General features: G+C 42.9%; 2 protein-coding genes across 7 annotated transcripts in view; one reads left to right on the forward strand and one right to left on the reverse strand.

Moving 5' to 3' along the window:
- The first annotated feature begins 18,756 nt into the window (after positions 1 to 18,756).
- On the forward strand, positions 18,757 to 120,267 carry ATP11B (ATPase phospholipid transporting 11B (putative)). 6 transcript variants are annotated; one of them, XM_066618736.1, is made up of 31 exons: positions 18,757 to 19,040; positions 46,653 to 46,769; positions 47,871 to 47,960; positions 54,909 to 54,989; positions 61,680 to 61,787; positions 61,996 to 62,124; positions 63,480 to 63,583; positions 64,778 to 64,825; positions 67,264 to 67,328; positions 68,829 to 68,910; positions 69,978 to 70,128; positions 71,487 to 71,684; positions 72,480 to 72,638; positions 73,445 to 73,620; positions 75,171 to 75,239; positions 76,228 to 76,301; positions 76,468 to 76,571; positions 79,307 to 79,488; positions 80,610 to 80,813; positions 81,082 to 81,235; positions 81,418 to 81,520; positions 83,180 to 83,325; positions 84,976 to 85,035; positions 86,827 to 86,954; positions 87,055 to 87,193; positions 91,512 to 91,577; positions 92,991 to 93,094; positions 94,061 to 94,226; positions 109,076 to 109,209; positions 116,944 to 117,019; positions 117,573 to 120,267. In XM_066618736.1, the coding sequence occupies exons 1-30, from the start codon at positions 19,014 to 19,016 to the stop codon at positions 116,975 to 116,977; spliced, it is 3,402 nt and encodes a 1,133-aa protein (XP_066474833.1). In that variant the 5' UTR covers positions 18,757 to 19,013; the 3' UTR covers positions 116,978 to 117,019; positions 117,573 to 120,267. The 6 variants fall into 6 exon arrangements, with proteins under 6 accessions (XP_066474833.1, XP_066474831.1, XP_066474830.1 ...); XM_066618734.1 differs by lacking the exon at positions 117,573 to 120,267 and adding an exon at positions 99,268 to 99,353 and having other exon boundaries at positions 116,944 to 117,203; XM_066618733.1 differs by lacking the exons at positions 116,944 to 117,019; positions 117,573 to 120,267 and adding exons at positions 99,268 to 99,353; positions 114,555 to 114,643.
- A 5,429-nt stretch (positions 120,268 to 125,696) lies between these two features.
- Positions 125,697 to 144,179, reverse strand: part of DCUN1D1 (defective in cullin neddylation 1 domain containing 1) — a 22,834-nt gene continuing 4,351 nt past the window's right edge. Inside the window, exons 2-7 of the mRNA XM_066621715.1 lie at positions 136,032 to 136,248; positions 133,755 to 133,923; positions 132,754 to 132,884; positions 131,459 to 131,541; positions 130,168 to 130,264; positions 125,697 to 129,114 (exon numbers count right to left, since the gene is read on the reverse strand). Of these exons, the coding sequence (XP_066477812.1) occupies positions 129,035 to 129,114; positions 130,168 to 130,264; positions 131,459 to 131,541; positions 132,754 to 132,884; positions 133,755 to 133,923; positions 136,032 to 136,248 (777 nt within the window). The 3' untranslated portion in view covers positions 125,697 to 129,034. The remainder of the gene's footprint in view (positions 129,115 to 130,167; positions 130,265 to 131,458; positions 131,542 to 132,753; positions 132,885 to 133,754; positions 133,924 to 136,031; positions 136,249 to 144,179) is intronic.

Below are 144,179 nucleotides of genomic sequence, written 5' to 3' on the forward strand. Positions count from 1 at the left end.
AACTTTGCAACTGGTTAAAGACATATAGGGGAAAAGGTTTTGATTAAGCCTTGATTGATGCCAGGGAACTTGCCAAAGATCTGGATGATGAGCCTGTATTCAGGACTCAGAGTAAATGCTCATAAGAGAAAGAAAGAAAGAAAGAAAGAAAGAAAGAAAGAAAGAAAGAAAGAAAGAAACAAACAAACAAACAAACAAACAAACAAACAAACAAAGATTATAGACTGCAGATGAAGCTGTCCACTCTTCGATAGAGATATAAAGTCTATAATAAATTTTATTGATATCTCTAAGATTCTATAGACCTTGGCTGTGAACCTGGGGCCTTGCCAAAAAATGCTTCCAATTGGGCTCCGCAGTCCTAAGGCTGGCCCTGAATAATGGAAGGTACTGCTCTCACCGCACATTGACATGGCTGGCATTAGAAATCAACCAAAAAAGCTTTTAACCAGCATGTTGCAGGCAATTACGTTTAATTATATGTTGTTTTTCAGCCAACTTTGGCTTCCAAAGAAGCCAAATAAGGATACATGGGGAAGACTCCTGGATGGGGGTGGGATGGACTGTGAGAGAACGGGGACAGAAGCAGCAAGAGGGAAGAGGTCACATGCAGTGGCTGGGAGGCTTGCCAATATGACCCGATTTTTTGCAGTTCTACTCAGAAGTCCCATTTGCACAGGTCGTTCAACAAGGCTTCCTGCTCCTAAGTAACAACGGAATTATGAGGAGCCATGAGGTTGGAAAGTGTGATCGCTACAGACCGCTTCCCTCTGGTTTCTCTGCCTCCTTTTTCTCCCTTCTGGGCTTCTTCATTCTAAGGCAAGAACCCCCTTGCAAGAACCCCCTTCATTCTAAGGCAAGAACCTCATCCAAAAAAACAAATCAGACTGCCCATCCTTTGTCCAATGACCATCGGTTCCTTCAGAGATGGACAAAAGAGCCCACTCCCGCCTCCCCCTCCTGCATGATGCAAAAACAAAACATTATTCTTTCCCTGCCTCTTGCGGGAACTTCCCTGTTGCTCGCCTGGTCTGAATGATGGTCCCACAAAGTCTTTCATGCAGCCATAAAAGTAAGCAAGCATATCCAGACAGACACGAGTCTGCATGTGTGGGAATTGAGTGCCAAGTCAGTGGTCTCAGACTCAAGTCGATGCCCGAGTTACCAACATGGGAGACTGGAATGTAAACAAGTCAGCACTTGTTTCTGCGACTCAGACTTGAGTCACCTGACCAGAGTTCCCATCCCTGGTAGAGAGTCATGAAAGCAATCAGGGGAAGTGGGTTCAATTTGGATTGGGGCAGTGGCACAGGTAATCCTTTCTCCCATGTCATGCTACCTGTTCAAATCAACCCCTCCTCAAAATGCAGAGGGAAAAACATATAGACATACAGCATACAACTGGGTAGGGCAATTTAAGTTAGGAAAATGGTGTACAGGCAAAGAGTTAAGACTCCTCTCCATGCACTGTATAGTCCCTGATCTAAATCACTCATTCTCTCTCTCTCTCTCTCTCTCTCTCTCTCTCTCTCTCACACACACACACACACACACACACACACACACACACACACACACACACACACACACACACAAATGCTTTTTAAGTAAGAAAAAAATGTGGGGAGACCCAATCATAGCACTCCCACACTATGTCAAGTTTGGCCCTGATCTGGCAAGGGAATTCTGTGCTTGTTATTCAATAGCCTGGTACTATTATAAACTCTCTCCTGATGTGGGCCTCATAAATCTATAATTCTTTCTTTATTGGCTTTAAAGCCCAGACAAACAGAGAACACACATGATTGATATTGGATGAAATTAAATTGCACATTAGTAGCAATGCACTGGCATTAGACAGCTCATAAAAGCTTCACCACCACCATCCACTCACTTAACAGGTCAGTGAGCACAATGCAGTTGCAATTGCAGCCGAGGAAATCAATGGTAGTAACTACAAATTGTATCTCTTTTAATTAAGCTATACCCAAAGCTATCATCAAGCAATGATCCTCTTCCTCCTCATTCCCTGGAACTAAAGTCTGACACATGCAGCAGAATGAGATGAGGAGCAGAAATCCTGAGATAATGGAATATACAACTTCAGATTGCAGGTAGGCAATACCATTTCTGAATGCTTCCCCATATTAAAAGCTCCCTGCAAATAGAAAACTAGCACAGCAGGGAGGGATGCTGGGATACAACCTTTCTCCCTGATGAGCTAGGTTTTTTACTTGCAAGAAATGTGGCACATGGAACAGCAATAAAAAATGTGGTGTCTCTCAGCAGACTGAAGTGATAAGTCCACCCTCCCACCTCAAACATCTGCCACCTCATTCTGTCTCCAGCTGTTGGCCTAAAGTTTATAGAAGCTGAATGCCCTGCAGATGAAGAAATGGTCAAACCAAATGTAACATTAAATGTTTGGGCTTGCGCTTCCTTCTGAATTAAAATAGTCACTGAGGGTGGGAGGATCAGAAAAACAATATGCAAGAAGGGGACTTTTAACTCTTTCCCCTGACTCTGCAATCCTGATGAAAATGCATCCCCCCTCAGCTGCCATAAGTCCCAAGAAGGTAAACCTTTATTGGTGCCAATGGCAGTGCCCTTCCCAGGGCTTGTACCAGCCTTGGCAGGGCCTACATCTCTGTCAGACACAAGCAGAAACAGTGAAATGCCCTTCCCCACATTCTGCAGGTTTGATCCTAATCATGCCCCCACAGCTGCTATTTCATTTCAGAAAAAGCCCAATGATGCATTTAGTGTCTGGTTTGACCCTAACAGCCCAGAGGAAAAGCCCTTTACTAGGTGGTAAGTAATCTATTACATACAACAGTGGGCATACAACCAGATAAGGAAGCATGTACATTGTCCACCAATATAGACATACATGCAGTTCCCCTGCTTTTTTTGCCACTGAGAGGTGGTGTATCATTTCTTGTCAAGCAACAGTGGTCAGGATTGAAAGAACTACACAACTTGTCCCACGTGCCCGAGGAGACTTTGGACCTCTGTTTCTTAACCATCAGCCCTCTTTGACACATTGCAAGCTACTTTGGACCTGGAGTGGACTTGTAAAAGCAGTTTGTGATAAGGTACAATCTACTGTTCAGAGAGGAAATAAAGTCAAGAAGACAGGCATGAGACATGTCCAGCATCTTGGGTAGGTGCCTCAACTAGCTCTTTGGATTCTGGCCAGTGTCCAAAACCCGCAGTGATAAATGAAGTTCATGTGATCATAGCAGTATTAGCCAAAGAGTAGTACATATCAGTTCACATTCATATGGTACATTCATTCACAGAGCATTACAGAAAAATATCTATGGAAAATTATATTTAACCAGGTTGGCAGAATTCCCCTTCTGGTCAAAGAATAGAAAATACAAGCTGTCCTCTTGAGAAAACCCACCTGAGATTCCATTTTATCTGAGAGTCAAGAGTAAGAATGCTGATCAGATCAGTTCAGCTCTTGGCTAGGAGCTTTTCCAAAAGTCATTTATCCGGGCAAAACGCCATCACTATGAAGTCATTCTGACATTTTAGAAGTTGATTGATCCCCCAGGTCAATACGTTTTATTTGTAATACTGTTTGAAGTTCAACTTTGCTGCATTTTAAGAACAAAATGTAATTGTGCTTCTGCAGTCATTACCAAGATACGTCTCAAAGTCTGGAACTACAACTTAGTTAGGAATAAATACTTATATTTTTTAAAATGTACGTAAGTTTTACTGGTGCCCCAAATGGATGTCTTTTTGGTGCAGTGAAGACTGCGCACTTTGCTGCAGGAAGGGGCTGAGCTCCTAATGCTTAGACATTGTTTTTTAGCTAGACACCTACTCTGTTTAATGTTATACTTGAAAATAAATACCGGGCAACATGGCATGGGGGCTGCCATGTTTCTGCAAACACATCTGTTATACACACACTCATATGACAGGCTGTTTCCCTTCCTGCCCCATTTACTTTCAGTGGGAAGCCAAGGTTTAACCTTGTGTAAGAGGACCATAAAACAGCTAACAGCCCAATCCTGAGCTGCCCAGGGCGCCCAGCCCCGCAATGGGCTACTCACTTTACTGCCAATCAAAAGGTCAGTGGTAAGGTAAAGGCACTCATGTAGGGTGTGCAGCCCTACACGAGTCCCTGGATCCTGGAGCTCCACGGACCCGCCTCCCTTCACTTCCCCAGGCACACCTCCAGCCCACCCCCTCCCCACATCACACCTCCCCGGCATACCTCCTCCCCGCCCTCTCTCTGCCCCCTGCCAGCCTCCCCCCTCCCCGGAACGCCTCCTTCCTGCCCCCGCCCACCGTTCTACAGCTCCAGGAGACCGCCAAGCTGCGGAAGCTAGCACCAGCGGAAGCCCGGCAGTGAGGCTGGCAAATGTGCCTTATGGCACGTTTGTGACAGTGCTCGGCGGCGTGGAGCTGTGCCACCGAGTACAGGATTGGACCCTAAGATGATACAAGGTTATTATTGCAGTCCAGATCTGGGTTCAGTATCTGTTCTCAAAAGCAGAGGTGCCTCCAGGGTTTGCGTCACCCAGTAGCAGAGCTCATTGTGTCATCCCCATGATGTACCTCCTCCTGAACCAGACCATACAGAATAAGAGCCCAGTCCTGAGCTTGGTGTGCTCGTTCACCACTAGCGTGCACTGTAGCAAACATGCCATAAGGCACGTTTGCAGGCCTTAGCGCTGGGTGAGTGCTGGGTGAGTGCCAGTGGTAGCCCAGCGCTAACCAGCGCCAGGCTACCACCAGGAGGGCACCCAACCTCCACCGCTCTGCAGTCGTGTGGACCACCAAGCAGCTGAGAGGTTAGTGGGGGTGTGGGGAGAGGCGGAGAGGTGGCACTCCGGGGAGGGGGGAGGTGGGCGGAGGGCTGGGAGAGGGTGGGGAGGAGGCATTACGGGGAGGTGGGAGGTGGGGAGAAGGGGGGGAGGCATGCTAGGGGGAGGGAGTGAGGTGGGACCGATGGTGCAATGCTACACTGCATCCAAATTATCTGCATCGGGCTCACTGCCTGACACAGAGGCTTTTGATTCAGCACCAACATAAGAACAGTGAATCCGGTAGCCCATGCGGGGCTACTCCATTTACCTGGGAGAAGGAGACAAAAGAGGAGGGGGGAGGCCAGCGGGGGCGGGCAGGAGGCGTGCCAAGGGGCAGGCGGGAGGCATGCTAGGGGGCAGGCAGGAGGAGGATCCGTGGAGCCAAGCTCCGCAAGATCCAGGGCGCTCGTGCAGGGATGTGTGCCCTACACAAACACCTTTACTCTACCTCCAACTTTTTGGTCGGCAGTAAAGTGAGTAGCCCCATTGCGGGGCTGCTTACCTTACTTGGGGGAAGTGGACAAACGTCCCCTTCTCCCGAGGAGCCTCCCACAGTAGCGCAGGAGGTGCAGGATTCTGCGGCAGCCCTTTTCGGTGCCGCCGAGCCTAGGCGTTCCGGGCAGCTCAGGATTGGGCTGTCCAAGTTCTAGTATTAACTCTGAATCCATGGAAATGAGAGCTGACTCATACTACCATCTGATTGGTTCCCTGCTGTGTCATAACGTCCCATTGACTCTTGGAACAATTATTTTCATTGGTCAGTTTTGAGTTACTTAAATCCACTTTTTGTGACATAAGACAGTTGAGTTTTCCTTTTCTGGTTAATTGGCCATAATTTTTGATAGAATATGGATAATTCAACACGATCACCACCACCCCCAAGGGTGTGTCACCCGGTGCGGTCCGCACCCCTAGAGACACCACTGCCCAAGAGCACCACAGCTGACAATACAGTATTAAAAATTCGTAGAATGTGCCTTTTCTATCAACCTTGAACTTTTATGCTTTACTCTCCCTCCTCTGAATGAATTCCTTATACCCTATTTTCAAGTTATCTTTTCTTACTTCCCTTACTATTCTTATGTTTCATGTCTACTTTTGGATTAAAAGTCTGAGACAGGGACAATGTCTCCTTTGCTCTTTGCCAGTCTTTGCCTACATTGACTATTATTAGTTTTTACTAGCACAAGACCAACATCTCAGTTTGTTACAGCAGAAGCAAGTTGCTTCCTGCTTCTTTCTCTCTTCATATTTTACTATTCAGTTCATCCTATCCAAGAACACCCATATTGATTTCATTTCATACCTGATTTGCTTCAAAATCCACATAATTTCTACAAAGTGCAATCGCAGCAAGTAAAGTCATTCTGGATAAGGTCGACTGTTAGCGTTTTCATTTAAGTACCTTAATTAAAATAATTATCTTTAGTGGTGTGCAAAGAGTATCATGTGGCCCAAAGTGCAAACATCATTATTATTGCCCCATTTATGTACAGTATGTAGCGGTTTACAGAAATCAGAGGTCAGGTCTACCTGCTTGCAGCCTCCCCATGCAAAGTAGAATACCCTATACCTACAACTTTCTACGTCATGCCTATCTAGGGGGCTGATCTATCCATTGAGGTCAACTGAGTCAGTTGGTTCAGACAGCAGTTTGTCAAAGGGGCACCTGCCTTTGACTACCCTCTCAGATCCACTGCCCCTCCTCCTCCTTTTCCCTGGGTTAGAAAGGGAGGAAGGGGACAGAGTGGGAAATGAGGCATGGAAGAAGAAGGTGGGCCAGCTCTTCTCTTCTCCTTGCTTCCTCTTCTGCTCCAACCCCCTCTTCCTATCCAGAGAGTGGAAAGAGCAGAGGATGGTGCTCCATAAGAGATGGGGAGTAGCATTTGGCTTACCACTTCAGACATCAGGAGATCTTGGGCCTTCCCTGTGCCAGCCCCCCCCCTCCCCCATGAAACTTCTAAGACAGAAATTCCCCAGCCTCCTTATGCAGCATTTAAAATAGCTGAATAGCGCTTTTTTATTTGCATATTTTATTTCAGGTTCAACATCCAACATTTTTATGATTAGGATTTTATAACCATTGGCTTATTCAGGCAGAAACACCTATGTTATGTTTACTCTCTTGTAATAAGTGAAGAAAATGTTCTAAGAAATGTCTCATGCCTTCAGTTTCCATATTTCATGTACTGTACTTTTTTTTGCTATACTGAAAAATATACAAATTTGTTCACCCCTGTGGCTAATTAGTTTCCACAACTCTCATCACCTCATATTGGAGTCACTGAAGTTAAACATCCAGCTCAAGCAAACAGAGACAGACCATATTAGTAGAACACGCGCTATGTATGCAAATCCGGACCTATCTCCGGACCAGATCAGACGGAAAGCTCTTCAACCTCTCCAGACTGAGAGCAAAATCCAAAGTCCAGCTGAAATGTCTGCGTGACTTCCTCTTTGCCGACGATGCAGCTGTCACTACCCACTCTGCCAAAGATCTCCAGCAGCTCATGGATCGTTTTAGCAAGGCCTGCCAAGATTTTGGACTGACAATCAGCCTGAAGAAAACACAGGTCATGGTTCAGGATGTGGACTCACCTCCCTGCATTACAATCTCTGAGCATGAACTGGAGGTTGTCCATGACTTTGTGTACCTTGGCTCAACGATCTCCGACACTCATTCTCTCGATGCCGAGCTAAACAGGCGCATCGGTAAAGCAGCTACCACGTTTTCCAGACTCACAAAGAGAGTCTGGTCCAACAAGAAGCTGACGGAACATACCAAGATCCAGGTCTACAGAGCTTGCGTCCTGAGTACACTTCTGTACTGCAGCGAGTCATGGACTCTTCGCCCACAACAGGAGAGGAAACTGAGCGCTTTCCACATGCGCTGCCTCCGACGCATCCTCGGCATCACCTGGCAGGACAAAGTTCCAAACAACACAGTCCTGGAACGTGCTGGAATCCCTAGCATGTATTCACTGCTGAAACAGAGACGCCTGCGTTGGCTTGGTCATGTCGTGAGAATGGATGATGGCCGGATCCCAAAGGATCTCCTCTATGGAGAACTCGTGCAAGGAAAGCGCCCTACAGGTAGACCACAGCTGCGATACAAGGACATCTGCAAGAGGGATCTGAAGGCCTTAGGGATGGACCTCAACAAGTGGGAAACCCTGGCCTCTGAGCGGCCCGCTTGGAGGCAGGCTGTGCAGCATGGCCTTTCCCAGTTTGAAGAGACACTTTGCCAACAGTCTGAGGCAAAGAGGCAAAGAAGGAAGGCCCATAGCCAGGGAGACAGACCAGGGACAGACTGCACTTGCTCCCGGTGTGGAAGGGATTGTCACTCCCGGATTGGCCTTTTCAGCCACACTAGACGCTGTGCCAGAACCACCTTTCAGAGCGCGATACCATAGTCTTTCGAGACTGAAGGTTGCCAATACTATGTATGCAAAAGGTCCAAGGCTCAGGCTGTGCACCAGTGATTTTCTACTGGTGTGCCTTGGCACACTGGTATGCCAGGAAAGGTCCTCAGGTGTGCCACAGGAGTTTGGAGCACAGCAGTCAAAAATAGCTGAAAAACACAGGGAAGAGGGACAAACAATTTGTTACTACAGTTGCCCTAGAAACAGAGCCAGAACAGTCTCCCAGAAGCTAGAAGTGACATCACAAGAGGCAAAGACCATACAGAAGACCACAGAGGTCAGTGTGCCATAAGAAGAAAAACATTGAAAATCACTGCTATACACAGTTACCTGGGAGTAAGTTCCATTGAAATCAATGGTGCTTACTTCTGCATGGACATGCATAGTTTGTGCAGTCAGTCGAAGGCAACTTCAGTTCAAGGATCGGATAGCAGATGAGAGAAAGAGCTTCTCCATAAGACCCTGAAAAGCTACTACCAGTCAGAGTGGACAGTCCTCATGCAGTCCCCATGCAGGGCCTAGGAGAGTGGGGTAAAGGGGGTAATTTGTACCTGAGCCCAGGGTCAAAAGGGGGGCCCAGGAGCCAAAGGAGGGGGCCCAGAAATTTCCTAAGATCTGACATTTTCCTATCTTCTCAGACTTGTTGCCCATACAGGATGCTGGGAACACTACCAAGACTGGGGATGCTGGGGACACTACCGATGCCACATGGGTGCGTAGACTCCACATGGGTGGGTATCCAAAGACTTTTCCAGCTGTTGCTACCCTTCCCTCACCCTGCTTCATCCCTCCCTGCCCCTATTCTGCTCGCCCATCACCACCCTTTCCAGGCCTGTTTCACGCTCCCCTTTGTAAAGGAGCCCAAAAGAAACTTTGTACCCCTTGTTCCCGCATGGGCACAGTATTCGTTGGATGGCAGATAGGCAAATAACAGACAGGAGAATTCAGAGGGCTTCGGAAAAAGCTTTTACTACGTTTTGCAAAATAGGACCGCCACAAAGATGTGGTGACCCCGAAGAGTTACAATGATGCTGGTTTTATAGAGCATTCTGGATAGAGGAGGGGTACGCAAGAGCACAAAGAGAGAGAAAGGTAAACATCCTTGGGAAATCAGGCAGGAAGCAGAATCAACATCCATTATCAGTTCAGGATGTTTGTTTGGGAAGGGCAATACGATGCGCATCGAAAAGTTGTTTACATATGGGATGTCCATTACTGAAGGTCTGGTAATCTATCACACCACTTTACCCTAGTCCTTTCAATCTCACACCCTTTGTCTATTTGTGTATTGCATCCCTCACACCACTTCACCCTTTTGTCTGTTTGTTTATTGCTATCTCTCCTTTCTTGGAGGCCCATACTTTCTCTGAGAAGCATGGTAGATGCTGACTGGTAGCATTCCTGAACAAAGGTCAGAGAGAGGCTTAAACCAGAGAAATTGGTTTAAAACTATGGAAATTGGGCCTTGTGGGTATTTCAGTGTTGCAAGCTGGGCATTTTGGGGACACCCTGATAAAATTCCTCTCAAAGGCCATGTCCCCACGGCTGGAGAGTCAAGCACCACCTGCCATATTGTGAAATACCACAGTGGTGCTTGTACCAGTGGTTGGAAATGGATGATGGACTGATGATTCCTATGTTGCTTTTTATTTTTAAAAATTAAGGGAATTAACTGTTTGTACATGGGGTTCTGGGGGGCTTGTTCATAGTTTCCTCAATAAAGACTCACATGATTAAAGATCATTCACATCGGCTTGATTTGGGTGCTGGGGTTCCCACAGGAAAGTCCTACATCATTAACTGTGACAACAACATGGCAACAGTTCCAGGAAAATGTGGTGATGGGATTCATTAGCAGGAAAAGCGAAATCACACTGTATGAATTGCCACCTTTGGAATCAGCATCAAGGGATATTACACCGTTCTAATCTCTACAAAGGAAATATCTAAAACACATTTTAAGTTGCTAGCAATTAAGGAAAATTAAGAAAAAAATCTGTGCTTTTAACAGGCTACTTTCTATATGCTCGATCGCTCCGCATCCACTTTCCCTGCTGCGGGGAGCCCTGCCAGGAGTCGCGCCAGGCTCCCCGCACCCCGGGGGGGGGGCCTGCAGGAGGCTTGAGTAAGTGCACCCAAGCCCCTGCAGCCCTCTGAGCTGTGCGATCCTGGGGATCGCACTGCTGCTTTCCCCCCACCCGCGCTGTCTCCTTCCCCCACCCCTGCAAAGACTTACTGGTTCTCAAACTCTCCCAGAGAACCACTGCCTTAGTAGATGGAGAGGCGCCTGATCAAGTGGAATGGAATGCAGCTATGGATCTCCAGTTGGGGGGGTAAGAACTAGGAGGGCTAGCAACCAGGCCAACTTTAAGGTTCTGTCCTCAAAAGTTTCTGATTGGACAGTCTAAATAAGTATGAAGTCACCTCAGCACTATTAGCATAAGAAGTATAATAATGAGTGCCCCAAGGGGTGTGCGTGTTCCTTCTTGGACAGAGTTTAGGGGCAACATCCTGCACGCTTGGAGCTCCATTGTCCAGCTTGGGCACCTGGCCTCATAGGTAGCCTGTAGCTAAAAGATCTACAAGAGAAGCTGACCCAGGTGAGAGATAGGGACTAACAGAGCTAGCCAGCTAGCTTTATTATTTTATTGCTGATATGTTTCCTAGATGTTTATGCCTCTAGCATTTGCTGCCTTACTGTAACTTTATGTAACCTTATGTACTTAATAAACTAAAATCTCTTTTACTAAGTTGTTTCATTGCTGTTGGGGACAAAGGTTCCGAATCCTGCCTAGCCGTTCAGCAAGCTACCAAGTGCTCATTGAGGTCTAGTAACTTGAGGACTGAAGCTTTAATTGGAGAAAGAGCTCAGTGCCTGCAAGGGATAGAGTTAAGCCTAGAGGGTCTCAGTGTCCCTGGACTGAAGCACTGGCACATACAGGGTGGTGGCAGTACTACTAAGCAGAGGGGACTTGAGGGCTTTAGGGTTCGAGAACCAATAACTCTGAGCACCCCAAAGTTACGATAGTCAACTTGGTGGGCAGTGGGACAGAGAGGGGTGGTATTCAAAAGCAGGGTGCAAGACACCCCTTGTCAGTTCACTACTTTCCCTCCAAGTCAATGCTCAAAATGGTGCTTCAGTCAGCCTCATGGCTACGCCAGCCCTGTCCATAACTTTTGAACATTAGAATTTCATTGTACAAATCGGTGGTAAGGCCACATCTGGAGTATTGTGTCCAGTTCTGGTCACCACATCTCAAAAAGGATATAGTGGAGATAGAAAAGGTGCAAAAGAGAGCAACCAAAATAATTACTGGGCTGGGGCACCTCCCTTATGAGGAAAGGCTACAGCATTTGGGGTTCTTCAGTTCAGAAAAAAAAAGTGCATGAAGGGGGACATGACTGAGACATAGAAAATTATTCAAGGGATGGATAGAGTGGATAGAGGGATGTTCTTTTCCCTCTCACACAACACCAGAACCAGGAGACATCCACTAAAATTGGGTGTTGGGGGAGTTAGGACAGACAAAAGAAAATATTTCTTTACTCAGCATATAGTTACTCTGTGGAACTCCTTCCCATAGGATGTGATGATGGCATCTGGCCTAGATCCCTTTAAAAGGGGATTGGACAAATTTTTGGAGGAAAAGTCTATCATGGGTTAAAAGCCATGATGTGTTTGTGCAACCTTCTGATTTTAGAAGTGGGTTACTTCAGAATGCTAGATGCAAGGGAGGACACCAGGATGCAAGTAAGAACATAAGAACATAAGAACAGCCCCACTGGATCAGGCCATAGGCCCATCTAGTCCAGCTTCCTGTATCTCACAGTGGCCCACCAAATGCCCCAGGGAGCACACCAGATAACAAGAGACTTCATCCGGGTGCCCTCCCTTGCATCTGGCATTCTGACATAGCCCATTTCTAAAATCAGAAGGTTGCGCATACACATCATGGCTTGTACCCCGTAATGGATTTTTCCTCCAGAAACTTGTCCAATCCCCTTTTAAAGGCGACCAGGCCAGATGCCGTCACCACATCCTGTGGCAAGGAGTTCCACAGACCAACCACACACTGAGTAAAGAAATATTTTCTCTTGTCTGTTCTAACTCTCCCAACACTCAATTTCAGTGGATGTCCCCTGGTTGTGGTGTTATCACAAGTATCTTGTGATACACAAGTATCTTGTCTTGTGTGCTCCCTGAGGCATTTGCTGGGCCACTGTGAGATACAGGAAGCTGAACTAGATGGGCCTATGGCCTGATCTAGTGGGTCTGTTCCTATGTTCTTATGAATGGGTTTTATCTGAATTTAAAACAGATAGGTATTTTTCTAAACAAAAATCTGTTTTGAGATCACATTAGTTCTTTAACCCCAAATGTGCAATAACACTCACTTATCTGCAATAGCTTTGAATGCAGGTTCCAAATTGGTCCCCAGAAAGTATGTTTTAAATTGCAATTACAATTTTGTAGGAACGGGACATTAGAATCGGGATTTAGAGTTTACTCCCATCCTTTTAAATAGTTCTGCTTGAGTATGACAAAATGAATTGAACGGAGATTAAGGAATAACCCTGGGGTCACATGGAGATCAAGCAAAAGAAGTGTTTCCATGTAAAGTTCAAAATAATGCTCAAAGAGTCACTGTACTATACAATCCCAGCTGTATGTTGGGAACTATACCAATAGCTGTATGTATAATAACCTGAGGAGGAAAAATATAAATATATAGGGCCCAACACAATCAGACTGTAAACGAGCAGCAGTTAGGCCTATTACCAGTGTGGGGTTGCCCTAAGATCAGTGGCAAGTACATGTCACATGGCTGTGCCAGCTCACAAAGAAGTGTTCTGGGGGCAACTTTTGCATTGCCTTCACCTTGAGACTTGCCAAAGACTTGGATGACCCTGAACATCATCCAGAAACAAACACTGTAAATATTTTTTATTGAATTTTAATACCCAGAGATAGGGAGGGAGGGATATGATTCAATAATTCTAATGTTATTTAAGCACTTTCTCCATCCCCTTATCCTGGTTAATTCTAAAAATGCTGATCAGCACAGGGCCCAAGAGAGAGTCCTGTGGCACTCCACTTATAATGCCTCTTTCCAGGTTGATGTCAAGCCATGTATTAGTACTCACTGGGAATGGCTGTTCAGCCAGTTTTGAACTCACCTAACCATAGTAGCATCTAAGCCAACATTTTAGCCACAAGGCTATCACAGGCTTCCTCAAATGCTTTGCTGAAATCTAGATATGCATTCTCATGGTCTATCTGACTAATATCAAAGAAGGAGATGAGACAACTTGTCTGGCACAACTTGTTCTTGACAAACCCATGCTGTCTCCTGGAATTCACTCTATTATTTTCCAAAGGCTCACAAGCATTCCATTTAAATAACCTTTTCCAGGATCTTTCTGGATACTGACAACGTTAGTGGAAGGGTTGCAAAATTTTTGGCTGAGTTTGTTCTTTCTCTCTGGAAGAGAGAACCAGTTCAGCCAAAAGGGTTGTTCAGCTTGATTTTACCAATACTGTGTTTTTATGATTTTATTTTTCATGTTGATTATCTGGAAAAAATATATAAAAGTTTTAAATAAATAAATCCAGCATGGCTGCCAAAGAACGCCTTCCATATTGCATAAAATCTCCAGAAATGGGAGAATGTTAGGGGTACACCCAAGGAAGGTTGTCCAAGCCTGTTGGGGCTCACTGTCACCTCTCAGGAACTGGGAATACACCTGAAAACACACCCCTCTTTAAAACTGGAAGTGATGCCAAGCTGTCTTTCAAAGAATCTTGTCTGCAGTTAGAACACGAATCTGTTAGACAAGAATCTTGTCTGCTGTTCATTAAAGCAACCTAAGTTTCCACTGGAATGCAGATTGGAACCCCCCCAACCTCATCTTTCCCCCAGTTTCCATAACTCTTATTTCATCATCCAGCATCTGCCACGTCCCACTGAAACATCTGTGCCATTCCTACTTGTAGGTTTAGTCTACACCAGTGGTTCCCCAAACTTTTCAGCTCCAGGATCTACTATGTAAAACCACACTCTGTCAAGACCCACCTAGCTTTACTCCACTACAGCCACTACTCTCAGAACATCAGCATTAGGATTGATCTACTCCGCAGCAGAAAACTGTGCTCCAGTGTGGCTTAACATACTAGCAAGATGGATGCCAGATTAAATGAAACCATGAGGATCATAAGCGGCTGTATAAGACCCACTCCTGTCTGTTGGCCACATAGCACCACCAGCCCTATGGAGACAAGAGGCTTTAGTGAAAGAATATACAAAAATCACCAACAACCCACTTTTACCAGTACATGCCGATCTTCCTCATCTATCAATTGGTAGGCTCAAATCCAAGAAGCCTTCTCCGGCATTCGCACAACAACTGCACAACAATTTTAACATCAATGCCCAATGCCCAATGGAAAGCTAAATGGGCAGTCGAATGCCCAGAAACAGGTAGTTATATAGTTATATAGACGACCCTACATGGGTTTTGACTAACCTCGCCAGCACTGGAAAACTTTGAACAGGATCCGTACCCTACATGGTGTTAGTCAGGACTCAGATGGAAAGCTCTTCAACCTCTCCAGACTGACAGCAAAGTCCAAAGTCCAGCTGAAATGTCTGCGTGACTTCCTCTTTGCCGACGATGCAGCTATCACTACCCACTCTGCCAAAGATCTCCAGCAGCTCATGGATCATTTTAGCAAGGCCTGCCAAGTTTTTGGACTGACAATCAGCCTGAAGAAAATACAGGTCATGGTTCAGGATGTGGACTCACCTCCCTGCATTACAATCTCTGCACATGAACTGGAGGTTGTCCATGACTTTGTGTACCTTGGCTCAACGATCTCCGACACTCTTTCTCTCGATACCGAGCTAAACAAACGCATCGGTAAAGCAGCTACCATGTTTTCCAGACTCACAAAGAGAGTCTGGTCCAACAAGAAGCTGACGGAACATACCAAGATCCAGGTCTACAGAGCTTGCGTCCTGAGTACACTTCTGTACTGCAGCAAGTCATGGACTCTTCACTTACAACAGGAGAGGAAACTGAATGCTTTCCACATGCGCTGCCTCCGACGTATTCTCGGCATCACCTGGCAGGACAAAGTTCCAAACAACACAGTCCTGGAACATGCTGGAATCCCTAGCATGTATGCACTACTGAAACAGAGACGCCTGCGTTGGCTCGGTCATGTTGTGAGAATGGATGATGGCCGGATTCCAAAGGATCTCCTCTATGGAGAACTCGTGCAAGGAAAGCGCCCTACAGGTAGACCACAGCTGCGATACAAGGACATCTGCAAGAGGGATCTGAAGGCCTTAGGAGTGGACCTCAACAAGTGGGAAACCCTGGCCTCTGAGCGGCCCGCTTGGAGGCAGGCTGTGCAACATGGCCTTTCCCAGTTTGAAGAGACACTTTGCCAACAGTCTGAGGCTAAGAGGCAAAGAAGGAAGGCCCATAGCCAGGGAGACAGACCAGGGACAGACTGCACTTGCTCCCAGTGTGGAAGGGATTGTCACTCCCGAATCGGCCTTTTCAGCCACACTAGATGCTGTTCCAGAACCACCTTTCAGAGCGCGATACCATAGTCTTTCGAGACTGAAGATTGCCAACTACTATAATGTTTAAATGGGGGCTAGTATTTACCCCACAGTGTGATTGCGGTTCTCCCGCCGAACCGTATACCACATTGTGTCTGGCTGCAAACAGCGGGCATATAACGGCCCATGGTCTGACTTTTTCAATGAAGGCAATTCTGTCCTTGAATGGCTGGATGAACTGGACATTGACATTTGATCTCGTCTAATTGATATATAAGTCCATGTATTATATGCCATACACTAAATAAAATAGCTTTACAAGACAACAAAAAAGTATACTAGCCGCTCAAGTCTCTTTTTATCCTTTTTACTATGGTGGGGGGAGCCACATTCTGGCACATTTGTTGAGCTCCATGTTCATCAGATTGGGACCATTCTGGTGGCCTTGAATTCTCTTTCACTTGGCCTTCAATGAGAGCCAAGACATGTTTGCACAAACTTATGGCTCGGTTTCACTTTCCATAAGACTCAATAGTTTCCTTGTCAGCTAGGGGTGGGGGTGGGAACTGAGTTTGTGGAGGCCTTCGTTCATCAGATTAGCATTAGCATTAGGACAGCATTTCTTAACATTTGTCTCCCACGGGACCACTTTGAATGAGCCACCTATTGGAAGTACCACTGGAAGTAATGGCTGATTATGTCTTTGCCAGTTACTTCTGGGTTGAGAGGCCAGATATAATGTGTAAGAGGCTCAGCATGGACAGGAGGGCTTTATAGAGTGCATGAAAAGCATGCTTTGGAGCTCTGTTCACCAAGCCAACTCTCCTACCAATCTTTGTCACATTACTTATCTTGCTTCTAGGCAGCAGATGTCTGGAGGTCCCACAAGTACCACTTCAAGTACCACTGGTGGTCCCCAAACCACTGGTTGAGAAACACTAGATTAGGACCTTTCTGGTGTGCCCCAAAGATCTGTCCTGGGACCGGTGCTTTTCAACCTCTTCATAAATGACCTAGAGACAGGGTTGAGCAGTGAAGTGGCTAAGTTTGCAGACGACACCAAACTTTTCCGAGTGGTGAAGACCAGAAGTGATTGTGAGGAGCTCCAGAAGGATCTCTCCAGACTGGCAGAATGGGCAGCAAAATGGCAGATGCGCTTCTACGTCAGTAAGTGTAAAGTCATGCGCATTGGGGCAAAAAATCAAAACTTTAGATATAGGCTGATGGGTTCTGAGCTGTCCATGACAGATCAGGAGAGAGATCTTGGGGTGGTGGTGGACAGGTCGATGAAACTGTCGACTCAATGTGCGGCGGCAGTAAAGAAGGCCAATTCTATGCTTGGGATCATTAGAAAAGGTATTGAGAACAAAACGGCTAATATTATAATGCCGTTGTACAAATCTATGGTAAGGCCACACCTGGAGTATTGCGTTCAGTTCTAGTCGCCGCATCTCGAAAAAGACGTAGTGGAAATGGAAAAGGTGCAAAAGAGAGCGACTAAGATGATTACGGGGCTGGGGCACCTTCCTTATGAGGAAAGGCTATAGCGTTTGGGCCTCTTCAGCCTAGAAAAGAGACGCATGAGGGGGGACATGATTGAGACATACAAAATTATGCAGGGGATGGACAGAGTGGATAGAGAGATGCTCTTTACACTCTCACATAACACCAGAACCAGGGGACATCCGCTAAAATTGAGTGTTGGGAGAGTTAGAACAGACAAAAGAAAATATTTCTTTACTCAGCATGTGGTTGGTCTGTGGAACTCCTTGCCGCAGGATGTGGTGATGGCATCTGGCCTGGACGCCTTTAAAAGGGGATTAGACAAGTTTCTGGAGGAAAAATCCAATATGGGTTACAAGCTATGATGTGCATGTACAACCTTCTGATTTTAGAAATGGGCTATGTCAGAATGCCAGATGCAAGGGAGGGCACCAGAATGAGGACTCTTGTTATCTGGTGTGCTCCCTGGGGCATTTGGTGGGCCGCTGTGAGATACAGGAAGCTGAACTAGATGGGCCTATGGCCTGATCCAGTGGGGCTGTTCTTATGTTCTTATGGTGGGGCTGTGTTCCCCTTGGCCTGCACTTTGAAGGCATAGTCACCTACACATGAGTAAACACCCACACGCTGCTTTGTTTGGTTTCCATATGGCTGGATACATTCTCCTTGTCAGCTATCAGCTTGTCAGTCTTTGCAACCCACCAAAATTTGGGTCGTGACCCACTGTTGGGGGTCCCAGCTCTTAGTTTGGGAACCACTGCTCTTTACGGCTCCATTTGTGGTAGAGTCCCCATATGGGGGAGTGGAACACACGGACCACATCAGAGCACAGATGAGAAACTATCTCACTCTTGGTGCTCTCTAAAGTCAAAACTTTAGAGAAACTCCCCACAAGGACAGAACCCGGAGCCCTAGGCATGTCTACTCAGAAGTCAGTCCCATTCTAGTCAGTGGGGCTTCCTCCCGGGTAAGCGCGGAGAGGGCGGGAGCCTCAGAGCCCCATCCTGTGCAGGTCTACTCAGAAGTCAGTCCCATTCTAGTCAATGGGGCTTACTCGCAGGAAAGTGAGGATAGGAGTGCAGGCTCAGAGCCCCGTGCTCCGCATGTCTACTCAGAAGTCAGTCCCAGTCTAGTCAGTGGGGCTTCCTCCCGGGTAAGCGCGGAGAGGGCGGGAGCCTCAGAGCCCCATCCTGTGCAGGTCTACTCGGAAGTCAGTCCCATTCCGGTCGACGGGGCTTCCTCCCAGGTGGGGGCGGCCGCCTGCTCTGCTGCCCGGCGTCTGCGAGGCGCCCCCGCAGCCCGAGACGGCTCAGCCCCGTCACAGCCCCGCACGGGTCCGACCCCGCGGCCGTCCGGCCGGCCAGTCGCCCCTCCCCCCCGCGCCGTCACTTCCTGGAGGCGGCGCGGACCCCTGGCGACGGCGCTGGGGCGGCTCCGGCGGGCCTGATGGCGGCGGGGAGGCAGCCGCGGCCGCTCCTGGGAGCCGCGTGGCGGAGGCGGCGGCTGCTCTCGGCGGGGCCTCCGCGTCAGCGCTAGAGGGAAGCACCCGGCCGGCCCCGCGCATGGGGAGCGGGGGCGCTGGCGGAAGGGGGAGGCGCGGCAGCCTCCGCCGGCAGCAGCAGCAGCAACGCCCCGTTCGCTGAGCGCAGGAGCCTCGCCTCGAGGGACTCGCCCGCCCGCTCAGGGGGATGTGGCGCTGGGTCCGGCAGCAGCTGGTACGTCTCGCGGGCGGCGTCGCTCCCCTCCCCCCCTCCCCTCAGGGACGCCCCCCAAGAGAGGGGCTGCCCCCACTTCCCCTCTCCTCCCTCACCTTCTGAGAAGTGCTCCTCCTCCCCCGTTCCCCCAAGAGAGGGGCTGCCCCCACTTTCTCCCCCAACTTTTTCTTCCCTCCCCCACACTCTGAAAGCAAAACACCCTCTTCTTTCCCCCCCCCAGAAAAAGGGGGACTGGGCACCCCCACCTGCCCCCCACTTTCCCTCCCCTCCCCCACACTCTGAAAGAAAAATATCCTTCTTCCTCCTCTCCGAAAGGCGGGACTGGGCACCCTCAGTTGCCCTGGACTTTCTCCCCCAACTTTTTTCCCTCCCACACACTCTGAAAGAAAAGTACCTTCTCCTTTTTCCTGTCCCCAGAAAGGGGGGTCTGGGTGCCCCCCCAGCTGCCCCTCACTTTCTCCCCCCAACTTTCCCTTTCCTCTGAATGAGAAATTCACTCTTTTCCTGACATCCCCCCAACAGGGATGTGTCCACACCTTGTCCAGTCGCTGTTCTCCTGTTGGGGTTCTGACATCCCCCCCAGAGGAGGGGGGCTGGGTGCCCCACAGGTGTCCCCCCACTTTCTCCCCTCAACTTTCCCCTCCTCACTTTCTGCAAGAGAAATTCCCTCTTTTCCTCCCTCCCCCCAACAGGGTTGTGTCCACACCTTGCCCAATTCCTGTTCTGCTGGAGTTGTGACATTGCCCCAGAAAACGGGGGGGGGGGTTGCCCCCCAGCTGCCCCCACGTTCTTCCCTTAACTTTTCCCTCTCCTTCCCCCACACTCTGGAAGAGAAATTCCCTCTTTTTCTTCCTCCACCCCCAGCAGGGGTGTGCCCCAACTTTGCCCATTTCCTGCTCAGGTTGTGATATTCCCCCTCCTGAGGATAGGGGGGCTGGGTGCCTCCCATTCACTCTCCCCCCCACAGGGGTGTGTCCACACCTTTCCCAATTCCTGTTCTCTTACTGGAGTTGTGACATCTGTTCCCCCCCTTTCTCCCCTCACCCTTTGTGTGCCCTGCTCACCTTCCACTTGTGACTTCTAATTGTTGTTCCCAAGTCACCTAAATAGAGACATAAAGTTCAGTTTTTCTTGGGGCATAATCACAAAAAGAATAAACACAATACATGGTGTGGAAATCCTTACTGATCTTTTTATTTGTGCAATTTAAGGAAGGGGTGCAGAGGGAAATGAAATCCAAAATCCTGTACACACTCTTTTCGTTCTTCACCCTGTATGTGTCCTGCTCCCCTCCCCAAAGATTTATGATTTCTGCTTCCCTCCCCAAAGATTTGTGAAGGGAAGATTGGGGTGATGCCTGCAGTCTTGACAGATGGGACACTTTTTCGGACCAGTTCTCCCCAGCCATGACACTCTGTAGTTTAGGATCTCTCCCCTTATTGGACTTAACATTATCACATGTTTTTAGGAGAGAAAGCTTTCTTCCCCTTTAAAACAAACTGGGAACAATGAGAGCCAAAAATATTTAAAATAGTTTTAAAAAATGCCACATCAGGCAGATGGGGATCTAAAATCCTTTAAGCAGGAGAATGGCATTTGCCATGGTAAACACCGTGGCACTTGTTCCTTTCTTGTCACTTGCTTGTGCATTTGCTTCTCCCTGAAAGGTAACCTTTAAAACACACACTGCAGTGAGTCCTCTGGCATTTATCTTCATTTCTGTCTAACTTTTATTCCCAAGAACAGAGAGGAGAGTTTTTATGCTATAAACAGGCTGTTTTTGGGAATGCAACTTAAGAGGTGTTTTTAAGCACACCAGAAAAGGTCAGGTGTGAATGTGTCTGTAAATACAGGGATGCTCGCTTCGGAAATGCAACTGGCTGTGATGGGCCAGACTCTGCCCTGCTTCAGCAACCTTTCTTCCTTGTATTGTCTGGCTTTCCAGTCCTGTTCCCGGAATCTCTCTCACTTGAGGTTGCCTCCCAAGAGGCACATTCCCCTGTGGGAAGACAGCAGAAAGTAGAGTCAGTGGGCAGGTGAGTGAAACAGGGAGTGTTAATCATTACAGGAAGGTTGTGTTGAAAGCAGCTGGGGCATAGACAGTTACTAGGCTAATCACAAGCTGAGACATTTCAGCATGTAGGAAAAATAACGTTGAGTTGTGAGATTGTGTTCAAAGGCAGTGTTACAACATCTGTGTACTCTTCCTTCTGGAGGGTGGTGCTTGCTTGACTGACTATTCCTCTTGCCATTTTTTGAGTGGAGCTTGGAACCAGTTCTGCAGTTTTTGGAGTGAAATATCAGTTTGCCACTGAAAAAAGTGATGTAATGAAGACTTGAAAGTGAAAAATCATAAGATCTGTTCCAGAAATGAATGTGATCAGTGACCATCATGTATTGTTGTGACATCCTGGATTGAATTTTGTCTACTCGTTTCCGTTAGCAGAAGGACCTCTTGTGAAAGAGCAAATTCTTGATCTTGTTGGGGAGAGAAATTGAACATGTTTTCAGGGGAATGTTTGTAAAGATTTGAATCTAATTCTGCCAGCTGTCACTTTTTAAAGTTGGCTTCAGCTTAATTTTAGTAGGTTGTTCCTTTTGGAATGGGGACTGATTGCTTTTTCTTGCCTGTGTTCCTTTTAGAAGACAGAACATTGTATTTTGGCTCTTGTTCACTACCTCCACCTCACTTCTCAACACTTCGGTTCTTGAAAACAGAGCAAGCTGAGGGAAGTAGCAAATGTGATTCAGAATGCACCATATCCTTCCTGCTTCTTATATCAGAAGCTGTGAATGGAAAGCTGCACCTTGAGTGAGTTTTGCCCCAAATGAGTTGACATCCACACTACAGAGGAGTAATACAAAAGAAGATTACTGAGATAGTAAATCTGCAATTCATTCTCAAGAAAATAAGCATCCATTCATATTGACTGCCTATTTAAATCATTTGTCCATAAAAATAAACCACGAGAGCACTCAACAGTGCACTTCTGAGGTACAGAACATTCTACACAGCATGAAGAAATATGTTTTTGTGTATCTCACAAAGTGATGCTTCCATTCACTATTTACGATTGATTTATTTTCCAATTGATTAAGTTTAGTGCATGGATTTAGCTTTTACAGCAGCATGCAGTGACCTATTTCAGTGTTCCTAGATTGCTAATTTTTGAGAGTGAACTGAATCTTCACAGACTGGCTGCTTTGCCTATCCAGTGGAGCTACAGTTTATTCAGATTCAATGGAATTTTCTAGCTTTGATTTGATGTTGGAACAAAACTGTACCAAAATTAACCTGCTTTCTCACTTCTGGATAAGGATTTTGTTCTTTCAACTACTTGGAGCTCCCTGCTTTGTCATTACAGACAGATTCTGTTTGAGACTGTACATGTATATGAGAAATTCTTAGTTAGGTTGTTTCACTTGAGTATTTGTTAAAGTATTTATAATTTTATCTTATCTTTTTGATGCCAAAAGAGGTGCCTAAACACTGGGAGTTATCTGGAACAGGGCCTGCTTTTATATTGCATGGTCACATAACTATGGTTGTTGCCTTCTTTTTGAGAGCACTTGCTATCTCTTGAATATGATAATTCTGAAACGGTATCAAGAGAATTGTTAATGTACTGTGCGATTTAATTGTTTTAATTAAGGCTCATGTGAGCCTAAAGAATTCAATTTCAGAAATGTTTGCTATATCTCTGTGTGATTTACTGATCTAGGCTTGAATCAATAGTCAGGCTTAGAATTGTTACACTTATGGAAATACCTACTCGCAGAGGAACCTGCTACCTAACTTTCTAACTCTGGTTCCCAGATGTTTTAGCACCAGAACCTACTCATTAAAACAATGCTTTGTCAGGACTCACCTAGTATTACAAGATTTTAAAAAGTTTATCAGCTACTCAAGCCTTTGCTTTTATTCTTTTTACTATGAGGGGGAGCACCTTCTGGAGAATTTCTGCACCACATTCATTGGATCAGGATCATTCTGGTGGCATTGTGTTCCTCTTCACCTAGCTTTCTATATAAGCTGAGGCATGGCTGCCTACTCATAAATGCACATACGACTCAGTTTCACTTTCCATAGGGTTCAATACATTTTCCTTGTCAGCTTGGAGGGTGGACTTTCTTGTTGAGAGTTTGTTGGGGCCTGTTTTAATTGGATCAGTACCATTCTAGTGGTGTTGCATTCCTCTTGGCCTGCCCTTTGAAGTGAACGGAGGCACGTTTGCCTACTCATGAGTAAATGCACATGTGCTGCTCTGTTTCGGTTTCCAAATAGCTCAATATATTTTCCTTGTCAGCTATCACTTATGAGTTTCACGGCCCACCAAAAATCAGGTCACAACTCATATACTCTAGAAGTCAACTCTTTTGTGTCTGTGTTTTAATTTAGAAAAAAAGCTTATATTAATTATCAGTGGGTACTGCTGTTCTGGCTATTGGTTGTATTTTTAATTATTTTGTTACTTGAGCAGTCATTGTGGAAAGGCAAGGTGTAAAGATTTTAGTGTATCTCAGCAGTAGGAAGTACTGCTCCGATAGCAAAGAATATTTGTATTTTTAATATTGTACTGTTATTTTAACGGTCCAAACTTGTCTCATCAGCAGATGTATTTAACTATCCTCGATCCCTTTTATGGCCATAATCTTATGTTTTTACTTGCTCATGTATTTTGGTAACTTACATATGTTGAATCTGTTATCTTTCTTGTATTAGTAAAACAAGTAACTTTATGAGACATTAGCTCAGTTACCAGATACTGTAGCAGCATAAATCTGGGCCAAAATGAATACTTTCTTTAGAAGAGCAAACACCGAGGCTTTTACCAACAATTGTATTTGCATGCAGTTGCCCAGTTGTGATGATAATTCAAACCATGGTTTAGATCAGCATCCACTCAAACTGATCTCAAACTGATCAGTGAGATCTCAGATCTCAAACTGTGGATCTGAGACCCACCAGTGGGTCGCGACCCAATTTTTGGTGGTTCACAAAACTGAAAAGGGCAGATTAGGCTAGGTGCCTCAAGGGTCAAATAACCTATTACGGGGGGGGGAGGGAGCACTGTTGTATAGCCATACCCCTTGGCATTTATAAATCAGACAGCAGCTTTAATGACCTTTAAAGTTTGAGAACTGATGGTTGTGAACCGTTCTGCGCGTTCTGCGCCAGAGGAGATTAAAAACTTTCATTTCGCTAATTGTAATTACATTTGAATTATTCAAAATTACCTATTGCAGCCATTCTCGGAAGCTGTGGTTTGTTCAAATAAACCAGAATGTCAAATCATAATTGTAGATTATTGTCTGAACCAGGTCAATGTTTGTAAATTTAACTTATTTGTACTTTTTTTCCAGCACTCAAATTGCCTCACTATCTACCAGGGAAAAATATGATTTCCCCAAGCTAGTGAATTCACTGGGAGTGGCATGGATTTTAAAAAAAGTCTTTAGTGGCTCAGTGCTCACTATTGCTGAAGTGTTGTTGTTGTTGTTGTTGTTATGTTATTATGTTATTATGCTATTATTATATATTATATATTATTATTAATAATAATTAATAATAATAAATCACTTTTCAACAAAAAAGTTCACAAAATGGTTTACAGAGAAAAATCAAATGGCTCTCTGTCCCGAAAGGGCTCACAATCTGAAAAGATGCAAAAGAACACCAGCAGATAGCCACTAGAAAAGACACTGATGGGGTGAGGCGGACCAGTTACTCTTCCCCTGCTAAAAAGAGGAGCACCCACTTGAAAAAGTGCCCCTTACCCAATTAGCAGGGGTTCATGTAGTCTTTTAAAGTGATGAATACCAGCAAGAGTACCCCTTTCTCTGCCATACTGAGGAGTCATTGCTACTTTATATTATGTTGAACTCTCCCCCAAGCTGGGAGGGGCACATTTTTGGGGGGAAGTTGATCTCTCTTTGAGGCGACATACCCTTTTCCATTATATGGGAACAATTATCCCATTGTAGGTCTAATGGGTATAAGGCACTAAAAGTTCATGTGGGCTGGAGTGCAACAGTTCAGTGTGTTCTTGCCTTTAATAAATAAGTTTAAATACAGTGAATCCTTGATTTAACAGACTAATGGGGGAGAAAGAGGTCGGTTAAATCCTGACACCACTTTCCCCCATTAATCATTAAATTCCTACCTTGCGGTGCAATGCTATACATATATAGTCAGAGGTCCCATAGAATGCAGTGGGGTTTCTGAGTAGACATGCGTGCAATTGAACTATTCGAGAGTTCTCTTAGTGCTACCACACTACACTCCGTCAGGTGCCCTGGAGAAGAGGGATGTCTCAATTCCTGGAGTGTCCTGGTGGAGGGTGAAGTGGGAGCACCATGGGAGTTCTCTAAGGTATGTAAGTTTGGGGGGTGGCTTGCAGGCAGACTTTCCTACATTCCTGGGCTCCCTCAGCCATGGTGCTGCCATTCTGCACCCACCCTTGACTAGCGCACTCAAGTAATGGAAACATTCCTGTGCTTCTTAATAGAGGGCAGTACAGAAGCTGCCAGTGCTAGGGCAATGCTAGAGCAGTGGTTCTCACCCTTTTTAGCCTGGGACCCACTTCTGAGAATGAAAATCTGTCTGGGACCCACCGGAAGTGATGTCAACAACCTGGACGTGATGTCATAACCAGAAATGACATCAAACAAAGTGACATCACTGTGTGATGTCAGAGCTGGAAGTGATGTAATCAAGCAGGAAATTCTTGCCTAGAAACTCAAACTGTAAATGACAAGAGATAGTATTCCAGCTCAGAAGCTTCTTCCAATTCTCCCTGCCCTTGCTACCATTGCTGTCAAGCAAAAAATAAAACATCTGGAACAAAATTTTTGTGTATTTATTTACTACTGTTTTTATTTCTGTATTTACAAAATCTCAAGCTACTTCTTGTATTGTGCTTCAAACTAACAAACACTGATGTGGCTATTGATACTGTGCTCATTACTAGGCAGAAACAAGTGCGCCCTACTCATGCACCTCAATACAAGAAGTAGCTTGAGCTTTTGTAAATAAAGGAAATAAAAACAGTAGTATTCCCCTCAGAAGGAAGATAAGCAGGGACGCTTCCCCTCATCTCCCCCAACCCTAAGCACATCTACTCAGAATTGACTCCCATTGTTGGCAATGGTGCTTACTCCCAGGTAAGAGTAGACAGAATTGTAAGACAGAAGAGTAGACAGAAGTAAAAAGAGGGGAAGGGTGCACATCAGAGAAGCGGCTGGGGGAGCAGCACTCTCCCTGGGTGTTCCCCCCCCCCCACATGCCAGGCTTGCCCTCCCTCCTCCACCACCTCCTGGATGCTGTCTTGGCAGCCAGGCAAGTAGGGATCCCCCCTCATCCCAGCAAAGATATAAAGAGAGGACGTGCTAGCCAGGGCAGGAAAGGATCGTGGCTTCCAGGTGATTTCAGAGAGGGAGAGAAGTTGTGATGCAGAGGACAAGAACAGCAGTGGGGTGGCGGCGGTGGCGGTGGTGATGCTGCTTTCAAAGCAGGCTCACTAGAGGGGAGATCACATGGGTCTGCCTCTACTCACCCAAGCCCTGTGTTCAGGTCTCCACCTACACCTGGGGTCGGCAACCTGCCATTCTGGAGCCGCAAGCGGCTCTTTCAGCCTTCTCCTGCGGCTCCCTGCAGGGCCAAGCCGTAGGGGGAGGGGCATGCTCCTCCCGTGAAGCAGCCGCTGCTCACCAGCCCGAGCGCACAGGCGCAGCTCCCTCACCTCCTGCGGCTGCGCCCCATAGGAGAGGGCGTGAACGGCTGGCGGAGCAGCTCCTGCCCAAAGAGCCCGCGCCGCCGCCGCCACCACCGCATGTTCCCTCCCGCCCGAGTCGCAGCCCCAGCCGCCTGCCCGTGTAGGGGAGGGTGCGTAAACAAACCTGACCCCACAGAGCCAAGGCAAAAGCAAGCAATTGAGTGCAGCTGCTCTGTCCTCCTCCCAAGCTCAGGGCACAATCCTGTGCGTGTCTCCTCAGAAGTAAGTTCCATTGTGCTTGCTCCCAGGAAAGTGTGCCCAGGATTACAGCCTTCAAGCTCCCCACTCAGCATCCCCGTCACTCACTCACACTCTCACTGCCCCATTTCCTTCACTTTGAAACTTGAAGGGGGTTTGGTATTCTGCACCAGATGGTATTCTGCATATGTTTGTATACTGTATGTGTAACATACTGTATATGTAGCACCAAAGCATATTTAATGGTTGGGAAGTAATCACTGTTAGTATGCCTTTTATTTTATGCAGTTTTGAACTCTTAGCTTGTTTGTTCAGGAGCACCTTTGTGAACAGTGTTAAGTAGTACTAAGTGGTCTTGTTCAGAGGTAGTATTGTGTGGAAAGGCATTTACAGAAGTACAGAAGTAAATGACAGTAAAGAATGACAGTATCCTTCACAAGCAGTTCACCTGTGCACAATCTAAAACAGTTGTTCTCCAACTGTGGGTCTGGACCTGATTTTTAGTGGGACCTAGAAGAGGGAAGTGTATTATATAACTGACCTACAAGAGGGGAGCGCAAACTATATATGCAGTGTATATATACTCCCCTGGGAGTGAGCCCCATTGACTCTACTGGGGCTGACTTCTGAGTAGACAGGGAGAGGAGCCACTCGCAGGCTGCACTCCTGTCCATGCATCCCTGGGATGAAGCCCCGTTGACTCTACTGGGGCTGACTTACCTTTCCCCCTGTTTTTGCACTGGTATGTATGGAGATCTCTCCCCCCCCCCTAACTTCCTTCTGTTGGTTCTGTGTGCAAGGGGTTTTGCAATGGTCTTGCTGTGATATCTATATAGAGATCTTCCCTCCCCCACACCTCCCAGTTTTTGCACTGGTCTGTATAGAGATCTGCTCCCCCCCCCACTTGTATTGGAATCTAGGAAGATCTGGTGAGTAGGTAGATGTGGTGTCAGCAGTGGCCCCTTTGAGGGTAAGGCCTGGGCATCCAGCAGAGTGTGTTGCACAGCTGCAGCCACTTGAAGGCAATAGGGCCCTCAGGGATATAAGAGCACCTGAGGCAGGAAGGGTTTGTGGGTTGCAGAAGGAGTGCAGGTTGACTTTGGAATCTGACCTGGCTTATTGACTTTGGACTTTGACTTGGATACTCTGACTGATTTGACTGACTGTGGAATCTGACCTTGGACTGTGACTTGGCTTATTGACTTTGGACTCTGCCCTGGATACTCTGACTGACTTTGTGACTAAGGGACTGCTAGAGACACTGGAGTTTGAAGTGCGGCTGCTGTGCCCAAGACCTGCTGACGATCCAGGGTCTGCTGTAGTGGTGGGAGGCTGCTGGCAGGAGAGAGGACCTCTGCAGGTTGAACAGGGGAGCTACCCTGGAGGTGGGGTCCAGCAGGACTGCAGGGCAGAACCAGGGTCATTTGTTGGGGGAAAGGGCAGCTAATTTGCTTAAAGTGGGCATAATTCTCCAGGCAGAGAATGGCCTTGGAATCAGGCAAAACACCATAGAGGACCAGGCGTCTGAAAACACAGGACAAGAATGTATGACAAAACTAACTAAAAGCTACAAGAGGGGGCTACTTCATAAAAATGGGACCTATAAGAGCATAAAGGTAAAAAAAAACAAACTATATATGCAGTGTTATCTTCATTTTAGGTGTCAAAAGGGTTTTGTGGCTCCCGAGGTTTTTTTTCCTCTGGAAAATGGGTCCAAATGGCTCTTTGAGTGTTTAAGGTTGCCGACCCCTGACCTACACTCTCCAGCCACGAGGGGGGGGGGAGAGCTGCTCTGTCTTGCAACCCTGAGGCAACCCATCCTGTCAAGGCAACCAAGCTGACAAAGGTTGGTGGGGAGAAGCCTGGCTGGCTCTTCCACGTCTCTCCTGGTCCTTCTTTGCCTGCAATCCAAGCCTGCACTCCGCGATTGGCCCCCCTGAGGGAAGCCTCCAAGTGCAGATGGAGGTCCAGCTGGAAGGCAGCAGCACACTTTCTGGGGAAAAGCGGCACGCTGCTTTCTTTGCACATGTGCAAGCCACTCTTAGTTACGTCTCAATGCCGGGAAGTTTAAAATGGCGATGCCCAGGCTTTGCCTACTTCTAAAATGGCGTTGCCTAGGTCCTTTGCCATCTCCCAAGATGGCTGCCGCCAGCTTCTTGCAACCTGCCAGAAATCGGTTCCCGACACACCAGGTGGGTCCCAACCCACAGTTTGAGAACCACTGTGCTAGAGGATAGGTGAGTCTGCCCCTGAGACCCTTGTGATAGATCTCACCTGGTACTACCAAGGGAGCTCTGTAATGGGTTTAATGGGACTCTGTGGACATTAGAAATAAACCGTGTGCTCTCCAAAGTCTTTTATCATGGATTCACTGTACAGAAAAGGTTACAATATTATACTATCATGTTACCAGTGACGATGCAAGGTGTGGTATTCAGGAAGTTTGCATTCAGAGTTGTAAAGGTTGTCATAAGACTGAGCTAGCATGGAAAAAGAACATAAGAAGAGCCCTGCTGGATCAGGGCCAAAGGCCCATCTAATCCAGCTTCCTGTGTCTCACAGTGGCCCACAGATGCTTCAGGGAAAACACAAGACAACAATCTTCATCCTGGTGTCCTCCCTTGCATCTGGCAGTCTGAGGCAGCCTACTTCTAAAACCATGAGATTGCACATACCTATCATGGCTTGTAACCTGTGATGGACTTTTTCTCCAGAAATTTGTCCAGACCCCTTTTAAGGGCACCTAGGCTAGATGCCATCAGCACAAACTGTGGCAAGGAGGTCCAAGACTAATTACACACCGGGTAAAGAAATATTTTCTTTTGACTGTTCTGACTCCCCTAACACTCAATTTTAGTGGATGCCCCCTAGTTCTGGTGTCTTCCACCAGAGGAAGAACATTCCTCTATCCACTCTGTTTATCCCCTGTATAATTTTGTACATCTCAATCATGTCCCTTCTCAGGCACCTTTTTTCTAGACTGAAGAGTCTAACACTGTAGCCTTTCCTCATAAGGGAGGTGCCCCAACCCAGTAATCATTTTGGTTGCTCTCTTCTACACCTTTTCCATTTCCATTATATCCTTTTTGAGATGTGGCAACCAGAAGTGGATGCAATACTCCAGGTGTGACCTTACCATCAATTTGTACAATGGCATTTTATAATACTGGCCATTTTATTCTCAATCCCTTTTCTGATTATCTCAAGCATGGAATTAGCCTTTTTCACTGCTGCTGTGCATTGGATTGGCACTTTCAACAACCTGTCCACCAGCACCCCAAGATCTCTCTCCTGATCTGTCACAGACACCTCAGAACCCATTAGCATGTGAGGTTTTGATTTTTTTGCCCCAATGTGCATGATTTTATACTTACATTGAAACGCATCTGCCATTTTGTGGCCCTTTCTGCCAGTTTCGAGAGATCCTTCTGGAGCTCTTCACAATCTCTTCTGATCTTTACCACTTGGAAAAGTTTAGTGTCATCTGCAAACTTGGTAGTATCTCTCCAAGACTGTGGATGTGAAACTCTGTTGATGAAACAGCTGCAAGTAGCGATGAAGTGTGGGTTAGCTTAGTTGGTCAAATCTAACTGGCAGAATGCAGGAGGAAGGTTAACTTTGGAATTTAACAGGAAGTTGCAAGGCAGGCAGGTAGAATGAGTGGCGCAAGCTGGAAAATGGTGGATAACTGAAGCAGTGATTATCACAAAGAGGAGATAATGTTAACATTGGTGAAACTGTAGGAGTGATATAGGGGATGTGGTAAGCAGGGGTGTGGTTTTTTGGTCAGTTTTCCCCCTAAAATTTCTTGATTAAAATAGCAAATTGTTATGTGTTTTTATTCTAAGGGTGTATCTTAATAAATTATAATCACTTTAAAAATGTTAGGTGATAAAGTGTATGCAGCCACAGTATTATTTCTAACTGGAAAAGTAATCTATTTTAATTTCTGGAAAGTATCTTAAATACCAAAATGTGGTGTTTAACAAGAAAACACACTCCTAACAATAAGAAAAAAAGGAAAGTTATTTAAGGCTGCTATCCTATATAGATTTGCATCCAGGTAAGTCCCATTAAATTAAGTGAGACTTCTGAGTAGACATGCTTAGGACTGTGCTGTCAAGTTGTTTAAACGCAAAGGTAATAACAGATTAAATCCAAGTGAACCATTCAGTCTTGTCAAACCCCCAGACATATCTGGAGTCTGGACATTGGTGAGGTAAACCAGGGGGTTGCAGTGGTTTCCCAGGCAGTGTGTAGAATGGAATCTCAAAATAATTTTATTTTCTAAGGAAAGGAACTGCTGCTTTTTGCTAGAGCTTTATACAAAGTGCATCTTTTTTATTAGTATTCATTGCCTTGATGTTGAATCTCATGTGTCTCTGTTCTCTGGAAAAAATAAATGAATTACTTTCATCATAGTGCATGAGCAAGCAAGAAGCTGCTGTCACTATGTTCAAATATAGTAAGTGCAAATGACCAAGCACCAAAATCGGCACACTGTGTTTGTGCTGTTTGGCATATGTTGTTAGTCAATGGCAATAAGAAGTAAGGTAACGTAAGAAGGCTAAACAACGGCCTCCCACAAGGCTCTTTAATGGCACCCACACTATTTAACCTGTACATCTCAGACTTGCCAGTAACAAGGGGACGTAAATTTGGATATGCTGGCGACTTGGCTCTAGCAGTGCAGGGAAAAAACATGGAGGATGGCTTCCTCTCAGAAGACCTCAAGATCCTGGGAAAATATTTTGCTGACTGGAGGTTAATACCCAATATCAGCAAAACAGTGACTACATGCTTCCACCTTAACAATAAATTGGCTAATGCAGCCCAGAAGGTCTAGCTGAATAACAACCTACTCCCTTACAATCCTCATCCAGAATATCGGAGTAACTTTGGACCAGACTATCCCTTATAAGTCACACCTTGAAAACACGTCCGCAAAAATCAATACCAGGAACAACATACTCCAGAAATTAATAAGAACAAGATGGGGAGCTTTAGCCACTGCTCTCAGAACATCAGCATTAGGATTGATATACTCTGCAGCAGAATACTGTGCTCCAGTATGGCTCAACAGCTGTCATACTAGCAAGATGGATGCCAGATTAAATGAAACCATGAGGATCATAAGCGGCTGTATAAGACCCACTCCTGTCTGTTGGCCACATAGCACCACCAGCCCTATGGAGGCAAGAGCCTTTATTGAAAGAATATACAAAAATCACCAACAACCCACTTTTACCAGTACATGCCGATCTTCCTCATCTATCAATCGGTAGGCTTAAATCCAGGAAGCCTTCTCTGGGACTTGCATAACATCTGCACAACAATTTTAACATCAATGCCCAATGGAAAGCTAAATGGGCAGTCAAACGCCCAGAAACAGGTAGTTATATAGACATTCCTACATTTAAGGTGCCAGGTTTCGATTTACCTTGCCACCATTGGAAAACTTTGAACAGGATCCGTACCCTACATGGTGTTAGTCAGAACTCAGTGGTTAAATGGGGGCTAGTATCTACCCCACAGTGTGATTGCGGGTTCTCCTGCCAAACCATATACCACATTGTGTCTGGCTGCAAACAGAGGGCATATACTGGCCCATGGTCTGAGTTTTTCAGGGAAGGTAACTCTGTCCTTGAATGGCTGGACAAACTGAACACTGACATTTGATCTAGTCTAATTGATATATAAGTCCATGTATGATATGCCATGTGCTAAATAAATAAATGGCAATAAAATACTGATATCTACAGGTCAATACAGTAATGTAGGTATGAGCTGTCTTAACTTTTTCATGCTTTTAATGATGATTTGCATAGAAATGGTGTCAGGATACAAATGAATTATCTTCAACAATCTAGATTGGTATTCTTGCCAGCACAGTACAGGCCAACCCCCATATCCACGGATCCAGTATCCACTGATTCATTTCTGCAGGGAGCCTCCAGCATGCCCATTAGCTTCCAGTTACTGTTTGATCTAGTTTCGTCAAGCATTCAGGCTGTCAGCAGCCTTCTTGAATGCTTATAGTGACCTGTGAAAGCAAGAAATACTTCACCAGTAAGCTTTTAAACAATGCTAATGAGTGTGGGGGGCTCAATACAGGTGCCCCCTATATCCACGGTTTCCATATCTGCCAGTGGTCCCTGGAACTGATTCCCCATGGATATAGGGACAGCCCTGTATTCATTTAATTAATTTTTTGCTTTAATTGTTGTAATCCCAAAAGGGGAAAGAATTTATAGAGCTTTTTATGACTCAGTATTGTAGAGAGGTAGAGCCGAACCTTTAAATAAGTAGAGATGGAATGAATCTAGTGCAGCGTTTCTCAATTCTTGTCTCCCGCCATACCACTTTGCATGGTCCACCTATTGGGCAACTGGTGATGATGCCATTGCCAGTTACTTCCAGATTGGGAGACCAGAAGTGATGGGACAAACACCAGTGAGAGGCTCAGTGCGAACAGGAGGGCTTATTCTTGTTGGCATCCTTCAGTCTCGGAAGACTATGGTGTCACGCTCTGAATGGTGGTTCTGGAACAGAGTGTCCTCTCCAGTGCGCGAAGCCTGGGTAAAGTAGGCATGGAGGATAGGCTGTTACACATGCAGCAAATCCCCCCTCTCCACGTCGCTGAAATGGTCCAATGGAAAGGCAGAGGCCAATACGGTTGGTTCCAGCGGCGTCGCAGGAGTTGCCAGAACGTGACTGTGTTCAGCCATGAACTGCCTCAGGGACTCCGGCTCCTGATTTTGCCTCAAGGTTGACTCCTGAAGCCTTTTCCATAACTGGATGTAGCCACAAGGCAGTGGAGGTTTGGGATCAGAGTTTTCCTTCTCTCAGATGAGCTGCCTTCCCAGGCTGACGAGTCCCATCTACCCGGTGGCTGTTTAGTCGCCTCTTACGACAAGTACAGCCAAACTGAGGGCCTATTCTTATCCCCAGCCCCCAGGGGAAAGGGGTTATTCATGCTTGTGAAAAGTGCATGCTAGACCTCTACCCACCAAGCCTTCTCCTACTGCTGCTTGTCGCATTGCATTTCTGGTCTTGCTGCCATACAGCAGAGGTCTGGGGTTCCTCTACATACCACCAGACATCACCTCAAGTTCCACTGGTTGAGAAACGTTGATATAGTATCTTCTAGAGGCTGTAGATCTACAGCTGGGGGCAGAGCCTTTTCAATTCCTCTTTTTCTTAGTTAGTAGGACAGGAAGAGGAAGCAGATCAGGTTGTTCTAATGGATGTGACATGAAGTGAACAGGCTCTGTGGCTAAGGTATTTGGACCATCATAAGAATGCTGCTGCTTCTAAGGGAAGTCTTTCCTAACCTTCTGAGAGCTGATATGCATACAGTGAATGGAATTCTATGCATGAACTTCAGGTTCTTTGGTTCTAATACTGCCTTGGCTGTGAGTTTTGGCCAGTGGTATTCAAACTGGGGCGTTGCGGCGCCCCAGCCTGAGGGTCCTGGTCCCTTTCCCCTTAAGGGGCGGGGCAGCCAGGAGCCAGGGAGGGGGTCTCAGGGGGGCTTCAGGGGCTTGGTGCACTTGCCCAAGCCCCCTGCAGCCCCCCTGGGGGTGCGGGGAGCCCTGCGTGACCTTAGGCAGGGCTCCCCAGGTCAGGGAAGGTGACAGCGGAGCGATCGCGCCCCGCTCCACTAAACCGGAAACGGTGCACGATCGCTCCACGTTCCCTTTTGACCGGGCTGCAGGGACTGGGATGCACCCTCCAGTCCCTGCAGCAGCCGTCCCTTGCTGCGGGGAGCCGGGCGTGAGCACCTGCAAAGCTCCCCGGGTCAGGGAAAGTGAGAGTGGGGCGATCGCGCTCCGCCTCCAGGAGTGCACCAAGTGCACCAAACCCCTGCAGCCCCCAGAGCAGCGCGATCCTGGGGATCGCACTGCTGCCTCCGCCCCGCCCCCACAAAGACTTACTGCGGGATTCAAACTCCCTGAGAGTTTGAAAACCGCAGGTTTAGGCCAAACAAATTTATCTCCCCTATAGTTCACCTTCCCTCTCCTGGAATACCTGTGACTCTTAGCCTGGCTATTCTGAGAATCACTGAGATAAGGAGTGCTGTGTAAATTAAATGTAATGTTTGCTTATCAGCAGTGAAGGAGCCACAGCGCTCAATATCTAGGCTGAGTGAATTTGTTGTGAGTTGCATAACACGCTGGGTACAGTCCTTTGTGATGAACAATCTAGTCATGTGGGAAAGAAGCAGTTAGGAAGCCAGCTGCATTGACTCAGGAATAAATATTCTCAGAAGCTAATTTTGAAACTTGAACACAACTTTGTGGTGGAGGTAAATATCTCATCAACTGCAGTTATGACATGGCAGCATGGCTTCATACTATACTAGTGGAGAATTTGAGGCAATAATCCCTATTTTCATATCTAGAATTCTTGTTGGACTGAACAAAAGGCTAACCCTTTCTGTAACTTTATTCTTCATATCGTATTTATACAATATGTTCTTGCTTTGCACTTATCCAAAATAATATTGGACTTCATACCTTCAAAGAGCTTTTATTGTTCTTGTATGCATAAAACTGGTATGTTCTCCTTAACTTTTACACTCTTAAGCCAGTATGCACACAAGTGCCCCAATCAAAGACGTAGGTTTGGGGAAATGTTTAGTTTTCTAAATAGATTTTGAATCTGTGTTTTGATTGTAGACTTTTGGTTTTATTTTTATTTGAACAATTTGTGATGCTGGACAATTCACAACCTAATTTAAAATACAATGACCAATGTGAACAATTGACAATGAAATAAGAAAATTTCATAAGTCAGCAAGAGAGAATAAATCAGCTAACTAAACAGAAGTGTGAAAAGCCTGACCAAAAAAAAGTGAACTTCCAGATGTAAGATTGGGTCTAAGAAACTGTGAACCCCAGACTATGAACTTGATTTATTAAGGCGAATGCAATGCCATTCAGAACTGGCAAAGCCTCCATCACTGGATCGGCACGTCTCCTCATCAGGAAGGCCTGTGTTTTACCCATATTTAATTTCGGCTCATTTGCTTACGTGCAGCCCATCCTCAGACTCAATTACCTTGTTCGAGGTATGTGACTTGGGATAGCAGAGAAGCATATGCAGTAGCCTATTGTAGCTTGTTGATGATGCAGGAGTTGTCATCAACATGCTGTTGACTCTGTTTATACTACCACTGAGCATTTCACAGTGTGGACAACCCCTTGCCATTTATCTATCCCACTTTTTACATAAATAGCCCTTCTTGTATGAGGGAGATGTATGCTTCCTAGGGATTGTTGCATGAAAAAGTGAAAAATAACTTTGAAACTTCCCAATATAACTGATACTGTATCCATTCATTTTGTTACTGATTAATTTTATGAACTATGGTCCGCTACATCTAACACGTGCATGCTCAACCCCCACCCCCCAAAAAACCAGAAAAGCAACAGTTTAAACAAGCCAGATGACTCCTCCTGCTTTTCTACTTTGTTAATGCCCCAGGGAGAGCCTGAAATGGGAGAATGGAGCTACTGTCCCCACAGTTGCCATGTGTCTTTTAGTTCTTAAAGAGACAGCACTGTATGTATTTGTTGGATTTAAAGGAGTTTTGACTATACATGATTCTGGCTTTAGGCGCTGACCTTGGAATGTATCCCTCATGTAAGATGCAGGCTGTCTGTAATGCCTTTTGGGGGGGGTGGAAAATTTTCCATCCCACATCAGTGAAGCACTAGTTATGTGCAACAAACATGCATAATGTGGTGGACTTGGATGGAGATATGCACCATGTACTCATGCTCACTGAATGCCACACCCAAACTTGGCTGCACAGGTTTAATATGTGAACCTACCTTCCTGATTGTGGCATTAACTTCCTTGCGTGCCAGATTTTAGACTGAAATACATTAAATCTTGATTCCCCCCCCCCATGCACAAACCCTTGGAAGACAATTAAAATGGTTTCTGACTCTCTGAGCAACAATTGCATATGAGATTAAACTGTTTTTCTCTTGGTATTCCTTGTTTGTTGCATTTGTGTCCTGCCCTTCCTTCATGGAGCTTAGATGGATTGTGGGGTGGAGGTAGGGGTGGTTGCGGAATAGCATATAACCTGTAAGGAACACTAGCTGAAAGGGAGAGAATGACTGACCCAGGCTTACCTAGTGATTGTGACAGAGCAGGGATATATTTGCACAAGTTTGTTTGATCGAAGTTCAGCAAGCCAACTGGTGCATCACGTTGTGTTTCTATGTTGATAAGTTATGGCAATACATAGCATGATTACCCTGAAGAAGGGTGGCTGCTTAGTGGAAGAGTTTGTGCCTTGCATGCAGAAGGCCTCAACTTCAGTCCTCAGCATGTTTAGGTAGGACTGGAAAAGGACTGCCCTGTCTGAAAGCCCAGAGAGCGACTGCCAGTCAGTGCTTACAATACTGAGCAAAGTGGATCAGTGGTCTGACCATGTACCTGTCACTGAAAAAATTCAGGTATTTCAAATTCTTCTCTTCCTCTGGTATGTGCAAAATATTGTATATTATCTTAACTAAACTCCGCTTAAGATTTACACATAGAGTGGTGACATCTCCCCTCCTCCAGTATTTGCAACTTTCTTCTTCAATAAAGTTTCTGTTCAGGTCTCTCTCCCATGCTTTACCTTTTGACTGAAATGTTAATTGCATGCCAAAGGGCAGGACCATCCACACAACCTGCACAACAGTGAACTGCAGCTAAAAAGCAGGCACACAGTAATAAGGTACCATGAAACAACTTCTGATTATCTAGGAAAGCGAACCAAAAACGCATGCTATGGGGAATGATAAAAACAAAAAGCCAAAACTTCCCCATTGTGAAGATTTCAACTTGTATAGTGAATTGGTCCATTTAAAGATGGACTGATTTTTGTTTGCTTAGGAGTGGTCTTGGAGCAAGTGCTGCTGAAAGACCATAGGGCTTCTATTCGAATTTGCTATCAGATTGCTTCTTGTTCTTGCAGTGCAAAGTTGTTTTGTCCATTAACTTTTTAATCATCAGTGTTAAATTCTTATCAGGGCGTGCAGCATGCCAACCCCCACTGTTTTGAAACTGCAAAAAGTTGCATATGAACTAGACAGCTTTTAATAAGTACTGTTTTTTTTCCTGAAGCTCTGAGTCCTAGCTGGTGCCCGTGCATCAAAAGGGTTCACAGGATTCAGTTCTTGTTTGCCATTGGGAAGCACTGCTCTAAAGGCCTACAAGGGAGTTGGAATCACTGTAAGTTGTTGCAGGGAAGGCAGGAAGGCAGCAGTGCAATCCCCAGGAGGGGGGTTTTCTACTTACCTGCAACCAGCACTGCAGTCCTGTGGGGTCTGGGCGGGGGGGGGTGTGGGGTGCCCTCCGCAGGTCTCCCTGCACCTGTAAAAGTGTAAAGAAGGAAAAAACAGCCACTTCCAGTTTTTGCAACAAAATTCTGGGGATTGCATTGCTGCTTTCCTCTCTCCCCGCATCTTAAAGGGGCATTGGCCATTGCTTCCCAGGCTTGTGGCTCATGACCCACCAGTTTGGGAACCATTGCGTTAGAGACTTGTTGAGCACCTTGTGGGCACCCCCACTTATTGTGTATCTGAACTGAGGTAAAATGGTAGAGTCAGGATGTATCTTTAAATCCAGAAAGACCCATGTGTGGTCTTGGGCAAATCACTTTTCTCTGTCTAGTCTCATGTCCTGTTTCCATCAGTATTCAGACAAATGGCTCTGGGAATCTTACAAGCAGGACATGAGGGAAATGCCATTCCCTGTTTTCTCCCTTGCTTCTCTCAGTCAAAGGTATACCTGCTCTAAACGTAGGTTTTCCAGTTAGCTACCATGGCTGATGGGGTGGGCTTTCATTGTTCGAGCTGGGGTGGTACAGGTAGGAGGAGCTTTGCATGGGCAGAGCTGAGGGCACATATGTTTGGATTGGCTTGACAGGCCGAGTGGGCTTGTAGCACCCTCATTACTTGGAGGCAGCAGCTGCCTTCGATAGCAACCACACCTTTCCTTTCTATTTTGTGCATCTTATGAAGTTCTAATCTAGCCTATTCAACCTGATACCAAAATAAATCGGCTGCAAGATGTACTGTACGTCTTGATACATCAGTCTAGAAGGGCTGTTGTTCTGAAATGGGAACTATGAAGTCATCAACAGCCCATCACATAATACATACATCTTTTTCAGCTGCCAAAGACTTTCCTGATTTCATAATAATTTGAGTGTAAAGTTGTAGGCAGACTTAAAGGAGCAGCTCCAGTGTCTAATGCCAAAAGGTCTAGCTACTGCTGCTCCATAATTCTTATTACTGAATATACAGTATGTAGCTTTTCAGCAACATAAAACCCTGGTGAACCAGACCAAATACCCACCTAGTTCACCACTTGTTTGCCACAGTGGTTTACCAATTTCCACTAGTCTACAAGGAGGAGATGGAAGCCATATCCCCTTACACTATTGCTTCCCTACATTTCTTATTTGTAGTTCACTGCCTCTGATCCTAGAGCCATCCTGACTAGTAGCCATCATGACTAGTGGTACACAAAACTGTTTATATAGCAAAGGAGTAAGATGCTTATACCTGATCCTAATGGGGCTCACATTGTGCTCTTGTGCGTGCGTGTGTGTGTGTGTGCGTGTGTGTGTGTGTGCGTGTGTGTGTGTGTGTGTGTGTGTCGGTAGTATTGCTTGAACTTTAAACTGCCATTAAGGTTCCTTTGGACACTTCTAGCACATTTTTGGAATTTTTTTTGTTAATGTGCTGTAATCCTCATAGGCAACCAGCCTTTCTGATGGGGATGCTAGCATTGTTACATCATTTATGTGGAACAGATGGTGAGGGTTTTTCTGGCTACATCCCTGCTTGGTTCCATCTATTTCCAGTGGTCCCTTGAGTTTCATAGTAACATGTAATTAGAGCATCACATAAGCTGGAGTCATTTGAAACCACTGTCTTTTAACAAGCCCTGAATCTCACTTCTCCATAATTCCTCACTGTATCAGGTTCATCCTGTAGTAAGTTGACTGTGTGTGGTGAGTATGTGTGCATGTGCAAGTCTAAAGAATGTGTGGGGGTGTTGCTTTTCTCTGTTTACATTGCATACATACTGGTTCTGCCTTGGTTAGGTTACAGAAGTTCAATTCATATATCTTTGCTCATCCTGCTGTTCTTTTTGTGGTTGGTCCCAGTTTCTGATGTCCTCTTTCTCCCTGAACAATGTGTTCTAAATTCATTTAACTTTAATGGCTATCTGCTTAGTGTGGAAACATACCTTTCAAAACTATGGGGGTTGCATTTCTTCTTGCTTGCACCAAAAGACAGGATATACATTTTTTTTAAAAATTAATTTTTAAAAAATTGTGCGGGATAAATGCTACTTAGTGCATCTGTCAATAAGAGCTCTTTAGGTGCCTTTGCAGGTCAGTTGAATTTCCTGCACATGTTTTTCTATCAGTCTATTTTTCTGCACCCAAACCTCTTTTCTGCAAGTGTTTTCAATGTATTTGTGCCAACATGACTTAAGAGGTCATGCTCCAGTTTGGTTCTGCTACCTGTGTCCTTTTACATGTCTGCTATAGGTTGGTCAGTTACAGTACAGCATCCAGTAGATGCTGTAGCGTCCATCCCTGTGTTTGTTTTTATTATATCCTGCCTTTCCTGTTTAAAACAATACCCAGGCATCCTTAATAGATGCATAACACAGGATTTGGTCCCCATATGTATTTTTTCCATGTCATTTTCCTCATCAGTCTAACTCCATGTTAGGCTTCACATGTTAGGTGAGGCTTCATTATAACTTTAGTAATAGCTGGTTTGGTGATGTAAAGGATATTTTAAAACTTTTCAGTAAATTCCAGTGCTGGGAAAGTAACTTCTATCAACACAGATGAAATATCTGTGTAACCATGCACAAAATTGTGACTGCTAGTAGGTAGGCTTTTAAGTGATTTCATAAAACACGGACCACAAAATTGGCTCTTCTCCACCCCTTTGCCTCCTCTCCCAGGCTGATCTCAGAATGTTTGTCAGAAGCATCCCCCTTAGTGAATGGATACTTCTTAAAATACCACCTTCAAAGTAGTAATCAGATCTAAAATTTAGATACTTGTGTTACTTTTGTACAATTGTGACTTCATGTTCTTGAGTCATGCTATGTTCTTTCAAAAGCCCCCATTCCACTTCTTTGAAGAGGTGATGTACTGGCATATCCTGGCATTTTTATCTATCAAATTGAAAGACAAAATACAGGTCTAACCTTGTTATACTCGGATTTTTTATACGTGGATTTGACTCAACATGAATGGCCACTGCAAATGAGAAGAAATGCGCTGATCCCTGGAAAAGGGGAAAAATGCATCCGTTTAAAGTCACAGTTTTAAAACGGCTTTTTTTTTTTTTTTTGCTGTTGTAGAAGACAGTCATGTAAGCAATTACAGGTATAACCTAATTATCCATGGATTTTTCTATCTCAATGTGATGAGAAGGGGCCTTTGAATTAAAGGAAAACAGTTGCTTAACAATAGCCACGTTAATGCGAGAGAGAGCCGCCAACTGACAATCCATCAGTCATTCTCTCTAGGCACTCAGAATGGCTTCACTCCAAGGCAAGCAACCCCTCCCTTCCCCCTGAGCAGGTGAAAGAAAGATATTGATTTTTCTCTGAGTGGTCGCTGGCTCAGAGTGAAACCTTTCTAAGCACCTAGAGCAGGGGTGTCCAAAGTTTTTGGCTGGAGGGCCACATCATCTCTCTGACACTGTGTCAGGGGCCGGGGGGGGGGGGAAAGAATTAATTTACATTTAAAATTTGAATAAATTTGCATACGTTTACATAAATGAGTATATTAAAGATGAACTTACATGAATGAATGAAGGTCTTTCAATAGCTCAAGGCCTATAAAGGGCCTTCCACAAAGCAAGGCTGGCCTTTCCTTTGCTGCCTCTGCTGCATAACAGACATGAAACAGCAACAGTGGAGGAAGCCCCCATCCCACAGCTCACAGGAGAGGTCAAACAGTCGCCCTCACACTGAGAGCAGTTGCGTCGGGCCAGTGCAGGCTCCAGCAAATCTCCAGAGGGCCAGAGACTCATTGGAGACTGGGGGCTCCCCGAGGGCCGCATTGAAAAGCCTTGAGGGCCGCATGTGGCCCCCGGGCCGGGGTTTGAGCACCCCTGACCTAGAGAGAGACTGATTGATGGATTGTCTGTTTAATGACTCTGGGCGTAATCCTAACCAACTTTCCAGCACTGACTTAGCCACAATGCAGACCCAAGGTAAGGTAACAAATATGCCCTTACCTTGAGGAGGCCTCCTTGACTGCCTCTCCACTGCAGGATGCAGCGCACGCCACATTGGCACAGCTATGTCAGTGCTGAAACGTTGGTTAGGATTGTGCCCTCTGTCTTACATCACAAAGATCAGCAAAGCTGTTTTTAAATAACTTAGCAAAGGAACATTGTTTTTTAAATAGATTTGCTTTAATGCAATTTTTGCCATCCATGTGAGTTCTGGGAATGGAACCCACTCGAATACCGAGACTCAACCTGTATTTGCTTCAAGCAGCTTTAGAAATTCAAGTGGCTTGAGCAGCAGAGACAATTGCTGCTTAAAGGTTTGGAGGGGGGGAAGAGTGATTTTTAAATGTGGTCTGAAGGTACTTGATACAATCAAAATGCTAAAGCTAAACAGGCCCAGTTGGTCACTACATAGACGAATGTTGGCATCCTTTAGTCTCGGAAGACTATGGTATCGCGCTCTGAATGGTGGCTCTGGAACAGTGTCCTCTCTAGTACGCGAAGCCTGGGTAAAGTAGGTATGGAGGATAGGCTGTTACCCATGCAGCAAATCCCCCCTCTCCACGTCACTGAAATGGTCCAATGGAAAGGCAGAAGCCAATATGGTTGGTTCCAGCGGCGTCGCAGGAGTTGCCAGAACGTGACTGTGTTCAGCCATGAACTGCCTCAGGGACTACGGCTCCTGATTTTACCTCGAGGTTGACTCCTGAAGCCTTTTCCTTAACTGGATGTAGCCACAAGGCAGTGGAGGTTTGGGATCAGAGTTTTCCTTCTCTCAGATGAGCTGCCTTCCCAGGCTGATGAGCCCCATCTACCCGGTGGCTGTTTAGTCGCCTCTTACAACAAGTACAGCCAAACTGAGGGCTTATTCTTATCCCCAGCCCCCAGGGGAAATAGACGAATGAGCCCCTGGAAATTCCATGTATTTAAATACAAAGAGGGTAGTCATCTTACCATAGCTGTTTCAACTGCATTGTCACCATTATTTTCCAGGCATGATTCAGGATGGTGGCTGCTACCATACCTTGGAGCTAAGCTTCTGTTTGTATTTACCCATTCATTAAGGGTAGGGAGGAAAGCGACCCCCCAAGACTCAGTTGTCAGTGATGCCCAAGAGGGCCTTCTCAGTGGTGGCCCCCAAAATGTGGCCTTTCCTTCCCTCTGGTATGCAACTGTCTTCCTTCTCACTGGTGTTCTGCTGGCAACTGAAAAGTATGTAAAAGGGCATTTCCTGAAGTTGCTTGACTCTCCTTATGACTTTGTTTAGTTTTCTGCTGCTTGTTTTTATTGTATTTTTTAAATTGACAGTAGTTTAATTGATATAGTAAGATGCCATGAGTTCCCAAAGACAAAAAGACAGAACAGATTTTTTTTTTATAGCTACTCTTTAACCTGGCCTCCATAGGAATTGCTTTTAGGAAAAGTGCACACATTTTGTTTAATTGCTTACATGAAGGTTTTGAAAGCCAGCAGATAACAGTAACTGAATTGATCTGACAAAGCACTTCTGGAAACACAAGGTCATCTCTGCCTGGCAGAACACAGGTGACACAATTGCAGCTAAGCTGTTTACATAAAAACTTTTTCTCCCACTGCAAACATTTTTTGGCGAGAAATCATTTAATAAATGAAATGCTAAATGCCTGAAAAAATGAAATGCACATGCCAGCATAGTATAGTCCTAACTAGATCCAATTTTTGTCAGATTTTGACTCTGCAATAATTTGATAAGAGCTTTCTTGGATTTTGGTTAGTTTTCTGCTCATTTTATTCTTCCTAGAATTTGCTCACAGTAATAGAACTGGTAGTTCAGGAACTGAGAATTTATATGACTTCAAGAGGCAACATTCTCATGCTAAAACTATTTTTGCTAAGAGAACTGGGATAGTTTCTTATTACCCTTCTGTGGCTTGGAAACTGAAATATTAAACACTGCCTTTCTTATGCAGAACTATGTAGGGTAAACATCCATGGTCTCCAGTGAGCCGGCCCTTTTCTTCTCTGGGAAAATCTTGAGTATTGGTTCTGGATATTCAGAAAGATGCCTCTTTTAGTTAAAATAGGTATTTTGTTTCAAAGCTCTCATGAACCCTGATCATACCATGAGCAAGAATTTCCAGCAATTAATTGAACAGTGGTATTGTGTAAGAACCTAGTCACAGATCAAGGATAGACAGGATGCCTCTCGTGGTTCCCCCTTTAGACTTGTTGTTTGACAGAAAAATGGTCAGTGTTTATTCTGTAGTGTAATGGAATGACAAATTCTTTGCTCCTGTAGACCAATTTACCCTTTTCTTCTATGATATCATCTCGGTGTAGTTGATTATTTTAAATGATATCTATATATTGCTTTGAGTTTGTGTCACATGTAATGATTACAATCAAAACAATACAACAACCCTCTAAAGTAGATGGTGGTATCCCTATGTTGCATCTGAAGATGATAGGGTCATCTAATGAGTTCATAGCAGAAGTGATATTTAAATCAGTGGATCCCTGATTTACGTCAGGCAACCCAATCCTTGTGTCACACTTGTGACCCTTCTGGGCCGGAACAAGAGACTTGTGTCGGCCCAAGGGAGAGTCAGGGTTGAACCCTAAGTAAATTAAAAGTTTACAATAATTATATGTTTAAAAATGTATTTAAAATAAAGAACAAGCCCTCCCAAGCTGTTGCTGATCCGTTTAAAAAATGTTCTCCAATCCTATCCATGCTTATGCGGGAGTAAGGCCCATTGACTATTGTTGTTAAAAGCATATACATTCTGTTCAAAGTACAGATCTGTAACTGTTCTGTAACTGTTCTGGAAGCCTGTTCAAAGTACAGATCTGTAACATTTCTTCAAATGCAGTCATGCACTATGGTAGCCTCATGTCTAATATATTAAAAATAAAATGCACATTGAAATGAATGGGGACCCACCTGAAACTGCCTCATGACCCCCTGTGTCCTGACCCACAGTTTGATAAATGCTCTTCTAGAGAATATCAAAAACCAATGAGATTTTCCCTGATTGTGTTAAAAGTTGCTATAGTGTTCATTTTTGAACCACTGTAACATTGTTGCTGCCAGTATATCCAGGGTCTTCCAGGCAACTGGGACTGCAGTTTACACAGTTTCCAAGTTTATGCATCCAAACCCCACCTCCTTACAGACTTATCTGAGATTGACTTATAGGTGAATATCTACAGTACTTACTACATGGCAAAATTATCAGAGTCCCTCCATGCAGGGTCAGTGTTCGGCTGGTCAGAGTATCTTGTTGCGCTCCAATCACAAGCCACACATACTAGGCTCACTTCTCCCATTTATGAAGTTTATGCCCTTTTGGGGCCTGTCTAATAAAATAGCCCTAAATCTGTTGCATCATGATCTGCCCCTCTGTTGCTACCCCACATAGTTTCTAATTCTCAGGTCTCTGGCAGATTGACAGCACCTGGTCTCTGTTCTTGCCCCCACCCCTGCACTCATCAGACAGTGGGCCACCTGGTGGGGTACTCCCTTCTGGTTCCCAGCAGAACAACTCTCCACATTTAAACTGTCAGTTTTATTCCTCTGGCTGGTCAGCCCTCTGGCTTCTCCATCTGCTTCAAACAATTTCACACTTCTCTCCAATCTGGAAGTTACAGGGAGGACATTTCCACTTCAGTACATGGATCTTAAAGAAAGGGCATCTCTTCAAAGTATGTTAATCGCCAGCATTCTCCTTCCCAAGTTTCCTCACTCACTCCTGTGGGGAGGGGGGGAAGGACCCCACCTCTGTCAACTACTTTGACCACAAGCATTGCTTGAATAGGAGCCATTATACGTATGTATAGAGAAAAATGTTCAAAAAAGTCTGAAATTTAACTCCAAAATAAACTTTTAGACTAGCTAATTCTTTGTGGCAGTTGTACTTCACTTGACAGAAGATAGCAAAGTACCCAGTGATGAACATATCTGTTTCAGTTGAGGAAGAAAGTGCTGCTTTGCCAGCACTCCTTGGAAAATTGGCAAGGCATTTTGGATAGTTTTGGCTGAAAAGATAGCAAGCATCTTCTTCAGGCTCCTGCTGTTTAATAGCTGCCAATGTTACATTAATTTGTTTAACTGCTGAGTTGTTCTGGAAAGTTACTGCAGCCTCTGAAGTTCTGATCTGGCAGGCAGGGGGCTACTTGTTGTATCTTGGCCAAGTGTATTTGAACACAAGCACGGCAAGCAGGAGAGACCAGCAGAAGGGGCTGTCCTTACCTGTGTTAAGTGAAAGCAAGGGCAGGCAATTGCAACTGTGGCTTGGCAACCAGTTAGCCAACTGATTATTGGGCACAATTTTGTCTTAGTGTAACCAGGGTCACTCTTTTTCTTCTTTCAGGGTTTTGACCCACCGCATCAAAGTGATACTAGAACAATTTATATAGCAAATCGTTTTCCCCAGCATGGCCATTACGTTCCTCAGAAGTTTGCAGAAAACCGAATAATCTCCTCTAAGGTAAGAATAACTTAACAACCTGTATGCTTGCTTTGTCAAGCATGCACTGTGGAGAGTTTCACCTGTCATGGTTTACTGTGTCAGAACAGAACTTGAACAAAAGCAACATGGAACTCCTGTGTTATCTCTCATAATGTGAGGAATCCATTCCAGAAAGTGGAGCTCTGTGCAAAACAGTTCTATGGAGTACCTGCTTAATCTAATACAAAAAATGTAGTCTCTTTTCTGTAATGTGCATGTATGACCAGCGTAGTGTGGGTCTGTGGTATAACTGGATACAGAAAAGCATTAGACACATATCAAAGGCTTGTTGGCATCCTTCAGTCTCGGAAGACTATGGTGTCACACTCTGAATGGTGGTTCTGGAACAGAGTGTACTCTCCAGTGCGCGAAGCCTGGGTAAAGTAGGTATGGAGGATAGGCTGTTACCCATGCAGCAAATCCCCCCTCTCCACATTGTCAAAATGGTCCAATGGAAAGGCAGAGGCCAATACGGTTGGTTCCAGTGGCGTCGCAGGAGTTGCCAGAACGTGACTGTGTTCAGCCATGAACTGCCTCAGGGACTCCGGCTCCGGATTTTGCCTCGAGGTTGACTCCTGAAGCCTTTTCCATAACTGGATGTAGCCACAAGGCAGTGGAGGTTTGGGATGAGAGTTTTCCTTCTCTCAGATAAGCTGCCTTCCCAGGTTGACGAGTCCCATCTACCCGGTGATATCAAAGGCTATTCAGAGCCTTTATATTCAAATATATATATTTGATATATATATTCAGATAGATTCAAAATATATTCAGATATATTCATCAAATATCCAAGGCTATTCAGAGCCAAAATGAAGAAGGTTATATCCTACATTTAAGATAGCCAAACTGCATATTTTTCAGTTGCTTTATGACTTTCTTGAGTGTGTGTGTGTGTGTGTGTGTGTGTGTGTGTGTTTAAACTTGTGGAAATGAATTGGCTAATATACATGTTTTAGCAAGAGGGTTACTCTTAAAATCTTGGTTCTAGGGGTTTCCGTATGAAGTTCTTTGGGGGAAAACCACCATTTAAAACTGAAACATTGCAGAAACCAATCTCATAACTCTTTCTTTCTCTTGCAGTATACTGTGTGGAATTTTGTTCCGAAAAATTTATTTGAGCAGTTTAGAAGGATAGCCAATTTCTATTTTCTTATTATATTTTTGGTTCAGGTAAGTTGAATGGAATTCATTGTTGCTTAAGAGTATATCATTGAAATATGGGAATCAGTGCTAGGTTTGTAATGTGTAATGTAAAGTGTAGTGATTGGCATGGTGACTCTTAAACAATGCCAGTGGAAAATGAAGAAAACAAATACTAAAATTTGCAAAATGGAATAGTTGGTTCTTTAGTCTCTCTCAAAAGCTAGAGAAGAGAGCGTTTTATAGCTGAATATTGCTGGACAGTGTGAGACAGCGAATATTTCTCAACATCGTGGTGAGAGGGAGAAAATCCATACTCAATCCTTGCTAAGCCTTGATGATCACCAAGTGATCAACTCTTACCTTACTCTCTTTCACAGGGATGATGTCATATAAGTATTGTTAAGCATTTTAACTATGTGGATCTTAAGCTAACATAGATAACAAAATTGCCCTTCAGATCTGAGAGGGGTTCTCTAATGTTTTTTGAACTGGCAATTGAATAGTATGAGTTCCTACTCACCAGTTGCCATTTATTTATTTATTTATTTATTTATTTATTTATTTATTTTTATAGAATTTATATCCCACCTTTCTGTCCTAGTAAAGGGCACTCAAGGCGGCTTACAAAAGAAATCATAAAAAACAAAAAATATAAATATATATAAAACACTAATACACAATAAAACTTGGAACCCAAAATTAAAATAATTTTTTTTTAAAAATTGACTCACTCTATTAATGGTGGCTGTACTCACGCACCCCAACTCCATCGAGATGTCAAGTACGTTACCCTTCGGCAGGGTTGACCCATAAACCACACAACCTCGACCACACGCTCCACTCAACATTCAGTCACTCTCACTTCACTATTAAATTATTACTACATACAACACCCCCACTTACTGAACTCCCTCACCCCCTGTCCCCCTCTCACGGAGCCAGAGGTCTCCACCTTCTCCCTTGTCCCCCTCTCATGGAGCCAGAGGTTTCTACCCTCTCCCCTGTCCCTCTCTCACCAAGACAGAGGATGCCAGCTTCTCCTTGACTTCCTTAATCCAAGACCAAAGGTTAACACTCCTGAATCCAGTGGCATCGCTAGGGGGGTGCGGTGGGTGCGGGCCGCACCGGGTGACATGCTTAGGGGGGTTGACACGCTTAAATTGTGGTGGTTAGGCGTAACCCCTTAATATTATGTACCGTTGGATGCAGAAATTTGAGCCGAATGCAATGCAAAAAACCAGAGTGAAATATCTTCTTTTAATCAAAAGTTATGTCCAAAAAACTGGAGAACAAAAAATGCATGGATCCCTATGAAAAATGAAAGCGAGCCGTATTGCATGTTTACTCGTGAGTAGGTGAACTTGCCTTTGGCAGGAAACACAAGTTCCTCTCTCCAAGCAGACAAATTATTGAGCCCTATGGAAAGTGAAACTAAGCCTCACGGTCGAGTTTACTCACGAGTAAGCAAATGTGCCTTGGCTGGTGTGGAAGATCAGGTGAAGGAGAGTGCAAGGCTACTGGAATGGTCCTAATCCTATGCACCTGAAGCTAAACAAGTGCTCCAGAAAGCAGCCCCCCCCCCACTAAAAAGGATCCAAACAGAGGCTTCAGCTGATAAGGTGAACTTTTTTGAGACTTGCAAAGCCAGGTGGATCCTGACAGTGATCTGGTTTAAACAGAAGTTCTTAAATTGAACTGGGCACTGGGTGGGGCTGAAAACCTTACTGGTTTTGGAGAGGGGTGTTATTGCAGGCAGGCTACAGAGGAAATTCACTCGGTGGAACAGGGCTGACTTCTGCTTATTTAGTTATTTGTTTTACTTTAATTAATTAAACTTATTTTAATTTGCCTGATGATGTCACTTCCACCATGACATCACTTCTGGTGGGTCTTGGACAGATTGTCATTCTAAAAATTGGGTCCCTGTGCTAAAAGTTTGAGAACTGCTGCAATAAGGTATTAGTAAGTTGACACCCAGGGGAGTGTGACAGCACTAGTGACCAAAATAACTAAAATCATAATTTGGAGGAATAGTACCATCATGTTATATATCAATCAGTGCGTAATTTCATGCAGAATGTGTTCTATCTTTGTTCTATCAAATGGTACAACCAAAAAACCAGTGGGGTGGAGTGATGGTACATTGGGTACAAGTGGGTGCCCCGCCCACTGCATGAGGGGTGACGCGCTGGCATCCCGCACCTGGTGACGCAAACCCTAGTGACACCACTACCTGAATTACAACCAAAACTCACTCACATGACACCCCTTCAACCACCCACTCACAATCCTGCATTCAGTCTCACACAAACCCTAATGTTGAGACAATGCCTCCTAACGCTTCCCAGATGTCCACTCATTAAACAGCATGGCACTGCATAAAAGGGAAGGGTATAGTACTGGTGATCAGGGATCCAAAGATGATGAGCCGCTCAGCAACAATAACAAAGAGTCATACAGCCTCCTGATCCACTGGCAAAGAGCCCTTCGGCTCACACCAAAGTCTTGTGCCTCTGGCACGCCAGAGGCTGATGTACTTGAAGACGTGGGGGGGGGGGGAGAAAAAGCAGTTGGAGTCCAGCCAGTGGGCACCACATGTGTTCCACTCCTGTATATGGAACAGAAATTTAGATGTTCTAGTCAGACTTTGGTTTTGGATTATAAATGCATGGTGACACATTAGCATCACTGTCAGAACAGAAAAGGGCATCCTTTTTAGCTTGCTCTAGTAATTTGATAGGGAGTTCCTCTGAATCCTGTCAGTAAGAGTTGTTGCCTGCAGCATATGAAGGAGGCTGTGAGTCAAGGCATATCTTTCTACTTTTAATTTTTAGTCAGTCAGTTTGCAAGGTTTTTGTTTTTCTAGCAACCTGCTCAACACTTGAACAGACAACTCAGTTTAGGTGGACTGTTGATGGGATTGTACTAGCTGCTTCACTTTCCAGATCAGAGAACCATTGTGCAGTGGCAGAGGTTGAATGAGTGCTGTTGATTGCTTTGTAACAGCAGGTACAATTTGCTGTTGAATTTCTCTTCCTCCTCTCACCAGACTCATAGGTTGCTTGACAGGTTTGACTGTTGCCCAAGACTTGAGTAACTGAGGTTACAATATGCATCTCATTTTCACAGTGCTCGTATGTATCCAGGGCCCTACACACTACAGGGTGTCAAAGCCTCCCTCTGAAAAAGTATAAAAGAGATTTCCAAAGGGAAAGTTTTTGAAGTATTTGTCTTTGCAGTCTTGAAGTTCCTTTAGTGACAATTAATAAATGGACAGTGTTGAATTCCCAGTATTTAGGGCCCAATTCCGCCCATGATAGAGCAATTAAGAGCAAAGTCTGTATTCCACTGTCTTTGTCACACTTCTTGGTCTTGCTGGAGAGGAATCAGGAAAGGCATCTGTAGTCAGCTGTGTGAGAGAACTCTTGAGTCCTCCAAAAAATATTGGCACCTGGCAGTCTGGGCCCCCCCTCCCCCCCCCCCCCGAGAAACCTGGTTGTAGTTGGATCCCCTTGGTACTTTAAGCATGCACTACAATGGCCATCCCTGCCAGGAGCAATATAGAGGCTTCTCCAGTTGTCTTGCATTGGTCCTTGAGGGCAGAATGCAGGTGCTGATAAGCACTGTGTCCCTGACCTTCAAGATTCATCTGTGCAGGCAAGCACCCCCCCCCCCCCTTGCAAACTGGTGTTCAGGGAGTTTATTGTTTTATTTTGTATAACTTCCAGATACTGATCAGGTTTTTATTGCGTGCCTCCTTGCTTCACCCTAGGATTTTTATAGCAAAGTAGTACATTTACAAATAAATTTCATACTATTTAATTTTAAAAAGCAGCAAGAAAAAAGGTGTGCAAGGGCAACACAGAAAAGTAATCTTCTGTGATTACCTGGAAAATCAGGTTTTCAATAAAAGCATTTAAAGATCCTTGTTCCCCTTTCTATGTATTCATTTAACGTGTCTCTGCAAGTCACCTGGAATTAGTTGTGAGTCATTTCACTAAGCTTTCCTTTCTCCTTGTATCTTTGTGTATTTTACAAGTTCTGTTGAAGCCCTTTCTCTCCTAAAAATAGATCTTAAGAGTAAGGGATTCCTGATTCCTTTGCCTCCCAAACTGCCATGGATCTGGCCTGGAGGCCATAGGTTGCTAACACCTGCCATAGAATATCATTTTGGCCATTAATCCAGCTTGCATTGCCGCATTAAGCAGCATAAAGTCTCAACTTGAATAGTTTGGTTATAGTCCATTACTTGGTGACTTAGCATGGCCAATTCAGAATTTCAGGTATCCAGGAAATTCCTCAGTACAGTATTTTTGAATAAACAACTCGGCAGTTATAATTAAACCTTAGTGCCTGGCTCAATTTTACAGGCAATAAAATACCTCAATAGAGATACAGTTTTGGTGCCGGAGCCTCACTGCTTTTCAGGAGGTAACTACCTTCCGGTCATGTGACAGGACTTCAGAGCTTGAACAATGCAAGGAGAATGATGTAGGATTTTCAGTTTTGGGGTGAAGTGCAGCAGAGAGTCTTTGCAACAGAGTATAGCAAGAGTATGTACTTGCTAGTGGCAGAGTATAGCAAGAATGCAGCTGCCGGTTACTGGCCAAATCTGCACTAAATAAATTCTGTGTAACCCCTGTTGTTGTACTTAACCTTGTCTCATTCACTACCAGCCCCACCCAGATCTGTATCATGAATGAAACAACCACATGAATGGTAACAGTTGCCTCATCACCTGCCTGTGAAAGAAGGTGATGAGGTGGGTGAAACTGACCATACAATTTACTTCACTCATGTGGCTGATTCATTCCTTCATGGGCATGCACGCATAATCACACTTTGGAAAAGCAACTTCCTTGCACAAGGCTTGTGAACAAACACAATACTGTGAGTTATCCAACTGATGCCTGATGTTCAGGGGTTATGTGACACAGAATACTGATGCTATTTTGAGTCTACTGCTCTTACCCCTGCACTTCCAAAAAAGCTCCTTTCTGGGCTCCTTCTGCAGTTTTTTCAAATGCAGAAGTGCAGGACTTCTGATTTTATTTAAAGCACCTGTTCCCAACTCATGGTCTGTGGACCACAGGTGGTCCACAAGACCCTGAGAAGTGGTCTGCATGGTCTCAGGAAAAATGATCACTTTCAATCACTCTCATCATCTTGCCGAGTGGGTGCTCTCCCACAAACCACCAGAGAGAGCCTAGAACAGACTGCCCCTAGCCGCAGCCAGCACCGAAGTCCATGTAGTCCATGGGGAAGTTCTCACTTAGGAGACACTTCCCCACAGACCACCAGAGAGGGCGGAGAACGGACTGCCCATAGCTGGTAAAGCTACAACCCACAAATCATCTCTATAAGTAATAAATCAATCATAGTAAATCTTCTGTAATTATTAAAAATTGTCTTTTGTGTGTGCAGGAAGGGGTTGCACGTGGTCCATGATGATTCTAGTTTTTGCCTCAGTAGTCCATGGACTTCTGAAGGTTGGGAACCACTGATTTAAAGGGACTGCATGTATGAAGGAGTTCCTTTGTTTGTATGGTCCCTATAAATAAAACCAGAAGTCCTGCACTTCCACATTTGAAGAAACCACATGAGGAGCACAGTAGGGAGGTGGATGATCCCCTTTCCACTTACTTTGGTGGGTGGAAAGCAGGTAAATGCAGCTGATATCCACAGCAGACTGGAGGTAGGGAGGTAGCAGACTGGAGGAGGGAGGTAGCAGCAGTGGCAGATTTGGGATGAAGAGCACCCTGAATTTGCTGCTTTGTCATTCCCTCACCCATAATTTGCCACTGATGCTAACATATGTCAACCATCTTAATGGATGGGCTGCCCCTGCTGATGTGGAGATAACCTTAAGATTAGTTTTATTCCTAAATTACAGACAGAACAAATACAAATGCAGAATAGTACATCTCTGCTCCTTCAATCAATGAAATTTTAGAATATAAAGTAGATTCGCAGCTGTCTGTGCTGAACGGCGGTTGTAAACTGCTCCTCACTATGTATGAGCTATTAGATGTTTAATCCATTGAGTTTTTTTCTTGATCATTTGCATAAAATCTGTTCCATCTTCCTAGAGAATGTGCTAAATCCTCCTTAAAGTAGTAAAACTCTTGGATTAATGTTAGAATTTTTGAATAACTGCTGTGCTGTTGACTTTTCTGAAAGTATGCAGTGTCTCTTGCAAGACAGCCGCAGAAAAAGACAGGAAGTTGTAAGTGTTTTCTGTTGCTGTTAGCAGAACAGTAGCCACAGGACATAATGAGCCAGTGAGCCAAAGGAATCTGTATAGAATTAAGGCACATTGCCCAAGTATTGTTGCATTTCTGTTGTGGTGAGTTTTATTTCAGCTCCTAGGCTGTGTGATTTGTTACTTGTACACCTTTTTCACTGTGCCTGGAGAGGAAATGTAGGGATCCAATACTTGGAGCTACTGCCTGGTGAAGTAACCTGCTCATCATGTGGTCAACCTTAGAACAAAGGAACTTGGGCCGCCAGGCTTGGTGAAACAGAGCTTTGCTTCATTCCTGTCCTAGTATCTGGGTGTGATGTAATTGGGGAGGGAAAGGAAGGCTGACTGTATCCTTCCTGTGTCGTGTCAGGACTGGCATCATGGTGAGCATTGTTAGGCAACTGCTGAGGACCCTGGACCTTTGGAATGCCCATTGCAAATTTCTGTTATCTCCTCTGTGTCTATATCCTTCATGTTAAGTTGGTGGAATTATTTTCTTGGAGTCCATCCATGTGGTTAGGGGAGAGACTCGTAGGAGGCAGTTTCCAAGGGGACCTTGGAACCTGCAGCCAGTTGTGCATCCTAACAGTGTGTTCAGTCAATATCCTCCTTGAGTAACCTTTATTGGGATAGAAAGACGGGATATAAATTCTGTAAATAAATAAATTGAATGAGCGCATAAACACTGGTCTCATTGACTTTGTCTCCATCTTCTGTTTTTCTTCTGTTAGCTTATGATAGATACGCCTACAAGTCCAATTACCAGTGGATTGCCATTGTTTTTTGTAATAACTGTGACAGCCATAAAGCAGGTAAGGAGACATGGAGTATTGTGGACATAGTTGGAATGACCTATACCAGTGTTTCTCAAACTGTGCGTGGGGGCACACTAGATGGGTCGTGAGCTAATTTCGGGTGGATCCCCGTCCATATCAATATTATCTTTTTACTGTATTAGACTTGATGCTACCATGGCATGTGACTGCATTTGGGACAATGTGACAAACCTGTACTTTTAACAAGATACTGTGTGTATTCTTTTAACAATGATAGTCAATGGAACTTACTCCTGGGTAAGTGTGGGTAGGATTGCAGCCTAGAATTGTTAAAAATTTTCCTGCTTGATGATGTCACTTCCGTCATTACATCATTTCTGGTGGGTCCTGACAGATTCTCATTTTAAAAAGTGGGTCCTGGTGCTAAATAATAATAATAATAATAATAATAACTTTATTTCTACCCCGCCTTTCTCCCCGAAGGGACTCAAGGCGGCTTACAACATATTAAAAACAATTTAAAAGCAAATAAAAACATATTAACACATACTAAAAACAGCAGTCAGAGTAAAAATAGGTAAAAAGAGCATAGAGCAGCAGCAAGTCATAAAAGAATCAGGCCTGTAAAAAAAATATTAAAAGATGTTAAAAAATGTTAAAAGGCCAAGAACTCAGAAGGCCTGTTTAAACAGAAGGGTCTTCAGGCCTTGCCGAAAGGTCTCAAGAGAGGGAGCCATTCTTAAGTCAAGGGGAAGGGAGTTCCATAGCGTTGGTGCCACTACTGAGAAGGCCCTATTTCTTGCAGCCGCCCCACGTACCTCCCTAGGCGGCGGCACTTGTAAAAAGGCCTTCTCTGATGACCTGAGAGGGCGAGCCGGATTGTACGGGAGCAGGCGATCTCTAAGATACCCTGGTCCAGAGCAGTATAGGGCTTTAAAGGTCAATACCAGCATCTTGAATTGGGCCCGGAAACGAATGGGCAGCCAGTGCAGCCGCTGGAGAAGCGGACTGACAGGGTCGAACCGCCTACCTCCAGTAACCACACGGGCCGCCGCATTCTGCACTAGTTGCAATTTCCGAACCGTCTTCAAGGGCAGCCCCACATAGAGTGCGTTACAGTAATCTAATCTCGATGTCACTGAGGCATGGATCACCGTGGCCAGGTCTGCACGATCCAAGTACGGCCGCAGCTGGCGCACCAGCCGAAGCTGAGCGAAGGCCCCCCTAGCCACAGCCGCCACCTGGGAATCCAGGAGCAGCTGCGAGTCCAGGTGGACCCCCAAGCTGCGGACCTGCTCCTTCAGAGGGAGTGCAACCCCATTCAGGGCAAGCCGATAGTCCAGCACCTGCATCGAGGATTTCCTAACCAGGAGAGCCTCTGTCTTATCCGGATTTAATTTCAGCTTGTTAGCCCCCATCCAGATCCTCACTGCCTCCAGACAGCGCTCCAGGTCCTCAACCGCCACCCTGGAGTCTGGAGGAAAGGAGAGATAGAGTTGGGTGTCATCAGCATATTGATGGCACCCCACTCCAAACCCCCGGATGACCTCTCCCAGCGGTTTCATGTAGATGTTAAATAGCATGGGGGACAGAATTGAGCCCTGTGGCACCCCGCATCTCAAGGGCCAGGGTGTCGAACAGGCATCCCCCAGCACCACCATCTGGGACCGACCCTCCAAGTAGGAGCGGAACCACCGCAAAACAGTGCCTCCAGCTCCCAACTCGGCCAATCGGCCCAGAAGGATACCATGGTCGATGGTATCGAAAGCCGCTGAGAGGTCCAGCAGGACCAACAGGGACGCACTCCCCCTGTCCAGTCCCCGGCGTAGGTCATCCACCAAGGCGACCAAGGCGGTTTCCGTCCCAAAGCCCGGCCTGAAGCCAGATTGAAAAGGATCCAGATAATCCGCTTCATCCAAGACCCTCTGGAGTTGGGATGCCACCACCCGCTCAATTACCTTGCCCAGAAACGGGCAAGAAATGTGCAAGAACCACCGACCTACACATTATGTGGGACTCAGGGCTGCAGATAAAAATGACATCTGTGACAAGAAGTTCTTCACCTTTTTCTTGGAATGTGTAGGATTGCTTACCTCATGTTCCTCTATTGCAGGGGTCTCTAAACTTTTCGACCAAAGGGCCACATCAAATATCTGGCACAATGTCGAGGACTGGAAAGGAAAATTAAATAAATACATTAGAGATGAAACTTAGATGAATGAATAAATGAATGGGCTCAAATATCCAGGACTTCTCCAAGCATGAACACAGCCCAATAAATAAAGCACACACTTAAATGGACCCCAATCCCCCACCCCACAAGCACAACTCTGGTTGTGTTTGATCAACTGGGCCAGAGGCTCTCAGGGGATCAGAGGCTGGCCGAGGGCCGGCTAGAGGCTTGCCGCGGTCGGCATCTGGCCCCCAGGCTGGGGTTTGAAGACCTCTGCTCTACTGCATTGTGTATTTTCCTGCCGTCTGACAATGTGGGGGTGGGGATGACATATGTAGAAGGTGATGTCATAATCATACATATTATGGGATTACTTTTTTAAAAGGGGTGCAACTTTTTAGCAGCAGTCCTATGTTGCATGTAACCTATAATTTTACTCTTAGTCTGTTCTTTGGGATTACAGTTCCTATGTGCTAGTGAAGAAAGAAACCAGGCTAAAAATGGGCAACTGATGGACAGTGTTTTGTGCACTTCTGGTCCAGCTATGATGTAATGAAGGGAGCTTCCATATATAGGATTATAGCCAAGTGCTGGACTACTTCAGATTTTTGTACCTTAGTGGAATTGGAACGCTTTGTACCTGGACTTTTTATACCTTAGATCAGCGATTTTCAATCTTTTTCATCTCATGGCACTCTGACAAGGCACTAAAATTGTCAAGGCACACCATCAGGTTTTTTATAATTGCCAAGTCACACCATGCTGCCAGTGCGGGCCTCACATCCCTATTGGCCCTACTAATAAAATCAAACCTTCCTTCCATCAAATTGCTGTGGCACACCTGTGAACCACTCGCAGCACACCAGTGTGCCACCACACAGTGGTTGAAAATGGCTGCCTTAGATGAAGTTAATAATGCTTTACTGGACTCCAGGCTTCTAGCTAAAAGCAAGTAAATATGTTTTATGTTTCAAGCAATCCTACACACTGCACAAAGTTAACACGGGGACGTTTTGTCTAAGGGCCATGCACTCAGTGACACAGTAAGTCCCATAAGTGGACAGTGACAGACTAACATACAATTTGTGTTCTGGGGGTTAGTATGTCAGTTTTTATTAGAAAGACCTTTTTCCTGCTGTCTCTCACTTATCCAAAGGAGTGAATTTTCACACTGCAGCCTGGAAGAGAGATTTGGACTGGTTTACGAATCAGCATCATATTTGAGAACTGTTTAAATACATCCTCAGGGCTGAAATGTGAATCTTGTCATAGTATAGAATTGACCCTCATAAGCTGTTTTGCCAAGCCTTTTTCCCCTTCATATGGCTTTGGAGCTCATAGAAATTTTGTCTTCTCAATCTGAAGGGATAGAAACCAGCCACCTCAATCTGTTACGTATTCTTCCCACTCAAGCAAATATCTTTAGACGTATTACCCTTTGTGTTTGCCACAGCCAGTTGCATACTTGTATTCAGGAAAATTAAAGCAGCTAAGGACATCTGGAGTTTGTCCTAGTCAGGGGTGGATCCAAGGGAGTGGGTGGGTGCTTGGCCCCACCAAACTGTCACACTAGTGGGGTAAGCACTTGCTGGGATGGGGCACAAAGGCAGGAGAACGGGGAGCACCCACTGGGCAGGGTGTCCTACGAGCCGAGTCAGAATGGGAGCCCAGGTCTACCCGCCCAGCAAACCTTGGCCATAGAGGCCAATTCAACCAGGAGCCCAGGTCTGTCTGCCTGATTGACTTGGGCTCTGAAGTTAACATCGTGCTCATGGTCCCCCCAACATAAAAACTGAGTCTGCCCCCAGTCCTAGACTTACATGCCCTGCGTCTAAGCTTATGGCACAAGATTTCCACACCATCTCTGTCAGGAACCATTTTGTAGTACTCATTTATGTAAAGAATTTACTATATACCTTTCCTCTTGTGAGTAATGGTTTCACAAGTTGGCTAGCAAGACAAATACTAAAAATAAAAATTAATTAAATTATAAAACAGTAGCAGCAAAAAGCTAATATCTGAGTTAAATAAAAGCATTATGAAACAGATTTTTACAGCCCCTTTAAAGCAACTTAGAAGGGGCCTTGATGAATTTCCTCCAGAGTTCCACAACTGTGGCACTGTCATAGAAAAGGCCTTGTCTCTAGGCATAGCCAGTGGCACCTAAGATCATGACAAGTCAGAGAGCAAAGTTAGTGAGGCTGATTGGAAAGTCTGGATAGGCTCCTGTGGTAAGAGACAAATAACCTGGTTCCTGGCTGTGTATCAGTGGCGTGCCTAGTGAGGCAATGAGGGCAAATGCCCTGGGTGCTAGGCTTAAACAAAGGGAAGAAGAAGAGGGCAGCCCTGAGAATGGCTGGGTAGCTGAGCAGAATACGTGCTCACTGCCTCTGATTTCGGAGGAGGTGCAGGCAGCTTCTAATTTCGATGGAGCCTTTCGCATCACTGCTAAGCAGCATGAAAGTCTCCATTGGAGTTTTTTGGTGCTGCTGGAAGTGATGCCCAGGAGGCAGGCAGTGCTCCCCTCCTGGGCACCACTGGCAATGGTGCAAAAGCTCAACTGTGATGCAAAAAGTAGCAGCAACACAGAATTCTCCATCAGAGCCTGGGCTGCCTCCTTCCTCCCCCCCTTTTTTCCAAAAGGGGCAGCATGGAAGTAAATGCAGTGACCGTGAGGTCACCGCAGTTACTTCCAGGTTGGGGGGCAGCAACTGGGGGGGAGGCTCCTAGTGGGAAAATTACCAGGATGCCCTCTGCTGTGTATGGATCTAAGTGTAAAAAAACAGCAGTTTGAATTGGGCTTGGAAACAAACTGGTAACCAGTACAACTGATGCAGAATTGGTATCCCACTTAACATGCCACTGTGCTCCTGAGTATGTCTAAGGGCCAAACCTATCCACCTTTCAGCTCCGACGCAGCCCTGTAGTAACTGCCCCCCCAAGGATGCAGTGCTCACACCCCTTGGCATATTTTCTCATCTGTTATTTGCAGCTACTGATTTCCTAGGTGAGGAAAAAGTGCATATTTCTGGTCTTTCCCTGCTTAATGACATCAGTTTCTTCTTAATGACATCACTTCTGGCACTCAACAGGCACTATGAATTCTATTTGTCCTGCTGTATAAAAGAGGTTTGATGCCCCTCTCTAGCACACTGATTCAGAATTGTCACATTTCACTGGAATCAGTTGGTGAAAATTGAGAAGTTGAGCTGGGTGTCTTCAACATACTGGTGACACCACAGTGCAAACCTCCAGGTGACCTCTCCCAGTGGTTTCACAGAGCTGTTGCATAATACTGGGGTCAAAATGGAACCCTGAGAAGCCCCATAAGCTAATGAATGCAGGGCAGAGCAACAGTTTCCAGCACTTCTGAGTGCAACCCTCCAAGTTAGGTCTGAAACCATGGGACAGTTGTGCTCTGTTTAATATCCTTCAGCTTAAAGGCTTAAGGACATCCCGCATACATGTCTGTGGTCACAGCGCAACAAAGATTCTTAATGAGGCAGTCAGAACTCCCATAGTCTGCAGCAGAGTGCCTCTATACACAACAAAGAGACTCTTAATGTAGAGAAGAGGTGATCTATCTCCATAACCTGTGCAGTCAGCTAGTGTCTGGCAAAGAGAGTCTGCTTACACAACAAAAGTACTCAGATTGAACTGAATGTTCGCTTAATGACCTAATCGGAGGGAAAAAAGAGATTAGAACATAAGAAGAGCCCCACTGGATCAGGCCATAGGCCCATCTATTCCAGCTTCCTGTATCTCACAGTGGCCCACCAAATGCCCAAGGCAGCACACAAGACAATAAGAGACCTGCATCCTGGTGCCCTCCCTTGCATCTGGCATTCTGACATAACCCATTTCTAAAATCAGGAGGTTGCACATACCCATTATGGCTTGTAACCCATAATGGATTTTTCCTCCAGAAACTTGTCCAATCCCCTTTTAAAGGGATCTAGGCCAGATGCCATCACCACATGCTGTGGCAAGGAGTTCCACAGACCAACCACACACTGAGTAAAGTAATATTTTATTTTGTCTGTCCTAACTCTCCCAACACTGAATTTTAGTGGATATCCCCTGGTTCTGGTGTTGTGTGAGAGTGTAAAGAGCATCTCTCTATCCACTCTGTCCATCCCCTGCATAATTTTGTATGTCTCAATCATGTCCCCCTTCATGCACCTCTTTTCTAGGCTGAAGAGGCCCAAACACTGTACCCTTTCCTCATAAGGAAGGCGTCCCAGCCCAGTAATTATTTTAGTTGCTCTCTTTTACACCTTTTACATTTCCACTATGTTCACTATGATCAGGGACAGTGCCTCACAATCCCAACCCAGAGGGGCTACCATGGTTGATGGTATCGAAAGTCACTGAAGAACCAGATGAATTAACAGCATCTGACCCTTTCCCCCCATATGCTTGTTAACTCTTTAAATCTATCAGGCTGTTATTTTAGGTCCAGCTTTTGTCAGTGGTACATCTGATGCTCTTTTTTAGGTAACTATTTTATTGGCTTTATCTTTTCAAAATGTTCTACTCTTTGAATCTTTCAGGGTTATGAAGATTGGTTACGACATAAATCAGACAATGAAGTGAATGGAGCTCCAGTGTATGTTGTGCGCAGTGGTGGCCTTGTAAAAACTAGATCAAAGAACATTCGGGTATGTATAATTGTGTTGTGAAATGGGTTTCACCCATTTCACAAACTTGCATTTTGTTTGTTAGTTATATAAAGCTTCTTGGCTTACATGATATAAATATTATAGAGATCAGCTGGTTTTAAAACCAATGAGAGAATTAATTTGAATGTTCTCATCTAACAATGTTCTCATGTACAAAACATCTATATCTATTTGTTAATTTCCTCAGGTGGGTGATATTGTCCGAGTAGCCAAAGATGAAACTTTTCCTGTTGATCTTGTACTTCTGTCCTCTGATAGAGCGAATGGCTCTTGTTATGTTACTACTGCAACTTTGGATGGAGAAACTAATCTTAAGGTCTGTGACACCTTTTGTGTATCACAAGTTTGAATTTAATAATGAGATTTAAGGCTCACTTCCTTGCTGTTGCTGGTGTATTTTGTAATTCCTCATACGGTACTTGAAGGAACAAGGAGGGTGTTGATTTCATGTGTAATTTTTGTAGGTGGACCTCAAAGTATTAAAACTTAGCAAAACCTGAAGGAAATGTAATCTTTTTGTTCACCCACAAAGGCCGCATCATTAATAAAATCAGTATCGTTTTTATCCAGGTCATCTTGTTTCTTGTAACTGTGAATGACAAATCACAGTTGCTATGTGTTTACAGCACTGTGATTCAGCAACTGTTACTGGTAAATCTTCTGTCATTGGTGAAAACGGAAAAAAAACCTTTTATTTGGATTTTTTCAGCATTAGTTTCCTCTCCAGCATTAGATACCTTGTTTTGTTTCATTTTATATTCCAAACTCAAGTGTCAACTAGTAGGACAGCATCTATACTAGGGTTGTTGCACTCAAAATAGTATTGTCAAGGAAGATTGTTTCAACAATCTCAATTTGTTTGAAACAATTTGTTTCAATAAGTGTTTCAAATGTTCTCATTTGAACCACTGGCATGAATTAGTTATTTGACCAATTTATGAATTGAACTCTTTTTGAAAAATATGAGTACTTTATGCAACAGTCTACACAGTCCCTGAGCAGTGTGATCCTATGCTAATTTACTTGAACATAAATTCCACTGTATGTTCAGTGGGACTGGTTCCAAAATAACTGAGCAAAGGGTAGCAGCCAATGCACTTTCCAATTCCGTATATGATTTGGATCAGCGATAAAATATATTAAAGTACACTGCCAAGAAATGACTGTGTTTAACCACCCAGAGTAGTCATCGTGTATTTTCTACATGTTCACCAGTCATTTCGTGAAATTCCTGTGACAACAGGGCAATCGTCCCACCTGTCCAAAAGGATTAAGCCAGTCACGTTCCACCCAGTTACGAAATGGAAAGGACCCAAGAGTAGTTAGTTAGTTAAAGATATATATTCAAAGTTCCAAGGTGGGAGCCTGGAGTTAGAGTTATGCTGTACTGGTGCTATATAGAAGCTGTTTTCAGAAAGTTTTGTGATAAACCATCACTTGCCTAATGTGCTTTCAAATCTGATTACATATAGGACAACTTGGAGTGCAGCTTGGGGATGTGGTTGGAAGAGCTGGATAGAGTATCTTGTGGAAGAGCTGGATAGAGTATCTTGTGCCAACAATTATGGGCACACAAGAGTGTGAGCATGTGCCTTTAGGTTGTGCCAAGTATATTAGACTTCATTATCCTTTTCTACTAGAAGATGCATTGTGTGGGTTTTTTTTTTCCAGACACACATTGCAGTCCCAGAAACAGCAGTATTGCAGTCTGTTGCCAACTTGGACAAACTTGTCGCTGTTATAGAATGCCAGCAACCAGAAGCAGATCTTTACAGGTGATGGTCTTTTATACTTGTCATTTAAAAGAAAGTTTGGCAAACAGTGTTTATGGCTGTTCACTATAGAGTTTTGTATATAGGTGCTGCTAACAGCTGTAAGTACTGGGCAAAGAACTGGGAAATATAGTGCTTAATGCTGTCGGAAGTATTTATTTTTAGAGAAAAAGAAATTCATGAAATCAGATTGGCATGACAAAGACCAGAATATTCAACTTCTGACCATACATTTAGCACTGAATTGCAGTGCCCTGCAAATGGTGCAGAGTGGGAACAAGCATCACTTAGTTTGAGCCTTTATTTTCAGAAACTCAGGGGGAAGACTATTATGTAAACTGCCTTTCTATTCAGAGATTTTTGCATTGCCTTGTGGTGATTTTTGTTGTTGTTGACTTGTGGTGAGATTTTTATGTCACTTAAAACAGATTTTCACAACCTTCGCAACTTCTTGTTAATCCACAAGGGTTTGGTTTTGAGAAGCCAGTCTGAATGTGTATTCACTGAATGTGAATGTGGACTCCATTATGCATCACTGACCTTGTTTGACATGCTCTTTCAAAAAGGTTCCAAAAGACCCTCTTTATTTTGAGCTTGCAGTGAAGGGTACTTTCCCACAATGAATCTGGTTTGGTGAAAGGTCACCACAGATATGACAAGCAAACCCCAAAAAATTTCTGTGAGATAACCCTCACCTCACCTCTTAGATACAAATGGTAACAGAACTATGGTGCAGTCACATTTGGAATATTGTATACAATTCTGTCTGCCACACCTCAAGAAGGTTAATACAGAGTGGGAAAAGGTATAAAAGAGGACAACAAGAATGATCAGAGAATTAGAGCACCTCCCTTTTGAGGAAAGGCTACATATTGGGGGGCTTTTTAGCTTGAGGAAAAGGGATAAAAGGAGATACTACTTCAAGAAACATAAATATACTGTGGAGTTCAGTGTAGTAATGGTTACCAGCTCAAGTGGTTTTAAAGAAAGATTATACAAATGGATGGAAAACATCTATCAATGGCTACTTGTGCCTCCATGAAATCCTTCACTTTTTGTGTCATGGTCAAAATGATATATGGGCAGATGAGCTTTTTCTGTTGCATACCATTCCTGATTCCTAATTCGCATCATTGTAACGAAGGCCTTTGTTTTCCAAAGTATTTCTTCCTAACATACAAGTTTATTTTTTTGCAGATTTGTTGGAAGAATAACTATAAGTCAGCAAATTGAGGAAATAGTACGGTAAGCCAAATGTTGTTACTTTAAGCTTAAACACGATCATTTTGAGTGTAGATTAGCAATGCTTGCATCAGGCCCATGTGAATATGTGCTTCACGAAGCCAGTTGCAACCTTTCAGCCATGTGTGGCAGCCTGCAGAGAGCAAGATAAACCAAGAGGGGCAGGTAGGTGCTCAGTGTTGGAGAACATATTCTGCATGCAGGCGCCAGTGTTTCCCATTTAAAAGATCAAAGGTCGCTGTGCCAGGAAAGGCCCTGGCTTGAGACCTTGAACTGCTGCCAGTTAGAGGAGATAATAGTAGCTTTATTTAAAAATTTACCCCACCTTTCCTCACCATGTGGAAAACCCAAAGTGTCTTACAATCTGAGGAGTAATAGAATAGCAATAAAAACAGAATGAACATGCACATTCATATATTTGATGTTGAATATTTCCTTTGTGATGAGCGGTTGTACTGATGTTGTGAACTGTCTTGAGTTTCCACAAGGATGAAAAGGCAGGATAGAAAAGTTTTCAATAAACAAATTGCAGCAATTCATTATAATACGAGAACATAAAGCAAGGAACAATAGTGCAGCAGTATCACAATTAAGAGCAATAGCACCAGAACCAGAGCAAGCAAATCAGAACCAACTCAATAGGTTATATGGGCTAGTGGTCTGACTCAGCATAGGTTAGCTCCTAATAGTCATCTGCAGATATCTCCTCTCTGTTGCCAAGATTGACTTGCTAGTTTCTGAAGATCAACAAAGACATTATTTTCTAGAGAGGCATGTGGCTTATTGAGTTAGTGATAGTTTTGCTATATCAACTTCTTGGTCTAGTTAGGGATGCCACAGATCTTGTACTCAGTTACTACATTTTGTTTTAAGTAGTTTTTGTAGGAGCTCTTGGAGAAGTGGGGCTTGAGCATTTGTAGGCACACATATAGAATAACTGGCCATTCCAAATTACATTTCTTTATACTCTAGTTCACTTTAAAGTGCTAAAAAGTGTTTAACTCTGGGTTTAACCTCTGTGAGCTAATTTACTGACAAGTTATTGTCGTAGAAGTGACTTAAGCTCTGTAAAGGAGGCTACAGGCTCCTACTCCTGCTTTTACTGATGGTGTAGTCTTGACCAGTTTGAACTGATCTAACTTGTAAAACTAGCTTTTTGTAATGTATGAAATGTTATCATGACAGTCCTCTAAGATAGGGGTCTCCAAACTTTTGGGCCAGAGGGCCACATGAAATATCTGGCGTAGTGCTGAGGGCTGTAAAAAAATTTAAATATAAAATTTAAATAAATAAATTAGAGATGGAACTTAGATTAATGAATAAATGAGTGGGCTAATTGACTCAGCCTCTCAGAACATGCTCCAGATGCAATCAGAGCACAGCTCTGGTCACGTTCAGTCGAGTGGGCCAGAGGCTTTCAGGGGACAAGAGGCTGGTCGTGGGCCAGATAGAGGCTCGCTGCGGGCCGCATCTCTGGCCCCCCGGGCCGGGGTTTGGAGACCCCTGCTCTAAGATGATGACTCTCCCCCTTCCTATCTTCTCAGATTTCCCAGTCTGAAGTTTTCTTAAACGGTGAACACTCCTATGAAAACTTATAATGAAATTCCTTTGAGTTGTGTCCCAAGTTTAGTTATGACTAAGTCCCACTGAGTTCAGCTTGGTTTTCTATATATGTCCATTATTATTACCATTTACACCATTGATGTGCAGGGTGCTTTCTGTTAGAACGGAGGATGGGTCCCTGCCTTTGAGAATTGTAGTCTAAAAATAGGAACAAGACAGTGGAAGAAAGGGAGGAGAATTGTGTCAAGGTAGTTGGGGAAGAGTATGTTACCATTTCATGTACTTAGGCTTAATTGTAGTAGGGTAGGGTAAAGTGACTATATTTTTTTTAAATGAAAAAAATTCATTTCATATGAATGAAATGGGAAGTCGGGGTGAGGGGGATGAAACAGCTTAACCTGAAGCTTAATTCAGTTTCGTCTAAGAATGTATTTGTATGAATGCTGCATGCAAATGCTACCAGTAAAATGTTCTATCCTGAGTATATATTGGGGATCTTTAAAATATGTGCAGTTGAAGCCAGATAGAGTCTATAAGTTCTTAGATATACACAATAGAATTAAGAATTTTGTAAACTGCAATGTGCACGCTTACTCATTCAGCTTCTTTTTTTAGTAACTAGGCAAAATAAGGGTGTTTCCTTTTCTTGCTTGACTTATTACATATCATTTTGATGATTGCAAGAGATGAAAAGGGAACTGCAAATGGCATGCATGCATAGCTGTTTGCCTGGAATGAACCTGGCTTGCTTTGTGTAGTTCTCTCCATGGCCTATCAGAATGGTTAGCGTCTGGTAGCCCAGACTTTAAGAAAAATTGTGATTTCTGCTCCAACCATAAACATTGATCTCTCTTTCTCTCTCTGTCTCTTTTCTCTAGACCGCTTGGGCCTGAAAGTCTCTTACTTCGAGGAGCAAGATTGAAAAACACAAAAGAAATTTTTGGTTTGTAGACGTAATTGTTTCAGTAATTGTTCAAAGATACTTGAGGCTGGGTAAGGGAATGCTGCTTCCCCCAGTGTATACATCTCTCAAAAGCAAGCCATAGTGGGGCATCTTGATGCAATGTGTTGGGTCCTTTCCCAACACATGGGGCATGATCATTTATTAACATGTTTAGCGGAAGTTTTCTTGACCATCAGAGCCTAGACAAGCATCAGGAAGTAGTCTTGCTAGTGGTGCTGCATGACGGTTTAGAGCCCAGACCTACACATCTTTCTTATAACCAACAATCAAGCTTGGGTGTATTCTCAAGAAATATCCCATACTTACTCCACTACTGTAATGGGAATGTGCATCCTAGTCATACTGCTGAGCAGGCAGAGGGTCCAAGAAATTATTGATAGCATAATGATGGACTATATTTCTTTTAGTTCAGGACCTTGGGATATCATGCACAGAGTGCAACCTCTGGCATCCCCTTTGGTTGTAGTTGAAGCTTATCTCTAAATATATAGGGATATGATTTGCTCTTATTTTTACTACAACACACATATCGTACCTTTTTCTTTAAAAACCTCAAAGGTGGTTCACATATAAAATTCACATTGTGTACTGAAACAGTTATCACAAAAATGATGAGATAATTAGCACAATCAAGATCTAGCAGTCTAAATTAAGCAGTAGAAACCCAGCAAATCCATTAACCAGGAATTCAGTTAATGCACCTCCAAAGCTCTTTGGAATAAATTGGTATTAGTATGGCTCCTAAAAAAACCAACAGAAATGGGACACAGCAGATCTTCCTGGAAAGGAAATTGTACAGTATCAGTTTCATAAGTGAGAAAGCTTGTGTCTCAAGTAACCGCCTCCCCTATGGCAGACAGTAGTAGAACATGGAGCAGAACCCCCGGCTGTGGAGCAAGCAGTCCTGGATGTATCGCAGAACTAGGCAATAAAATATTGAATATTTAACCCAGTATATAACCTTCCAAGTTGTGCCCACCTGCTGGACCAGTCATAGTTTCTCAACTGTTTTTCGAAGGATGAAGAGGCTGGCACAATTTTCATAGCACACCTTTATGTGTCTGACATGAATGCTGGTTTCAAAATGACTATAGACTAGTGCAACCAGAGTGTATTTCTCTTATTCCTTTCATATTGGTCAGTAGTATGGATTTGACTTGAGCAAGAATAAATGTTAACAGGAGTTACACTTCCACACCCCTGTTTTTTCGTAACAGAATATTGTTAAAACTGTAGCACTTCCTTGCTATGACACTTACCATAATAATCTTTTGTTGTCTTGTGCTGTAAATGGTAAAGTCCAGGGCTTGATGCAGCTTCTGTTGCAACCAAGCTGATCTAGGTCTGGGCAATGCCTGGGTAGTAGTCCACCTGAGAATCCCATATGTGGCACCCTGAGTTCCAGCATGGAAGAAAGGCAGGATATAAGTAGAACTGATTAACAATAAGTGCTAACATTTTATTTTGGGGTTTTCGTAGGTGTTGCAGTATATACAGGTATGGAGACAAAGATGGCATTAAATTACAAGAGCAAGTCACAGAAACGATCAGCAGTGGAAAAGTACGTGTTCGAAAGCCCTTCAATTCATTGTAGACAATGGAATAATGTGTGTTTTAAAAAATCCCATCAATTTGCAAATATGCATATAAAAGTGATTGTCTTCTGGAAACGGAAGATGTGGTAGTGATCTGGCAAGAACAGAGGCTAGAATCTTCTTTTGCAATAGGCGAATCTTTTTGGTTCTAAACTTAAACGGCTCTTTAAACTTGGAGTTATATTCAGACAATTCTAGGTGCTTCGAATAATTTTGTCTCAGGCAATTGTTTTGTATGTTCCTGGACAATACGCTTGTTCTATCCCTGGGGTGCCAAACTCATTTTGTACAGAGGGCCAGAGTTAGCAGTTGTGGCACCTGCTGAGGGCTGGAAGCAACATCATTAAACATCCCCTGCTAATTGGGTAAGAGGCACTTTTTCAAGTGGGTGCTCCTCTTTTTAGCAGGGGGAGAGTAACTGGCCCACCTCACCCCAGCACTGTCTGTTCTAGTGGCTGTCTGCTGGTATTCATTTGCATCTTTTTAGATTGTGAGCCCTTTTGGGACAGGGAGCCATTTAGTTATTTGATTTTTCTCTGTAAACCGCTTTGTGAACTTTTAGTTGAAAAGCGGTATATAAATACTGTTGATTGATTGATTGATTAAACAGAAAGTGGCATCATTAAGCAGATGATGGCCAGAAATAAACATTTCATTCTCATATGGAAACTCATTAGCTTCAAATGACAGAAAAGAAAATGCAAATATTTTTCATATTTTCAAGATATGAAAGAGCCCAATCATCATGCTGGGAGAACCCAGTTGCAACGGTGAGCAGATAAATTGCTGCATACTTATATTTGACATCCCTGTTCTACCCCAGTTTTCATTGGAATAGAATATATTAGGATCTATGTATAAAAATGCAAAACCGTTATAGCAGTAGCAGGGGAAGGAAGTAGCTTTATTTGGGGCGCCAACTAATCTCAAATTCTCTTGTCAAATTCTCTTGAACTCTTTTTACAGACCAGTGTCAGTATTATGAATACTTTGAGCATTAGATCAGCATTCACCCATTTTGTTTCATTTATAGGTCTATGAATTCCTTTTTGATTATCTATCTAATAATCCTCCTTTTTGAAGCCATCTTAAGTACAATATTGAAATATGCTTGGCAGTCAGAAGAAAAGTGGAATGAGCCTTGGTATAACCAGAAAACGGAACATGAAAGAAACAGCAGTAAGGTAATGTGCAATGTTTATATGTGTCGTTAGGTAATTGTTTTTTAAAGATTGTCAGTGGGTTGTGGGAGTCTTGCTGTCAAGTTTTCATGACCTGGTATTCCTTCTCATCTTTGACCAAACTCTGTGACATCATTACTTTACCTTGGCTATGGATCTGGCCCCTTTCATAGTTGTATATTCTGGCAGAACTCCAAAAAGCAACATTTTGCAGGACCATAATATTGAATTTAATCGGTGCTTTGGGTAAAATATTTTACTTTCCATCTTTCATCTATTCCATACCATCTCCCGAGAACCTCTTTCTTGCTTTTACCAGATGCAATCATGTGCTATTTATTCATACTTATAGATATGGATTCTTAAAGCTGATCTCATTTTGGTTTTCTGCACAGTGCCTGCCCCCAGGCATATGAAAAGTGCTTGGGTTTACTTGTAGTTGGCTTCTATTCCTGAAGACTGAAAGTTGGGATTGTAATAGTATCCTGGATCTCTGTCCCTTTTGGGGTATGATCAACTGTTGCACTAGAATGGCCTCTTTTCTGAACTTAAAGGGCTTAGAGAGACCACTTAAAAGTGTGTCTTCTCTTTCTCTTTTTGTCCTTGGGAATGAGATGTTCAAGAGGGATAATGGTGGCAGTGGCAATATCTAGTTATCTACTTATGTAGAGGAAATTGCTGCTCACTACTAGCAAGTAAGGGCATGGTTCCAGTGTCGTAGAATGAAAGTTCCTCAGGTCTGTGAATCAATGCCATCTTTATAAGCGAACATGCACACTTAAAAAGGATCACTGATGCCTTATTTGTTATTGGTTTGGGTATGTATTAGCTGTGACTACAAGCCATATTAGTTCAGAAAGTTCCAGAAAGTGCAAAATTATTCCTTTACAAAACAATCCACAGTATATCAGGTGGCAGTCTCTGCAAAGAGATAATAATTTCTGGTTCTGTCATGCCATTTCTAAAGGAGAGATGTGTTATAAGAGTCAGTGGGGTGTAGTGGTTAGAATATTGGATCAGGGAATAAGTCCCCACTTAACCAAAAAGCTTACTTGGTGACCTTGATCTGGTCAACATCTCTCAGCCTAACCTGCCTCACAAAGGTGGGACAGGGTGATCCTGTGTTCTGCCCAGAGTTTTGCAGTTTCATTCTAGCCATCAGCATGTCAGTTCAAACAGAAAAGAATTATTGGATAGTCATTTCTTCAAAGACTGTGGTTCCAAAACATGGGGCATTGTGGAAGAATCCATTTGATTTGTATGCACCAAACTTGTGACCAGCTTTTTGTATCATTCATTATACTTTCTGAAATAAGCATGTTTCACTTTGTGAAAACTAATCTTTCACTTCTCTCTCATAGATACTGAGATTTATTTCAGATTTTCTTGCATTCCTGGTACTTTACAACTTCATTATACCCATTTCACTATACGTCACAGTTGAGATGCAGAAATTTCTTGGGTCTTTCTTTATTGGTTGGGACCTTGATCTCTATCATGAAGAAACAAATGAGAAAGCCCAAGTAAATACTTCAGACCTCAATGAAGAGCTGGGACAGGTATAAAATAATTATTTTTTAATTGTTGGATTTTTTTTTTCAAAATCTCCTTATTTGAAGCAATTGTTTGTTCCTATCAATACCATTTTGTGTATGTTGCTACAAATCATAAGGACCGAATTGGGAGAAATAGGTTTAAAGCCTTTTCCATGTCAGTATCATGTACATATTTTAGAATGGTTAGTGAGTTAAATACTTTGCAGTCCATATTGCCCATATAATCAAATATCTCTGAGCAGACCAGTGTATGGAATATACAAGTGCAGATTTTGGAACAGAGTGCTCTTCAGTTTCATCCTCCTGAGAACTTCTGCTTCATTTCATAAAGTGCTTTTCTAACTCTTACAACTGTGGGGATGGCTTAATCTCAGAAGCTAGAAAGAATTCAGTAGTATGTCTAGTGACTGTGGGGTGGGGCTTCTTGACCTTGAAAGGATAGAGTGAACTGTGTGGAATGAGTTGGTACCTCAGTTATAGCTTACATGCTTTGCATACAGAAGACCCAGTTTCAGTCCCCAGCATAATGAGCTGAAATGTTCATGGGAGAAGGACACGTCACACACAGTCTCTGGTCTAGTTTTATAGATGAGGCACTGAGGCTAGGTTATGCCTTTTCTCTAGGTGTTCTCTAGGTTCTCTAGGTGTTATCAAGCTTGAGTACTGCTCTTGGTTCAAACCTGTTGTCTACAGACCATGCCAGTGTTTTGCAAATGTCAGGTTGTAGGGGATGGAGTGGGGAGACATGCATATTCTTATCTGTTTTGCTTACGTCACTTTTCAACTTGACAATTCTAGGTGGAGTATGTGTTTACAGATAAAACTGGGACATTAACGGAAAATGAGATGCAGTTTCGGGAGTGTTCCATTAATGGTATCAAATACCAAGAGATCAATGGCAAGTTGGTTCCAGAAGGACTTATTGAGGATGTTCCAGATGGAATAAGGCCTCACCTTGTAAGAATTTCCTATTTATGAAAATTAATTGGAGGTTTATGTAATCTTTGTAATGCTTCAAGAAGACTATGTTGTAAAAAGCGCTTATAGAAACAGAAGATTTGAATAATTCTAGAGAGGAAGCTCAGAGATGGATGAAGGCTGAGTGTGAATGCGCTTGCTTGAAGCTAAGACTTGAGTCCCCTCCCTGTTTACTCAGAAATAAGCCCAGCAAGTTCAGGGGCATTTATTTCTAAGTAAGTTTTTATTTGGTGTGCAACTTGAGCCTATCTGTGTTTGCTTGGAAATAAGTCCTGCTTATTTCCATACCCCTAAGTATGTTGTGTACAACTGGAGTAGACAACTTGTACATGTCCTGGTGTCCCACTGTCAGGGAGAAGGGGTGGCATGGAGAAAACCTGAATTTGTGTAAAGTTGTCTCATGGCTCTGTTTCCTCCAATCATACCCATATTATGCAACAAATCTGTGCCTCTTTACTGATTGAAATTGCATGGTGTTGTGTTTGGGATGGACCATGGCTCAGTGTTACAGCATATCCTTTGTACACAGCAAGTCCCATGTTCAGTTGCTAACAACTGATAGGGCTGGAAAAGTCCCCTGGCTGAAACCCTGGCGTATCACTGTCTTGTGAAATGAATAGAGTGTGGATGTTATTGTAGTGCTTTCTGGAAAGTTGTATGTTTAATATTATGATCTTAAAGGCCAAACTTATGTTAGCATGCTTCTTTTCTTTTTTTTTAAGACAATGTTCACTTAATTTGTCTGAGGGTTTTTTATGCAGTACTATCTTAATTTTTTTCAACAGACAAAGGAGGAAGAACTCTTCCTGAAAGCTGTTTGTCTCTGTCATACAGTGCAGATCAATACTGACCAAACCGATGGCACTGGTGACCATCTTTGGCGTGCCAATGGCATATCATCTCAGCTTGAGTACTATGCTTCCTCCCCAGATGAAAAGGCTTTAGTTGAAGCTGCACGCAGGTGAGGATCAGAAGTCTGTGTTCAGCAGGCAGGAATGGTAACGTTGCATGAGGAGGTTTTGCACTGTTGTCACGAAGTCCAGGAACATTCTGGGTGGGTGGGAGGGATCATGGAGACTGGGAGTCAAAAACAGCCCTGTCTGTCTTGAATGCATTAATTGAAGGTTGTTCTGTGGTTTAGCCATTAGTGTACAGTGAGCTATGGAAAGAGAATGGTGGACTATCACTATGATTTATATAGCACCATCCATGTACATAGTGGTTTACAACAGGTGAAATGACAGATTCATACCCTGAGGGGCCCACAGTCTAAAAATAAATGCATGGAAGACAACAGAGGAAGAGGAGGGAAGTGAACTGAAGGTAATTGGAAAACAATATTTAACGGACAGGTACTTGGGCTTAGTGTTGATAAGACAGAGGCACTAGGTGGTAGTGCCAGAGGCTTTGTGGAAGATTTGGGATTTGCATTGGAGGAAGAGATGAGGCATCCCTCAGAGGATCTTGGTGGGGAGTTTTGGGCAGAAGGAGTAGAGCTGTTTGAGGAAGGGAGGAGACCTTCAGGCAACTGAGAGTGGAGAAATGAAAGTAACACACTGAAGTGTAATGAGATATAAGAGCAGAGAGGAAAGAGGAATGGAGGATTGTGCTGGTTCCTAGAGTGGGCAGGAAGTTAGTGTGGGGATTTAAGGAGGGATGTGATGTGATGGAAGAAGTGAATTTTTTTGTTGACAGAAAGCTGGATGAAGGTGAGGGGGCCAAGGTGAGATAATGGAAGACTAAAGACAAGGAGGTCGAAGTAGTTAAGATGAGAGATGATCAATGTGTGAACTAGAGTTTTCATTGAGGAAAACCAAGAGATATGTTTGTGAAGTTCTAGAGTGGGGGTGTCAAACATAAGGCCCAGGGGCCAGATGCGGCCCGCGGAAGCTTTTTACCCAGCCCTCAGGTTCTCATATGCTGAGCATTGCTGTGGTGTTACTGCTGAAAGGGCAGTCCACACGAAAATTGGGCTCTCCCATATCTTGAAATATCATCAAGATTTGCGTATTTTCTTTTGTCATTTGCAGCGAATTTGTTCCTAAGTGAGAAAAGGTGCTTATTTTTGGTTATGACCTGTTTAATGACAACAGTTCCTGCCTAATGACATCACTTCTCAGCAGGCATTATTTATGTTATTCGGCCTTCAGTATGAAACAAGTTTGACACCCTTGTTCTAGAGGGAGAGATTAACAGATTGGATATGAGGAAAAGGGAAGACAGAGGTGTCCAAGGCTTTGCACCTTCTCAGCAGAGTGGATAAAGTTATTGTCACTGGATCGAGAGAGTGCAGCGAGAGGAGGATTTGGGAGGAAAGACAAGAAGTTCTTGAACACCTTGTTTGAGACACTGACAGAGTTGTTAGACATTTGGAGATGTGGGATTTGCTAGAGCAAGAAGGTTCTATAGTAAAGAGAGAGACAGGTGTAGATAGTATGTAGAAGATACTACAGTATAATTTGTCATATTTATCAAATTGTATTTTGTAACTCTTTCCTTTTAAATTCTTAGGGTTGGTGTTGTATTTACTGGAGCGGGTCCAGACAGTATGGAGCTTAAAAGTCTTGGAAAGCCAGAAAGGTAAAAATGCTAAACCTATTAGGGTGTGGTTTTTGTTTTTAATTTTTTTAAAGTTTTGTCTTGTAATGATTCTTTGTCAAATCGTAAACTGTGGATTTGTTTGTCACAACTGCTGATAAAGTTTTGCCCTTCTTTGGCAAAAGGCAGTTCTGATCAATTTGGGTTTCAGAGATGGTCTAAAAGTCCATGGAAGGTCTTTGTTTCTGTAAGATTCCTGTTTCTGCCCTTGACATCTCTAGTTAGATATCCCAGGCAGAAAGGAATTGGGAAGACCTCTACCCTCTACATGATACCCTGGAGAGCTGCTGCTCTAGGATAGGCTGAAACTCCTTATGGATATGATCTTGTCAGATTAGTGAAGTCCTGGACAAGTAACAGCAAACTAGAAACTCATCTCATTGGCAGCCCAATCCTATGCATGTCTACTCAGAAGTAAGTGCCATTAGAGTCCATGGTGCTTACTTTCAGGAAAGTGTGGTTACGATTGGGCTGTAAGTGTTGCTCCAGCTGGTCACAGCTTAAAAATATTACAACCTTTTTACTACTTTTATTAGTAGTACCCTTTTTACTGCCCATTTTACTACTGGTTCTGTTTTTTTCCAAAGTGGTAGATTCCAGTGGTATGAAATGAAAGCATCAGTATATCCCTAAAGTGAACCTTGGGAAGTGAAGCTGTTCTGAAAGTAGGAGGTATAGGTGAGATAGAAGCCATAGGAGATATAGGTGAGATAAAGCTTTGGGAGGGGGAATTGCATCTAGAAGACTGCTTGCTTGTGTTCTCCTTTGCCCCTTGGTGAAGGGGGAGTACCCTTGGCAGGCTGTCTGTATTCCATGAGAACTTTTAGCCCCTTTGCCCAGCCTCTGAGCTGACTGAGGGCTGTTTAGGTTCTCCAAATACTCAGTTCTGTAGTGAGTGTGTAGATTTCTGCAGCTTTAGTTTTAACATCTTTACGTGTAGCTCCTCACAACATTTATCTTTTGCTTAAAGGTACAAATTGCTACACGTTTTGGAGTTTGATGCAAATCGCAGAAGAATGAGTGTCATTGTAGAAAGTCCATCAGGTAGGCTAAGACTCTTGACAGTGACTGTATGTTTTGTTCTATTCTGCTTCTTCACTTATAAAGTTCTAAAACTGCCGTAATAGGATCCTTATGGCCAAAAAAGTTGTAATAATTTAGATGGGCTGCAGAATTTATGTTTTTCTCCTTTGAAACTGTTTCTTCACAGGTGACAAACTCTTATTCACCAAAGGAGCAGAATCTGCTATTCTTCCGTGCAGTAAACATGGAGAAATCGAGAAAACGAGAATTCATGTGGATGAGTTTGCATTGGTGTGTGAGAATATTGCTTTCTGTGTTTGTGAATCTGGGTGACACTTCTACTTAACCTGAGAACCAATTTTTGCCCCTCCCCTTGCCCCAATTTAAATTTTTTCAGTGTGAGGCTAAGGCTGATACACACATGAGGTTGTCCAGATGCAGACACCTTCTGGAGTACGTGGGTCATCAGCCTGGCTTGACTTACAAAGAAAAGCGCTTTTACTATGATTTTCCTGATGGCTGCAGTCTGGTGTTTCAGACTGCAGTTTCTGCTGTTTCTAGTGCAGTTTGAAACACCAGACTGCAGCAGCTCAGGTCAATTGCATTGGGAGCTTCCAAGTGTGTTAATTAGCCCATTTCACTTTCAGTGCAATGAGAGCCTGATTTCAAGTGCCTACTGCTCATAAAGTTTGCTTTCGCATTTAAGCTTTGAAGTTGGTCAGAGTCTGTGTTAAAGACCTGCAGATCTGCATAACACATTTGTTATAGGTCATTGATTACAAATCTTTAACCAGAACAAACCAGCAACAGAATTGTGTAACTTGCTGGTTTATGTGACCTGGCAGTCCGCCTCTCCCCTCAATTTGCGTTGCTGTGTTGCTATTACTATAGCATCCTTTAGAATAGATACAGTGCAGTTCCATAAAGATCCTCTATATTCTTTTGATCTGGCGTCCCAGCCTAGAGTGCTGCTCTCAGATTGTGGTCTGACATCATGATCCTGATATCAAATGCCCAAACCTGTTGATTTTCTTTGACATTTATAACAGCATTGCTTTGAAACCAACAGAAGAGGCTTGGGAAGCATATAAGTTGTTCACATCTCCACTGTAGCTCAGACTTGGGGCTTCATCATTTTGGATATACTCAGATGTCTGCCATGGAAGTTAAACTGCTCAGTTCTAAAATCCGATTTTGTGACCTATTGCAGCATAACAACTGGTAAAGTGCAACTGCACATTAAGGGGAATCTCTTATGACTATCATTAACCAGCCATATTATGGACCCCCTTTATATTATTGTTGACTGTGTAATTTTGCCCTTTCAGTATCTTGCTTGCTCTTCCTGCTGTTCTGGAAAGATGGGGTCAGCAGCTTAAAGGCTCCTGGAATGAACTGCTCCCCGTCCTGCTGTGTTAGCTTAACACAAACTATGTATTGTGGGGGGAGGGGGGCTGAATTGAGGTCCCCTTGTCATTTGTAATTCAGCTTCCCAAACACAGGGCATCATTTACAACGTGCTTCCCTGCCCACCTCCTTCCACATTGCTTATTCCTGTTTGCATAATCTCCCAGTACTCAGAGACCTCTGGAGATAGAGAGCTAATTGGCTGCAGAGGGCCAATTGTGATTTTTAAATGAGTGTGCTTGTTCAGTTTTTACCTCAGTATTTGCACCTAAACACAATCTGTTGCCTAATTACAACTTGGTGAGAGAGACCTGGCTGGAACTATACTGAAATAGGATAGAGATTTTTATAGGTAGCTAATAAAACTGCAAGATTAGAGTTTGTGTCAGATATTGAAGCAGACTTGAACCCTCTAGGACTCTCAGCTGAAGATGGCAATCACTTTAGTTACTGATGTCTGTAAGACAACATGTTGGGAACCACTCTTTATTTGCCATACATTACCCCAGTTTTCATCAAATGGTTCTTGTCGCTCTTACCACAGCACTGACAGTCAACCCCAGTCCTGTGCAGGATGGTTTTACTCCTGGACTGCATCCTCAAAGATAGGCTGCCACTACTGCTTTTAACTGCTTCCAGTCAGGGGGAGTCTGAAGGCCTATAAGCAGCCCCAGTCCTTAGGAGTTCAGAGCACAATGCTCTGAACGCCTGGTAAGATTCTTGGTAAGACTGGATTTAAGTGAAATTATTACTTCTCACAGACAACACAGCTGTTATAATTTTATTGATAGAATAAATTGTTAGGCTACATGGAACTTAAAGGTATTTAAATAAAGTTCTAAGTCACAATCAAAGTGTTCACAGCAATTAAAACGAATAAACTAATCTCGTAAATATTGCTGAACTCTCATCTGTATAGTGCTTGAGCAAAGCATGGACCTTCCCATCTATAGCATCACCAACCACAGCGCTGGTAGGAATCCATAGGATGGTCATGGGAGGACCTTGATAGGCCCTAGCAACAGAGTTTTATACCTGTGAGGCTATCTTCTGATGCTATCATGTCCAGTCTGAGCCCTGGGTTATCCAAACCTCCAGAACGTTGACATCACTAGTTGATGCAACCATCTCCCCAACTAGGGAATCTCGGCTGTAGTCAGTTCTCTAAGTAGCACCTGGCTGTTAGTTTATTTTGAATTGTTTGCTTTTAAACTTATTGTTTTTAGATCAATTTTATCGATTATTTGTAAGTCACCTTGAGCTTTTGGAAAGGTGAGGTATAAATGTTTTAAATAAATCTTGCCAATAGCATATTATAAAAAAATTAAAATGGCCATAAATAAAATGAGCACTAAAGCCAGCAAACAATGACAGTCCACAAACCTGGTCTAGGCATCTTGTCTAACCCACCTGTATATCCCCTTCTCCATCTCCTTATCTTCTATCAATCAAAGCTGAGCTGAAGAATCCAAACTGTCAAAATGACAATCTTAGAATTTTATGGAAGTATTAATAGTGTATCCTCTTCCATTTAGTTCTATAATGTAACCATTCAGTAGAAAAGCCTTATTGCCGTGTCCTATCTGAGACTTACTGATGTTTTTGGGTTTGTATTATAGAAGGGGTTAAGAACTTTGTGTGTAGCCTACAGAAGATTCACAGAATTGGAGTACCAGGAAGTGGAGAAACGCCTTTTTGAGGCGAAAACTGCCTTACAGCAGAGAGAAGAGCGAGTGACAGAGGTGTTCAACTTCATAGAAAGAGACCTGGTAATACTTGGAGCTACAGGAGTAGAAGACAAGTATGTGCTACCTGTACCGATCAGTTTGGAGACAGATAATCATGCATCTGTGTTACAGTTCTGTTCACTGCCTAAGAGTTAGGCAAGTTTTTGTTATAAAATAAATGAGTCATATCTTTTGTGCCACCACAGAAAAGACCCTGTTCTGCATCGCCTACCAGCACACTTCAGACAGAGAGGGCATGTGAAACAGAGCTTTTATTTCTAGACATAGAAGCCCAGATTAATTCAAACAATGATTTGCTGGTTCCTGTCCTGTGGTGGTGAGCTGAGCTTGTGCCCCTGCCTTCCGCTACATTACAGTGACATGAGGGCTTCTCATATGCAGATTCTGTGATTCTTTGTCCCCCAGAATAGAGGGGGAAAGATCATATGGGGCAGTTGCACCTATGATTGTGTGTGCAAAGCTCTTTTGTTACACTTGGTGGGGGAGAATGCACATGGGAATCTTGGATCATACCAAAAATTTTTTCACTTGCCATTCAAATGTAGGTGTGTGGGAGCTGGGAAATGGCTGCTGTGTGAATGAGTCTGCTGGGGCACAGCCTGTGGTGACACCTGATCCTGACTGGCAGCAGTCTCCTTGAGATTTCCTCTGTACAGTAGCTTGTATGAGCAGTCAGCCAGGATTTTGGTACTGCATACGAGTGTGTCCATCAAGGAAGTTGTTTCCTTTCAAAGTGAATGTTTGGTTTGGGCGAGTCTTGATGCAGAAAGCACAGAATGAGGAATGCCTCTTGGGGCCTGCTTAGGCAGGCATGAACATCGTATAATGAGGCAGGTCTGGGTTATGTGCATTTCTGCAGAAACATGAGGCGGGGGAGGCATTGAACATGCTATTGAGTTCCTGAATTCAGCTTCCTAAGAAACTTTTTGTTTTTTAAAGAGTCTTCTAGCTCCTATCGCTGTATACATAGATTTGAAAGTGTGCAAGCGGTGCATGGTACTTTGGAAGCCAAAGAGATGGTGGCATATAATTTCCAGTGCTTGGAGGGCAGCCCCGTGAAGCTACTTGTCCATACCATAATTTTGCAAAATCAAAACAGGCTTAAGGCATTGTAGTGTTGACAGATGCAAAGGAATTGTAATACCGACTGTTAACTAGTGTGGTTTGCTTTCAGACTGCAAGACAAAGTCCAAGAAACCATAGAGGCGCTCAGGCTGGCGGGCATTAAAGTGTGGGTGCTCACTGGAGACAAGCATGAGACGGCTGTTAGTGTCAGCTTATCATGTGGACACTTCCACAGAACCATGAATATCCTGGAACTCGTACAACACAAATCGGACAGTACTTGTGCAGAGCAACTGAGGCAGCTAGCCAGGAGGTAGAGTACTGCGTGTGTCTGAGTGGACAGAAGATGGCACTTAACAGGATGTCAATATAAAAATAACCAGTAACTTTGCATCTTATTCTGTATTAAGCTAACTTGATGCTTATTAACCTATGGTTTCATGGGTGTGGGGATAGCTCACAAACTTAGTCCATTGTTGCAGGTGGTGGTTCTGCAAGTTTTGGCTAAATCAGATAATTATTTTTGCATGATAAAGAATTCTTTCCTGACAGTATCCCTTCTTCCTCCTCCTCCCCCTTAGAATAAAGGAAGACCATGTAATCCAGCATGGACTGGTGGTGGATGGGACCAGCCTTTCTCTTGCTCTCAGGCAACATGAGAAACTCTTCATGGAAGTTTGTAGGAATTGCTCAGCAGTGCTGTGTTGCCGCATGGCACCTCTGCAGAAAGCAAAGGTAATTCCATTCAGGGTTGGTTAAAGCGGGACTGTCAGTGACATTTTTGTGCCAAAACTTCATGCCATGGCTTTCAGAAATCTTTTGTGCCTTTAGGATTGCTTGAGCTGCCGAGGAACCTCTTGAGTAGTTGAGACCTTGAATTGCTTCTGAATTTTAAAAAAACTATTTTCCTTTTTTAGGTTGTGCGATTGTTAAAAACATCTCCAGAGAAACCTATCACATTAGCTATTGGTGATGGGGCTAATGATGTGAGCATGATACAAGAAGCACATGTTGGCATTGGTAAGAGCCTTCTCAGTTTGCAGGTCTTGGGCTTTGATTCTATCATTATCGGTCAAAGGGCGCAAGCCTAAAAGTGCCCTAGGCTAGTGCAAGTCCCTTGTGCTGGCCTCCTGATGCTTCGAAAGTGCGGTAAGTCACTTCTACACCACCAGGTGAGTCAGGAGTTGCTGGTCTGCAAAGTTTGAATGTGGCCCCAGCATTGCTAGCGGAGGGTACGTTTGCTCCAGCAGTGGCCCACAGCGGTCTGTGGAGGGCGAGGGGAGGCATTGTGGGAGTGTTAGGGGGTGGGAGAAGGGCAGGCAGGCAGATTGAGCCTGGGAGGGTGGAGCCAAGATCTGCCACTTAGGCCAGATCCTAACCCCCCTTCCTGGGCGGCTCAGCCTAATGCCAGGCTGCTCGGATCTGCACCACCTTTTTAGGTGGCACTGATCCAAGTAGCCACATTTGGGCATCTGCCACTGTAGATTCCCCTTGCCCCAGGTTGTGCAGCAGCCAGCCCCATCCCTGCTGGATACAGCGCAGGCCAGTCACCCTTCTTGTTCAAGTGCAGGATAGGATTGGGTTTAAAGTCTCATTGTGTGTGCTGAATTGTAAACAGAAAGTCAGTGTCTGTTCTATGTATGGAAGACCAAGGCTGCAAACCAGAAGCTCCATAAGGTTGTAAGCTTTCCTACTATTGTTATTATGTGTTATAGTAATAATTAAAGTATTATATTATAATATAAAATTGTTCCCTGTCCCGAAATGGCTCACAATCAGAAAAGATACAAATCAGAGACCCCCAGCAAGCAGCCACTAGAAAAGGTATGCTGTGCTGGGGTGAATAGAGACAGTTGCTCTCGCCCTGCCAAATGTAAGACGAGCTTCATTTTTAAAAGTGCCTCTTTGTTTAGTTAGCAAGTGTTAGGGATCTCCCTGGATGAGCATTGGGAAATGTCTACTTTTATGCATGTCTCTTATCTTAAACGGGAAAGGATTAGAAAGCTATTGTTACTGAGTGCTCAGGTTTGTATGTTCTTGCCTTGAAGTGCCTAGGCATGTTTCCAGCCCCATTGAAGTTAGCTTGAGTAGTTGTACAGCATCTGTAATATCATGCATAAGATTTGGTAGAATCATCTGCCTATAAACCATTTTCCAATATTATTACTAAGTTGATATAATACTTTAGGTCCACAACTTGCTTGTCTACTACACATGTGTGTTAATTCTTTCTGGTCTTTTCAAAAAAGACATAATTTTTTTTAAAGCATTCTTCCTTATGAGGCAGTTCTTATCCCAGCTGGCCAGGCAAGAATCTTGTTGCAAACCTGTACTACACAATTCTAGATTGAATTCATTTGTGATACTAGGTAGTTAGTGTATCGAACTGGGAAGATCCTGATGGAAATCTCAGACTACCCAAGAAGCTTACTATGTAGCCTTGTGTCAGTCAGTCCCTCTCTCTGTCTTAACCTTGTTTCACAGGGTGAGAGTGAGAGAGAGAATAGATTTGTTCCTGACAGACTAGGTAGATCTTTTGAATGAACAGCAATGGAAGTACCTGAATCTGCTTTAGAATCTGTGTAAATACCTCATGTTCCCTAACTCCACTTCAGGTTGTAAGTTATGTGTTGTCTCTCCTATAGCAAAAAGAGATTTTTTTTGTCTCCCATATTGCAGGAATTATGGGGAAAGAAGGAAGACAAGCTGTAAGAAACAGTGACTATGCAATAGCAAGGTTTAAATTTCTTTCCAAGCTGCTTTTTGTCCATGGCCATCTTTATTATATTAGGATAGCAACCCTTGTACAGTACTTTTTTTACAAGGTGAGTTCCTTCAGATTGTAATTGGAAATTCTTGTATCTCAGAACATATTTTAGTAGAACACCTTTGAGTATAATTGCTGTAGGGTGGAAGGACAGTTGGGGCATGAAGTTCTAATTTAACAGTGCAGCTATGAAGCAAATACTTTGCTTCAGAAATTGTATTCTGTGCTTAACCCCCTCAGGGATTCTGTATTTCATCAACACTGTTAATCAGCAGAACTTAGCATAGAACTAGGAAAATGTAAGATTAAGGAAATCTCTTTTATCGAATTTAGTTCATTACTGTCATCAGATGTAAAATACATCTGCTCAGGGTCTCAGAGACCCACTGCAGTGTAATTATGCCTCTGACAGGAAGTGGTCCCTGCCCACCACCTCCTACTTTGGTGTGATTTTTTTCCTTGTATGTACACTATGATTTTGTGTTACATGGACAGTGACATAAACTGTGGTCAACATAAATCAGATTCACTCTTAAGCCATGGTCCCTAAACACATTGCAAACTTTCAGTCTTTGATTAATAAGGGAATTTTGGTTTCCATTGGTACAATGTGAAATGAAACTATGATTAAGAAGAAGAGAAAATGGAGATGGGAATCACTCTGGACAGTATATAGGAGGGTGGGAGAAATAGTACATGCCCTTGACTGACAGAGAGCCGTTGTGTTAAGTCAGAGTCTTGGTATCTGAGATGTACAAACTGATTAGGGTAACAGTGTAATCAAAGTATCATGCAGGACATTTTTTGATCTGTCATGAACTATGTGAATGTCATGTCACACCATGTGGCTATATCCTTTTTTTTATCATGTTTTCCATTGGTTCATCTTAATCTTTCCGTGCCATTGTACTCTGCTGCTATAAAGTCATCAGTCTTGCCTATCTTATTGATTACATCTTGCCCCTTCTTCACTTTCTCCCTGACTTCCCGTCTTCTACCAGATTCTTGTCCTTACCTTCAAAGCCTTTAATGACTTTTGCTCCGCTCTACCTTTCAGTTCTCATATGCTACTTTGTTTGTCTGTGACCTACCTTCTTTTTCTGCACCACCTCTCTCAACCATACAAAGGTCTCTCAGACAACTTCTCCCTTGCCACTTCTTATGCATTGAACTGCCCCACTGTATACCTGCAGTAAACATTCTCACTTGCTTCCTCTAAATCCTTTCCTGAACCCACCTTTTCCCTGAAGGTAATGGCAGCATGACTCAGAGCCTGTTCCCTGCTATAACTAAGTCCAAGTACATTTAACTAAACCAGTCACATATGCTTCCCTTTTTACCCCACCTCCTTCCTCTTTCTCAGTCTCTAGATGTAAGCCCGTTGGGGCAGGGACCTGTCTTTTCACTCTATGTACAGGACCGTGTATACTAATTATGCTTACATAAATACTAAGAGGTCCAGTCAATATCCATTAATATTAGGTAATTATTACTGCCCTAGTCTTGGATTTGGTGTCAGTTAGGATTAATCCTATTAATTAATGGGATTAATAGGATTAATTCTATGTAGGATCGGGGCTGAATAAAAAAATTCATAATTAGGTTTAGAATAGGTAAACTTTGAGATATTTGTTTAAATATTCAAGACCTCATTTTGTCCTAGAACATAGCGTCTTGTCTCACTGACTGTTTTTTTTTTGTTTTCCAGAATGTGTGCTTTATTACACCACAGTTTTTATATCAGTTCTTTTGTTTGTTTTCACAACAAGTAAGTACGCAAATGTCAGTGTCTTCCCCTATTGCCCCCCCCCCCCGGTTATGTGTGGGTATATGCAAGTGAAAATGTAAGCCACAAAGGCCACAAAACAAACCCTAGTGCTCTTTTAATAATATGCAGTATTTAAACTGAATACCTATTAGTTGTTGAAAGCTAGGTAAATCCTTTCCCTCCTTCTTTTTGGTCTATTTTCCTTCAAAGCTCTTATTAATTAGTTGTAGATGTTGTATGAGAACTATTCTGTTTCTGAGAGGGAATCATTTTATGTTCAAGCAATTACAGAGATGAAAATAGCCTGTAGGGTCCTTTAAGGACTTGACCCTACAAAATGAGGGCACACATAGATATCACTTTACCTGTGAATAGGTGAATGGACATCAGTGTTTTTCCTTCCTCCAAGTCCTTGGGTACTGCTAGAATCTAGAGAGAAAAGGTGAATTTGTGCTAGAAGGCCAAAATTGGTTTTAGAAAAAATGAATCTTCTCATTTGATAGCCAATTGCCACAGTTGTGATCAGGAAGGTTTTTTTTCTAGACCATGTGCTTTAATATCTTGACAGTTTTCTGGCTTCATTTTCTGTGCGAAGGGCTTAATCAAAATAGGCAATCTCGGTCGTTCCCTGTTTTCAGACACCTTTAACCATTGAATTCCAAATTAGTGTGGGTTCGTCTCTGGGTTTTCATTTATTTACCTTTTCTTGAAGGCACTCAGAGCAGCATGCAGTGTTACGTCATTTTATCTGCTCAGTAGCTTGTGAACTACATTAGGGTAAGGGAAGCTCCACACCTCATGAGGCAGACCTGATTGCATGTATACTGGAGTTTCTTGCAGTGTAAATGCATCTTTAAACAGTGTAATTGCTTCTAGTAATCCATGAGTTGTGGATTGTCCAAGGTGACCCAGTGATGATCATGGCCGAATGGGGGATTCCAGCCTTGCTTTCCTACATCCAGACACATTGTTTTAGCAACTACACCAGCTACTTAGATTGTGTGATTATGGAAGTGGCACAGTGTAAACGCATAACAGAGAAACATTGCAACTGTTAGCAACCTTCAGTCTTGAAAGACTATGGTATCGCGTGGATCTTTTTCCCCCAGACCACTAGATTTGTTTTTTATGTTCCAATTCCTGCACCAGCAGAATTTCCCAGACAATTTCCTTAAACAGTGACTAAACCATCCTCTCTCCTGATAAAAACTTTCCTAAAATTACTAGAGCAGGGAAGGATTATGCTAGATCTGTATATAGCAGTTTGGTAAATTGGAGTGTCAGTTCTTATTCTCTCTCATGCTCACTTTATAATACAGGTGGAACCTCTGTATCCACTGATTTAGTTCACCACTGATACTGAGGTCCACCTTTAAATGCCTTGTAAAAAGCACTAAAATCCAATTTCCCACCTTTGTAATGTTAAATAATTAAATTTCATTCCATTATTCACCCCATCTAGTGCCTGAATGCAGTATAACGGCTATACCAGTGCATTCTGGGGTGACAATGGAGGAGCAAGAAACCTAGAAGTGGGTCTTTAAAGCTATTTTTCCACTGATTTGGCATCCACTGATTTTTTTTTTTTTAATCCACTGGGGGTTCTGGAATGGAATGCAAGTGGATAACAAGGCATGACCCGTATTGGATCTTTGGTGAAAAGGCCTTTCAGTGTCCAAAATACAATTAATTTATATGTTGCTGTTAACCAAGCACTTTGGCTAGTAGCTTGTCTCTTTCAAGATGTCTGCATTTTTAAAACCACCCATTTTTCTTCTTCCTTCCTTTCAGACCCTGTATGACAGTGTATACCTGACTTTGTATAACATTTGTTTCACATCCCTGCCAGTCCTCATGTATAGTCTTTTTGAACAGCATGTACACCCTCATATATTACACAGCAAGCCAACATTGTATCGGTAAGCAGTGCTTTTTTTCAGGGACTGTAAGCAAAAGGGAACAGTGGTACTCGTTGAAAAGCAACACTAAGGACCTTGCACATTTTTCCCTCTCTTACAGAGACATCAGTAAAAATGCCCACTTGGGCTTTAAACCTTTCCTTTACTGGACCTTCTTGGGATTCAGTCATGCATTTATGTTTTTCTTTGGTTCATATCTTCTCATGGGTGAAGACACCTCTTTGCTAGGAAATGGCCAGGTAAGGTAGTTTATGAATCTATAATGAAGCCTTCATAGCTACTGTGCAATTAGTATGTTTTGAAATATTTCTGAGACTCCAAAATCAATGTTGCCCGTAGGGAAGCCATCAATATTGTGTCTTGTGATGTTTATTGTGATGTTTTTATTGCTATTATTAAGCATGTATATATTGTCTTGCAGCAAAATAAAAGTTTACAGTGCAGTTTACATTGTATAGTAAAATATGATTCCTATAAACATAAAAAGAGCTTGCAATCTGTAAATGAAAAAGAAAACAAAATACATAAGCAATGGGTCCCTTTGGGGAGAAGGGCGGGATAAAAATAAAGGTTTATTATTATTATTAGCAACACCAGCAAACAGTCATTGGAAAAAGGCTTCCCAAGGTTCCCACTGTTCTGTGTAAGCACCGATAGCAAAGAAAAATATTGAGTTTTCTCAACATAGTTTGGCTGGAAAGCAATACTGTAGCTTTAGCACATAATGTTGACACTATGTAGGATACCAGGGAAAATATGCAAAGTTACTGTTTGTAAATGTGTCTTTGTACTATTGATAGCCTTACACTGTGATGCTGCATTTTCAGTTTGATCTTCTAGTTTTCTTTTCACTTTTTCATGCCATGCTTGTCATCAGATATTGAAACCTAACAGGCAGATGGTAAGAATCCATAGGAAGAAAGATATAGAAAACATCAGATACAGTATTTTGTATCTGTGTTCAAGGATGCAGCATCCTTTTCCTTAAATGCCTTCAAAAACAAATGGTGGTTAAGCTCTTGTGATGTGTCTCACTCTAGATGGGACAATAGCACTGTGTAAAAGGAGACTCTCTTGAGTGTAATTTATAGTGTGGCAGTGCTTATGTTTTGATGGAGGAAAGCCTTTTTCCTCTTCCAACAGTATTATAATGCTTAAGCCTTTAAAAAAAAATCTTGTTTCACAACTTGCAGTATTTAGCTGGAATAGAGGAAGAGACCACATTATCCAGTAGATCCACTCCCAGTGGTATAGCTAGGAGGGGATACAAAGCACTACTTTTTTGTTTTGCACCCCCTCTAACGCCACTGCCCAGTCCACATTATTTAAGGGCAGTCATGATGCTCAGAAAATACCAGTCTTGCTAAGAGATGCAAAGCTATGAGCTCAACTCAGTTATGTACTTCTTTTCCTCTTGTTTTGAGTTGTGGCTGATTTTGGATGTTTACAAGAATCCTGTGCTCCTCCACAAAGTATGGGAACAGTGTTGCCATAGCAACCAGCTTTCAGTAAGCAGGGCCTCCTGTTTTGTTTTTTGCCAGGGAGAGCTCTTGTGTGTGCAAGCATCAGACGAGCCATCCGTAATATGCCAGACTTCCAAAGGCCAAAGAAACACTTCTAGTTATCAGTTTTGTTTTATTTAATTTTTATGGGTCACCTTTCCATCTTCCAAGAGCCCTCAAAGAAACTCAACAACCAGTTAAAAACATACAGCACATAATAATCATAACAATCAACTAAAAACACAGTAAAGAATTATTAAAACTCACAAGCAACAAAGAGTGTTAAATAAGGCAAACCATATCAGTGAAAGGAGTTGGTAGCTGAACTAAACCTTTCTGAAAACAAAATCTTCAGGGAGCAGCAGCAAGATGCCACTGGATCTAAAGTTCTAAAACCCTGGAGTCTGCGACCAAAAAACCCTTGTCATGTGTGCCCCTGAGTTATGCCTCAGAAGGAGTGGAGTGTGAAGCAGGGTCAGAGTTGATGGTTGATACAGGCAGGCTGATTTATGTGGGAGTGGTGGGTCTTCAGATATCTTGGTTCCAGCATTTAGAGCTTTGAAGGTCATAAACCAAACCTCTTGAATTGAACCCAGAGGCATTCTGGCAACCTATAAAACTGAGATAGAATGGAAGTAATTTGTTTCCAAACATGGGTCCCCATCAGGACCCATGCTGCAATGTTTTGTACCAGCTGCAGGCTCCAGATGTTCTTTGAGAGCCCATTGCAATAATCCCATCTGGCTATGACTAAGGCCTATGCTACACTGGCCAGATCTGTCTTTCTCAGAAAGATGCACTAGCCAAAGTTTTGGAGAAAGTACGGCTGGGCCATGGCTGCCACCTTCCTATTCAGGAGTAAGGCCAGATCCAGGAGGACTGTGAACCCTCTCTGTGGGAATACCAGCCCATCAAGAACAGACTTGAACACCCACCTCTAGTCTGCTGATAGCACTTAGTGTCAGGAATAAGCACCTGCATTCTCTAAGAAGGAAGTCTTGCCTTATGGTTGCAGGAGGCCGAACTACGGCAAACCTGCATGAATCCAGAGTTCTGTTTAAGATGCCCAAGCATCCTGGTCTAGCCCAAGCAGTATGTGGATACTTGATCTACACACAAAAAATCTATCCTTGCTTCTTAAAAGACCTGGGGTGTTAACGCTGTTCTGTATTTGAAGCCCAGTAACTTAATAGTGCATGCTACTTCAGTAAAGGTGTTGGTATAAGCTAATGTGTGTATTTCAGCATTTGTATGCCATCTTTTAAATACAAATATCAAGGTAGTTCACAATATAAAACATACATATAACTTTGTATTGGCAACCTTCAGTCTCGAAAGACTATGGTATCGCGCTCTGAAAGGTGGTTCTGGCACAGCATCTAGTGTGGCTGAAAAGGCCAATCCGGGAGTGACAATCCCTTCCACACCGGGAGCAAGTGCAGTCTGTCCCTGGTCTGTCTCCCTGGCTATGGGCCTTCCTTCTTTGCCTCTTAGCCTCAGACTGTTGGCAAAGTGTCTCTTCAAACTGGGAAAGGCCATGCTGCACAGCCTGCCTCCAAGCGGGCCGCTCAGAGGCCAGGGTTTCCCACTTGTTGAGGTCCATCCCTAAGGCCTTCAGATCCCTCTTGCAGATGTCCTTGTATCGCAGCTGTGGTCTACCTGTAGGGCGCTTTCCTTGCACGAGTTCTCCATAGAGGAGATCCTTTGGGATCCGGCCATCATCCATTCTCACGACATGACCAAGCCAACACAGGCGTCTCTGTTTCAGCAGTGAATACATGCTAGGGATTCCAGCACGTTCCAGGACTGTGTTGTTTGGAACTTTGTCCTGCCAGGTGATGCCGAGGATGCGTCGGAGGCAGCGCATGTGGAAAGCGCTCAGTTTCCTCTCCTGTTGTGATAACTACATCAGTTATAAACCCAGCAGCTAAAAAACTAAATCAGAGGTCTGATAAAATAAGAGTCTTTGTCTGACGCCCCAGAGCTGGCATACATGGAGATGCCAGGCAGATTTCTCTGTGAAGGGAGTTCCATAAACAGGATGCCAAAACTGAAAACCCTCTCTCTGGTCTCCAGCCACTGCTCCACAGGTAACAAAAGCACCTGGAGGAGTGCCTCCAGATATTATTTTAGTGCTCATGTATGGTGATACCCTTGCTGCTTACAAATGGCCGGCAGCATTAGTAATTCCTTCAGATGGAGTCTTTACTTACTTAAAATGTTTATCCCAACTTCTATCTAGAGGTGGCATTCAAGGCAGCTTGTACCAAAGTATAGAATATCATCCATAAATTCAGCAAAAGTTCAAAACAATCTAGTTTAGAATTAAGTTAGGTTATCAGTGAAGAACAGACTTGAACATACAGCACATACTGTCACAGAGACAGAAGTATCTCTCTGAGGAGCCTTGCATAGTTTCAGAAAAACGTTTCAGAAAAATATGCATAGTTCTGTTTGCACAATAAAAAGACAAAAAACAAGTTCTGGGGTTAACTTTCGATTCCATTAAGACCTGAAATGAAGTGGCTGTTCTCTGAAAGAGCTATGCATTATAAGTCCACCATTATTTTTGAATGAGAGAGGCTGGGGTTTGCATAACCCACTTATGATGTTGCATTAAAGGAACACTGTCTCTGCCCTCCTTCCCCCATCTCCCCCCCCCCCTCCATAATTAGAAGCTAACTGCTCTCAAGCTGCAGTGGAATATCTGGCAGTTTTCATTTGCTGGATATTCATAATTGGCTGATGAGTAATATTTCCCTGTAGCCTTATTTTTATTAGGATTTTCAAATCTGTTCCCATACATCTGTTGTGGTGATGGTGGTTTATATTTTTAAGCAGTGGAAGAAGTCTGCTTCTTCAGCTAGAGTCTCAAATTTGTAACTCATCCTAGATTGCATTTTCCCCTATTCTCCCATGCATTTCTTGTCTTGCTTTACTAACTGGTGCTGAATGGACAAGTGAGCATTCCACATTTGAGTTTCCATTGATTTAGTTTTTATCAGTGTTGTTGCAGTACCTTCTGTTAAACACTTTTTTATTTTTCCTTTTGAAGATGTTTGGAAACTGGACATTTGGTACTCTGGTCTTCACAGTTATGGTTATAACTGTCACAGTAAAGGTATACTACACTTGTGACTTTCCATGCTATGTGTAAATGTTTTCAGTTTTCATAGTCTAGAGCAGGGGTGCCCAAACCCTGGCCCTGGGGCCACTTGCGGCCCTCGAGGACTCCCAATGCGGCCCTCAGGGAGCCCCCAGTCTCCAATGAGCCTCTGGCCCTCCAGAGACTTGCTGGAGCCCGCACTGGCCTGACGCAACTGCTTTCAGCGTGAGGGCGACTGTTTGACCTCTCACGTGAGCTGTGGGATGAGGGCTCCCTCCACTGCTTGTTGTTTCACGTCTCTGATACAGCAGTGGCAGCAAAGGAAAGGCCAGCCTTGCTTTGTACAAGGCCTTTTATAAGCCTTGAGCTATTGCAAGACCTTCATTCATTCATATAAGTTCCATCTCTAATATATTCATTTATGTAAATTTATTCAAATTTTAAATGTAAATTAATTCTTTTTTTTCCCCAGCCCCCGACACAGTGTCAGAGAGATGATGTGGCCCTCCTGCCAAAAACTTTGGACACCCCCTGGTCTAGGGAATAAAGTGTTAATGGTTGCTTCCAGTGGCTGCCTGTTAAAGTAGAATGTCATAATTTTAATTGATTGTGCTGCTGAGCTGAATAGGCGTCAGTCTTGATTTTCATATTTTAAAAAATTACATATTCGGTGAGCAAAAATTCTGCAGGAGGAGTAGTTGTCGAATATAAAATTGGTTTATTTTTGCGGCTATGTAAAAGGAAACAATTCCTCAACCTTGGGTCTTTGAAGTTCTCCAGCAAACTCTAAAAAAATAGACAGGTTGGAAGCACCCCTGCAAGGAGGCACTGGAAGAAACCTTTGGTAGGGAAGCTGTACAGATACTAATCTAGCCCAGAAATACCCAGTACGTTGGAACTCGCCAACTCAACTGAACCGCTCCCCCCCCTTGTAGAATTCCCCTTCCTAGACCATGACACTCAGTGGCCTCATCCCTGCCCTGCCTACTGGATGATTACTTGACCATCCAGTTGATTTAAGTGTGGGAATGCCTTTGTGGTGGTGGTGTGTTGACCAGTGGGATGCTTACTGTAATTGTCTTCAACATGATTTCTAGGCCCACTTGGCAATTTGATGAGCAATTGGGATTGAGAATTAAACATTTCAGAATAAGAGCACATGTGGCATGTCGACAACTGCAATGTGACAGATTCCAGCATTCTTGAAATGCTGAAAAAATGGTTGCATATTGTTATTGCAGATTGATGTACAGGTTTCCTGCCCCCCCCCCCAAAGTGGATTATTTCATGGTGTGAACTCCATTGCTTTAAAAAAAAAAAAAAAGGAAATAATAACCCAGAAATGAAAAGAATTTGTATGCTAATTAAAAGTCTTGGCTGGTACATTAATACTGGTTTAACTTTTCATGTTCCTGTGCATTTGTGTAGATGGCTTTAGAGACTCACTTCTGGACATGGATAAACCATTTTGTTACCTGGGGTTCCATTGTGTTTTACTTCATATTCTCCTTGTTCTATGGGGGAATTATCTGGTAGGTGTATGCATGTGTTTGTAGCAATACAAAGTGTAAAGTACCGTCATCTTGAAGCAAGTCCCTTGTTACAGTCAGTGCTATGGGAGTGGGGTGGGGTTTGTATTCCATGAATGCAATGAAGTGGGATTCATATGTTTTTCAAGTGCTGGCACTTCTGTCCCTTGACAAGAATAAGTGAAACCCCAGGTTTTTGAAAGCAGGACAACAGATAGGCTCAGTGCAGATGTATTTGTGCCAGAGAAGCTTGGCATGTTGTTGCTGGGCAACCCAGCACTTCCCTGTGGAGGCGAGCACAGACCTGTGGACAACACAGGCAGAACAACAAGGGAACATTTTCAAGTGGTGGCCTCCTGCTTTACAGAAAAATCAAGAACAAAAAAACCAGGCTTGGTAGATCTTTTAATTCTCAGATAAGCCTTTGAATATGCTCCTCAGCATTTCAAATAGGGAGTAGAACAGGGACACATTTATGCAGTCGTAGGTTCCTTTCTTACATCTGTGATTGCATTACGTATGGCTGAAGTATATTCTCTGTTCTGTAGTAATTTTGCTCTGCAATAGCTGTCAGGTGTTGGTGTCAGAAGCAGGGAATTTTAGGGAGTTGGCTATACTGGTTTTCCTTAAAAAAAAAAAAATCTCTCTCACACACTCTGGGAGAAGAGACTAAAGCCTGAAGCATTTGAGTGCATGCATACCAAAGCCCTTAGTTAAGACATTCTCAAGAATTCTTCAAGAAGAGAAAGAGTGATTTATCAGAGTTAGGTACCAGACAATCAAGACTATTCTGTTAAATAGGGGCAAGTGGAGTGTGTGCCTTCCAGTACTGTGCTTTATCTTTGAAAAGCTACATGTTAGTCTGTACTGAGTAGTGGTAAAATTTAATCAGTGCTCCACTTGTGTGGATTCCTCCCACTCCCCCCCCCCAAATGATTGACTTTTATTTTCTTTTTTCCTTTATTTCAGGCCATTTTTGCACACCCAAGACATGTACTTCGTGTTTGTTCAGTTGCTGTCCAGTGGTTCTGCTTGGTTCGCCATAATTATCATCGTTGTCACTTGTTTGTTTCTTGATGTTGTGAAAAAAGTACTCTACAGACATCTTCAGCCCACGAGTACAGAAAAAGCTCAGGTAATTTGTTCTTACATTTAGTGTATGTAACATCAAAAGGAGAGACCTTATTAGAGGGACCCCTGGACATTTGCTAGCCCTTCTCTATTCTGGTATCAGTAATTCTTTGTTAAATTTTTATGACGTATCAGCATATCATGTAAAATAGAAATGTCTTTTTACCCGACAGCTTTCATAAATAACAGTTTGCCAATTGCTTGCCTAGATGGGATTGTAAGTGAAGGTATTGTTACCAAGAATAAAAGTTTCAGAACTATAAATAAACCTTTTTCATTGATGTCCTCTGAATGCATAGCTGCAGGTGGCTCAGTTGTGCAGAGTGAGCTAGCACTGGCCATGCCAGTGCATTTGCACCTGCAGCTATGCTGCTATTAATAATGAGCAGATCTCCTCCCTTGTAAAGGTTTGGTAACTAAGGCCCTGGATGTTTTTATGATCCGAGAAAGCATGGCAGTTTGGGAGCTAAATTTTCCTTTGACATCACAGTATCTAGGACCTCCATCACTTCTATGGTATAATGGTGAACTCTCTCCTCTCACCCCATCAGTTATCTGAAGGGGGTAGAGATGGTGTCTAGAAGCTTTCAAGGACTGCTATTATAGGAACTGGGGCAATTATGGATCAATTTTGGATCAGGTCAGAGCCCAAATGAACTGAGGTCTGATCTAAACATAAGAAGAGCCCTGCTGGATCAGGCCAAAGGCCCATCTAGTCCAGCTTCCTATATCTCACAGTGGCCCACCAAATGCCCCAGGAAGCACCCAAGACAACCTGCGTCCTGGTGCTCTCCCCTGTATCTGGCAATCAGAGACAGCCTACCTCTAAAACCAAGAGCTTGCATGTACCTACAATGACTTGTAACCTGTAATGAACTTTTCCTCCAGAAACTGTTCCTCCATCTGAAATGGATCTGGGAGAGAGGGGTGCCTAAAATTTGATATCTCACTGCAACACCCACATTCTATGTTTGCTGCATCACTACTTACTATACCAGGATTCCTTTGGATCCCTGGCAACCAGAAATGCTGTCAGCAGCTTTGTAACAATCTCTACCATTAGTGTTTTTTTGTGAGAACCATTGTTTGTTGCACTAATGCAAAACAAAATCAGAGAGCAAACTCTTGCTAAGAACCGCACACTGTTAACTCTGGCATTTCAAAAGCCGGGGGATGCCAGCTTACATCATGGTTCAGCGGATCAGGGCTTAAGCAGTGCAGTGCATCCCTATAGCCATGTATCCAGGACATTTTTTTTACTTCCAGTTCAAGGGCAGGGAACCATCTTGTTCTGTTGATTAGCCACTTTTTAATGGACTTGCAAAAGTGTCTCTTCTTCATACATCTTGACACACATGTGTTTCACATTCTCTATCCTGGAGTCAAACATACAGGGTGTAATTCATTTAGGTGACAGGATGAACAAAAGGAGAGCCTTTTGTCCTCTTTCCCAGGCAAGCTAAACTAGCATCTGAAGATGTGGTGGAGGTGTTTCTGATAGCTGAATCTCCTCACTGATGAAGAGCTATGTAAGAGAGCACTTGCTGGTTGCTAAAGTAGCACTCAGATCAGGTCACGGCTTGTCGCAGTCAGGATGGCACAAAGTCTCAACTTGTACAGTAGCTGTTTAAAATCTGTAGTAACTTTTCTGCAGTTCTGAATAAAGTCTGTTACAGTTAGTACTTTTTAAAGGCAGGAGAGCAGTGTTACCCAGGAATGGAAGTTTCAGAACTATAAATAGAGGAAACCTTTTTCATTTAGGTCCTATGCAGGTTCAGGCATAGCTGCAGGTAGCTCAGTTATGTAGAATGAGCTAAGTGGCTTCAAATAACTTTCTGAGCAATCACAATGACTTATGTGCTGCTTTTGAGTTGCAGGTGAATAAGCTGACGCCACTAACATTTTGATGTCAATAATTTCTGGCTTGCCTGGAATGCTGCTAATATTGATGGTTATACCACTTGCAGCTAATGGAAAAATTAGCACTTTCAGCTCTTTATTGTGCATTTGGGGTTCAGGCATATGCAGATATTCTCTTTTCCTTATCCATTATATGGGAGGCAGCGTATTAGTCTACCTGTGCTCCTGTACTTGTAAACAAATCTTGCTGGGGGAAAATAAGACTGTCAACACAGTAACCAGTATTTGCTAATTTACTGCCTAATATTACAGCAACTTTGACTCTCCCTTTTCCCCACTCCTCCCCCCCCCCCCCGGGTGGTTTTTGTATTAATGGAATATCTCATTTTAATCTGCTTCTGTAATAGTTGTCTTGGACAAATGCAGCCATAATAGATTCAAATTCTCCTTTCCCAATCATTTTTAATAATGTCTTGTTGGAACTGCTTGGGGAACTGTCACAAAGTCATTTTTTAACCACCAGGCATGCAAAATTCATTCCTTGTGTTCTGCATTGTTTTAGGCAACCCTCAAATGAGGTGGCATTCTCAGACGCTGAAAATATTGGTCACTTAAGAGAAGCACTTCCTGCTTCTTCCAGAAGTACTTTTCTTTCATGTTTTTATGACTCTGCTTAAGATGCAAGTGGCTCATTCTATTTTTTTAATTTGATGTCTTTTGAATGTATAAACTGTCCTTCCGCTAAAGCAGCCATTTTCAACCACTGTGCCGTGGCACACTGGCGTGCCGCGAATGGTCCCCAGGTGTGCAGCCGGAGTTTGGTGGAAGGTAATTTTTTAATAGACCATTGAGGTTACGAGCCCCCCACCAGCAGCATGGTGTGCCTTGTCAGTTTTCCAAAAACTGATGGTGTGCCTTGACAATTTTCATGTGCCGTGAGACAAAAAAGGTTGAAAATCACTGCGCTAAAGTATCAATAGGCTATGTACAATAAATCGCATGTCAGCTTTAGCTGAAATGTGCACTCAAGTTTTCACTGAGGTGATGCATCCCTGTCTTGCTTAAAGTTGGGAAGGGATATTGATGGAATGTTTCCCCCATGCAGAGGAGGAATGTAAGATTCTTGTACGTAGAAATCAGCATGTCGGGAGGCAGCTGTGTGAGCAGTCTGCTCCTTGTCATACTTTCTCCATACAAAAATAATCTCTCCACGTACCAACCATCTGAGTCTTGCCCTGCAGTCTGAAATTGTACAGACCAAACAAAGGTTATCATCCCAGTGTCTAGACCTACATTTGAGTGCACATGATCATTTTCTAATGCATATATTACTAAAAGTTAGAACTCCTATTGAATTGGTTCTATCAGTTGTCAAGCTAGGTTAAAAAAATAGAGTTTTTATATGAAGATTCATGTTGATCTGGTAAGTCTAGCATTTAATAAACTAGTAAGTAATAAACTAGTAATAAGCTAGTTTAATAAGTAATTGATTTAAAGGTCAATAAAGCCAGCTTTATGTAGAAAGTACTGAAAGTCCAAATAAAAGTAATTGCTGAGATCCATTTTACAGTATTTCCATTTTAGCAGATTAACCATGTGGCTGTTTCATACCCCTTTTTAATCCCGAGTCATAGGCATCTGGTCATTTTGAAGTGGCTTTAAAGAGTTAATGTGAATGAGCTCAATCAGTAACTGCCAGTGTAATGATCTAATTTTATAATTAGTTTTGCATTAGAAAGGTAGTCACATCCTCAAGATCTCTGCAATCTACAGTTTTCATACTTGAGTAATAAACATGGGCAGCCTGATCCTAACTGGGCTGCCCATCCTGTAGTGCAGCAGCACCAGGGAAGCAGCCGGAGATGTCCTAGGGCTAAGGGAACATTGGTTCACTTACTCCGTGTCTGGCCTCGGCAGTCCCTATGGGTCTACTTGAATCTGTGCCAGCTCAATCACAGTCACAGAACCAAGTAGACCCCTAAGGACTTTGAGGAACAGGAGGAGGGATAGGATACTGCAGCAGCCTCTACTGCCACCCTGCCCCCTTGTGGACCTGAACCACCCTCTTACCTGCTCCCTCCCTGCTCCGTTTTGTTCCTCCCCACCCCCAGAATGCCTTTCTGCCATTATTGTGGAGGCCCTCAGCCAGCTGATGCCGCCATTGACGTCCCTTATGGCATTTTGCGACAGCCATTGTTCAGGTAGCACACGGGAGACAGACACTGACCTGCGGTAGGATTGGGCCGTAACTCGAAGTGTTTTGTGCTGGACAAACACCAGTCATTTAGCAAATGTGAAAGAATTTCCTTTGCTATAAATGCTCAAGATGAATTTTTTCCGGCAATGAGTTCTCACCACGAGTATTAATATGTCAGTGTAAGTTCTGTTCGCTAGAGAAATACCTGAATGTCAAAATTATGCCTTCCTCTTAATGACAAGTGCGTGGAGAGGTTGCTTTAAGAATGTACTTTGTTTCTTTTTCTTGGAAGTTCAATTTCCAGACTCTACATCAGGTTTTGTGTGTCTTTGTAACGTTCATTCCTTTTTCAACCATCAATGAAACCACAACTTTGTTTGGACTTCTCTTCCATGGAACTTCCTGTTGGCATCTTTGGTATAACTTATGTAAAATATTGTGGAAAGAAAGTACGGAAAATCACTTAGCAAAACTTACTACTGATATGTAATGAATACATGCGATAAGGATGGGTTGCAAGTTTGGTCCTTACTCCTGAAGATGGAAATGTAGGAAAGCTTAAATGTGCTGGTGAAGACTGAGTGACATGGATGGTATTAGTAACTGACCTGCTTGTGTTAAATCTCTTATGTGCAGGAACACTGGTTTGCAGCAAATTTAAAAAGCATTGAACAAAAAAAGCAGTTCTAGTCCGTAGATTCAGCACACATGCGCCATAAATGGTAGAGGTGTGTGTTGATTCAGCACAGCAGTTGTTTTATACATTAGATTGTGTTCACAAACACTACCTTGCATTTCTCAGGTGGTTGCCACCCATGTCAGGATAGGCACTCTCTGTTCAGGAACCAGTGTCCCTGTGCATACGAATTATGTCCCTGCATTTTTGAACCGTGTTTGTTTCTTAAAGATCCTGTCCTGTGTCTACCGTTTTGAAAGATGACTACCTCTCACTGACTTGTGTGTTCCATCCCTTCTTGTCCACTTGTAGATGTACTCCAGCAGAGTTGCTTTAAGTGACGAATGCATCGCACTGCAGCCATTGTCCAGGGCAACGAGTCAGCTGAGCAAAATTAGGTAGAGTAGGAGGGGCAGTTCCTCATCCACTTCTATGCATGCTGAAGTCAGCTAACCAGCACTGAGAGCGATAAAAGGAAGGAGGCATGAACACTAGTGTGGACTAAGAGGGCAGCAATGGTAGCAGTTTTGTACTTTTCTGACGTTCTTCCCCTCTTGGCTTTGTTCTGTGTTTGCAGGCCAATCATATAGCATGTTTTTGTTACTGTTTGGTGGCATAAAGGAGAGAGTCCAAGCATGATGAGCAGTGTACAGAATCCAAGTCTGCTCACTGCAGTAAGATAGCTAAAAAATGTTCCAGCATGGTCCCAGCGCTTCTGCTTCTCTTAACCATCCATGGCATTGACAGTGCCTTCTGCATGTTGGCAGTAACAGCTGCAGCAAAAGAAACCCCTTCTGTGTTGATTTCTTTGCCTCTGCTGACTTGATGTTTTTATTTTTACAATTGGGGGAAAATTTTCCTTATGTTTGTGTGTACTGTATTTATATGTACATTTGTGCAACTTTATTATGTTTTGCATCTCAATGTGTTGTGGATATGTTTTACTGTTAGCAGGGGGTTAAAGAGAATAGTGTTACTAGACTGAGCAAATACACAGTAGCCAAAATGTGTTTCTAGTACACTTGAGGTCAAAGTGAAATGGAGGACAACTTATGCAAAAATAAACCCCAAATTGTGGACCTGGTTCTCTGCCTATAGCTTTATCTTTATCCATAGGTAAGGTACCTCCCATCTAAGGCACAAGAAACAGACATTCTGAATTACTAGTCTGAGTTAACATATAATGGCAGAAGAACCTGATACAGCAAGATTCCAGGAGTCTATACAAATGTGGTTTTTGTTGTATGTAAACACTGTTTTTCCATTCAACCTGTAAGAAATCTGAGCTGCTGAATGCCGTCGCAACAAGAACCAAGGGTGTGCCAATAGTTGCTTTCATAATTGGAAACACTAAAATGAAATAACTTACTTAGATAGTGGTGGACAAACATGTCATATGGCTGCATTTTTACCTCAAGGTATTTTTGTGGATACAGCCTGCTGTAATCTGATCACTGTCAGAAGTACACAATAACTTTTCAAACCCCTTGTTTCTAAGTCAATAATATACTACCACCTAGTGTCCAGGTACACTGTAATTTCTAACATTGTAGGGAGTCTATTGGGTAAGATGTAAGCCAGTAAAACTCAAGAACCACCAAGTGCTTTTGCTTTTGAATCTCATCCTAGTTTACATATTACTAGGAGTGGTGAAAATCCCTTATATTCACTTGCTTTTGACATTCTATCAGCATAAAGAGGCTCCAGCATCCTGAAGAGTTGCTGTGAGTTGTTTCAGAGTAGCAGCAATTTTTCCATGGTTGTATGCCCTCCCCAGTTGCTTGGTTTTGAACCACCTCATTGGACCGTGAAGACTACTTGATTATCCAGAGCAGGAAAGTCAGGATTTGGGTGACCCCCAGTATGCAACTCAACTGGCAAAATCTAGGTAATATCCAGAAGGGTTCAGGTAATGAAACCTCATTATGCATTTGCCATGGCATCTCCTGTGATGGATGTATCAACTTTTTGTTGGTTGTAAGAACCAAAACCTGGATTAGCATAAGTAGAGTAGGGGAAGTACCCAGAAGGATGCATTAGATTTATCATTCAAAGCACTCTTGGAATTGTGGGGCTCCATACTAAGGTTGCCACAAGGTGTCCTCTTGTCAGTGTTTCTCCTAGTCTTAAAGGATGGTAACAGTGACAGCTAGGATAGGCATCAACTACTGTTGTCATTATGGATTTTACTGTTTTCTAGATAAGAATTATCCATACATCCACAGTTAGTGAGTTATTCATCTCTACTTTATGTTACTTTTGTTCTGTGTCTTCATCATGGTAGCAACCTTTTAAGTAAAGCCAATTATATTATGCCTTTGAATGAGATTAGAGTTTAGCAACCTGGTGCTTCATAACTGCTGATATCTTCCAGTATGCCTTAGTAAATCACTAAAGATGGAAGTGATGTCATTAAAGCCAAACACTTTAGTGGTTCTTCAGACTTATTGGTAAATGCTGGAATTCCTTGATGCTTCCGATCACTGACCTCCTAAAATGTTAAGTGCCATTTACTGCAAGGGCTAAAAAAAGACACCACCAGTATACTGTGGATTTATTGAACAAACTGCATATACATTGTGTGGTTATTTTGCTATTTATCTGCTGCTGGCAATATTGCTTTAACAAATTCTACTTTAAAGGACACTGTAGTTAGGAATGCCAGTCTTTCTCTGAAGAATGATGCACTGCACCAAGCAGGAAAGTGGTCCTGGTTGCTTACACAATTTATGGAGCCACAGTGGACTGAGCCTTCTCAGGCTCTCGGCTTTTCTATTTAAATTGCTATCTCTGGTAGAGCCTTACACATAGATAATAGGACATTCATAGCTGGCATTATAAAACCTAAAGTTCAGATGTATTGGTGTGTTTGAAAGTATGCAGAGTACTTTTTATGAAAAGGTGAATTTGTGGCATGCTTTTAATTCTAACTCCACTTGTATTTCCAGCAGTGACCACTCAGGTAACCTCTTTCTGATGCTTCACAAGTTCTGTACTCCTTTGGTACCCTTGAAATGGTTAAAACTGTTGGCTGTTACAGCTATAGTTGGGAGTTATGTTTCTTGCACCTACTGAGACACATTCAATAGCTAATACAGGCACACACATTACTTTTTCTTAACACTTAAACCTTATTTTAAAATTGCACTTATAGCATTGTGTCGAAGTTGGATCAAGCCGCTCCACCATGATCTTGGTGGGAAATGGCAAACATCTTGGTTAATTTAGTGTTTTGTAGATCTTGATTTTTTGTTTTAATTATTTTGTAGTCAACTTGTGCAGCTTCTTGCCTGTTCTAAAGCCTCCACATCTAGAGTACTACAGTTGATTATCCAAATATTGGACAGTAACTTACATACATACCATTATTTTCATAGGAAGGAATTACCCAGTTGCCTGCTCTGAAGCTGTGAAGTAAATCAGGCAGGAGTATGTCCTCTTTGCCATAGACCTTGGAGACACCTTGCCAATGAAGGAGGACTCTGACAGGAGCGCTGTTTTGCAATCAGATCCCACCTTGGATTAAGTTTTAAAAGTAACTAATGCTTGTAGTCAGCCTTGAGTCCTCATGTCTTGTCTTTAAAAATAATAATAATAATAATAAAAACAAACACCCTACTATTTTTTCCTGGGACCAGAACAGCTAAGAGTTATTGCTCCTGAAGCTATTAGGCTTTGAGTTCTTTCCCTAGTCAGCATAGTTAGGCAAATCTCATCAATAGCCTTCCGCCGTAGGAAGTTTAACTCCAGCTGTACTAAAGTACAAGCGTGTTTGTCCTGGGTTCCTGTGTCACCTGCGCAAGCAGCTGAAACATTATTCCTGTCCATTTGACCCTATTATTGTGCAAGGTGCTGTAAAAACACTAGGGGCAGGCAGGCAGACATGTCACTTTTCAGGTGACTTTTCCAGAGGATTAAGTGTCACACTTGCACCAGTGCTAAAGGATGATCTCCGTTAGGGGTCTACAGCAAAAGCTTTTGACGAACAGCTTAATGAATCATGTTTGTATTTTTTCTGTTAAACTTGTTTTTCAAATTCATCGTGCTTCAGCTCTAGGTAAGCAATGCATAATTCTTAACACTAGGTCAATGATTTGGGGTTCCATATTGCTGCTTTCTGCACTTCTTTACAGAGCTGTGGCACTTTATAAAGTTGTGTTGCTTTTTCTGTCCTTTCAGATGGAAGAAGAAAGGGGTTCAGTCAGCCCAGCATTTAACTTTGCTGAAAGCAAGCACAGAGGGGAGGACGCTAGGCAATTGCTAACTCATGTTCTTAGGTGGCAAGTGAGATGCCTGTGACCCCTAGGTAGTATTCTGGCTCTGTGTCTTAATTGTCTTGGCCATCATGGTTCCATCTCTGGTGCCCCCTGCCCTGCACTTTCACCATGACGTCCTTTGACATGCTGGCATGCTTTCGATTCTGGTGTGAGTGTGTTTTCTAACAAACCGGTTTACTAATATTGGTACATCAATTTAATTTTGATTTTTCTATTCAGGGACACTGATGGTCTCCCTTTAATATGGGGGAAAACTCTTGCATTGCAACCCGAACAGTGGCAGGCCTCTTAATATCTTACAAGTGTGCCAGGTTTCATTATTACTGTTGCAGGCAACGTGTTTGGTATGAAGATGCCCATCAGTATAATTTGATGTTAAACAAGCAAAACTTCTCTAATCACACTCCCTCTCCCCCCCCAAAAAAAATTCCCAAATTACACCCCCACCCCTCTGTGTGTGTAAGAGGGTCAGAATCTCAGAAGTGCCTGGGGAAGAGCGCACAAAAGACTGAATGGCAGGAGGGCTGTCGTGCTTACAGTATACATGCATGTGCGGAACACATTACAAATTCCTGGTCCTAGAAATGTCATCATGCCTTAAAGTCTGCATAATCCTAATCAGTAATACTAGGGTGGAAATATGATACATATTGACAAGGTTTTGGTTGGTAGAAATACAGGAGTGAGACTGAAGATAAGAGAGAGTGTTTCAAGCTGACTAGGGCGTGAAAAGCAGGCCTCTGTCTGCTGGGAAATGGATGTGAAAGCTCCAACTACCCCACAATTTTGTGTTTCTTAGATCACAGTTTGAAGCACTTTCCACCCGCAATTAAACTCTCTCCCACTCATGGCAGCAGGAATCCTCACTTTTTCGAGGCCTTTTCTATAATGCAGCTTTTCTTACCCCACAGGATGATTACCTGGCAGCTGTATTGATTTTACAGGGCAGTTGGGACTAATTTAAATGGTAGAACTTTCTTTTTAAAAGGGAAAATTGTTGTTTCTACTTGTAAAAACCAGCTTAGATAAGCGTTGGAGGTGGGGAGAAAAGAGTATTACCACAGAGTTTGAAGGCAGTGTTGTGCCATGTTTTCTGTTTGTAATCTATGAAGGTATATGCAGAAGTGTGAAATGGTTCCATAGAAAGAGAGGTTAGAACAGCATTTCTCAAATAGTGATTTTGACTTAACTGACCCTAGAGTCTGTGGGTAGAAAGACTTCTACAAATTCTTCTTGTCACCTTACAGGCACTGAGTGGAGAAACATATTCCTTTACTCTGGTTTTCTCAGTGTAGGTGGAATGCTTGACCATGATTGACGTGTAAACCACAGTTGGCAAGTCCCTTTCAAACCATGGTTTCATATTTTGATTAAAGAAAGCATAATACTGGCACCTTACTGGCAAAAAAAGGAACAATTTTTGTCAGTTTCAAATGATAACTTTTTTCAAGTGGAGTAGAAATGAAAGGGGGATATAAATGTTTGCCTGAGGAAGTATTGTCCCTAAGAGACTTTGCTTCTCCAGAACTGCATCATCACATTTGCTGTAGGAACCACGATGGACTAGGATAATTGTAGCGACTGGTTTAGAAAGTCTAGCGCTCACTGACATTGCATTCGATGTATAAAATCCCTGCTTATCTGACTCTAGAAGAAGAGGTTTGGAATTAAATGGCAGTAGGGCAGCAGCAGAACTTAGGGGACAAATCTCAAATTTCTATTTGAAATAAGATAAATAACCACTAGTACAATTTAAGGGTTATTCTCTTAAATTGGTAATAATTGATAATAAATTGGTAACAATTGGTAATAAAGAAGGGTAATAATTCTGTGCTGCTTACAACTCTGAAGTTAAAACGTCCATATATTCATGACAGACCTTCATGGTAATTTTGGGATGAACATATGAAGCTGCCTTAAACAAAGTGAGACCAACACGCTAAGTGGTTGTAGCTCTCAAAGTGCCTTTGTCAACCCTACCTTGATTATACTGCAGTTTGAACCTGGACCTATGGTCAAAGCAGGTGCTCTTCCACTGAGCGACAGCCCCTGCCCCCTTGGCAGTACCCCAAGCCAGTGAGAGATGAGTAGTATACATTTGGTTTAATTTTCCTTTCAGATAGATCTGTGTTCATTTTTTTCTCCGGTAGCTCTGGATTTCTCAAAACAGCAACTTCACCTCCACATTTTCTTAATTCAGATTCCTCATCTGACCCTATTGCATAGCCTTCGGCAGACATGGGTTGTGTTCCTTGGGGATAAAGGAAGCCAGCTTCAGCTGGTCAAGGAATGCTCTTTGCCTTCAGTGAGGTTCAAAAAGCTCCAGTCCCTCTTGATGGAGATCTTGTAACTAGATTTGAGACTATACGTCAGGGCCTCCTACAAGCCAGGCATTTGCAGTGTCATTAAACTACAGCCCCTTATAGAGCACATCATTTTTTGCTTAGGCTCTCTCAGGGCTGACATTTGGCAATGCCAAATATCCATGCACTAGTGGGCATACACAGCGTATGAACAGTGAACAACAGTGTGAACAATCAGAGTGCTGCCCTGCTTACAGCTTTTTGGGATATGGATGGGAAGAATCAATTCTTTCCAAAAACCCTACCAGCATGAGCCCAAGCCAGTGTATTCCCACAGTGTGGGAGGGGCTTAGATGCCTGGAAGTCCCATCAGCACTTTTGTCAAGTCTGTGAGGTTTGTGCGTCTGCTTGTGGAAGAGAAAGATCTGACCTTCCTCTTTGGAGCAAAAACTAGTTTTTCTATCCTAACATGCTTTTGACACCCACAAGACATCTTCCCCTGATGCACTTCATGTAACACTAGAGTTCTGTGAGAGAACTGTGAAGCTAAATCCAAAAGTGTTCTTGCACAAACTGGAGCATAAGAATTACTATGCAGCCAACCAGTTATAGCGTGGAGTGAAGTCTTCTGCTAGTCCTTGCATCTGTTGGTCTTCTGTTCTTTGGAGCCAACCCCCTATTTCTTTCTTGATCATGCTGAAATTCAGTGTTGTAGGAAAGCCACTATCAGTAAAATGTGCAGTAGAATGATAATCCTAGTGGTGTCCTTTGTATACACACTCATTCTAGATCCCTGTCTTCAAATGAGTGCAGATCTCTTCAGTGCTGATTCAAATAACCATCACTGAGAGAAATGGACATGTTGCTTATAACATGCTGAAGAGTTTCTGATTGTATAGGATCACCATTCGAGTTGTGAATAGGAGACCAAAGTTTGGAAGAGTCGTTTTCCACTGTTGCAAAAGGCATCTATGACTGGAAGATGGCCATCATTTTCCAGAGAACTGGGGGTGGTGTGATCAGTCACCATAGTGTGCATGCTCGTCTCTTTAATGTTATCTGTTTGTAGATTTTGCAGATTTAGCTGCAGTTTCAGCAGACAATAGTGGGGTGCCCATGTACACGCTCTGAGCAGGGATGAATCTCATATATTGCCTGCAACTCGCAAAAATTGTCTCCATGCAGTAGAAGAGACAGGATGCAATTCCTTATTAGGGCATGTATGCTTTCCATCTTGATACCCCCTACTCCTACCTATCTCCTGTACTAACTTACATGGAGCATACAACTCTTCTGTGCTGTCTTTGCTGAAATCATGGGCTAATTAGAGCCAACCTGAGGTCTTTAATCTGTCATTTTATTGCTGGTTTCAGCTATGGAAGCAGATGCAATCAGTAAACGTAATCAGTCAACAACAACCTAGAATTGAAGACCAAAGCTTTGAGACAAGATTCTTATTTTAAAAAAGAGAATTAACAATATCTGCCCACATTCCCTTTCCGAAATACAGTGTTTCAAAGGACACTTTATCCAAGCGTTCTGCTAAAGAGATAAGTAATCCATCCAAAGCAGAAGCACCCAACCAAGTGACCAGCTTTCAGCACTGAGGAAATGTGAACCCCTTCAGCGCAAGAGGCACTTCCAGTGATCTTTATAGTGCTAACTAGGCAGTTGGATCAATGAGAGTGCTACAAAGCTCATGGCAGCTGGCATCTAGCTGAGCAAGTGAATAGATTCCCTCTTAGGAAAAGGAAGAAGTTCATTGACAGCTAAGATTCTGTGCAAGATGTTACGGAGTGTCTGACAAGTATTTGGAAGCTCCCCAATATTGTTTGAAGCTTTTGAGAAGGTTTTCAGCTCAGATATTAAGCATGACCGTGATTGTTGCTTATTCTTCATTAACAAATTTTCTTTAAATTAGTGCCTTTCTACTTGTCAATTTCATACTAACCAATAAGACACCCTAATTCATTGCGGCTTATATATATATTGCTGCTGTTCGTTCACACCTGGGTGATACTGGCTATTAACGCTAACTTTATTTTCATAGAGAAACCTGCTTTCTTGTCCTGCTCTCCGACACTAACCAATCTCTCGTTCTAAGTTAGAATTGTTTAGAGTCGCTTCATGTAAGATGATATAATTACTGTTTATTTTTTTACCACATACTTCCTCCAAGGATTTTGGTACCATAGAGAGACTATTGGAATTTTTTTATTCTCACATCAGTCCTGTGAGGTGGGGTCGGGCCCAAAGTCACTGAGCAAACTGGATAGTTGTGCAAAAACTGTGCACTTGTCACCAGCTACTCACAGGTTTCTGCAATTTCCCATACAGATGTAGACCATCTTTTGTGCAGCAGCCCTTTGCGCAGATTGTAAATTCAACATCCTCAAATTTGTAGCTGTGTATTTGGCAGCTCTGTGTGGGTCTGGTATGACAGCCCCATTTGAAGAGAAGAGCAGTGTATGTGGAATGGGAAACAGCTTTGCACAGTTGGGTCTTAAAATTATGCTTGTAAAGTAATGGTTTTTAAATATCCTAGTGAAAACCGCTATCTCATGGGATGCCCCGACAGTTAAAATTTTCTGAAGGATAGTGTCTTGGGAAAAGTTCTGCCTGACAACATACTTTGCTGTGGCTGAACATTTATTTAACACAAGAAGTGTGCAAGGGACTGCTGTGTTCTCTTGACATGTGCGCATAGGAAGAATTCAGTTAGAGGAGTTCAGTCAGTAAGCCCGACCATAAGTGGAATGAAGGACCTGGGGACAGGTGTATGGCAACTAGACTGGCCAGTGTTTTGATATTTATATATGTTTTCTGTGACATCCAAACAGTGGTCTTGGTGGAATACACTCCTCATGAGATCATCTAACCAAGGCTGCCAAATCAAGGCTTCTGTTGAGGTTGTGGGTAGCTTGGGAGAAAAGACCCAAGAAGACCATTAGAACCAAATGATAGTGAGAAAGAAGGAGGATCCTTTTGAAATGGCAGGCTTCATAATTGGACCTCCCCCCATTTTTCTCCAAATTGTGGCCCTTTTCTAAAGCCTTTTTAAAAAAAAATTACAAAAGGGGCCATCACAATGGGTTGTTGTCATTCCCCCTAATTTGAATATTAAGATCAATATGTGATCTGTAGGGAAGTGAGAGCCGAAAAGAAGGTAATTGGAAGAACACCTTAGTATAGAGAGGATCAACAGCTAGACCAAAGGAAGAATCCCAGAACTTCATATTTTTTGGGCCTCCCGTACTGTGAAAGAAGAGTTCTCCTATGAATGAAAAGAGGGCCAAGACCTAAATGCCACCATTACCATTGCTACTGCACCTTTCCTAACAATTAAAACAAATTGCCCCAATGCGATATGAGTACAGTCTGCAAAGAGGATGCATGTCAGCTAGGAGATGTTGTGCTCGTGCTCTGAAGATTTATGCCGGTTTTTAAGAAAATGTGAGCTGTAATAGCAAATTAAAATTCTGCTGCCAATGGGCTAATTTTTTTTAACCCTCTTCTCTTTTTCCTTACTTGCCCCTTCAGCTTACTGAGACAGGCACAAGTATCAACTGCTTGGACTCCATGTGTTGCTTCTCAGATGGGGAAACAGCATGCGCATCTCTTAGAAGAATGTTGGAACGAATAATGGGAAGATGCAGCCCGACCCGGGTGAACAGGTGTGGAATTTCTCTCAATTGCCTTTGCTGCAGACGGTTCTCCTATAAACTGGAAAATGAGGAGCCTGCAGCCATAGATGTATAGGAAGCCAGCAGCAGGTCTTGTGTAACTAAAGGCAGGAAACTCCACTCATAGGCACTTTTGGGGATCTTAAAAAATCAGTGTTTGTACTTTTTGGAAATACTTTTGGGGGGGAGAAAAGGATTTTATTTTGTTCTGAAATTTGTTCAGTTCTTTCATATACTGTTTCTCTAATCCAGCTGCTGCAGTGACTCTGACATACACATGAAACTTTGCCTGGTCAGGGTTGCCCCTGTTTTCTGCAGCAGCAGTGAACGAGGTCTCTTCTGCTGGCACAGAACTTCATGTTTGTGTTGGAGTTCTTTGGAGCTTCAGGTTGCTTCTTGTCTTGTGTGCCTAAATCAGTAGAGTCTTCCCTCTTGCTTTGTACTTCTTTTTCCTAAAATCTGATCACTGCCTCATGTTATTGTTATCTTCCTGATTTGGCTACTTTGTCTTCACAAATCACAAATCAGTATGTGGAGTCAAAAAGCTTGTTCCTTGTTCAGTGTCTGTCTGCTCACGAATCATATTGCCATTTCTGATTCTAGTTACAAAAAGGGTTTATTTTCTTCCCTGGAACAACTCCCTTTCTACAATGAAAGATTTGGGGTTTGCTTTAGGGGCTTTTTTGTTGTTCACTGGTGTGTGGAAACCAGTGCTTAAACTTTTATACACTCAACTGAAAATAAAACCTAGATTGAGCCAAAGCTTCCCCAAACATGAACATGTTCAAGCCTTTTCTATATCAATATTTGAGTGCCACTCAGAATTAAAAGCCAATAATGCTTACATTGTGTACTCTAAATATATATATTTCAAACCTGCGAAAGCAAAAGTAAAAGTATATCCCGCAGTTGTACAAGCTGCAGAAAATGTATGTAATTGTATCTTCCCATTTCTGGAAAACAGAGAAAAGAATCACGTATGCTGAGGTATTGGTGACCAAGGTACTGGAGGACCAAGGGGAGCAGAGTTGAAAATCAACCTTTTGCACTTTGTCTTAAATGCTTCTGAGTGATATTGCAGCTTTTCATTGCTTAAAGCCAAGCTGGGAAACTTGATCTTTAGGGGCTGTTTCTTGGTTCACATTTGGATGCTATGATTTCTTCTGTTGATAAAGGGACAATAAAAGTGGAGCCTTTCAATTAACTAATGCCTAGAGTTGGGGTGAGTACAAGGAAAGGAGCAGTATCTAAAAACCCTACACCACAGTTTATTTTCCGTGCAACTAAAGGCAGTGAGATTCCAGTCTTGGGGCTGATTTCAGCAGACCCATGAAAACCCCCTAATAGTTTCCCAGTGGCTACTTGAAAGTGAAAGGCTGTGATATCCTTCATGCTATAAAGAAAAAAAAACACATTATGGATAACTTGTGCTGACATAGTTGCCAGTTGTGATTTTACTTTCCAAGTGTTGACTTTTCCCTCTGTGGTTCCTTTTCCATTTTTTTTAACAAATGATTTGTGTTAATCCAGTGTCTGTGGCTCTCCCTCCCTTAAGTCTTTGTTAAATACCAGCGTTCCAGGAAATGTTAAAAGTCTAATTTTTTAAAAATTGCCGATCTCATGTTGTATAGAAAGCAGGCATGATGTATTAAATAAAAGTTTTACTAGAACTTTTTAAAACAGGAAAAGCTGTTGATTGGTCTGACACTACCCTTTTTTCCTTTAGTGATGGTTGCTTAAATATATTTTTACCTCTTGGTGAATGTCTGTCACAATGGATGGGTTATATGTAGAAGGAGGGCCTGTATATTGCAAAGATATAGAAGAGGCTGCAGAGTGTGCCTGTCATTCTATAACAGAAGTGAATTGCATCCTCCAGTAGGGTTCATGTCAATGACCCTGGGGCCACCCAGTGGTGGGGTGAGCAGGTTTTGCCCTCATGGCAACAATCAACAAGCACTATATTGTTGAGTATAGTGCTTTCCTTTCCCCTTAGGAATGAATGGCAACTATTTATTATGTGGCAGAAAGTGAAGATGTGTGCTTTGGGGACACTGTTCGGGTTGAGGCTAAATCGGTGTCCTGCCTGTGATGGCCCCAGTCATTGAGAATCACACCTTCTCCTACCAACTTAGCCTTTATCTGCACAGTCCCATTGAGGTATCTGTTTCTTGGGCCTGCTTGCAGGTAGTAGAATGTGGGGAAAGCTGTGTTTTATATGGGCGGGGGGGGGGGGGGAGAATACACTCAGGTCTGTAATCTGCCTTCTGCATCCAATAACAAGTGCCAGCTAATGAGAACTGGGTTTTAGATGTGTGTTAGCTTTGCATGATTCCTACAAAGGTAAGTATAATGAAATTCTCCACTCTGGACTTTGGATAATGATTATAAAGGCTTCTGCTTTTCTTTGTAGGATGTCTAAGAAGGGCGCCCAGCAGTATGTTGTGATTAAAGTTTCATATTTGACAGAATACAACATTTAAGGTTTATCAAGTACCTCATCAGCTGTCGAAACCAAAATATGAGACCTAGTTTAGTGCTTTTCACAGGGCTTTTGGCATTCCATTTCCTGTTTTGAAAGGTTTAAAAGCAGCATTTTTTCTTTTGGTTTGAAATAAGTCTATCTATGGAAACAAGTCTATCTAACAGTTTAGGTTGAAAGTTTAGGTAACAAAGTTCCTTGGAATTATAATCATACTCAACATTTTACTGAGCGCTTTCCAAGTGTGCAAAGCGCTTCATGTGTATTATCTTGTTGCTGTTCTTGCAACAACCCTGTAAGGCGAGGCTTATGCCCAGATTGCTCATGAGGAACTCCGAGACTGAGAGGAAATGCTTGTCTAAGGCCACCTAGTGAGTTCACGGTAGAAGTGAGAATTAAGCTGGAGAAGTCCTGATTCACAATCTCATATGCTACACCAGGTCATGTGCAATATTTAATGTATTTATTAAATGATTTATATCCCCCTGTTCCTTTCCTATAGAGTGCTCAAGGAGGCATACACTATAGAGACTGAACAGTAAACTGCAAAAATAGAAACAAACTATAATGTTCAATAATAGCAAGAAATTCATAAAGAATAGTTCAATAAAACATTTAAAACAAAATAGTGTTAAGGTACAATCCTTGCGTGTACAGGTCCAGCCTATTGATACACAGATTTTTTATACACGGATTTGACTCAACACGAATGGCTCCTGCAAATGACAAAGAATGTGCTGATCCCTGGACAAGGGAAAAAATGCATCCCTTTAAAATCAGTTTTAAAAACTGAACAGTCCTTTAACAACAGCCTCCTTAATGAGAGAGGGCGGGGCAACAGACTAACAATCCATCAATCCTTCTCTCTCCTTGGGACGACTACCTTCCCCCAGCACAAAGAAATAGTTCATTTGAACTATTTCAAATAGTGATCATTTTGCATTGGTGAAGGGAGGGGCTGAGTGAAGTGCTGATGGATTGTCTTCTTCATGACTCTTATCTTAGAGTCAAAAGGTCAGCAAGGCTGTTTTTCAATCACTGGAGCAAAGAAGCTTTGTTTTTTTAATTGATTTGCTATAGTGCTTTTTTATCCACATGAGTGCTTGGAACCCACGCGAATATTTAGTCTCAATCTGTACTAGTTTTGGAATTGTAGGTCAAGTATTAATTATGGACAACTCAGAGTTATTTAGAAGAACAAAAATTGTTGCGATTGATTGTGATTTGGGTTGTAGACTATTGTTTTGAAGTATGGATTGAGCACTAGTGATGCAGGTAGTGCTACGCTGAATAACCATTGTCCACTTCATTGTGATCTGAAAGAGACTAGACAGTATTTAGTATTTCCAAATCAGATGCTCATCATGTGAAAGTATGTACCTAAATCGGCTCCTTCCATGGAAATGAATAGGGAAAATGTGCAAGAGCTTCTTGTGTGCACCTGGCATGGAATCATGGTGAAGGCTTTAGCTACAGCAGGTTTTATTCTTGTTTGAGGGATGACTAAAGTGTTGGACTGAGTAAAAGGAGGTTGATGTGGACATGGGCCGTTAACTTTTCAGCTCTGATCTTGGACATTGTGCTGTTATCCTATGAAATATATTTTACGGGCCAGGTCTTCAGTGTTTCTTGGGCTAGCTGATAGGCTGAGTGGAACACCCCTTTTCCCACCACTCTGGAAGTGTTCACAATATGGCCAGCCTCATCTGCAGTACAGACGTGGGTCAGGTAGAGGCAATAGTATAGGTCCTTCATCCATCCATCAGATCTGCTGATTTACCCTAGTGTTGATGTGTCCTGAGTGTATTTTGTGGTAAGCAGCTGCTCTAGAAAGCTGAGTAACCTGCAAATATTCTGTCAAATATGAGAACTGGACTGTAAAATCAGTTCTCAGTGACATTCTAGATGGGAACTCTTTTATTTCACTTGCATGCAAATGCTTGGAGTAGAGGGAAAATAGATGTAGTATTTAAAAATCTATATCATTCTTTAATTGTTAATGTTTGAGTGACAGGTTCTTGTGCATTTTCATTGATTGCAAAAGAGAAATTGTGCATGGCTTTTCAGAATCTGCAAAATACATTACTCATCTGTCTTCCATCAAACTATGTTTTTCATTGTTCATTTCATTTCATCCATGTTTTTCATTGAATCAGCCAACAGAATGTTAATGTTCATATTTTGTTAACCATACATGTTCATGGTGGTAGCAGATTTTCAGACAGGTGAGACTGAGAAGATATTTTTCTTCCTTTCATTGTTTTCTGTTTTGGTCCCAAATATTTGCTTTTTAAGCTTTCCAAAATTGGGTTCGTTTATGTCCCCTCTCCAGAAATTTGTTGCAGCCCTGTGCAGTTCTGTTAACCTGGCATGCAGAGATTTCATACTCTTTCCTATGGAAAGAAAACATTTAGTGTCCTATGGAAGGGCTGTGTGTACCCAAAGCATTCCTCTCCCCGGAAGATACTGCACATGCTGGACTCTGGGTTACAGCCTCTATATTAAAACAAACCCAACTGGTGTAAAGGAGTACTTTCCACTTTATAGCTGTGATCTGGCAACATGTGCACACATGAGCACTGTTTATGGCAACATGAACAGTGTGCATGTGTAACTCTACACTGGGAGCTGCCCCTTTTTTTCTGAGGTCCGAGAATGTTGTGTGCCTGGGTGCCCCAAAGAATTTTGAATTCCAAAATATTTCCAAAATATTCCAAAATATTTTAGCAACTCAGTGCATCAGATTACACATGGGCTCAGTCCCTTTGCTTTTTTCATTTATTACTTGGATTAAAACAAACGAACAAAATTCATATTTCCAGTCAGCAAAACTTGTTTCTTATTATTACTTTAGATCATGGAGCTCTACGGAACCCTTCTATACCAACGACCGAAGCATCTTGACGCTGTCCACAATGGACTCTATCACGTGTTGAGACCTTTTTAAAATGTCTTATGGAAAGATATGTTGTTCATCCATTAGATTTCAAGCTGGTGGTTTAGTTTTGGATTTCTCTTTTGTCAAATCTGCTAATAACCCCCAGATTTGCACCTAAGATGCATAAGCTGAAAAAGAAACTTCTCCTGAAGTTTCTCTACTACTTTTAAATTGTTAGAGGGGATTTTAGAAGAAGATTTTGAAGGGCTTCATCGGGGTTGCCATGCCAGCTGCTTTGGTGGAATAGTTGACATTTCATTTGAAATGTTGTGGTGAAGGAACCCCTAAGTGATTCTGCTGAAAGACTGTTGATTTGAGGGGTACAGCTTAGAATTTGTCACAGACTCTTGAAAAACTGTGTGATTATTGAAGCTGTAACCTGTTGAATACTCTTGCTTTTCCATGGTCAAAAAGAGCTTGAACTGCTATCCCGATGCTTGCTACCATTGTGAAAAGGATGCACAAGTAATAGGAATGCTATTCAGATAGTACTTCCACCTGCTCCACAAATTGAATATTCTTCATGCTGTCTACTAGCCAAATCATGCTGTGGATGAAAACATGAAATCATGTTGCGGGTCTCAATCGTGGAAAAACCCAAAGAAGTCATGCTGAATATATTCTTTTCCAGGATTACATAATTAAATGCTTTATCTTTGTTTTTACACGAGAGGCTGTATTACATATATTCTCCCCCCTCCCCCAATATTACACACTAGATGAGAGCACTTAAAAATCAATCCCATACCATTTGGGACTTTGTAAGAGCCTATGCTGTAAAATCTGGCCCTGTTGCCAAGGGTCTTTCTTGGGCTATATGACTGGGCTCTCATACCTATGCAAGGTTTCCCTATTTCTCCTCTTTACTCCCACCACTTCAGTTGAATCAAAGGCTGTTTGTGGGCCAGGGTAAACATTTATAAGTGATGTACGGGCTGCCACAGAGACCAACCAACTCCCTTATCCCTTTCCTGTATCTCACCAATAATCACCAGCAAAAGATGTCTGACTTCACATCATTGACTGTTATTTGCAGGGGCGGGGAGAGCCTGAGCAGCAGCCAGAGAGCTTGTCCTTTATCTGATGAAGGATATCAGATGGTTCTCAACTCTCACGGAGAGTTTGAGCCATAGTATGTGTTCAGGGGGGAGGCAGCAATGCGATCTACTGGATCATGCTGCTTTGGAGGGGCGCTGGGGCTTGCCGCCACTTACCAGAGCCTGTAGCAGCCCCCAAGGGGTGCTGGGAGACCCTGCAGAGGTTCCCCACCTGTGTGGTTCCCCACACTGCAGAGACCCTCAAAATCGTGATCACAACCACTTCCAGTTTTGTGTTTGCGAAACTGGCAGTGGTTGCAATTGCAATTTTTACTGACTCTGCAGAATGGGGAGCCCTGCTGAGGCTGGCATGGGGCCTCCCCACACCCCCATGAGGCTGCTGCAGGTTCTGGTAAGTAGCAGCAAGCTCCTGTGCCCCTCCAAAGCAGTGCAATCCAGCGGATTGGGTTGCTGCCTTCCCCCCTCCCTGCCCCTTAAGGGGGCAGAGGCCAGGGCTCTCTGGCAGAGGCGTAGTAATGTCCCTGTTTGAGAACCACTGCTTTACCAGATGTTATCCATGTGATCTGGGCTTCCTGTTCTTTGCAACTGTGCAAGCCTTGAGCGTCTACTTTGAAAGTTCTTTCCCCTCTCCCCAAGTGTTGAGATCCGTTTCTCTCACAGTTTAGGGGACTGCTTCCAAAAATGGGAGAAGGCCATATATAATCCTCCCATATGCCAATATATTAATCTACTTCTAAGAATGTCTGCAGATTTTGTTTTGTACAGGGTTTTAAAAAAATTGTATGAGACACACCCCAATTCAGTGTATATATCAATAATACTCCAGCCTGTGACTCCCCTTTGTGTGCACAGTAATGCTCTTTCACAGCTCTTATTCGTTTCCCTGAGGTTTGGAAGGGAGATCATGCCAGTGGATTGTGCCATTTGGGATCCAATATTTGCTGCTTATATCGGTTGTCTTCATTGTTTCCTTCTTTGAGTGTATTCAATCATGGTCCGTTTTGTCACTGTCATTATTGTCATTTGTCCGTGCTCTCGTAATATTGGTTTTTCATGACATTTGTTTTCATGCAAACTGTTAAGAAAGGTGTCAGATTTGAAAAATAACCCCACTCCAAGCATTTATGAAGAGCAAGAACCTGAATGTTTTGTCCATAGATGCATAAATCTTATTTGAAGAGTCATTGACCTCATCATTTTAAAAAAAACTTTCCATCTCTCCTTCCTCTTTCTTCTCCCCTCCTCAGTGTGTGTAAGGGTACAGAAGAAGCATGCATTTAAACAAATTCAGGAGGAATATAAGAATCCACCTTTCCAAGCCAGGTATAATTTTCTATCTGAGGAAAAAAACCCAAACTAATGTACATGTTGTGTATGTATGTTAAGTGGAACTTATGGAAGCAGAGCAAATATATTTTGTATTGAAGCACAAATATTTTTACAATTTTCTCCTTTTTTGGACAAAAAATGTTCTGTGTATTTTGGTAATTGCAGTGGCATAGCTAGACGGGGTGGCAAAGCACTAAGTTTTGCAGGGAGCCTCACCGCAGTGTGCAAGCAGTCCCTCTCCCTCCCGTTCTGAGCTGTGGGAGCAAAATGGAGGCGAATGCAGCTCCCACAGCCCAGAATGGCTCCGAGGGGGAGGGGCTGCTTGCACACTGCGGTGAGGCTCCCTGCAAAACTTAGTGCTTTGCCACCCCATCTAGCTATGCCACTGGGTATTGGTATGTTTAGTTCTCAGTTAAATGATTCGGTTTGCTCTGCATATGCATCTATTAAGTGTAAGTAACTCAGTGTGTGGTTAAAGGATGGGCCAAACTGTTGAGGGAAGCCAAGAAAATGGAAGCAGGTTTGTTTTCCTGCATTGCTTTTCCAGATACAAGACGAGATCCACAGATTTCTGCAATGACTGATGCACACCACAGAAGCCCGGCATCAAAACTGTATTGTGCGCCATCGGCTCCTCATGGAATCTGAACTGTTGCATTTTGCAGTTCCCTAGTCGAATGTTCATACATGATTCCTGGTCCAAAACACTCTGGAATCTTGATGTGCACAGGATACTCCTTCCGATTTCAGCTATCTCCTTTTGCGTCAGTGTGGAAGGGTTCAGTACAGTTAGAGCTCTCTCTGCAATTGATATCAATGGAGATGTCTGGGTGTGCCCTAACAGAACTTTTGTGTTGCTTGTCAGTATTGGTAGCTAGATTGCAGCTGGTGTTAGGGTATTCAGGTGACTTCAGAAGCCATCCTTCCTATAAATCCTAATGAGAAATGGCCCGTGTGTTTTTTCTAGCTCAGTAGCCCAACTAGTTTGTCCCCTGAGTGACCTTTTAATGTCTGTAAGCAGCTGTATGTGTTAAGGTCACTTGACTAAATCTGCTTCTGATTTCAACCCCAAATTTAAATCCATCCATTTGCCTGTACTCTGTTTTGTGGGAACCCTATTCTTAGGCCTAGTTGAGATGTCACATGATACTTTGGTTATCATGATCAGCCTTGGGCTCATATTCCCCCTTCCTCATTAGCCAGGGGAGGACGTTTTCTGCCTTCATTGGTGGTTTAGAACAGTGTTCCAGGTACCACCAGTGGTACTTGAGGTGGTGGTACTCGTGGAACCACTTGACACCTGTTGCCCAGCAGTGGAACCAGGAAAGCAACACAACGAACAGTGATAGGAGGCTCCAGAGCCTGCTTTCCCGTACTTGAAAAAGTCCTCCCATCCACCCTGAGTCTCTGCCTGGTGTTTGTTGTGTTGTATCTGGCCTTCCAAACCAGAAGTAACTGGCAATGATGTCATCACCAGTTATTTCTGGTGGTACTTATAGGTGGACCATGTGAAGTGGTAGGGCGAAGGACAAATGTTGAGAAACACTGTTTTAGAACAAGGCAAATTCCTTTGTGTTGTCCAAACCTGTCAGATGTTGTCCTGTTTGCAAAAAGCCCAGGATATTAAACTGGGATTTTTACATTTTTGGGGTGGGATTGGTGACAAGCAACTTTTCTGACTTTTTCTGCAGCTTAAAAATGCAGAACTTCACTAACAAACTTGAAGAAATGGTTTCTGCTTCTTTCTTTTGTGCTAAACAGATTCAAAACAAAAAAGTATCCCCTGATGCAATTGACTCAAGATCAATTTGGCCTTCTTTTCATATGGCAACTTTTGAGCTTTGTTTTTTGTAGGCAGTTCTGAGGACCCTTAAGGTCCTCTGAGTACTCCATTGTTTTCAGTGAGATGTATAACTAATCAAGACCACAGAAAGGGGCCTGGCTGTCTTCAGAACCATATGTTCATCAAAATCTTGTTGTAGAAGGGACAGTAGTCGCTTCAATGTCCAGCAGAGAGAGCCCCAGCTAAAAACAGCCCAGTTAGGTGCTACTGCAGTGGTTCTCAAACTTTTGGTATCAGGACCCAGTTTTTATAATGAGAGTCTATCAGGGACCCATCAGAAGTGATGTCATGATCAGAAGGGACATCATGCAGGAACATTAACAATCTTAGGCTGCAATCCTACCCACTCTTACCCAGGAATAAGTCCCATTGATTATCATGGTTAAAATCATATACATAGTAGCCTGTTAAAAGTACAGATGTGTAACATTTCCCCAAAAGCAGTCCTATACCATGGTAGCATCAAATCTAATATATTAAAAATAAAATATAGAAATGAATGGGGACCCACCTGAAATTGGCTTGCGACCCACCTGGTGGGTCCTGACCCACAGTTTGAGAAACACTGTGCAACTGTATTTACACTGGAGAGGCACACCTCTGAGCTTTTCTTTTCTGTTAATGTTAGCAAATTGATCCTTTTTTAAACTTCCCCTTGTTTCATTTTAAATATAGCGATTGGCTACCAACTTCAGCAAAGCTACATTCACACAGGTTAAGTTTTTTCTGTTATTTCAGAGGTTAATCTTTACTAAATAAGTGAGCATCTGTTACAGTGGCAATGCTGACATATGGAATTTGTCTTGGTTCAGCACATCTGTTGGTTCCTAATGTGCTCAATTGACATAACTCCCTGTGCATTAAGGATGATGTAGCAGCCCCTGCTCATTCAGGTTTCACTCTGTACTCATTTGGTCCTGGCCTTTGGCTGCATATTACACAGGCCAACACACATTTTGCTTCCTTAAACATTACACCAATTCCTGGGTATATTTGGGGTGCTGATTCCAAAAATGGCATCCGTTTTGCCCTATCATGTCTAGTTTTGGAGACACAGCATAGCCTCTTTAGTGAGTGGTTCAAGCAGCCACTTGGTTGTGAAACATTTTTGAAATGTGATTTTTTTTTTGTATTCGCCACCATGGAAAAAAGGGGGAAATAATACAGGAGAGAAACCAATTTTAAAAACCCAACTGAAAACAAAAGGCGTGTATTGTCATAGCAAAGCTCTGATAGTGCCAAACATTGGGCACCTTTGTTCATGCACCTTCCAGGTCTTATCCCACTCACTGGGACAATGTCTGCTTTTGACTACTTAGCATTTTCAACTGGAACCTTGAGGAGATAGCATTTGCATGGCTGTTTCTTTCTTTTATATATATATATATATATATATATATATATATATATATATATATATATATATATATATATATATTATAATAATAATAAATAAGCAGCTTAGGCCTTTGTTTTCCCTTCCCACCCTTTTTTTGGTCTAGTAAAGCCATAACGTTTGTAATAGATTGTTGTTTTAAAATTGGGTCATGGTGCTAAAGTGTTTGGGAAGCACTGCCCTAAAGAAATGACAACTAAACTGTTGATCTGCAATGTCCAGAGAAAGGACACCAGCATTAAAAAACAAACAAACCCGAATCCCATATTGCCAATTAAAGAAGGGTTGTAGATTTGCAAAAGTTAATGACTATCTGCCTACATGTAGTCACACCAGATACAATTTGGAGGTTAGCGCCACTTGCAGTATCTTGGCTTTTTGCGTACTATTTGTTACAAATGTATTGAACTACCATGATAAGATTAGAAAGGGATCCCAATTAAGCCATTTCTGCCCAATGTTGCATATATGCAACATGATCAAATGTGTACACCTGTGGGCTGGGCAGAAATAGGTTAAAAAGCACACAGAGGTATAGATGTTAGGAAGTAAAATGTGAATGCTGCTTAAATGCCCTCTGGCCCTGGTCCACAATCATGCTTAAGTCCTATTGAAGTCAAAGCTCATTGGCTTCAGCGAGGCTTAAAGGCAACTCCCAGTCTCTGGCTTGGGACCAACCTTTGTGTCAAAGAAAATCCAGTGTGGGTAAGAGACTAATATTTGTACTTGCTTGCTACTTTTCCAAAGGAAATGTCATTACAGAGGAGCCTTTTAATTTTGAGCACTGGAAGAAAAGATTCACACACACCTTTTTATGAAGCCAGACGATTTATTTTTAAAATGGGGTTGGTTTTAGATAGGAGACATTTTTTTTCTTACCGTGCCAAAGACTGTGCTTCATAAAACAGGCTTGATTTAAATTCCTCTTGAATATCCATTTTTGAATGCATAGAGACAATGATCTGTCTGGATTCTCTGTTGTCAACAAGCATGGCTAGGGGTTGCTGTTCTGGGAAGTCTCCCAAATGGTACAGGTGCCAGTAGCACTGAATAGGCCCTGCCCTTTCAGTCTTGCTGTTTCAATTAAAAATTGTGTAAGACATTATAGGAGCATCCCTCCCCACCGCAAAACCAGAGCAATAATTGATACCAAGGACTCTTGACCGCAGGCACTGTGGCCATCTCTGCTGTCATTTTTAGATCCTCTTGTGGAACGGGTTTAATACAGTGTGCTTACTGTATTGCTATGTCAATAAGAAGTTGTTCTACAAAAATTTATGGAAATTATATTTATTGAATAAAACTTCTGACTTTTAACCAGCTTTGCTTTTCTTCATTAAGAACTTCTGGGCTACTAATGGCATGCTATCTACATTCTGCAGATCTGCTGCATGTGGACAGACAGTGGACTGGCACCTAGAGGGGGTGTAAAGCAGTAAGTCTTGCAAGGAGTCTCACTGTGGCTTACAAGAGGCCCCTCCCCTTCAGAGGCACTCCTGAGTGAAGGAGCAAAACAGGCTACGTCTGAAAGGGAGGGGCCCCTTGCATGCTGTGGTGAGGCTCCCTGCAGAACTTAGTGCTTGGCATCCCCTTTAGCTACACCACTGCAGACAGGACCTTAGCAAGAAACAGAGGAAAGCTCTTCAGCCGTAACCCATCTACCCAAAGGCAAAGCCACCTCCCTGTCACTCTCAGCTCAGTAACCCTTTACTGTACCTCTGAACTGTATCCTTAGTGCTCACAACAGGTGGAAAGGATTTCCGCTGCCTGACAAAGAACACATTGTTCAGGGCAAACCTGAAAAACGAGCCTTTGCTGCACCCTGAGGGCTTAACTGGAAGTTACATACATGCATGCATACATACATGTCTATTGAAATCTTGCCAGCTGTTTTTAAGAGGCTAACTGAGTGAAGTGCTGTGGGAGTGCTTAACCTTTTCCATGCTCATTGCTCAACAACCAAACCACTTGGCTTTGTGCACAGGATGGTACTAATTTAGCTAAGGAGCTCCCACAGCCAGTGCCCTGGACAAAGCAAGGAGCATTAGGTGCTATATCAGTTGCACATCCAACTGCTTGAGCCTGCATAGCCACACTGCATGACTTTCAATAACGTGCATTTAGGTGGTACCCCACTGAAAGCAATGCAGTACAGGAAAAAAAGGAAACAGCATTCACTCTCAGAGGGGCATCTGCATTACACAAACAGCTCCCTAAGCATGTTTATATGTAGGGGAGTTTGAAAATTGTGTGTTTTACTCAGAAGTAAAAGCCGTACATAGGCTGTAATCCTGTCTTACTGGAAACAGACACCTCTACTAATATGTTAAAGGCTGCTGGAAGCGCTTAACTCGAGCTTTTTCAATGGACACTGAGGTTAGTAGATCAAAAGGGAGAAATGGCACAGCTGTGTGTGGGCAGTTACCTAGATAGATTTGTTTTTGTAGGGTTCTGTTTAAATGGTTCTCCTCTATCAACCAGCTTCTTGGTATACTAAAAACAGTGATATCACTTGTATTAACTGTTGCTTTAAAAGGATGTACAATAGGAGCATTGAGTAATGAAATGTACCCATAGAACAATCATCCAATCTCTCCTATCCCACGGGACTAGATGCATTCATGAGTCACTGCTGCATTAAAATGATCGCAGATGCTTGATATGTGCAAGTGAAACCAACACTTATGGGGCTGTAGAAGTCATGTTACTATTTCAGATGTTTGTTTACCACAACATAAAACACAGACTGACATTTTTCTTAACTTTTCAGATTCTGCCTGAAAGACATCCTGGATATGGTTATATTAAAATCAAAAGCAAGAGTGCCCCCCTCCCCCAAGCTTCACTTTATTCTCCAAACCCATTTACTTTTAAGAGGTGTAAGGTCAGATTCAGCATAATCTGCTACTGGGACTCTGACAATGTGTACATTTCCACTAAGTACACATAACACTGTTCCAGTGGTTCCCAACCTGGGGTACATGTACCTCCATGGGTATTTACCAGCACCTTTAGAGGTACTTGGAAAAATTTAATAGTGGAAAGAGGCAGGTCTGTATTAGAATGCCTTGTGGGACTGACACTAGAATGTCTTGCAGGACTAATATGAGGGGTACAATTTATGGAAATGGGCTGCCAAGTGGTACACAAGCACAAAAATGTTGGGAACCCCTGCACTATTCTTGCACTAAATTGCTTGAAGATTGACAACATAACAAAAGACAAAGATGCAGGAGGAGACTGAAAGGTCAGTTCATACCAGTGAAATATTAGTTCAGGGGGTGCAATGAGTTGAATGCTCACTGCATCTAGCTATGGTGGCCAAATGCCAATAGGCAGCCCCAGGGCTATTGGTAATTTTCCTACTGGGGTCGTGTCACCTATCACAACTCTGTTAGAAAGATGTTGCCATTATCTCTTGGAATAGTTTTCCTGATTGCTACTATTTGGGAGTAGTTTCAGTGCTAACTAGAGATCAACACAGCAGTTAGTTAGTTGGCAACCTTCAGTCTCGAAAGACTATGGTATCGCGTTCTGGAACAGCGTCTAGTGTGGCTGAAAAGGCCGATTTGGGAGTGACAATCCCTTCCACACTGGGAGCAAGTGCAGTCTGTCCCTGGCCTGTCTCCCTGGCTATGGGCCTTCCTTCTTTGCCTCAGACTGTTGGCCAAGTGTCTCTTCAAACTGGGAAAGGCCATGTTGCACAGCCTGCCTCCAAGCGGGCCGCTCAGAGGCCAGGGTTTCCCACTTGTTGAGGTCCACTCCTAAGGCCTTCAGATCCCTCTTGCAGATGTCCTTGTATCGCAGCTGTGGTCTACCTGTAGGGCGCTTTCCTTGCAAGAGTTCTCCACAGAGGAGATCCTTTGGGATCCGGCCATCATCCATTCTCACGACATGACCGAGCCAACGCAGGCGTCTCTGTTTCAGTAGTGCATACATGCTAGGGATTCCAGCACGTTCCAGGACTGTGTTGTTTGGAACTTTGTCCTGCCAGATGATGTCGAGAATACGTCGGAGGCAGCGCATGTGGAAAGCATTCAGTTTCCTCTCCTGTTGTGAGTGAAGAGTCCATGACTTGCTGCAGTACAGAAGTGTACTCAGGACGCAAGCTCTGTAGACCTGGATCTTGGTATGTTCCGTCAGCTTCTTGTTGGACCAGACTCTCTTTGTGAGCAGTTTAGGAAACAAAGTGCTGCCAATCTTTGAATTTTATTAGCCTGCTAATACAGCTTTTCTCAGAAATCTGGACATCCTTCCCAGAGCCTAAGAGCCACTTCACTTTATTTAGGAGTACACCCCAAGTCTGTAAATTGGTTTAAAATCAAGGCACATGAATGGAGCAACACAGATTCCATGGAAGCACACTTGAAGGGAGCTATGGCAGACCTTGGTTTACATCTGTGTAATATGTAAAAGTCCCTGAAGTAACCCACATGTCTTGTTCAAGGCATACTCTGGAAATATCTGGCAATGTCCTTAAAATAAAAGCTGGAACAACAGAAGTCAAACCTTTTTTGAAGTTGTGTTAACTTTAAATTCTTTAGTGATTTCATCTTCAGAATTTTGAAGAAATAAGTTCAACAGTTTATTCAGGAGTCAGTGCTGTAGCTTTGGACCAACCACACTAAATATGGTGGTACTTCTATCCCTTTTACAATTACATGCCACACGCAGTAGGGGAGAACAACCCCCTCACCTAACCAACCCATCTGCTCATTTCATGACAAGCAGGATTCTGTTGGCAGTCTCCTACTCTCATCTCTCTTAACTTGCCCTGAATTGTTTTTATTTTTTTAAATAAACCTTCAAAGACTTGTGTGTGGGGGGATTTTGTTTTACTGAAATAATTCATGAGAAAATTTCACCATGACAATTGGACTGGAACTTTATTGCCTTGGATTCATAAGAGGAATTACAATTCGACTTACAGAAAGATGTTGATTAGGGAGGTGAAATAAAATCTAAGTTCCCAACTGTTCTGTGTAGCTGGATATTTCTAATAGTACATTTTAATTTTTTAAAAAAAGTATTGTGGTTTGCTTTATTTTTAAAGCATTCACTACTTTCCCCCCCTAACATTTGGCAAAAGGAAAATGATTACGAAGTGTAAAATTATTGTCAGGTTGAAGTTTGGGTTAATTTTATGAACAAAATCAACCCACGTAGTTCACAACTTTTAAATAAAACACACACATGTACATTTTGGCATACTTCTGAGCATTTTTCAACTCTTTCCTGCGGCCAGACATTTACTTTCGGAAGCAAACCATCATTAAGCCAAATGTTTCTGTGCCATTGGACACCAACCAAGCACTGCTTGGACTCTACACGTCCATCTGAAATAAAGGTGGACAGCTTCTGTTTGGTGGACTGAGCCCTTTTCTTAAAATTCAAAGATGCAATCACACAAATAACCTTAACTTCTCCACTACTTAAGACAGCAATGCTTTATGTAATGCAGTTTTATAATTACACAGTAATTATAAATTGTGTAGTACCAAACTGATGGCAAAATCCATTTTGTTGAAAAGTCCTCAACATTGCAAAAGTAATAACCTTGGGGGAAAAACCACACAGGGAGCATGGCATTTATGCCTCAACCCTTAGACTTCTGCACAAGGATAGTTAAGTACAATGCATTAAAATAAACACACACACACTAAAACACCAAAACACAAAAAATACACAGCATACATCAATGAATCATTCTGAGAAAGCTGTACCCAAATTTTCTTCAGACAGAAAACAGCACACACACTTTGTAGAGTTTTCATAATTCAAGTCTCCACTAATATTTACACAAAACAGAAAAGAAACGCTGAAAGCAGTAAAGCAATAAATTTGACTTTGCCAAATTCCAGCACCTGGAGATTCCCAATTTTAACCAATGGTTTTCTTGAATTAACACAAGACTAAGCTTTACCAAAAGAGCACAGCTGAAGAGGCACCTTTCTGATAACTGCAATACATACAGGTTTAAAAAAAATTAAGCACTTTAATACTCCAAATCTTTCCTAAAATTCTTTTATCATCATGTGCATAGAGGAGTGTTTTTAAATGAAGGATCAGTAGAGACACATCGGTCATGGAAAGTCATGTAGTATGTCAGGTCTGAACTTCTTCATAAAGATCAGAATGACTCTAAACACCTTGAAAGAAAAGCTTCCTATCATTTATTCTGTGAAGTTATTTCATTTCAAGAAAGCAGTGACGTATCTCTCATTAAGATAAATGACATCAGAACCAGAAGGCATTTCAAGTGCTGCTGTCATGTAAAACCACAAGAAATAAAACCATGGTTCAAAGTTCACAGCCAGATTCTGTGCATCAGACATACATGCAGTGGCAAATTAAGTACACCTTTGCTAATCCCAATGCAACCTTTTCTCAATCTCTTATCCATGGGTAGAAGGTTGGGAGAACCCTTGACGACTTCTGACGCTTTCGCATGCAAGTTTCTCTCCCTCTTCAGTGTCAACCAAAGTTAACACTAGAGTTGGTTTTAACCAGAGCTCACAGATCAGCTTGTAACTCTGATTTCAAGTTGACTTCATCCTTTGTGGAGACTAAATGTTTAATATAAAGCTATTGGGGGGGGGGGGTGCAAGATACAAGGTATTCCCAACTTCTTATCCTTGGTTATGAGATTAAGAACTGTTACATCTGCATTGGGTCTGGAGATTATTCCTGCCAAAGTTTATGTTCCAATACTACAGGAGAGTCAAATACAGGTTTCACTCAGTCCCAATGAAATAAACTGGACCTAAAAGTGCTTCTTCTGTTTGGCCAGACGGTGCTTGATATATTCTACACCTTCTCAGGAAAGATGAACTTCCGAACTCTGACTCAGCAATTTTGGAGCACATGCAGGGGAGTTTCGCTGAAGTAGGAACTCCACTGTCAGTGCCTCCTCCATACTTACATCCCCACAGTTCATACATCCCTATTGTTACTAATATAAATGAACTGCCCTTGCTCATGTAGGTCTCCATGTAATACACAACAGCCCCAGGGAATGTTTGGCCAGGGCACCAAGACTTCTGTTGGGTCACTACAGTGCTCTGCAGTTACATTTAATAAAAACCAAGTTGCCTTCACTGATAAACAGCAATGGCCATCATGTACCACCAGCATCATATTTAGATTACACGGCTCAAACCATTAACTTTAGAAGAGATCCATAGCACACTCCTTGTCATTTCAAACCCAGTCAAAAACCTTACCTGGCCTAATCAAGAATTCTGTATCGTGTCGCAAAGATTACAAAGTCAGCACTGTGTTCAAGTTTTAACATTTCAGCAGAACTTATGGGGGAGGAGAGAAAAAGATTTCCTGAACCAAGAGATGAGCATTTGAATTCTACAAAATTTTATTGGGCAACTCTAAGAGCAGTAGTGAGCATCTTGTTACCAGCATTCTAGATGAAGCCAGCAAGTCCTCATTTTGCAAGCTTTGTCCACATCAGAAGTTAGAGACAACAGTGCACAGTCCATGCATGGGCAATGATACTTCACCATTACTCTGCCCACTTTGTGCTAGTCAACATCAAAAAGTGGTCAGAAACACTGGAATTATGTGAATGGTGATGGATTTACCAACCAGCCCAAAGGGCAATGAGGAAACATGCTCCAATTCCCTAAAGAAGTTGGCCACACTGTCAAGGAACAGCTATATCCAATTAAATCCTGAAGCAGGCTCTGTGGGATGTTGCTAGTCCTGTGGGTCTGCTGCTCTGGATGGTCACAAGGATCCGCATTCTAGCCTGTATCCTTTTGCTACAGCATGTGTGGTATTAGGAAGAAATATGGCAGGCAAGGCAGGGCACTGGCAGCCACAACAAGCTACCAAGAGCAAGAAGTGACAGCATCAAGATGTGGAGACTTGAGGAGTTTCACGTGGCCCAGTGATTCCAGGAACAGGGTCCCAGGAGGTCATTCAACATTAGGCACCCAGTGTTTCTGACTAGATTACGAAAAGATGGGTACTGTTCAACTCACAGTAGCTGGGTTGTGGTTTCAACAATAGTTTGATCCAACAAAACTTCAGTCCACCAACCTATATAAACTGGATAGCCTGATATCAAGAAATAAAGGGGGGGCGGAGGAGAAAAATCCAAGCTTTCATTGGGGTGTTTCTACATTTGAATTAAACACAGACACAAATGCAAAAAGCCTCCTCACCATTCACTTTGACAAGACCTGCAGATTAGTCAGATCCAGAAACCAGATCCAGCTCACTTCAACATACAACTTTTAGGATATTCTCTATCAGCGTAGTCTTTGCAGCTATCCCAATAGCAGGTTATTTAAAAGGAGAATTTTTTTCTCCAACAAAACAAATGGGTCGTGATGCTGAGCTGTGAAATTCTTATGCCAAAAAGCTTGTTTAGTGAAGACAGCATGTGCTTGAGGTGGAATCAGAAATTTCCAAATAACCATCCCAAAACATTTTGAGATTCATTGAAAGGATTAGGGTGCTCCATTAAAAAAAAAAAGGAAAAGAAAAAAAACGATATCCACAAAGCTGGAGATTTCAAATGGGCAAGGATGGCCCAGGCTAGGAGAGAAGCCCAAACCATACATAGTCTGTTATGGTCCAAGGTAGATTCTTAAAAAGGTTTCTCTCAACCCTCAGGTTTGTTTTTTTTTCCCCTTGAGGATTGGTCTTCAGTCTCGTACAGTCCAGTCAGCAGAAATTGACTGTGCAATTCCCCCCACCCCATTCTGTTTTTTTGTACAGACTATGTACATTCTAGAAGGTTCATTTAGTATTACACTGTCGTACTTTTGATCCCAGCAATTTGAGGGCGTGCAAATTCCACGAAGTCATCAATCAGAACTGGCCAAGCCCCTAGGAAGAGTAGGAAGGGGAGAAAAAAATAAGTTTTACGCTTTCATAAACCTTTAACAAAATAAAATAATTGTGAAGATCCTCGTTTTTACATGAGGAAAAAACATTTCTGTTTGACGTTTATGTAGCACATTCCAGATGTTCAGAGTATTTCCGATATTTCAGAAATCCTCAGAACAGCCCAGCAAGATAGGTCACAATTCATTTTTTGTTATTCCATTAAAATATTATCTTGCTTTTTATGACACAATCTAGACTTTATCTCTCTGATACACAAGCTTCAAAAATATAGGAACTGTTTCTTGAAATTGCTTATATCACTTTTCAAACCACTGATTTATATGGAAGTCACCTTCTCAACTTTCCCTTCTAGAGCACCCTGAAATCCACTGATGAGTGTCAGGGAAACCCCAATAACCCAATGGGAAGAGGCACAGGAGGAGAAACAGAAAATAATGGGAAACTGGAAAGGGAAACTTACCATGCTCACAGTACCCTTCTTTCATGGTGGTCTCTTCTTCCTGGCTGTCCTAGGCACCACCATCTTAGATCACAAGAGAATCATGCAATCCAAGATGACAGTGGCTGGGAAAGCCAGAAGGCTGCCAGGGACATTCCACAGAGTCCCTGTGAGTTCACTGCACTGCTCCAACACGATGGATTTGCATCATTTTCCTTTACTGTGTGTAGTCACACACAGCCTCCTTTTGCACAAGGAGATCTCTCACTCAGGCCCAGCATCCATGCAAAAACAGTGGCCTTATTTTCTGGAAGTTGGACAAACAGTTCACTCTTTATAAGGTCCACTGCCCCTCACAATGCCAATGATAAGTGATGTAGTAAGAAAGTTAACGGGAGGATAATGAAGATTCTGGCAGGATAAACTGGGTGAATACAGAATGGACTGTGAAAGGAACAACCCCTCACTGCCCACGTTGACAACATCTGTGAACTCTTAAGGGAATTATCAGCTCAATGAAAGGCCGGCGTATCAAAAAGGAGAAGAAAAAAATGTTCCAAATATGAAATAGCAGAATCATATAGCAACATTACCTTCCTCGTCATAATTTGACATATCATCTGCTATCATCGTACTGAAGTCTAGAAGAAGGTTCCAAGTGTCCTTCGGTATAGATCTTTTATGATGTTCCTGTTTAAGGGAAAACCACGTTGTCATCATCAAAAGCGGAGATGTGTGCAGGGAAGTCTTCAGCAGGCCCAGGGAAGAAGTCATAAGAACAGCCCTGCTGGATCAGGCCATAGGCCCATCCTGTATCTCACAGTGGCCTACCAAATGCCACTTACACCCTGAGTGACCTGCATCCTGGTGACTTCCCCTGCATCTGGCATTCTGACATAACCCATTTTTAAAACCAGGAGGTTGCATACACACATCATGGCTTGGAACCCATAATGGATTTTTCCTCCAGAAACTTGTCCAATCACCTTTTAAAGGTATCTAGGCCAGATGCCATCACCACATCCTGTGGCAAGGAGTTCCACAGACCAACTACACGCTGAGTAAAGAAATATTTTCTTTTGTCTGTCCTAACTCTCCCAACACTCAATTTTAGTGGATGTCCCCTGGTTCTGGTGTTGAGTGAGAGTGGAAAGAGCATCTCTCTATCCACTCTGTCCATCCCCTGCATAATTTTGTATATCTCAATCATTTTCCCCCTAAATTCATAGCTCTGTGGCAGAATTCCTGCTCTGCACGCTAAGGGTTCAGCATTAATCTCCACTGAAAAATATCTCAAGGAGCAGAAGCTGGGACAGACCAGTGTTTGGGACCCCAGAGAGCTTTTGCCAACTGGAGCAAACAGTACTGGACCAGAAGGAGGAGGGGTCTTACACAGTAGAAGGGTGCTTCATACCTTCCTGTACGACTCACAAAGTCAAAGACAGCCCACCAGCCATGCGTTACCTAACCTGCCAAGTGCTTGGCTGCCCCTCTGTTTCTTCAGGAAGTACTGGCAGGCCCCTTACCTGGCTGATAAGCCATGGCCAGCTTGGTGGGCCACAAGTTGTGCGGGCCTCGTATTAGTAGGAAGTAGGAAATACTGTGTTAAAATTATCCAAGAGAAACGTAAACACTGCAATTTGGGACTGCTGACTCTTGGCTGTTGTACTGGGTACACATCCCCCCTTTACTTTCAAAGTTTAATGTCTGTGAAAGGATTTGAGGGAAAGGACAGCTGGCAGTTGTACCCGCCACTGACAACTGCTTGAGGGAAAGGGATCCATCTGGGTCTTCTGGAAAACACAGGCAACAATCCTGGCTGCAGAAGTTTCCAGAAGTGAACATCTCATAGTTTCTAATGAGGCAACAGATATTTGAGCTTACCAATAAAAATTTGTTCCACAAATCTAGGAATTTAAATCTTCCATGCAGTACTAAATTCCAGTAAGCGATGGCCATTTCTAAATCTGTAACATTTAAAAAAAATTAACTCAAAAACAAAACAAACACATAAACCCATCCTCAATGTTTTGCAGGCCCACCACTTCTGAATGCAGCTTTTCATACTGTGGCTAAGATTTCTTCTGGATCTACATGAAGTTGCATGGGTGGCTTTTCAGCTGGTAAATAAAGCTGCTATTGGCAACAGAGGATTGGAAAGCACTGCTGCACACTCAGCTTGCTGGCAGCCTTTCACAGTGTAGCCAAGATGCTGAGTGAGATGTGCTTTTGCAGGAGGGCCAAGAACATTTGGGTCTGTTTGAGATATCTTAGTAGCCTCAATGCTACTAAGCTGCTCTAAGTAGCATGGTACAATGCTACTAAGCTCTAACCCCTGCTGATTGGGTAAGAGGCACTTTTTTAAGTGGGTGCTCCTCTTTTTTTAGCAGGGGGAGAGTAACTGGCCCTCCTCACCCCAGCAGTGTCTATTCTAGTGGCTGTCTGCTGGTATTCTTTTGCATCTTTTTAGATTGTGAGCCCTTTTGGGACAAGGAGCCATTTAGTTATTTGATTTTTCACTGTAAACCGCTTTGTGAACTTTTAGTTGAAAAGCGGTATATAAATACTGTTAATAATAATAATAATAATAATAATAATAATAATAATAATAATAATAATAATAATAATATTGCAACAGACCGGTTCACATGTCACAAGGGAAAGCCCAGCTTGGTGCTATGTGAATGAGCCTGGAAGACCCAAGGGACTGCAAGCCCCCCACTCCTCTCGAACACAGGGAAAAAAGAAAAGAGTGAAAGCTTTTGCTTCCACTTTAGAATAAAGTACAGTTCAAGGTTACATCCAGACTTAAGGAATTGTGATTTTTTAGGACAAACCAGAAACTTAAAATCGTTTCCGATCTTGATTTACTAATAAATCAGAATGAGAACAAGTTACAATTTCATGTGTTCATATGCAATGCAAAGTGCATATGATTTATTCTACAGTGAAAGCAAAGATTTCCACTCTCCTCCTTTCTTGTGCATGACAGAAGCAACCTATGGGCTCTCCCTGACTCATTCATGTAGTGGAGAAGCATGGCCAACGTGTGATCACCAACTCTGCAGGGAGGTATTTTCTCTCAGATTCAGCAGCAGCCCTGCAGGGATTCTACCCTCCTCCATGTGCCTGACTCACTTCTGTACCAGATATCTTCCAGAAAATGTCAGCATACATACCTAAACCTTTCTGTCCTGGATTTTTTGCAAAGTTGAAAGTAAACTGATAAAAATCCTTGAATCTTCCTGGCTCTTTTAATTCTTGTTCCATTTTTGGAAGCTGGGCCTTTAGTTTTTCTACACTGTCACATCTGTATTTAAAAAAGGTTTATCTGTGCATTAGTCATGGCATTATACTATGTATTTTAAAATACAATTTCAAAAACTATTTATGACTAAACAGTTGCTCTAATAAATGATGTCAACTTCATTTTGACATATTGTTTAATAAATCCAGAGGCTCTCTTCTGCATTAACCAGTGGTGAAAATACAGATTCATTTATACAATTATAGATATTGCCTAAGAGTTGAAACGTGCTCAGCAGACAACAGTGAATTAGGCCACTTCCCCAAGAAATATCGAAAACCTTTTAGGGTTCAACTCTTCTGTCACTGAGATCAAAAACCTGGTTACGGCATACATAAAGCATCCAGGAAGAGCTGTTAAAAGATAGTCCTTACAAATGGGGCTACTTTATACAATTGATCAGGCGGGTGACGCATCTTCCTGTTCTGGTGAATGGACATAGACTTGAAATGCACAGGCTGCCAGACAGAAATATACCATCTGTGCTCAGTCAAAGCTTGCTTATACTATGTACTGCCATGGCTGTCAGTACCTAGCAGGGGAAACACTCAACGTATTTTGAAGGGAGTTCAACTAGTAGTACCAGAAGATTGGTTTGGAATGTCTCTTCTAATTTCAGTTTACAGCCTGATCCTGGGCTCCCCTGAGCTTAGGCAGCAATATACAGGATTTGGCAGACACTTGTCCCCAGCCAGAGCAGCAAAGCAGCTCATTTGCTTCCTGTGGTCTTTCTGGGGGATAGTGGCAGATGCCAAAAGCTGCCTGCATGGCCCCCAAGAGAGCTAGGGCCATTTCCCATTTTCCTAGCACACAATACTGCTTAAACGTGCACAGAAAATTTAGGCTAGTTTCATATACTTGTTGAGCACTTACCCTAATTCTGTCATCCCATCCATGAATTCCATCTTCAAGAATTCGCATTGTGTCGCAGCTCTGAACTTCCAAGCAATGATCAATACGCTAATACTGGCAGGGTCAAGCGCAAGGTCATCACAGAATTGCTGTATACCATCTATGCCAATTTTATTCTCATCTTGAGGGTCTTGGGGATATAAAAGTAAAATGAAAGAAAAATCTATAACTTTTTGAAGTCATTTTCACAAACAGGAATACAGTTACGCATGTATCAGAATCCACTTTCTAACCCAAGGACATAAAATGTGGTTAACTGCAGTTAAACTTTCATTTCTTACTTAACACATCTTGCCTGCTTTCACAGCTATGCTGTGGTAGTCACACTTCTTTGCATTTGACTGAGACAAAGAATCAGTTGCCCCATTTCAGTAATTGAAAGGCTGTATTATTACCCCTTCCTGATGAGCTGAACTTAAGATGCAGTCAAGATTGGAAGATGGGAGAGAAAGATTTCCATGTGCCTAGGCTGGAGTTTGACAAGGATTGTTTAGGAAGAAGAAAGGCTGAAGAAAGGCTGGGCACACCAAAGAAGAAGAAAGATAGGTTGACTGAGCATTTAGCTCAAACTTGAAAAGTTGTGAAACATAGTGGCTAAGAGATGGAGCTATGAGTCAGAGAATCCCTAGTTCAAATCTTAGCTCTGCTATGATTTTACTAGGTAGTCTTACGTCAACTACTCTCTTACAGCCCAATCCTATCCAATTTTCCAGTGCCGGTGCTGCTGTGCCTATGGGGGGAAGCACTGTTTCCTGTGTTGAGGGTGCAGTCACAGAGGCCTCCTTAAGGTTTGGGAACATTGGTTCCCTTACCCCAGGGCTGCATTGCGGTTGCACTGGTGCTGGAAAGTTGGATAGGATTGGGCTGTTGGCCTCCCATATGCAATAAAAGGACAATGATACAGACTACAGGATTGTTATAAGAACAGCAATATAGCATACGTGAAACAATTGTAGCTGTGCAAGTGGTATACAAATGAATACCACTGGTTGGGCATCCCTTATCCGGAATTCCAAAATACAAAGTATTCCAAAATACAGAATTTTTTGAAGGCCAACATGACTTTTTTTTTTTTTACTTTTTTACCTAAAGAAATAAAATCACAAAATGTGTTTCATGCACAAACCTTGTTTCATGCACAAAATTATTCAAAAATATTGTATAAAATTACCTTCAGGCTATGTATATAAGGGGTATATGAAACATTAATGAATTTTGTGTTTAGATTTGGGCCCCATCTCCAAGATCTATCATTATGTTTATGCAACTATTCCAAAATACGGTAAAATCTGATCTCCAAAATGCTTCTGATCCCAAGCACTTTGGATAAAGTATGCCCAATCTGTACTAACAAAACAAAACAGCCCTTGTCACCAATTGCAAGTAAGATGTTTCCATGCAAGAAGACGTAAGCCAACTAATACCCTATGCAAGCTCCAAGGGCAGGCATAGCAACCACACCATATTGTTGCTGTTTCCCCAGGTGGGGATAGGTAAGACAGCGGAACACTTTGGCTCTTGCAACTACGGATCTCATACAAGATGACAGAGAGAACTTAGTCTGGAGTAGAACGCACTCAATGAAAACCTATGTGCAGGGCCAAGGTAGAGAGGCTGGGGAACAAGAATGTAGGAAGGGGTTTAGTTTCTTTAGTCTTTTTCCCCCCACAGCTTTATGGGTCTTGAAGTTAGCCCCCTCCCAGGGGCCAGCTGTTTCTTCTGGAGACAAACACCACCCCAGAGCCATCACTCCGGTTGCCTAGTGAGCTGCTTCATTCATAACCAGCTCTCAGCCACAAGGAACCAAAACACAGAAAACTGCCCCTATGCATCTAAAGGGTACATTTCTTTGTTTCTAAAACATGCCCCTCAGCATGTAAAGGCATGCTTCAGGGACAGGAAGCTCGCCTTTTGATTAAGACGTCTGTAGTTAGCCACCTGGAGTTGTCAGAATAAGGAGGCCAAGAAATAAGTCATTAGATTTGACCATTTTGATAGATTAGTCATATAGATTTGACCGTTTTGGTCATTTGAGGAAACCACATGGTCTCACCGGCACAGAAGCCAAAATGCCCTAACAAGTACAAAAGGAAAACTGCTACCCTTGCAGTTCACACAGCATCCCCTTCCCTTGGTTTGTTCCGAAAATCCTCCTGTCACAGCTGGAACAGAGGATTCACATCTGGTTTCTAGTCAATTGCTTCCTTTTTTCCAAACTCAAAACTACACTGTACTCACCTTTATATCTGTTATAGAGCAGTTCTAACTTCTTTCTGTCCAATGAGCCTTTAATATTTTCTCGTATATACAGTTCGGGATTTTGAAAAAAATTATCTGTGGCAACGTCCAATTTCCAGTCATTCTGAGACAGACAATTCACTGCAGTCTTCTCACTGGACTGTGTGAAGATCATAAACTGCCGGACTTTATCTTTCTGTGATGACTTCAACTTGTTCTGGAAATATATCAGAAGACATAAGAATGAGACTTTATGGTGCTTTCCTAGGGGTCCGTCTAGAACCCTCAGAGATAACTCTCCACAAGTCAGGAATCTTGTCTGACAAATGATCAAGGCAGACATATCTAAGTACCTCCTTAGGGTGCAGCTTTCTTATCTTGTCCAGACTCCTTTTATTTATTCAGGGATTTAATTCCAAATTACATTGCTCAAGGCAGCTCCCAAGTCCAATACAATTAATTGTGTAACAAAATCAACGCTAAAATGTTTAGCAGCATTTCTTCTTCCTGACTGAAATGGCCAGCAGTTGAACTTTTGGACCTGAGCTGCTCACTTGTGACAAGAACAACAAAGCAATCGTGCAATACCCAAACTGTACATCCTGCAATATTTCTTTAAAAAAAACAAACAACAAAAAAAAAAACCATCACACCGCCTAAGATGGAGATGACAGTTGTTGCCACCCAACCAAAAGTTAAGACAAAGAATGCACCCAAATCATATAGAAACAGTGACTTACTATAGAAGTAAAAAACAAGAAGTCCAAAGAATCTAAAGTGCCATTTTGTATTATTATTATTATCATTATCAGCAGCAGCAGCACTACTACTTATATACTACTTGTCTACAAGTGGTTTCCCAAAGAGGTTTACACAGTGGTTCAATCAATCAGTGGTTCCCTGTCATTGCAGGGCACACAGTCTAAAACAAGATGCAGAAGCAACACCAGCAACGGCCACTGGAAAAGATGACATGCTTAGGAAATTATGGATAGTTGCCCCTACTAAATGTAAGAGTGGCATTTATAGATACAAGAGTGGCAACTGTTGGCAGCACAACATTGAGAGGGATCTTGGAGTTGCAGTGGATCACAAGATGAACATGAGACAGCAGAGTGATGCAGCTGCAAAAAAGGCAAATGCAATTTTAGCCTGCATTAGTAGAACTGCAGCTTCCAAGTCATGAGAAATAGTGGCTCCACTGTACACTGAGTTGGTCAGACCTTTCCGCGAGTACTGCATCCAATTCTGGACACCACACTCTAGGAAAGATGCAGCCCACCTGGAGCAGATTCAGAGAACAGTAATGAGGATTATCAGAGGGCTGGAAAACAAGGCCTATGAGGAAAGGTTGAGATTACTTGATATGTTCACCATGGAGAAGAGAAGGCCGAGAGGGGATATAATAGTGCTCTTAAGACACCTGAAAGGCTATTCTATGAAAGAAGAAATAAATGTGTTCTCAGCTGCCTGAGAATAGATCTAATGGGTTCAAATCAGAAGAGAGGAGATTCACAGGCTGTAGGTTGCCAACTCCTGCACTAGAGCAACACAGGGAGGCTTCAAAGAACATGAAGTGGGGGCGGGAAAAGCACACCACACAATGATGTGACGTGCCCCTGTTGCTGCACAGGGAGAGGGAGATCTCATATGGGATGCCATTTCCAACAGCAACCCTGTGCCACCTCCAACGTGCAGCTTAGTTCTCAGGTACTCACAAAGCAACTGCAACTGGGCTACGTTGCTCTAAGTACCTTGAATAACCACTTAAATATAGCATATGAAACTAAAGGAAAAAGTTACAGATGACAAGACACTAGTATTAAAAGCAGTTGTGTGGTATTTTAAAAACTGACAAATACATTGTAGCATAAGCTTTCGGGAACAAGGCTCAGATGCACAAAGTGGAATCTTCAACTGGCAAACATACATAAACAGCTCTGTCTCCCAATATTGCTGCTGACCACCACACTTCAAAAGGAGACTCCTGATTCAAACTGCTGAACCAGAAGTTACTGGTAAGTTTGATCTTGTTCATTTATACCCCAGTCAAGGGTTTCCTCTTATTACAGGTGTTAATTTTCATAATATTCCTAAACTTACCAATGTTGAACAGTTCTGCTATTGTGAACTGTCTCTGTGCTTATATACATTTAAGCAGAATTAAGTACCTCTTGAGTTTTATGGCAATTTGGATCCACTGTTTATAATTTTCCCCCCTCTGTATTCAGCTGTATGTATACCTGTCAAGGATAACACTTCATATACCTGATGAGTGGGATATATAAGATTATATGACAATGTATTTGGTGATCTTTTAAGATGCCACAAGACTTGCTGCTTTTGCTGCAATGGACATAACACCACTAACCCCTGGATGTTGTTACTGTTTATTCACAAGTTATCATCACCATACTGTGCCAAGATTGGTGTTCCTGATATGCTAGAGAAAGACTGCAGCACAAAGGCAAAAAAAAAAAAATCCTATCTGGTAATGGGCTTAAATGCATGCAGAACCACACTCACAATAGCCCCTTCAGCCTTGTTGCAGGTAGCAACTACCTGCAGCAAGAAGCATGCTTGCCTTCTACTGAGCTTACAGGTACCTGAATCAGAAAGATAATCTGGTTAATTTTATGATGCTTTTCACTGCAGGGTATAAAAAGAGGAACTGGTGCACCACAGTGGCTAAAAGATTTGGTTGTGAATCAGGATATCCTTTCTTTGAATCTCATCTCTGCCATGAATCCTCATTTAGGCAAGCTGCTCCCCTCTTAGCCTCAGCTGTGATATAGGGACAATACTTACAGACAAATCCTATCCCCCTCTCCACTTCCAGAACAAGCGTTCTGGCAGCAGAATGTGCTTTACAGATGTCACAAACAGCTTTATGTAAGTGTACAGAGCTGGTTGCTAGCAACCCACCACGAGAAAGGCCACAGAGGCCTCGCACATGGTGTCAGGTCAGGAGCGACTGCTACCAAAGGTCTGCTGCAAATTAAAGAAAAACTGACAAAAATATATTGATAAACACAGTATTTTTAAACATAGCATCCATACAAAAGCCAAAAGATGACTGTGGGCGCAATCCTAATCCCTTATGTCAGTGCTTTCCAGCACTGACATAAGGGCAATGCAGCTCTGAGGTAAGGGAACAAACATTCCCTTACTATGAGGAGGCTTCTGTGAGTGACACCCAACTGCAGGATGCAGCACATGTCCCATTGGTACTGCTATGCCAGTGCTGGAAAGCAATGACATAAGCGGTTAGGATTGTGCCCTGCACAATTATCTGGTCAATTGAGGAAACAGAGGTAAACATATGAGCCCAGAATGTCCAACCAACAAAACCTCCAAACTGACAGGGAAGGAGACCTGCAAGCAGTTCTTTTAGATGTGTTTTTGATGGGAGGGAATAAATGCAAAAAAATCTAGAGCTCCATTACAGGCGTGAAATTGAGCATAACACCATATTCTTAAACAACCTTGTTGCTAACTCTGAAAAAACTTGTTAACCTGAGAGTTCAAAAACGATGAAGACCAAAGACAAACATGGCAGCAGTTGAGAACTGTCCACTTTTATTGTCTAAAAATATGGTCACCTGACCTGAGCCTCATACATAGCTAATGAAGTACAGTACAGTATACACTTTTGAAAGCTGTTTTAAATTCCTGAAGACTATCATCATTTGTAAAAATATAAATACATACTGCTATCATATGATAACAATCTTTCAAAACAGCAGACATTGACCCAAAAGTACCATAAGAACATAAGAAGAGCCCTGCTGGATCAGGCCAAAGGCCCATCTAGTCCAGTTTCCTGTCTCTCACAGTGGCCCACCAAATGCTTCAGAGAACAAACCAGACAACAAGACACCACCTGCGTCCTGGTGCCCTCTCCTGAATCTGGCAATCTGAGGTACCCTACCTCTAAAACCTACAGACCTTGAGTCCGTGGGCTACCTTTAGGAGCCCACGGACCATTGAGGCAAACATTGGAATTGTTGTAGACCACATGCAACTCACTCCACCCCACCACAAAAAAAATACAATTCAATTTGGTAGCCCATAGGGGAGCGCTTGATGAGACAATGGAAATGCCAGTTGCGGGGGGGGGGGGTCCATTCTCCACCTTCTCTGGTGGTCAATGGGGAAGCATCTCACCGAGTGAGTGCTTCTCCACAGACTACCAGAAATGGTGGAGAGTGGACCCTCCCACAGCTGGCACTTCAGCAAGCGCTGGACAATCAGAGAGGTTAGATAACAGACTACCTACAGCTACAGGCAACATTTCAGTGGTCTGTGGGAGAGTGCTCACTTGGAGAGGCATGGAAGTGATCAAATTTGATCATTTTTTTTCCTGAGACCCTGCGGACCACTTCTCAGAGTCTCACAGACCACATGTGGTCCCCGGAACAAAGGTTGGGAACCACTGCTATAAAACCAGGCCCTTGCAGATACCATGACTTGATATCAAGAGTGATATCAGAGCATTCAGAATGATATCATGAAGCTCAAATACGCTGGAATATAAAAACCAGTCAGCTCAAAATAAATTTTAGGCTGTAATCCTAGACATTTATCTGGAAATACGCAATGGGATTAAGTTCTGAGTAATTATGAATAGGACTGCATTGTTAGATCCCTGCTGCTAAAGGCCCTTCTACAAACTGCTGGCCATTCAACCACAAAAGCTATTCAGGATAACTTGTTCGTTATGATATACGTTGCTGTTTGGTATCAGAGATTGACTGAAAACCAAAAGGGTTCAAGAAGGTAGCTAATCTACGAATTGCAAAGAACTCTTTTCAGCTTCAGGAAGTGGCATGTGTTACTCATACACTTATTACGCTGTTAGGATTGTCAGATTGCAAACCATAAAACGTGTATAAGCATTAGGTTCCCTGACAGCCCTTGGCTTCTTTCATACCCCTCCCCCACCAGCTCTTATGAGTATGTGCCACCCAACGGGTGGGGAAGCAGTAGGAGCCACAGCTGCCCCTCCTCCCTGTCCTAATTTAAAACAACATGAATATTCTCTGGATTGCCACCTGCTAAGTGATACTCCCGCAATATATGCACCATTTGGATTCCAAGAGAGTGTTCAAGTTTTACTTATTTTGTGGCACATGTTTCCAAGATAGCAGATGTAACAGTAAACAATAAGTTAAATCTTCTAAGAATAATTTTACTGTATCTTCAAGTTGTGATCAAAGGGGCAACCGCAAGAAGCCGGTCAGCCTAACATCTATATCGGGTAAGATGGTGGAATGCCTCATCAGAGATACTCTCAAAACACATAGACGAACAGGTCTTGCTGAGGGAGAATCAGCATGGCTTCTGTAAGGGTAAGTTTTGCCTAACAAACCTTTTAGAATTCTTTGAAAAGGTCAACAGGCATATGGATGTGGGAGAACCCGTGGACATTGTATATCTGGACTTTCAGAAGGCGTTCGACACGGTCCCTCACCAAAGGCTACTGAAAAAACTCCACAGTCAGGGAATTAGAGGGCAGTTCCTCTCCTGGACTGAGACCTGGTTGAAGACCGGGAAACAAAGAGTGGGTGTCAATGGGCAATTTTCACAACGGAGAGAGGCAAAAAGCGGTGTGCCCCAAGGATCTGTCCTGGGACCGGTGCTTTTCAACCTCTTCATAAATGACCTGGAGACAGGGTTGAGCAGTGAGGTGGCTAAGTTTGCAGACGACACCAAACTTTTCCGAGTGGTGAAGACCAGAAGTGATTGTGAGGAGCTCCAGAAGGATCTCTCCAGACTGGCAGAATGGGCAGCAAAATGGCAGATGCGCTTCAATGTCAGTAAGTGTAAAGTCATGCACATTGGGGCAAAAAATCAAAACTTCACATATAGGCTGATGGGTTCTGAGCTGTCTGTGACAGATCAGGAGAGAGATCTGGGGTTGGTGGTGGACAGGTGGATGAAAGTGTTGACCCAATGTGTGGCAGCAGTAAAGAAGGCCAATTCTATGCTTGGGATCATTAGAAAAGGTATTGAGAACAAAACGGCTAATATTATAATGCCGTTGTACAAATTGATGGTAAGGCCACACCTGGAGTATTGTGGCCAGTTCTGGTCGCCACATCTCAAAAAGGACATAGTGGAAATGGAAAAGGTGCAAAAGAGAGCGACTAAGATGATTACTGGGCTGGGGCACCTTCCTTATGAGGAAAGGCTACGGCGTTTGGGCCTCTTCAGCTTAGAAAAGAGACGCCTGAGGGGGGACATGATTGAGACATACAAAATTATGCAGGGGATGGACAGAGTGGATAGGGAGATGCTCTTTACACTCTCACATAACACCAGAACCAGGGGACATCCACTAAAATTGAGTGTTGGGAGAGTTAGAACAGACAAAAGAAAATATTTCTTTACTCAGCGTGTGGTTGGTCTGTGGAACTCCTTGCCACAAAATGTGGTGATGGCGTCTAGCCTGGACGCCTTTAAAAGGGGATTGAACAAGTTTCTGGAGGAAAAATCCATTACGGGTTACAAGCCATGATGTGTATGTGCAACCTCCTGATTTTAGAAATGGGCTATGTCAGATGCAAGGGAGGGCACCAAGATGCAAGTCTCTTGTTATCTGGTGTGGTCCCTTGGGCATTTGGTGGGCCGCTGTGAGATACAGGAAGATGTACTAGATGGGCCTATGGCCTGATCCAGCGGGGCTGTTCTTATGTTCTTAAGAGTCTTGCTATATTGTATATCCAAATAAGATGGCTCCAGACAACAGGTCAGATCATTTTTCCAGTTTTCTTGCCAGACTGCCTAGAGAAGACACCCCACACTTCTTGAGAGAGCTCCTACTGAATATAAATATGCTTGCCAGAACATATATTTACATGGGAAAAACACTATCCTAGCCTCATCACAGGAAGTAGGGTGGATGTATATATGTAGACAACAATTTTTTTTTTCAGAGAAAACATCCTGGGTGTGTGCTCTGAGGCCAAAATTAAATGCATTCAAATCCCTTCAGCAATTCAGGAGCTTCAGTCATCACTGTACTTCCTGAAAAAATCTTATGAGATGTTTTAATGAAAGGCTGGGCAGTGTGGCTGAGAAAACAAGTAGGTTCAAAGTGCCCAGCTCATATAATCGGGATAAGACACCTAAAGAAACCTCAGAAGCCCACTAATACAAGAAATACCTTGTAAAATAAAATCTATGGCTGCAATTTTCAAGCTACTTACTACAGTATAGATCCATTAACACATTACTCAAAGCTATATTTGGGAACTGCAAACTAGTTATTATTTGTATAGCAAAATCCATGTGTTGTTCTTCTACTTGCCTTTTTTTAATACTTTCTAATGGTAAAAAAAAAGTTGCATTTCTTTCTGTACAACTTTCTAGGAAATAAAGCACAAGTGCATAATAGATCCCCATCCTAACCATGGTTGCCTGGAAGTAAGAGCTGCATTCAGTGAGACTTCCTCCTGGAATTCATAAGATTGCTGAATTAAGCACAATTACTTGGAAACAGATTCCTCTGAAATCATAGGAACTTACTTTTGAGGAAACATAGTTACAATAGGGCTATCAAGTAGCATACACACACAAACAGAATGAGAGTCTTATGTCACCTTAAAGACTGAGGGCCCAATCCTATCCAAATTTCCAGCACCAGTGCAACTGCAATGCAGCCTCACGGTAAGGGAACAAATGTTCCCATACCTTAAGGAGGCCTCTTCAACTGCATCCTCAACACAGGAAGCAGTGCATACCCCATAGGTACAGCAGCACTGGAAAACTGGATAGGATTGGGCCCTAAGAGATTAAGTGTGATGTTAAACTTTTGTGGACACTTCATCAGATGAATAGAGTTATCCCTCAAGAAAAAAAATATATACAGGTAGTCCCAATTCAAGCATGTCCAAACTACAGGCAGCCCAATTTAAGGACAGCACTTTCACACAGCACAGTCCAACCACTGGAATATTTTCATGCAGACACAACAGTGCTGGTTTTTGAGAGGGAGAGACACACTGGGTTTTGAGACACAGAATTGGTGGGTAAAGCATAGTCAGTACAGTATTTGGTACAACTGTACTCATGTTCTTCTCCAACCTCTTCAAATGCAAATGATAACCTTGTAAAATGTAAAATGAAAGTCATAAAATGCAATTA

This window comes from Tiliqua scincoides, chromosome 3 (assembly GCF_035046505.1).
Source record: "Tiliqua scincoides isolate rTilSci1 chromosome 3, rTilSci1.hap2, whole genome shotgun sequence".
In the NCBI taxonomy this organism is placed as follows: domain Eukaryota; kingdom Metazoa; phylum Chordata; class Lepidosauria; order Squamata; family Scincidae; genus Tiliqua; species Tiliqua scincoides.

Coding starts and splice junctions, on each gene's coding strand:
- ATP11B (XM_066618731.1), top strand. CDS start 19,014: ATGTGGCGCTGGGTCCGGCAGCAGCTG. Junction 75,240..76,227: donor AGTCTTGGAAAGCCAGAAAG/GTAAAAATGCTA, acceptor TTTTGCTTAAAG/GTACAAATTGCTACACGTTT. Junction 85,036..86,826: donor TTTGTTTGTTTTCACAACAA/GTAAGTACGCAA, acceptor CCTTCCTTTCAG/ACCCTGTATGACAGTGTATA.